We start from the raw sequence: 144179 nt of genomic DNA on the forward strand, positions 1-144179 counted from the left end.
TTCACATGGGTGATAGGTATTCGATAACTTTTTTCTTCAATAAAAATAAATGAATAAATAAATAAAAACTGTATTGTGTGTTTACTCAGGTTGCCTTTCTTTTATGTTGTATTGTAATGTATGATTAGTATGATATATACACATAAACAGAAGAAATCAGGATGGGGCAAATACATTTTGTATTATTCTTCGATTCATCTCATAATGGTCAGCATGGGAATGATTCTGGGAATAGTCTGTGATGGTTGAGGGATTGTGTTAAATGTGATTTGTATGAAAAAAAAAACAATAAAATTAACTTTGAAAGAAAGAAATTCAATTTAAAGTAACCAATGATGTGAACCATACAAGTGGGCATGGCCGAATAATATGCCCCTTTCACAGCAAGCTTGAACGCATCACATGACACACTGATGCTTTGCACAAGTGGGACAGTTAAGGAGTGTGATCTATTCAGACTAATGTCAGATATTGGCCACATATAGTTTCACATAACTTAACAAGAAAATGGGATTTGTTCAGTAAATCTGATTTGGGCTACTGTTGCCTGCAGTGTGAATGTAGCCTAAGAGTACTATCAAGAAAATTTTGTGAAACCCATTTCTTTTCAAAGAATAGAATAGAAGCCTTTATTTATCACATATACGTTACAGTACAGTGAAATTCATTCTTTGCATATGCCAGACTGTTAGGAAGTTGGGGTCAGAGCACAGGGTCAGCCATGACCCCAATCTGCTGATCAGTAACCCAGAGCCTTAACCATTAAGCAATCATTGGCATTAATTAAAAAATATGAAAAATAAAGGAAGCCAGCCAACACAAACCCATGAATTAGAACAAATAAAACTAGTCATGCAATTCTTTTCACCTCACTTAATTCACACCTATTTAACCTTTTCTGTAATTTACCTCAAGATGTTGACCTTTTCAGGTGCTGGTACACTACTAAATATGTTTTATTGGCATAGACGTGAGTCAAAATAACTTCCACTTCTGCCTCTTCTGTCATGTTTTGATTTTGTTTCCAGCCCTCTGTGTGCTTGATCTTTTAGGAATGTGCTTTGCATTTTATAGATATGCACATTAATCCTGCACATTAATCACTGATTCTTACATCACACAGTCCATGAATTCTACCTGATCATGAATAAATTGGTTAATTAATGCTAATGATAAGGAAAGCAATAAGAATATCTATATATAAGTTATGCATTTTTAAAGTGAGTAAATAATTATTTCCCCTTCACCATCCCTCTAATAGTGAACTACGTCTTATTACATTTACTGAGTAAACATACTACTCAACAAAAATGACTAATGCACTACAGAATTACTGTATTTGAGACACAGCTATAGACTTAGAGACCTCCTTTTTCTATTGCAGTATTAGTTTATTTCTCCTTGTGAAACACCTCTCCATCTGGTTGTACTCTCCATTTCACCTTGATGCCCTCTACCATCCCATTATCCTTCAGTTTCTGCTTGATCTGAAAAACAAAATAATACTTTTATTACTAAATAATGCAAGATAGAGGCACTAATCTCTGAAAGAAATCTCTGTGAAAGCTGTAAAAATTCTGGCTCTCAGGTTCTGGCTGCAGTAATGAGGAGGGGAATGTACATTTTTAGTGTGCTCTTGTGGAGGATGAGACCCACCTTCTCCATGATGGCCGCATTTTCTGCAGGATCATTCAAATCCTGAATGGACTGGATCTTCATCTTTATGATTTGTTGCTTTGTGCTTACTGGATGTTGAAATGTAAACATGTACAAACACACTTATACACTTATACACTTACACTTATATTCCAAAAGGAGTTTAAATTTTACTGAATATAAGTAATATTTAACATACCCGAGTAACAGAAGAAAGGCAAAATATCTGTGCACGGTGCATCAGCGGCCTTGCCCATATATATATAACCACAATTTTCATTCTGCATGCTATTATCAGGTTGTCGAGACATCCAGCTGATAGTAGAGAAGTTGGTATGATCCACCCACTTCCAGGGGTCTTTTATCAATCCAAACCATGTCCAGTCAAAGACTAGCTTCTGTATAACTGAGTTTTCTTTTTCATCTCTCGCACTAGCCAGATCTGTGTGATACTTTCTGCAGTAAGCCTGAGCTTCAGGCCATTGTACACTATTATTTATGTAAATGTAGCTGTCATTGCCGGTTTTTGTTTCTGTGAGAATAAAACAGAAGAAACTTGAATATTCAAGAAAAGTTAGTTCTTACAAAAAAAGGAAAGGTGAACAGGTTTACATTATAAAAACGTTAAAAGGAAATTTCACAGAAACAAAGAAAGAATATAGCTGCAAGCAGCAATTATGAGGCCAAGCACAACAGAGGCAAAGTAAGGAGATAAACAAACATTATTTTAGAATGGTCATGATTTTATGACAAACTGCTAAGAAGTTACAAACATTTTTGTTTATGCATTTTTCACATCTTGTGAAAACAAGGAGGCACTGTTTTGAAACTGTCCAGGTACTCTCATGTCATGATGACTATGACTTATACTAAATTTGGTCTGAGTACACTAAAGCCTTCTGGAGATATAGCCTCACGTCCATTTTGGTGTACTTGCGTTATTCAAGAACGGTTTGACCAATCGACTTGAATTCCATAACTTTTTGTTGGCATGGTCTGAAGATGATCTGATTTGGTTGTGGTGAAAATCAGACAAATGGTCTAGTAGGAGTTTGAGCAAGTTGGTATTACAACCTGCTATCTTGGGACGGGAAGTTTTGTGTGGTGTGACATTTTGTGTGCAGGTCCAAACTCCCTTCCAGACTTTCAGCCTGCCCGAGCTTGCCTTGCTCCCGCCTCCAGGATGACCTCACCGATTGGCGGCCCTACTTAAAAAGGAGATGGAGTGAGAATGTGTGGGATGTTGGAGGTGTTATATGATTTGTTGTTAGGAGATTGCTTGATTTGTGTGCTTGCCCTTGTGGCTAAATTCTTTATTTTGACTGCTGTTCTGGTTTCGACTTTGGTCTGGTTTTGACTTTGAGTTTGGTTATCCCTATATCTGTTTTGTGTATTCTCTTCAGTTTGTTTATATGTTCAATTGGTTCACCGACAGTAGGGGTGTGGCTGCCGTTTCTTTTGGGTGAGGGTTCCTTTTTTCTCTGTTTCGTGCTTAGGTAGTTAGGGAAGAATATTTGTATTTTCTTTTCTTTCCTTTTAATAAAGCTAGCTACCTAATCATATGATCCTTTTGATTATTATTTTGGCCTTGGCCCACCCTGAAGATACACCTGTTTGGTTAATTTGTATAATTATATGTATATATTGTCTGACATAATATACCACAACCTTTTTGAACCACTTTGTTGTGTTGTTGTTCCTGGCTCCCTCATTTAATATTTAAAGATCAATCAACTTGTATCCCGAGCTGGTTACTCTGTGCGGCCCAACCTAGACTGGGCAGTAACATTGGTTTTTCAGAAAGTTGTGTGCCAAATTTCAGAACTTTCCAATGTATGGTTATACAACTTTCATGGACTCAAGAGCAGCAGAAGAAGAAATAAATAATAATAAATAATAAATAAATAAGGTGCTTGGCCCCTAAAAAAAAAATAAAACACTATACACATTTTGCCCTAGAAAGACTGAAGCTGTAAACAATTTCCTAAATGCAATAAATGCCAAAGTTAAACATATCAGTTGTATTTTTCTCTAAAGACAACATTCTCTACTGACTCAGTGGGAAAGTGAAAAATATGTAGATTTTACCATCAAAGCACACAAAGGGGCGCATGTGAGTACAGGGCAGATCCAACCAACCAGAAGGAGATGTAGCACCACAGTTTTGGTTTCCACCATTGTTATCTGGCTGTGCAACTTTCCAATTTCCCAATATATTTGTCACTGGTTCATATCCAAGGGACCAGTGCCAGCTGTAACGGTTACTGTACATTCCAATCCAAGCACTGGAATTGAAATTCTGACTCTGTGTTTCATTCTGTAGTTGGATCACGTCATCATTACTTTTGATGATAGCCAAGTCAGTGTATGTGGCTTGGCAGTAAATCTGAGCATCAGTCCAATTTCTTCCTTGCTGGACCAGAAAGTACGTACGGTTCACAGATTGAGCAAGGGGGACAACTCCTGTGGAGAATAGTTTTAAAAGATTTTATGCAATCTTACAGCTATGGCTTCCTTGTTTAATTATACTGTTCAGTGTAAAATATGGTATTATAGTTTTCTTAGGTGAAAACCAAACAAAACAAAAGAAACACTGATTTTTCTTTTGCTGTTTATAAAAAACACCTTCCTTAACTCCATAATTTTGAAACTACCTACCTCTTGTAATCCAACATGTTTCAGTTTTTGGCTCAATTTTCAAATTAGATTTTTTTCCACACAACGTCTGGGTCACACATGTAACCCTGTTCCCTGAGAAGGGAACGAGACGTTGCATTTAGCATGACACGAGGGTACGGCATGTTCAAAAAGACCCAAGCCCGCGGGTCACTGCAAGACACTCGAGCCCGGGATGGAAAGAATAGCCAGGCTGTAATATTGAATGAATGTGCGTGGCGTAGACCACCCTGCAGCAGCACACACATCCTGTAAGGTTACCCCATGGGACAAAGCCTTTGAGGAACTGGCCCCCCTAGTGCAATGAGCCTTATGCCCAGAGGCGTAGCGAGACCGTGCCCCTCATAAGTGATAGAGATTGCTTCCACTATCCAATTAGAGATGCGCTGCTTTGACACAGCATCACCTCTTCTGTCACTGCCAAGCAAACCAGGGGCTGCTCCGACTTCCGCCACTGGCCGGAGCAGTGGACGTAAGTACAGAGAGTCCTTACTGGACACAGCGGATGCATCCTCTCTTGTTCTGGTGTGAGGAACGGAGGAGGGAAGAAAGCCTGCAACACCACAGGCTGGGTAGCAGACGTAGGCACATGTAGGATGCAGGAAGGCCGTGGCTAATCCAGGGGTAAAGGCAAGGCAGGAAGAGGCAACTGAGAGAGCTTGTAGATCTACCACTTGCTTGAGAGATGTCAGGGCCAGCATAACAGCTACCTTTAGAGTCAGAAGCTTCTCAGAGGTATGAGTTGTCTGCAGATGGGCCTCAGCTGCCTGACACTGCATAAACCTCAAAGTTAGAGGATGTTGCCCCAAAATGGCCACATAAATGAAGCTAGAGCGTCAGCATCTTCAACCTGTATGACTGAAGAGTACAGTTCAGATGACGCAGATCTAAAATTGGCCGCATACTCCTCTATTTTTTTGCGGACCGGCAAATAACGGCTGTAAAAACTTCCCTCCCTCAGGGAACGGGGTACATGTTCTATGGCCCCTCTGTCCAAGAGGGAACTTACTTTCTGCGCTAACGTCGGGCTCTGGTCTGTGCTGACTACTGGGGTGAGCACACCTCTGCACCGACGAGCAAACAGGCATAGTATAGAGGAATTCAGGAGGTGTGTTACTCCTTGCTCCTGTTTCATCATGGAGAGCAGAGCAATGAAAATCTGATGCTTTCCCTCCAATAGAATGAGGAAGAGTTACCATCAATAAAACACCATCTGGCAGTGTGGAAACTATTGCCAAATGTGTCTCCATTCTGTCTACCATAGAAAAGGGTTACTGGGTCCAGTTCAGAGCTCGACCCACCCGGTTCAAAGGTGTGCTCACCACAGTTGTCAGCACAGAGCAGAGCCCAATGTTAGTGCAGGAAATAAGTTCCCTTTTGGACAAAGGGGCCATAGAACATGTAACCCGTTCCCTAAGGGAGGGAGATTTTTACAGCTGTTTTTTCCTGGTCCGCAAAAAAGATGGGAGTATGCGGCCAATTTTAGATCTGCGTCATCTGAACCGTACTCTTCAGACATACTGGTTCAAGATGCTGATGCTCAAACTTATCGTGCCACAGATTCAGTCCGAGGACTGGTTTGTGACAACAGATCTGAAAGATGCATATTTCCACATAGAAATATCGCCCAGTCACAGGAAGTTCCTGAGTTTCACGTTTGGAGACAACGCATACCGATTTTGGGTTCTTTCCTTTGGGCTAGCTTTATCCCCTTGGACCTTCACAAAGTGCATGGATGCTGCTCTGGTTCCCTTGCAACTCCAGGGCATCTGTGTACTAAACTACCTGGACGACTGGTTAATTCTAGCACAATCCAGGGAACTGGCACTTCAACATCGAGATGTTGTTCTCACCCACATGAGGAGCTTGGGGCTCAGGTTGAGCCTCAAGAAAATGATGCTTTCTCCAGTGCAGAGGACAACTTTTCTAGGGCTTATGTGGGATTCTACTATGGTGAGGGCGTTTCTATCCCCAACACGTGTAGGATTGATCCTATCAACTTTGAGCAAGATAAAGTTGGGTCTGGGCATCCCCTCCAGTCTCTACAAGAGACTGTAGGGTCTTATGGCAGCAGCAGTCAACATCATACCGTTGGGCCTATTGCATATGAGACTGTTTTAATGGTGGCTGAAAAGTCCAGAATTTCAGCTGAGGATGAAACCTCTGAGAGTAATCAGTGTCACACTGCGATGCCTACATGCTCTGAGTATTTGGAGGTGTCCCCAGTTTCTAGCCTTGGGTCACACTCTAGAGGCATCTTCTTATCGCAAGAAGGTAATGACAGACGCCTCCCTCACGAGCTGGGGTGCAACCTTAGATGACTGTCCAGCTCATGGTCTTTGGGGCGACCCTCATCTGTAGTGGCATATAAATCAGCTAGAATTCCGTATTCCTAGCACTGAAAGTCTTTCTTCCTCAGTTGAAAGGTCACCATGTGTTAGTTGTGTCTGACAACACAGCGGTGGTCTCATATATCAACCACCAGGGAGGGTTACATTCACGCCCCCTGTTCAGGCAGGCGCAACTAATATTTCTCTAGGCAGAGGAAAAGTTCTTGTCAGTGCATGCAATGTACATTCTGGGCAACTGGAATGTGGGGCAGACATCCTGTCAAGGCAGGGGCTGAGGAAGCTCCATCCACAAGTGGTGTAGTCCGTATCAGAAGTTCGGACAAGTGGAAGTGGATGTGTTCGCCTCTGAGGAGATAATACACTGCCCGATGTGGTTCGCCCTCACTCCTCCCACACCACTGGGGCTGGACGCCATGGTGCACACGTGGCCGAGGTCACGTCTATATGATTTTCCCCCAGTCGCTCTGCTCCCACAAGTTCTAGCGAGATTTCGCAAAGACCGTCTATGTCTGCTGCTAGTAGAACCTTATTGGCCAGCTCGAATATGATTCTCTGAGATAATATCCTGCTCGGCGGTATTCCTTGGGAGAGTCCCGTCTGCAGGGATCTACAGTCTCAGTGTGGCTGATTTATCACCCTCGGCCAGAACTATGGAAACTGTGGGTCTGGCCCCTGAGGGGCCCCAGCTCATAGATCCTGGTCTCATAACTGAGGTTGTAGAGACCATGTTAAATGCTAGACGACCATCCACAAGGAAATTGTGTATGCTCAAGTGGCAGCTTTTTGTCTTGTGGTGTGAGGAACGTGAGCTAGACCCAGTGAACTGCGCAATAGCTACAGTCCTGGAGTTCCTACAAGGACATTTCTCAGCAGGGTTGGCTCCTTCTACATATACGTACATATACGAGTATACGTGTCCACCAATTCGGCCAGCCACGCCCCTGTTGTTGGAGCCTCCGTGGGCAACATCCTCTAACTTTGAAGTTCATGCGTGGTGTCAGGCAGCTGAGGCCCATCTGCAGGCCATGCATACCTTCCTGGGACCTTTCTGTGGTCTTGGAAGGTCTGTCAGGGGCCCCATTTGAGCCCTTAGAGTCAGCCTTTGAGAAGCTTCTGACTCTAAAGGTAGCTCTTCTGCTGGCCCTGACATCTCTCAAGCGAGTGGGAGATCTACAAGCTCTCTCTGTTGCCCCTTCCTGCCTTGACTTTGCCCCTGGACTAGCCAAGGCTTTCCTGTATCCTAGGCCGGATTATATTCCTAAAGTGCCTACATCTGCTGCCCAGCCAGTGGTGTTGCAGGCTTTCTGCCCTCCTCCGTTCCTCACACCAGAACAAGAGAGAATGCACCTGCTGTGTCCAGTAAGGACTCTCTGTACTTACGTCCACCACTCCTGCCAGCGGCGTAAGTTGGAGTAGTTGCTGGTCTGCTTTGGCGGCGACAGTAGAGGTGATGTTGTGTCAAAGCAGCACATCTCTAATTGGATAGTGGAAGCAATCTCTATTGCTTATGAAGCGCGCGGTCTCGCTATGCCTCTGGGCATAAAGGTTCATTCCACTAGGGCACTCACCTGCTCAAAGGCTTTGTCCCATGGGTTATCCTTAAAGGATGTGTGTGCTCCTGCAGGGTGACTTTCTACGCCATATACATTCATTCGTTATTACAGCCTGGCTATTCATTCCAGGCCAGGCTCAAGTGTCTTGCAGTGACCCTCGGGCTTGGGTCTTTTTGAACAGGCTGTACCCTCGGTATGATGGAGTGGGTATTCTTGTTCCCATACTGTTATGCTAACGCAACGTCGAAGTTCCCTTTGAAAGGGAATGTCTGGGTTACGTATGTAACCCTGTTCCATGAGAAGGGAACAAGATGTTGCGTGGCTTTGTCATACCAGGGCAGGCCTGTGAATTGCATCTTCACTTCAGATAATAGAGACTGATGGCGTGGTTCACAGGTGCCATATATATATCACGCGACATGCTTAATTGCCACGTCACCTGATCATGGCAGGCCTATAAATAGAGGAATGATTTTACACAAGCTTCAGGGCGCAAGGGCGCTCCCATACTTTTATGCTAAACGCAACGTCTCATTCCCTTGTCAGGACCAGGGTTACATGCGTAAGCCAGATGTTTTTGATTACGTCTCTGCATCACGTTTTGGATTTGTCTGCCTGCCTCCTTAATAAAACACATTTATCTGCACTTGCTTCCGCCTCAGTTACTGCTATATGATAGATGTCATTTGTGGCAATTTTCTGTGCATTTTATATATATATATATATATATATATATATATATATATATATATATATATATATATATATATATATATATATATATATATATATGACTTTACATGTAAGAAATGTGTAAACATAGACATACAAATGTGATTTTTTTTTGTTAACATGTAACACATTGCTACAAAAATAAAGTACTGTATACATACAAATGTGCATATTCTTTTTTGTGTACTATAGTATTGACTTTTCCCATTAGACTTTTACCTACTTTTGAAATCTGTATCTTAAAAGCTCAGCGAGATACACAATAACATTCAGTTAGAAAAAACTGACATTCTTGTAAAGTATATTAATCCTTCAATGTCAACAAAAAGGTATAACAATATTATATATGTATATAACAAACATTTCCAGGGTTGACTGCCATGGTGAAAAAACGTCTAAACATTTTGACCAGTATGCAAACACACACACACACACAAACTTCACTCACCTGTGAAAAACAGGAGTGTGAACAGATGCTGTTTCATCATTGATGTTGGTAAACTCTAAGAAATAAGAAATAAAATAGAAGAAATAAATAAAATCCCTCAGCAGTGATAATTCTCCTCACTGAGCTGAGTGTTTGCTTCGCAAGCACCAATAATAATAATAATAAGTAGAGGAAGAAGAAGAAGAGGAGGAACAAGAAGAAGAAGAAGTACGGGCAATTATAATAGTGAAGCTTTTCATATCAAACACTACTAAAATTGATAATTATAATAATGATGTGAAATAGAAATAGTGGCCACTAATTTAAAACAAAACAAAAAACAAAAACAAAAAAAACAACTTATACAGCAGAACAGTATGTTGGCTTTGTCAAGCCTCACCAGAAATACTCCTTTGTGAAATCCTCACCAGAAAGCTATGAGAAAGGATAAGTGTAATACAACCAACCTCTCCAGCACTGGGCTTGTTAAGTATGTCATAATTCTTTTATTGTTAATAATAGCTTTATCTGTGTGAGTGAGAGATCCATGGTTCACGGGAAGCTTTAGACAGGGTTCATTCCATCTTCAGTGGTCCAATAATTGTAAAGTTGGTTGCTCGACCATTTTAAATTCTACTTTTTTTGTGATTACCTCTATGTATTGACATTGCAAAACCACCATTTTATAATTTTATTTTATTTTACTTAGTTTAACTATGACGGCCACCTTTTTGCTTATACAGTTGTTTACAGAAATCTCAATATCTCATCTCAAGACGCTCTGGGCTCCTTGGAACAAAAACTGTTCTCTAGAGCATATTACAAGGTACATGGACATGTACTTAGTCCAAATGTAATACTCAAGATTGCTCACAGTTCCACTTTTAGGATACTTATTTTAGGAAGGGTTTGAGTTTCACTCTTAATTTTTTAGATGGTACCTAGGTAAGTATATTGTGCATGCAGAACATTTCAAGTTTGAGACTTTTTTGAGGGGGTGAGAGAGTGCAATTAAAAAAAAAAAATCCTTTCACTTTCAGGTTGAATATCTCTGGTGGGGGACTAGATATGAACTGAAATTTTCACAAGAATAAGTCCTCTACAGTAGCACTCTGCTGTAAAAGTTTTGAGTTTCCACTGGTTACAGAGCTAGAGCTGGTAGAAATCTTGTGGAAAATCGACACTTTTAGAAGTGGAACTGTGAGCAATCTTTGACAATTATATTTGGACTCAAGTTCTGACAAAGGAACAAGAATGTGCAAGGTACATTACATTTACCTTGTAATGTGCTCTAGAGATCAGTTTTTGTACCAAGGAGCTAGGAAAATCCTGAGCCATGATGTTGAGGTGTCCATAAACAGCTGTATAACCAAAATTTGTTGTGTGCCATGACATGAAGATAGCCGTCATAGTTAAACCAAGTAAAATAAAATAACTAAATAAAACCTGGTGGATTTGCAATGCCACTAAATAGTGGTAATCCCTCAAAATAAATAAATAAATAAATAAATTAGGAAACGGTGAAGCAAGCTGTATGGGACCACTTCAGATTGAATGATACTTAGATATATTCCAGGAGAACAGAATTTGCATCCATTTTATACTCAGCAAATCATAATATGACCATTAATTTAATACTGACTCAGATCATTACTTCATTTCATTTCATATGTGTCATAATATATACATCATGCCATGTTACCACATCAAGTGTACAATCAACAACTACTATATAGTTTTATTGAAAATTTCTCAGAGTTGTTGACCTTGATTTGTTCAGTCTGAACCCACAGAACTCAATCAGGCGAGTGAACACCCATATTGAATATACACACATATTCCGCTACTTTCTAGATGATACAACCCCACTTAAATAATTAGAGCGAAAAAAGAGTACTATGATATTACGATCATACGCACCTTGAAACAGACCACTCAAACAAGTTAGAACGTAAATGGAATAAAACCAAATCAGTAGTACTCAAAATTGCATGGAAAGAGAGTAAACGGTCTGGAGTGGCAATGATTTTATGAATTTTTTTCTATGAAAAAATTGTGAATATTCTGAGTATTAAAGTTGGACAATATGATAACTATCTATGTAGAAAACAATATAGTCATGTCAGTAGAAAGATTAGAATCCTTTACTTCCGCCCAACAGATTGAACTAATTTCAAATCAACTTTTTTACTAGATGCCTTACCTATACATTTCCTCCTCAAACAGATAGTACCAGAAGCAATCAATTCTTTATCAAATATAATCAACTCATCCCTGATGTACTTTAATCCTTTAAACTAGCAGTTATTAAACCACTGATTGAAAAACCTGAATTTGTTTATAGTGCATTATCAAACCTCCCCTTTGTTTCCAGGATCCTATAAAAGGTTGTAGTTCAGCATTTAGACTCATACTTGCCCAGGAATAACATTTGTGAAATCTTTCAGTCAGTATTTAGGCTCATCAGTACTGGGACAGAGCTGGTATAAGTGGTAAATGACACAAAAAATTTCCATGACATATTACATGACATTAAATTATCTAACATCATTTACTTAATGGTTCTGGTACTAAATTTTGTGCTTCTAAAGTCGCAATAACCCTTCCAGGGTATAAACGTTAGTATGTCCAGGTTCTAAAGAATACTGATATGCCTAACATAATACATTATCCCAACACATAAAACTAAACAAAATATTTACATTTACAAGTGGTAGGAAATCACTGAAGTATTGCAGAAGAGTTCTGAAACATACCTGAAATGCTACGGAGGTAAACACTCAGTGTTGCAGCTTTCGACATCTCACTGTTCTTCAAAGTCTTTCTGCAACATCTGACTAATTGAGATGCTGCTTGTCATTTTCATGTTTGATGACGTCTTTGTTTGCATACTTTCCACAAAAATTTACATAATCAAATTAGAGTGGATGGACTGACAGGTGACATGACTTGGAGGGCAATTCTAACCCTGAAGAACCTGGAGAAGGCACGCAGTGATAGACTGGCAGGCCTCTAAATAATGCCCAGGAAGAGGAGACTTTCCTCATTGAGTGGCATATCACTAATGGCTTGCATCTTGGTGGCAGCATATAGGAAACAACAGTGGGAATCATCTAGCAAAAACCAGGAAACTCATACACAATCTAACTTTTAGTTATACCTATGAAGAGCCCTTTTTACTTTCAGCTAGGTTTTATCAATACTAGCTCAGAAAAACTCAAAAATCTCCATTTAATGCTGATCTGTCTTTCTTTCATGTGTTTTCAATATAGTACAGGGTGAATTAAATTTTCAAATGACTCTTTGTTTTTTTGTTTTTTGTATTTTCCATACTGTCCCAACTTATTTGGAAACCAGAACCCATGCTAAAAGATTGACTGGAAATTATTTATCAAAACAATGAATAAACACAGTCAAATATCCAATTGGCCAAGTAATAGTTCATTATAAGGGTGGCATGATGGGTTAGTGGTTAGTCCACTTGCCTTGCACCTCCAGGGTTGGGGGTTCAATTCCTGCATCTGCCCTAAGTGCACAGAGCTTGCATGTTTTTCCAGTGCTTCATGGCTTTCCTCTGGGTACTACTGTTTCTTCCCATAGACAAGACATGCGTTATAGGCTGATTGGCATTTCCAAATTGTTTCAATGTGTGCGAGATTGTGCCCTGTGATGGATTGGCACTTTTTCCCAGGTGTTCCCTACCTTGTGCCCCAGGTCCCCTGGTATAGTCTCCAGGCTCCCTGCCACCCTGTCTAGGATAAGCTGTACAGAGAATGGATGGATGAATGGACAATTTGTTATAAGTCAATAAATGCATTGATATTCTATTTAAAAGATTTCTCATTAACATGATTTGAGTTTCTCATTGACATAATTCTTAAATTAACACATTTCTGCTACCTGAAATGTAGTAAAGGTATAACAGAGTAATATAATGAATAGCATACAGAAAATCATGCATATAACTCTCAGGCACCAGTACTGTTAGAGATGGCCTTGTAGTGCAGCAATACTTTTTAGAGCCCGCTGTGTAGGGCGAAAATACTTTGGAGAGCCAGCCATCCGGGGTGCCAATGTTTTTGAGAGCCAGCCAGATAGGGCACCAATAGTTTTGAAAGCTTTCCAGATAGGGCACCAATACTTCTGAGAGCCGTACAGATCGGGTGCCAATAATTTTTAGAGCCGGACGTGTACGGAGGCAATTCTTTTAGAGCACGCCATGTAGGGCGGCAATTCTTTCGCAACTCAATGCAAGTCAATGGGAAATTTTCCGACTTTGAACTTCCGTTCCGGGAATTCCAGCATTCCGATCACTTATGAACATCATAACACACCTCTCCTCAATAAGCCGATCGATTTGACACCTCACCCGTGGAACTCTGACAAAAGCTGCGGGACTAGTTACATGCCAAAAAAAAGTGGAAGAAGAAGAATAACTACACCGGTACATTTCCTGAAGAAAATGTGAGTGGTGCTTGCCGTGGCGAAACAGGGATGGGGCGCCAATACTTTTGAGAGCCCCTGGCGTAGGGTGCCAATTCTTTTGACAGCCGACGGCATAGGGTGCCAATACTTTTGAGTGCCAACGGCGAAGGGCACAAATACTTTTGAGAGCCAACATTGTAGGGCAGCAATACTTTTGAAAGCCGGAAGCGTAGGGCGCCAATACTTTTGAGAGCTGAGAGCATAGGGCGCCAATATTTTTGAGAGCCGGACGCACAGGGTGCCAATACTTTTGAGAGCAGGAAATGCAGGGCACCAATATTTTTGAGAACTGGATGCTCAGGGCACCAATACTTTTGAGAGCCAGCGGCGCAGGGCGCCCATACTTTTGAGAGTTGGAGGTGCAGGGCGCCAATACTTTTGAGAGCTGACGGCATAGGGCACCAATAATTTTGAGAGCCGACATCGTTTGGGGGGGGGGGGGGGGGGGGTTGTACAACAAAGTAATTTAAGAACTGCAGTCTTGTACTGAAACATACCTGAAATGTAAATAAGCTAATCAATGTTTTAGCTTTTTATTTACAAATTCTTTATACAAATCAATGCGATGTCCTCAGCGGAACAGGTAAGCAGAGCGACGTCCTCAGCGGGGCTGGAGCTCAGAGCAATGTCCTCAGCGGGGCAGAACAGTGGGACAACTTCCTCAGCAGGACAGGAGAGGGGAGCGATGTTCTCCGCGAGGCCTGAAGGAAGCTCCAAGATTTCCGCGAGGCCACAGAGGGGAGCAAGGTTCTCCGCGAGGACAGAGAGGGGAGCAAGGCTCTCTGCAATAAAAAATGCAGCTTGTAACGCTACTGAGAAACCATAAAGTGCAAAGTTAGATATTTGAGTGTTGTAGAAGCTGTTATGATAACATGTTTAATTAGCTTTTTATAAAACATGTTATCATAACAGCTTCTACAACACTTCTGCCAGAAAGTTTTCTTCAGTTTCTCTGCTCTCCCATTGTCCGAAAACTTTTTTGTCACAATTTCCCTTCGTGCTAAATACTGGAGCATGCAGCGCCCCAAAGCTCAAAGCACAAGCACGCACTTCTGGGTTTAAATGGCCTTGACTTTGTTTACTTCTGACACGTGTTTTTTTATGGTTTAGGTTCTGTCTCTACCCATGTATTGTTATTGGTTGTTTACCTTATGTGACATCATCGTTCTCAGCTGTCTTGTGTTTCACCCCGATTTGTTTGTTATTTAAACCCCTCATGTTCGTATGTACATTGCAAAGTATTGCGTGAGTTTCCATGTACCCCTTATGTTCCCCTTATGTGAAGGAAATATCTTAAGAACTGCAGCAGAGAACTAAAACATACCAGAAATGCAAAGAAGGTAAGCAGTGTTGTAGCTTTTTACATCTTAGTGTCCTTCACAGGTTTTCTGCAGTATGTGATAAACTGAGCTGCTATTGGTGTTCGTTCAGACCTCATGACATATGCAAACTGTCATGTCCTAGTACTACTTTCCATAGAAAAATTTACTTAAAGAAAATGAGTTTGGAGCTGGGGTATGTCAAAAAGAAAGGGCTGGAAACTTCTATGTTATTCCTAAAGAGTAACTATAGAAATTAGATTTTGGTTCAGTTTTGGTAACCTATAAGTAAGAGATAACAAGCTATTTATACAAGGTCTTAAACTGTTTGTAGTTAGTTCTTGGTCTAGAGTTTTAGAGTGAGGCCACTTGCCTAGCTATAAAAACTATATTTTGAAGAATATAGTGATTAGATCTAGTATTACTGTGACATTCCCACATGGAAGGAAACATTAAATTAGTAAATCCGACTACGCCACCCTGGGGGAGAACCGGGAAAATACTCCCAAATAAAAGCACACACATAATTAAGTTTTACCAATCAAAGGCAAAGAACATGAGAGTGAGACATGAGTATGAATATAAAAATTATGTTTTATTATAACATTTAAGCATCATTAAAACTTAACATATAAATATAAAATCGCCTTCCCATGAGGCACAATAAGAATTATAAAACTCCAAGCCCAGGCTTGGCGGGAACAAGGCAGGCCAGCTACAGCTCGGGAGGGCATCCATACCCACCTTAATTCACACCAAAATCATCAAACAGTAGCTACACCATAAGGAAGTTGCTGTGTCGGCACACTGAGCAGGCTTTGAAGCACAGACCACCAAATGAAGGCAGCTAGCCTCCCCTGTCCCACACTAAGCCTCACTGGCTCCTGGAGAGAAAGAAAACACCAATTAACCCAGAAAAACACAAAAACACTAAACAATAAGCAAAATAATTTTTAAAAAATTACAGACACGATGGAGTGGTAGTTAAAGTACTCAGGCCCAATGACACCACCACATGCAATGGAGGCAGTTAAACAGTGCCTAAGCAGAACCAGCATTATTGTTAACCATAAATAAAATGAACACTGTAACAATTAACAATGAAAAATAACAGTCACTACACTACAAAATAACAACACTGTAACAATGAAAAATAACCAGACAAAAGAAAAGAAGACAGCGCAAAGTGCAAACAGGGAAAAACAAACAAACTTATACGAGCAAAAAAGTAAAGCTGATATGCTTCACAGCGGAGGCAAGGCACCTAAACAGATAGCCCAAGGGTGCCGCTAAGCAACATTGCGAAAGCAATGCCCGCAAGGGAACCGGCCCAGCAAAATGCCTGTAAGCAGAACCGCCAAGCAAGATGCCCATAAGCAAAACAGTCAAGCAAAACAGTGGCAGAGTCACATGTAGTGTCTTCAGCTAGGGATTTGTCATAGAGAAGATTTAGATGCTCAACTCCACACTCTTACCTTAATACAAAGTGTCAAAGTAAATCTACCAAATCCCAATGTGAAAAAGGGAAAGGCACACTTACCATTGGGTGAAAAAACACCAGACGCAAAGTTGTATGATTACTCACAGGTACCGCGGCTCAATATACCAGCCATCATTCAGCCACAGGCTAATGTTGCCATCACTGAACGGGATCTCTGCTGCCAACTTTCCACAATGCACGCACCACCTGCTCCACACTAAAACTATATATAAACATATCAGCCTTGAGATGTTCACCTCATTACACTGTGAGTGAAGCCTCAATGTACCTGAATGGAAACAGGAACTGAAACTGAAATACCAGGGAGCGAGGAACCCCGAATCAAAAAGACACATATGCGCCTGTAACTGTGTGAACAGTGGAATTAGACTAATCAATTAATTAATTAATTGATTAGAACACCTTCACTTAGTGACATCAGAAATATTTTTTTCTATAACTGTATAGTAGAAAGTTAAGCAGTACTAGGTGTGTTAAAGGGAACCTGAGTATGAGCAGAATTTTTTACTTTAAGTCTATTGTATCAAACTCAACTGTCATATCAAAGTTATCAACTGTTCAATAAATGAGGCATGAGTGTAAACTGTTTTTAAAAACTCTTTAGTCTATCCAAGGAAGAACATCCACAGCCATCTGTAGGGTGTCCATGTGGTACCATCCACGGTAATCCTATGGTGATCTGCAGTGAGTGCTTTTCTTCAGTGCAATAAAGCCCATTTATAGACCAGCAAGGGCAGGACCTACACCCATACTGTCATCAGATTGCTCAGCCTTGATCAACGACCAAGAGGGCCTAAGAAAACGCTCAGCTACTCAACAGACCCTCCACTGTAAACCAGTCAGTATTGGAGCAACTCTCCTAGCAGGCAGTCATGGAAGAACTCAAGCAACCACACATGATTATCAAGTTCACCAAAGAAAAAACAAAAGCAAAAAAAAACAACAGTTGAACTTGGACAAAGCACCTGGCAAGGACAGCATCCCAGCAGAAATATATAAAGCCATTAAGCATAATGAGATAATTCAGTGCATCTGGGAACAGGAAAAGATGCCTGCTGACTTACCCTGATTGCAGTGCTGTACAAGAACAAAGGCAGCAAAGTGGACTGTGAGAATTACAAGGATAATAATAATGCTTAATCTTGCCTGCAATGGAGAACAGGGAGATCCTGCTCTCCATTGCAGGCAAGATTAAGCATTATTTTAAACAGACTCATCCACACAGCAGAAACCAACATGCCAGAGGCCCAGAGTTGATTTCACTCTGGTCACAGTACTGTGGACATGATCTTTACAGTGAAGCAAGTCCAAGTGTCTAGAACAGAACTTAATCTTCTATTCTGTTTTCAGTGACATGATCAAGGCCTGTGATACAATCATTAGAGACTGTGAGATACGGCTGCCCCCACAAGTTCATTCACATCATCAGGTTTTTCCATGATGGCATGACAGGTCAGGTGCTCTCCAGTGGTGACCAGTCAGTCAGACCATGATCTGCTGTGATGGCCCACAAAAATGAAGACCTTCATGCCATGCTCAGCAAGTTCTCAGAGACCTCAAAAATGTCCCTTGGGAATCAATATAATTCTCTCTCTCTCTCTATCTCTCTCTCTCTCTCTCTCTCTCCCTCCCTCTCCCTATCTCTCTCTCAAAGCAGTTTGGGCTCACCAGCGCAGGTTGGATAAAATGGAGGTACTAGCCTGCTCCAAATCCCTCAGCCAAGAATCACCATTGATGGCACTGTGCTAAGGACTGCAAACAGCTTCCAATACTTTGTAATCTTTAACAATGCCTCCCTTGACTAAGAAATCTCAGTCAGATTCCAAAAAGCATGTCAAGTTCTGGTATGACTATGCAACAGAACTCTGAAACACCATGACTTCTCAATGAGCACCAAACTCAAAGTCTACAATGCAGTTATCCTCATATCGCTCCAGTATGGATGTGAGGACTGGAATCTTTACTAATGTCACATGAAACAACTGGAAAATTTTCATTTGCAAACTTTGTGCTCTTTCATGGGAATCTGTTGACAGGACAAAATCACCAATACTGAAGCCTTCAATAAAGTAGAGTCAGTTCCCCTTGATGTGACCCTTCTGAAAACATGGCTCTGCAGGACAACTGCATGCCATATCAACCACTTTTCTAAGAACTGGGGCAGGGTTACAGAAACCAAGGCTGCATTATTATTTTAGAATATTCAAAATGGTGGCATGACAATAGCATGCAGTGGCCTTTCCAGATCCAAAATGGTGCTATTTTACATATTTTTTACAGCTCGATATTTTACGATATTTTACAGCTCACGGACATTGGCGTAACCAGTGTTCACGTCTACCATCGCCAGACACTGCTAAGGTACAGAAATCATGCAACAATCAACCCATATAATGATCTGCTGGAGAAGCTACACAATCTCAGCTTGCTGCGGGGAACAGGCCTCCAGTCTTCAGCTTCGCCTGATGCTGGTGGCCGGGGAAGGGGATGTTGTAAGTGATGTGCATTGAAGCGGAAGCATGGCAAAAGGGCAGGGGTCCATGCTAGGCTAAAAACAAACCTTGGCAGCCTAGCTCTCCCATCTATCCTGCTCTCCAAAGTCTGCTCCCTTAACCATAATTTGGACTACATCTGACTCCAGCAGGCAACTCGGCATGAGTTTAGAGACTACCACTTCTTTGTTTTCACGGAGACTTGACTCAGTGACAGAGTTCCGGATGCCGCCATTCAGCTAGACGGGCTTGGCTTGTTTATTGCCAAAAGAAATGCAGCTCTGTGCAGTAAGGCTTGCAGTGGTGGCTTGTGTTCACATAAAAATGGAATGGTACAAGAACTCTGTGCTAGTTTCTAGCTCCAGCTCATCGCTGGTGGAGTTTGTTACCGTTAAATGAGGTCCATTTTATTTACCACAGGAATTCACCACTATCCTTATAATTGGAGTATACATTCCACGAGTACTAATGCTAAGGAGACACTACATGGGGGTATTAGTGAAATGCAGAATGCACACCCGAATGGACTGTTTATTGTGACCGGAGTTTTCAACCATCCAAATCTCAAATCAGTGCTCCTTAAATTCCAACATGTGAACTTTGCAATGAAAGGTGCAAACACGCTGGATCTTGCTTACACAAACATCCCCGTCACATACCAGGTGGAGCGGTGCCCCCACCTCGGCTACTCAGACCACATCTCTGTTATGCTAATCCCAGCATACAGACTGCTCGTCAGACACTCCAAACCCGATTTGAAGCAGGAGAAGCCTGGCCAGCAGGAGCCATCTCTGCTCTTCAGAACGGTTTTGAGCACATTGACTGGCACATGATCAGGGAGGCTGCAACCGATAGTGACTCCACTAACTTGAAGGAATACATAGTATCAGTGACCAGCTACATCAGCAAGTGCATTGATAATGTCACTGTCTCCAAGACCATCACCACACACTCCAACCAGAAGCCATGGATGACTGCCCAAGACAGGTGACAAGGCATCTAACGGACCGGTACAAAGCCAACAACCTGTCTCTGAACATGGACAAACAAGAGATATGTTTGTTGACTTCAAGAGAGCACAGAGCGACCACTCTCCGCTGAACAACGACAAATCCTCAATGGGGAGAGTCAAGAGCACCATATTCCTTGATGTTCACCTGGCATTGGACTTCACCTGGTCCCTCAACACCAGCTCCATAACCAAGAAAGCCCATGAGTGCTTTTTTAAAAAAAATATACAAAACGAACTCACACCAGAGATTAGTCCCAGTTTAACTGAGTTTTTTTCTTCACCTCTCGCACTGACTAGGCCTGTGATACTGTTTGTAGTAAGCCTGATCTGTCATTGTGTACTATTAGATATGTAAATGTAGCTGTCAATGCCAGTTTTTGTTTGTGAGATTAAAATCGACGAAACTTGAATATTCAAGAAATGTTACTCCTTACAAAAAAGGGAAAGATAAATGTGTTACAGCATAAAAATGCAAGATTTGTGCAAAATCACTGCACACATTTTACCCTAGATAGACTGAACCTGTAAACGATTTTCAAAATAAATGTCCTTTCTTATAGCTTAGATTTGCAGTTTAATATTTTGGCACTTAAAAACACAATTAAGTTCAATTAGCAGACAGAAAACACAGTTCAGAATTTTTCTTAGACAACATTCTCTACTGACAGTATGACATGATTTGAGAGTGACTCCTGGCTTGGCCTTTTGGCTTTGGATTTCTATTTTTTGAGATCTGTGTTATTGTTTCCATGACTTCTTTGGCTTCCAGGAGTATCTTATATTTTATATATATAATAATAAATTATATAAAGAAATGTCATTTATGTCAAAAACATTAAAACATTTCAACTCCAAGTGTCCTTCAGAGACTCCCTGCAGTATGTGATACACTGAGCTGCTATTTGTTTTCTTTCAGACTTGATGACTTATGCACACTGCTGTGTCCTTGTACACCTACTTTCCATAAACAAAATTTCTTAAATCAAATGAGTTTGGAGTTTCAAAAGGAAAGGTTTGGAGACGTTTACCAAGTTGTCCTTGAAGAGTAATTATACATACACTTAGGATTTGGTTGGGTTTTGATAACCTATATGTAGGAGATCCCTATCTATTTATACGAGGCCTTACAAATGTTTGTAGTTTTACTGGTCTTGAGTTTTAGGGTGAGGTATAATCTTTTATATTTAATTGTGCTTAAGGTTGGATTTATGTCTGTATTTGAGAAAAAAATATATTTTGAGTATTATAGTGTTTAGATCTAGTATTACATAATAAATTAATTAAAATTCTGATGGCGTAGCTTCCTGAAAACATCAACCTTTTACTCCTGATTGGTCAGGCTCATATTACTGAACCTACATTTAAGAACAGTCACAAATAACTGCTGTTAAAGAAAAGCATTAACGTCCTTTCACTAGCTTTGAAAGTCAACCACATTCACATAATTTTCCAAAAAAGACTACTTTTTTTTGTATTCTGCCAAAAATATAAGCCAGTGTTCAAAGATATTAAATATTTGCAAATTCGTTAGACAGAACCGGAAGAGTTTGGGTGAAGCTAGTCACTATTCCCATTATCTTTTTCTTAATTTACTTTTCCCTCCTGCGAACGTCACTGTTTCTGGGCCTCCTTTTTGAAGAAAAAGATGGAGGTCTCCATTCAAACACGGACCTCTTCTCAAAAGGAGAATGGTGCATGCATCTACTCAAATATGCCTTACAGTGTCTACCTTCAAGAAGAGGAGAATGGATGCATCGACCCAGACACGCCTTACCGTGTCTCCTCTAAACAAGCGATACATGGATGCATCCAGTCAGACACGTCTTATAGTGTCTTGTGGTACAGAGACACCCAAGTATCCCTCTGCATCCAAGTATACCCAGGCTACCCAGATCCCCTGGACAGTGAACAGAAAAAATGTTTCCCACAAGATCTTATGTGAAACTCGTTGTAGTTAAAAAGTAATACTTTCTTTCTGTATTCTTTTGCTAATACACAAATCCGATTCAAACCCATTTCTGTGTATGTGTGTGTGTGTGTACTTTGGGCTGCTTGAGCATACATACTCTGACTGTGCCTGGGGCCTCACTGCCCTTTGCCCATACATATGTCAATATATATACACACAGACTGCACAAACCTGTTCCCCTTATCTCTGAATTTCAGCTGCTTTCACATGTCAGATGAGGTTTCAATTCTTTATATTTTATTACTCTAAATTTCTACATAATTTCCTACATAATTCCCCCCTTTCTGAATTTAAAGTCAGACTCTTCACATAATTCTGCTAACCTTTGGGTGCCATGCTGAGAAAAACATGCATTCTTATTTAACTTTTCCTATAATGATAAGCAAGCATACCGTTAAGCAAACATATCATTAATAACAGTTAACTATATCCAGCGGTGAGCGAAAAAAAAACCCTCTCATTCTTTACCAGTTGATGAGGGAAAAATTCCCACCCTGCCATCTTTTGTGCTCGACAGTGTGTTCTTCACCTGTACTTTACATACCAACATTACAAACATGCGTCACAAACATACTTATGTACTAGCATCCATTAACATGTAAATTTATAATCATAATTTTCAGTCCATCTCATATAGGTTCTCCTTAATGCTGTCAGCAAACTTTCTGGTGAATGAATTCTTCTGCCCTTTGTGACTCTGCACCATGTAGAAGGGCTCGGTAGGGGTCAGGGGAGAGGTTACTAGCACATTACCCTAACTCCTTATCTGCTTCCTCTTCTTATATTTGACAAGGTGTTTAAGATCTTCTGTTTTTTAATAGGCACATTAGTCCATAGTCTATCTTCTCCTGCCCTGATCGTGATGACATCTATGAGATTCCACATGGAAGTGTTTGAGGAAAAACATTCTAGGTCTCTCACCTGAAAACCATACAATACCTCTTGTTAGAAGACACCACGTATAGGTGGCCCAGATCTGGATCGCCTCTTTGATGACGGGCCAATATGTCCACTCATTCTTAGCGGTTACTCACTTCTGGTCCGTGGTGATGTAATCTGCTCGACTGGAGATGGTGAGCTCCCAGTGAGTTGGTGTCCATTCTCCCAATTCATCAGTCAGGACGTCTGTCCCTACGTATTTTGTGTCCATTTTCAGCTGATCTATTTAGAGTGAGAGATAGAGGTATACAAAAACAGACATACAACCCGTAATAATTGTTGCTCCAATATTTACTTTTTATCCTTATTTTATTTTTCTTCATATGCTATTTTATTTAATTTTTCCCCTTTTTTATTATTCTTATTTATTTTTCTTTTTTTCCTTTAGTATTCTTTGTACTATTCATACTATTTATCAAATACTATGTACATTCTTCTTTCTACTCCATATATATCATGGCGACTCCTCCAGACAGAATGAACTTTTGTGGGGGACGTCATATTCTCCTTCACCATATCCTTTCATTTCACTGTACTCTGATTCTTCAGCAATTTGTAGGTTTTGTCCAAACAAGGACTGTGTGGCCTTGTTGATCATTTTATGAATCAAAGGGATCACACAAAAAGGTCATCAGTGTTAGTATAAATAGGAGTATTACCAGTACTGTGCCCATACTGATTAGGATGGCTTTCCAGCTTCCTGAGAATACCCAGCTCAACCAGTCTGCTTCTTCCTTCTCGGAGTCTGGATCATATGAGTTCTGAACGTATTCTTTACGCAAATCCTCCAATGCTTTAATGTCAATAGTTAAATTACCTCCCTCCCCAGTGTGCATGGGGATCACTGTACAGCATTCTTGTCCAATTAAGCTACACACTCCTTCATCTGCAGCTCTCATTGCATCTATAGCCAGTCTGTTTTGCAACGCCATTAGAGTCACTGCAAATAATTGTTTTTCAATTCCCTGTAGGGCTAATATGGTGTAATTCACGAATCGCTGTTGGTTGTACCATATCTAATTGGTCCATTGTGCATTTCTATTCGTCTATACCCATGGGAAGAACACAATCAGGTTGTCTACAGATGCTTCTCCCATAGTCCTGTATTCTTGGGGAATCCCTACTGGGATTCCTGCCCAATTCACATATACCCCTTTCCCTTCGGGGCTAAAATGCTTTTTTCTTATTGGTGCCACTGGTTCTTCCTCTATACCTAGTGGGAGCATCCTGAAGGACCCTATCAAAATTACTGGGGCACACACTCCTCCCCAATGTGGTGGAAGAGTTTGTCGTAGGATCGTTCCCTATCCACAATACCAGAACATATCAGCTCTTGGCAGTGTCCCCCCCTTTGACCAGATTCGAAATTCTCCAACTGATCTTCATTCCTTTTCCATCTACATCTATTCCTGTTACATGCATGTACTCTTCAACATTCCATATTTCTTCATAGTTCATCACTTTCCCTAACATTTGGACTCCATATCCCTCATAGCAGTATGGAAAATATAAACTGGGTGCATATCAGCTCTTGGCAGTGTCCCCCCTTTGACCAGATTCGAAATTCTCCAACTGATCTTCATTCATTTTCCATCTACATCTATTCCTGTTACATGCATGTACTCTTCAACATTCCATATTTCTTCATAGTTCATCACTTTCCCTAACATTTGGTCTCCATATCCCTCATAGCAGTATGGAAAATGTAAACTGGGTGCTATTAGCACATTACCTGGTGGCTTGGGGACTACTGGTCATGTGAATATATGACCCACACTTTGGCAGCTAGCTCTGTAGATATGCTCGCTCAGTATTGTTCCATTTGTGTAATGGAGAGGTCCAGACGTTCCTCCTGCCCAGACAGTTTCTGGTTTACCAATGGGCTGATGGTTGTGTATCCCTCCCAGGGGTGGGTCGAAATAATGGTTAAGGCATAACGGAACACATGATTGACATGCATGGTGTGAGTGGCTTGCACATGTACACTTCACAAGTGGCTAGATTCCACAGGATCAGAATGACCTTAACTGTCTGCCTCTTCTTGGCGCATATTATGCAATTAGTTTCTTTGGCAGTGAATGTCAACCATTGCGGAAACAAATTATCCGCACCTTGGTTGATTTCTTTGATTTGTTCTGTTACTGGTTTTCCCTACCGAGCAGTGTGTTCTGTTCTTTCCCTTTGTTATTTTGGTTACATTTGCAAATCCTTCCTTATGCCTTCTTACTGTTTTACTTATCACTTGAGTACAGTTTGCTTGTGTTTTGGTTTTTCCTAACGATTTTACTGCTACATTGACTGTTAATCCAATTGTTACTATAGAATATAAAGTGTAATCAATGTGTGTAACTACAAAGTTTACTAATGTTTGGATATGTTAATAAGGTATAATCTGGTGTGTATAGCCAACAATTTGAATTATTTGTGGGAAGCATTATCTAAATCCATAGTACACTTGTTGATCAAGTTAAATTCTAAGTGTTTATTGAGTTAGATGAATTCTGTGTCTTTCTAAACAGTAGGCCTAATTGTTTTCTGTGTCAGTCCGTACCTCTCTGCACAGCAGGCATAATCTAAAACTATAAGACACTTTCTAACAAGTGTTATTCTAAGTGTGTACATTAAGAACCTTGTGCTTGTCTAAAGCAGGTTCACTCTATGGCAGTAAATTAAGAACCTTGTGTTTGTCTAAAGCAGCTTCACTTTATGGTAATTAAAAAAAGCAGTTAGACACATACCAGAGCTGGGTTTCCAAAGAAAGCCCTCTAAGCTTGCAAATCAGTGTCAAAAGAAAAGATAAGACTTCCAGGAGCAAAAGTACCAATCTGAGACTATAGGGTGAATTATGTGACAAAGTAAAAAACCCTGGTCTGGTAAAACTTTTAAAGAAAATCCAACTGACTACGCATGCGGTACATATATAAGGTATCATACTGATATGAATAATTAGTTAAGGCAATGGAGATTGGTTTGTTTCTAGAAAGAAAAGGGGAATACCCTTCCTCGGGATAATTTTAATGCTTTAGAGAGGTATAAAAAGATATGTTTGTGTATGTATAATTCGGACCTTCTCCAGACTGTCTCACTTTATTGTTTCAATAAGGTTTATTTACTTTTTGACATCTACAAACCCTCCGTCTCTGAAATTTTTTTGACTTAGGCTGAAAAGATTGTTTCCCATGACATTACTATGGTTGTAGCTACTATTGCTAAGGTTATAAGTACCGTATTCATTGAGTTTTATTTTTTGGTTCTATGTCTACTTCCTTTTTTTTATGCTCCCTGTTTATTAGCTTTCTGAACTGCTTCTATTCCCAGCCTCCTGTAACCTTATTCTTGCTCTGGTTCTAGTGGCTGGTACCTTTTATATATTCCTGTTCAGTAGTTTCCACTCCTCGATCTATGGTGTCCCAGCCTGTGAGCATTCGTTGTAATTCCTCTGTATTAGTAGTCAAGAGTTCCTCTTGCTCTTGTGGAATCGGTTCAATTACTATTTGTTGAACTTCCGGTACTCGGGGAAGAAGCAAAATTTCGTGTCTTATTTCAGCCAATGTTTGCTCTATTCCTGGTTCTCACTGTTCCTCCAGATTCTGAGGGCTCAGGGCTTGTTGTGTTTCTTCTCTGGTAGTTCTCTAGCTGAGGTCTCTTCTTCGAAATGGTCCGCCTGGCTGTGGGCTGTGTCCTATCGGCGCTGTGAAATTTTTCCTAATGTTGTGTTATGCACATATTTCACAACTTGTGGATGTGTGGTCAATCATCGGGCTCAAAAATGGAGTACACCTGGCTCTTTTGAGCCTTGAGCCACTATTATCTGAAGAGAAGATACAATTCACAGGCCTGACCTGGTATGACAACGCTACGCAATGTCTCATTCCCTTCTCAGGGAACAGGGTTACATGTGTAACCAAGACGTTCCCTTTCAAAGGGAACTTTGACGTTGCGTTTGCATAACACTATTGGAATGAGAATACCCACTCCGTCATACCGAGGGTATGGCCTGTTCAAAAAGACCCAAGCCAGAGGGTCACTGCAAGACACTCGAGCCTGGGGTGGAATGAACATCCAGGCTGTAATAACGAATGAATGTGTGTGGCGTAGACCACCCTGCAGCAGCACACTTTCCTGAAAATGCTCTGAGCCTCATAGGTGCACTTAACTGAGGAGTTTCTCCACTTCTCACTATGTTCTACTACCACCTTTTGGACTTCAGGTGGGGTAAGTACATGTGTGGTGAGTACAGTGGCTTCATTCACATTTGAAGATGTTTGTGGTAGTTGGGTTTCAACATAAGATGTTCTAGTAGCTGATGCAGGTGTCATGGATGTAACCTCTGATGATGGCTCCAACACCTCCGGTAAACCAGCATCAACTTCAGACTCAATAGGAATGACAGCGTCACTCATCTGAGTGGGCATCTCCTTGAACACTACTTCAAAGTCTTTACCACTAAGTTTTGCAACTTCCTTCAATTCGGCAATGTAACTCTGTGTGGCGCTGCGTCCTACCCGCTTTAAGTAGACGCTTGACAGTGATTTTACATAAGTTACTTTAGGATCACTTGACAACTGATGAATGTAAGATAATTCAGGCTCAAGAGATTTTAGGGCTGATCTACTCTGAAACGAGTATATCGTCTTGGTGAAACGGTGAAGCGGGTTTACTAATAATAATTTGTCTAGCAATAGAACCATATTTTTTCAAAACATCAATTAGTTCATCTACCTCTGTTCTAGTTAATCCACTGTTTATCAGTGAGTTTGGAATTTTAATTCCCTGCTGTTCAATTTTTTCCATGTTATTAAGGGTATAATAGCTTTCACAATGGTATGTATGTTCAAGATTAACTGTTATTAGTTCAATAGCACCATCTCCTGGCTGGCTCACCAAAATTGTAGCATATATTAAATATGCACTATATATGATGTGTAGACCAGATTTCAGAAGACTAAAGGGTATGTAGGAGGTAGTGGACTGAAACAATAACAGTGACAGCACAACTGATAAGGTAAATATAGATTGATTTATATACAATTTAGAGTGAGTGAAATTAAACATGTACAATACATATATAATACCCTAGGGTGCACCCTCTAAGTTAAGCCTAAGATAAAATATATACATACATGGAATATAACACAACTTAAATAAAATAAATAAATCACATCCAGAATTAAAATGCCTTTTTCAATGTCTCTGCAATTTCTTTTACTCTGAATGAAGGCACTCCTCTAGAGTATTTTCATTTGTAGTCCTTTGCAGAAAAAACAAAATAATATAAAATAAAAATACCGTCCTTCAAGACACAGTGGTTCTGGTTGGGTTGCTCACCATCAAACTGTTGAAAAATTGTTGTAAACTTCTTCCCATGGAATAAAATAAAACCTGCCCTGTATATACAGTGTCAGAATAAAACAAAACTAAATCTAGGTACAAAACCTTTACATATTACACACCACGGTTTAAGAATTTCAAATGATGAATTACAGCCAGTATCCTTTTTATACAAATAAAATACATTTTGTATTTAACATGTCTGATTTTTACACAACTCGAGGAAAAAAAAAAAAGGAGCAAAAGCTATGTGCATTGAAACACGTTAACAACTAACACTTGACATAACTGAATATAGCTCACATTTAAACAATGCAATTTAACAATTTAATAACTCAGAAGTAATGTGACTCAAAACACTTTTGGCATTAAATTCGAACTGACACATTATTTACATGGCTAAATGAAAGAAGAAAATAACCAAGAATTGCAACATGCTGAGTCATAGCTGTATTAGCTTAGCATGGTACCCAGCACCTAATTAACTCTAAACTTAACTCACCAAGTTTCACGTCGGATAAAACTACAAACCGAAGTTCCTCAGCACTCCAATTGTCAGTAGTATTGTTTTGACTTTTGGTTTCACTCTTTCAAACAGTTAATTATAATATATAATTATAATTTACGCTTTTTCTATTTTTTTTTTCTGTCTCCTTTTCTCTCCTTGCTTTGGCTGTGTGTGCGTCTGCGCAGTACAAAAAAAAAAACTCTCCCGCTGTCACCTGTCAATCAAGGCGGGATCTACATGCAGAATGGTGTTAATTGGTTGAAATTATCTACATGAAACGTTTTAACTGGTTCAAATAACGCATTTGAAAGTATAGTGGTTTACATTCGGCTTTATTTTTAATTAATCTGTATTGTTTTAAATATTTATTTATATACATTTTCTAGTGGGCTACATACTGTAGATGATTAGATATTCATAGTCTTCACTTTTACATTGAGGAATATTATTCTGAAATTGTTTCACAGATTGGTGAACCTCTGCCCATCTTTACTTCTGAGAGCCTCTTATGCTCTTTATCCCCAATCATCTTACTGACCTGTCACCAATTAACCTCCAGCTGTTTCTTTTTACTAACACTCACTTTTCCAGCTGTTTGTTGCCCCGTCCCAACCTTTTTGAGACATGTTGCGGCCATAAAATTGAAAATGACCTTATTGTTTCCTTAAAATGGTATATTTGCTCAGTTTAAACATTTTACATGTATTCTATGTTCTACTGCGAATAGCATATGGGTTTATGAGATCACTTCATTCTATTTTTACTTACATTTTCCCAGCGTCCCAGCTTTTTTGGAACTGAGGTCGTATGAAGTCAGAAACAAAACGTGTGCGTCCTCAGAAAGTAAGTAAATAACCTAAGACCCTATAAATATAAGGAATAACACAGTTAGTGGCATGCTGTTATGGGAAAATAATCTGTGACGGTGCTGATGTGTCCCTGCACACTGCCACTTTACACATTAAACCAGCTGCTCAATACATATAGAAAATATGATATTATAAATCATCATAACGAGGTTTTACAACGCTTCATTAACTAATAAACATCAACATTGGACATCTGTTGTAATTTTTTTTTAAAAAAAGCAAAACAAACACAAAGTGTAAAAAGGAAAAAAAGAAAGAAAATGGAATGCATTAGGAGCAATGCAAGGTGTTCGTTATAGCTGACACCTTGATGAACAGTTCACAGTTGGTTTTATTACCAAGTCATTGCCTTCGAATGCTATTGAAGTTAGAAACATGTATACCAATATGTAACTTTAGAGATGGTCCCTTAATTTGCACATATCTGCGAATACCAAACGTCCAACGTCAAGCCAACTTTATTCCAGACCGCTAGGTTCATCTTCTCGTGTGGCTTGTCTGCACAATCCCACCACTAGGGGCCGGCCCAGAGTAACATGTTACAGTAGTATCGGCAATCTATTGCTTTTCCTTTGAGACCCGGATGTGAAGACTTGAAAATTAAGACCCGGATTTAAAGACCTGAATTTTTGCACCCTGATTTGTGAGTTTGAAAAATAATGTGTTGAAATATTACCTGACGAATAATGAAGATGGTATTTTAACAACTCAATATTTTCAAACTGTATTTTAGGAAGGTGAATGTGTGCATTTGATTTTGAATGCTGGAATTTTGTTTTCAATCAAAATATACAAACCCAATGAATTGCAGAGGAAACTAATTCAAGCACTGTTATTGCTGTGTTTTTTTTTTTCTTTTTTTTTTTCTTTTTTAAATTTGTGTCAAATTGCTGGGAAGAAAAATTCAAGTATTGTTATTGCGATATGTTTTTATTCAATTTATGTAATTCAACATGCCATTTTGTCTTGAGGACATTTGGCACCATTATACTTCCATATCCATTCAATAATCAAAATATGCCAGACATACATGTATATTCCATAAATATCTGACATGGAAGATTTTACAGAACCACTGCAGTTTTTTTCATTGTTGTTTTTTCTATTTGTTTTTTTTTGCATGGATGTCATTTGTGTAAATTTTCTGTTCATTATATATGACTTTACATATAAGAAATGTGTAAAAATGGACATACAAATCTATTTTTTTGTTTACATGTAACACACTGCTACAAAAATAAATGTACTGTATAGATACAAATGTGCATATTCTTTTTTTGTGTACTACAGTATTGACTTTTCTCACTAGACTTCTACCTATTTTTGAAATCTGTATCTAAAAAGGTCAGCATGATAAACAATAGCATTCAGTTAGACAAAACTGACATTCTTGTATATTAAGCAGTCAATGTCAACAAAAAAGTATACTGCCATGATGAAAAAGTCCCAACATTTTGACCAGTATGGCTCACACCGTGACAAAAAACTTTTCATTTTGGTGGCATTGGCCAATTTACTGACACAATAACTAGGTTTTGATGCATGAATTAAATGTTTTGGGTGAGTTACTATGTTTTGCAGACATGCAATAGCATTGTGATGTCCCATAAAACAATTAACAGTGACAATTGCACTTAAAGTGTAGAGAATGTTAATAAGCCAAAGCGACTGAGAAAAACTTTAACATTTTTGTTATTTAAGGTGTCCTAAACTAGAAGTAGTAGGACTACTAGTTCAGGAGTATGAAGTATGCATCCTTTCTGTAAATCAGGTGAAGCCATCACTTTAAATTACACAGCACAGAGCAGCTCACCTACATGTTTTTTCATATGGAAAGTTGCTGCCACACACACACACACACAAAACTTCACTCACCTGTGAAAAACAGGAGTATGAACAGATGCTGCTTCATCATTGATGTTGGTAAACTCTAAGAAATAAAATAGAAGAAATAAATAAAATCCCTCAGCAGTCCCGAGAAAAACTGTGACTATAGTGATATTCACAACCACAATATACTGTAACAACATATCATTCCATCTTAAGTGGTCCAATAATTGTAAAGTTGGTTGGCTGACTGTTTTAAATTCTCTCTCTCTCTCTCTCTCTCTCTTTTTTAATTAATTAATTAATTTATTTTTTTAAGTGATTACCTCTATGTATTGGCATTGCAGAACCACCATTTTTTAATTTTATTTTATTTTTCTTGGTTTAACTACGACAGCCACCTTTTGTGTTATGGAACACAATACATTTTGGTCATACAGCTGGTTCTGGAAACCTCAATATCTCAGCTCAGGATTCTCTGGGCTCCTTGGAACAAAAACTGGTCTCTAGAGCATATTACAAGGTACAAGGAAATATATACAGTTTGTACATTCTTGTTTCTTAAACTTAGAACTTAAGTCCAATGTAATGCTCAATATTGTTCACAATTCCACTTTTAGGATAAACTTATATAAGGAAGGGTTTGCGTTTCAGTCTTAATTTTTTAGATGGTACCTTGGTAAGTATATTGTGCATGCAGACCATTTCAGGTTTGAGACTTTTTTGTTGGGGTGAGAGAGTGCAATTAAAAAAAAAACAAAAAACAAACAAAAAAAAAACAAACAAAAAAAACTTTCAGTTTCAGGTTGAATATCTCTGGTTGGGGACTAGATATGAACCTGAAATTTTCACAGGAATAAGTCCACTGGTTACAGAGCTAGGGCTAGTAGAAATCTGGCAAAAAGCCTACTTTATTTATGTATTTTGAGAACTGAACAGACGTAATATAAGCATAACAACTAATAATAATAATAATAATAATAATAATAATAATAATAATAATAATAATAAAACAACATTTAAAAGTAATTATGTTTATGATTGATATACAATAGCTGATGCTTGTCAGTGAGGTCTATATTGGCATGATCTTTCACAGGGTTCTTTAAATCTGCAGGACTTATTTCTGTGAAAATTTCAGTTTCATAACTGGACCCCACCAGAGATCTTTAACCTGAAAGTGAGGGGCATTTTTAAAAATTGCACTCTCTTGCCCCCATCAAAAAACAATATGAGAGAAGTCTCAAATCTGAAATTTTCTGCATGCACACTATACTTACCAAGGTATATCAAGTTCTGTCAAAGGAATAAGAATGTGCAAGGTACATTATGTGTACCTTCTAATGTGCTCTAGAGATCAGATTTTGTATCAAGGAGCTAGGACCATCCTGAGCCGAGATATGGAGGTGTCCGTAAACAGCTGTATAACCAAAATTTGATGTGTGCCATGACATGATGATAGCCGTCATAGTTAAACCAAGTAAATTAAAATACCTAAACTGCTAATTGCTACTAAAAAAAAAGGGTGGTTTTGCAATGCCACTAGATGGTGGTAATCACTCAAAAAAAAAAAAAAAAAACTGGAAAATTTCAACGGTCAAGCAAGCTGTACGGGACTACTTTAGATGGAATGATACTTAGATATATTCCAGGAGAACAGAATTTGTATCCATTCTATACTCTTCAACTCAAAATACAACTATTGATTTCATACTGACTCAGATCATTACTTCATTTCATTTCAAATGGGTCATAATATATGCATCATGCCATGCTACCACATCAAGTGTACAATCAACAGCTACTGTACACAGTTTTATTGACAATCTCTCACAGTTGAAGACTTTGATTTGTTCACTGTCTGTAATTTTAACATGTGGACATGAAAGGCGTATTTTTATGTGTACTCTTATTTAAATAATGTCTTAATGCAATTTTGGTTTACTCTTTTGTAGAAATGTTTATGTGTATATTGTTGTATTTTTGACAATGCATTCCAGTAAAGCTCTCATGGAAGTAACACTGACCGTCATGCCTGTGACTTATTTCTCCTCTATATAGATAGGGGGACATTTTGGAGGCACCACTGGGATTGCTGCTCAGATGTCCAGTATGCATAGCCTGTACATTGAATTTTGAACCAGCTCAATCCACCATACTACACCCAGGCAGGCTGCAGCGAGGCGCGTGTTGCTGTTTAAGGAGAGCTGGAAGTTGCTGGTTGAGTACACGTTTCCTGAGGCCAGTTAGAGATCATCGGGGACGGTGGAGACCCAATAGTTCAGAATAAACTCCTACACAGTTAAAGGCCCCTGCACTGTGAACATGTCAGCCCTGGAAGAGCTACAGGAAGAGGTAGAAGAGTTGCACACCCTGAATAGAGACAATTTACTGGGAAATTGTGACTTTTTGAACAAATCAGGCGTATAAAGGGAAGGTGTTAAAGGAAAATTATGCATCTCATTGTTGACTCACATTCTTTCACCTTGAAAGAGAGGAAGTGCAGAGCTAGACGACAAATGAAGAAATGGATGAACTGAGTATTGCAAGTGAACAGCAAAAATTTTAAGTCATGCAGACTATTACAGTCAATGCTGCTGTTAATGGTTCTGTGCACCAAGCTACTGCAGGCTCTCCAGTAAACACCCAATCTTCAGCTAATGCCCAGCAGCAGCCAAGCCCACACTGGCGCAAAAATTAAAAAATTTCTGGACAAATAGGTGAACCTGGCCAGAGAGATAAAATGACATTTTCCAGCCTTGCTCATCAGATTGAAAATGTACTAAACAGAGGTTATCCTGAAATAGAGATTATGGATGCTGTGGTCAGAGCTATTTCTCCAGGCTGAACATGATTGGACTGAACATGAAAAGAAATGCACTGACCTGATAACTGACAAGGGTGATGGAAAGTCTCCCTGCAAAGACAAAAATGCACACTACTTGCCACCCCTAGCTCCAGTTGGCAACTTGTGCAAAATCACCTCGCTAGTTGGCAGACAGTGTCTTGTTGAATGCTATCTGAATGGTCACCAACTCCAAGCTTTATGAGACAAAGGGTCCCAGGTGTCAGTTATTGATGAAAAATGGAAAAAGGAATACTTGCTGAGCTTCAGACTGAGAGATGTTTCAGAAATCCTGGACTCACCTGACCTCACATTGACTGCAGCAAATGGAACTGAAATGCCTTACCTGGGATGGATTGAGACAACTTTCTGGCTCACCTCAGAAACTAACCAAGCCAATGAACTGCTGATTCCAATACTTGTGATGAAAGGGTGTCACCTGTCCCATCCCATCATAGGTTTTAATGTCATCGAGCAAATCTTGGCAAAGAATGATAAGAGCAAACAGTACAGTACTGAGAAGAAATCTTTCCCAAGTCTCAAAAGAAATAAGGTGAGTGTTTTCATACAGACAGTCAGTGCAGAACAGGTAGATGAGTATGCAGTGAAAACAAAGAAAGAGATGGGTGCAGTACCAAAACACAGGAAGATTCAGACGGAGTGTATTGTAGCTGCCCAGCCTTTTAAAGATGACATGACCATATTGTTTCAGCTAGACCTGAACCCCCAGTGGCCAGATGATCTTGAGTTCTATGACACACTAGTCAGAGTCAAGAAAGGTGTTTTTCCACTCATCAGTGTTGATGTGTCTAACCCAACTGAACACGACATTGTTTTGCCAAGGTACACTGTAATTGGCACAGTACAAACCGTAATGACTGTGTTACCTGCCCAGATTTTTTAAAAGGCTTCAAGACCAGCCACCGTGAACCACACCAGCATCCAGGCCCCATGTAATGGTAGTGAACAGTGGGATCCACCTGTAGATGTAAATTACTTGAAAGAAGAACAGAGACAGATAGTCAGACAAATGCTCAGAGAAGAGTGTCATTCCTTCTCAAGATTCGGTTGTGTATAGATTACAGAGACCTGAACAATAAGACCCATCCCAACCGCCAGCCCTTCCCTTGGGTCCAAGACATCATGGACAGTTTGGGTGGTAATTCCTGCTTCTCTCTTCTGGACCAGGGAAAAGCTTACCACCAGGGATTTATTTCTGAAGAGAGCAGACCAATGACTGCTTTTGTTACTCAATGGGCACTCTATGAGTGGATACACATCCCTTTCGGCCTCATGAATGCCCCTGCTGCTTTCCAACACTGTATGGAGGAATGTTTGGAAGGGCTCCGGGATGACATCTGCATCCCTTATCTGGACGACACACTGGTCTTCAGCAAAAGCTTTGAAAATCATGTGGAGGATGTGTGAAAAGTGTTGAAACGCCTGAGTACGGCATCAAACTCAAACCAAGTAAGTGCGACCTCTTTAAACCTGAAGTGCGTTATTTGGGGAGAATAGTCTCTGCAGAGGGATGTAGAGTTGATCCAGCAGATTTTGAAGCAGTTAGGGCCTTGAAATACATCAGACCATAGAATGTGGGCCAGTTCATAAAAATGCTTGTTTATCACCTACTACAGGCAGTACATTAAAGACTTTTCCAGAAAGGCCAGTTGCCTGTACGATCTCTTGAAAGCGGATTCACACTGACGCATCACATCGAGGCTTGGGAGCAGTATTATATCAAAAACAAGATAACAAACTGAGAGTCATTACCTATGGCTCGCACTCATTGACAACATCTGAGAAGAACTACCACTATCATGCAGGTAAGTAAGAATTTCTAACTTTAAAATGGGCAGTCACTGACAAGTTCCGGGATTATTTGTGCTATGCTCCAACCTTCAGTGTGTATTGTGACAACAACCCGCTCACATATGTCCTGTCCACTGCAAAACTGAACACAACCACTTCCAGGCGGGTTGCAGAGTTGGCTGATTTTCACGTTACAATAAAGTACAGACCGGGGAAAGAGAACAGTGACGCAGATGCTTTGTCAAGGATGCCACTAGATGCAGAGTCACTGATGAGAGAATGTTCTGAGGAGTTGCCAGGTGACGCCATCGCTGCCACCATTCAAGCTGTTGAGGTTCAAGAAGTGACCCAGCCATTTTCAGCCATTTGTATGTCAGTCTCCACTGAAAATGAGATAACCACTGCATCAGTCAGTCCTATACCAAAAGAGAAGTTAAGAGATGCACAGAGATCGGACCCATGCATCTGTCCTGTGCTAGATAGTAAACTGTTAGGCTCCAAACCGCTAACTGGAGAGCTAAAGACATTCAGCCCAAAGACAAAATGCCTTTTCAGAGAATGGGAAAGCTGACAGTAGACAGTGACGGCATTCTGTACAGGAAAACCAAAGCCCACAAACAGTTGGTCCTACCAGAACAGTACAAAGGAAAAGTACTAGAAGAGCTGCACAATAACATGGGACACCAAGGTGCCAACCACACAGTATCCCTGCTTCTTCTGGCCCTATATGCAATTTGACATTGAGCACTATGTGACGAAAGCTTGCACCTGTCTCAAGCAGAAAAAGTCATGTCATGAAATGAGAGCTCCCTTGACAAATATTGTGACAACACAGCCATTTGAATTCATATGTATTGATTTCCTCCATCTCGACCGATACAAAGGTGGATATGAATACATCCTTGTCATTGTTGACCATTTCACCCGTTTTGTTCAAGCATATGCCACCACGTCAAAGTCAGGGAAAACTGCTGCAAACCTCATCTTCAATGACTGCTCTCATGTTTGGGTTTCCCTCCTGCATTCATCATGACCATGGGGGAGAGTTTGAAAATCAGTTGTTCACTCACTTAAAGAAACTCAGTGGCATGGCCGGGTCCAGAACAACACCATATCAACCGATGGGGAATGGCCAAGTGGAGCAGATGAACAGGACATTGTTGCAAATGCTTAAGACGCTGACTGAAACACAGAAATCAAACTGGAAAGAGTCTCTGAACAAACTGGTGTATGCCTATAACTGTACCCGTTGCGAAGTGACAGGTTACTCACCATTTTATCTGCTGTTTGGGAGATCACCTAGGCTTCCAGTTGACATGCTGTTTGGACTGTACAGAGTCAGGATCCAGTAAACCAGACTGTGGAGAAATGGAAACAGGGTATGGAGGAAGCATACGCCATTGCAAATGAGAATGCTCAGAAAGCTGCTGAAAGGAGTAAAAGGTATTACGATACCCAAGTGAGGAGTTCAGTGCTACAGCCTGGTGAGCGGGTCCTGGTCAAAAACCTGACACCAAGAGGAGGTCCAGGTATACTCTGTGACTACTGGGAAAATACAGTTCACACAGTGGTGAGACAAATGGGATCCGATCTGCTGATCTATGAAATGAGACCAAAAAAGGGTAAGGGACGTTCCAGGGTCCTGCATAGAAACCTGCTCATGTCCTGTGATCACTTACCCTTTGAGACCCAGCCTGAAGTAAATAAAAATGACAAAAGTAAACAGAAAAGAAGACACACACATGTGACACAGCCAGAAGACTCAGATGAAGACAGTGTGGATGAATATGACCTTCATTATGAGCCAATTCAGGTCCCCACACTACCAGCAGTAACTATGAGAGACATGTTATGCAAGAGAGACATTCTGAACATGAGCCTGAACCAATAGAACAGAGAGTTGAACTAGCAGTCCCCGTTTCCATGCCAACCCAGGCTCTCATTGGAGATCAGCCAGAAGAGTTCATCACACCTCACCATCACGCCGGATGAGGAGATGAATGTAAATGTTGAGAATCTGCCTGATTCACCAGATGCCTCTCCTGCATCAACTGCTGCTAATCCTGAGGAGCCGACCTACCAGCTACCACAGAGAGAGACACCTGCCAAGGCGCATCACCTACGATCAGCTGGGTACTCCGTCCTGGTATAGTATCCACCCACAGCTGCAGTTGTTACCTTTCTACCCTGCACCTGGATTGCCTTTCTACCCTGGATGTTGGGATAGGCATCAAGTACTGCACAGTTGGTAATCTGTTCAACCTAAGGAGGCTCCAAGCGAAAACCAAGGTTTCAACAGACATCATCAGGGACTTCCTCTTTGCTGATGACTGTGCCCTTAAGGCTAGCACAGAAACTGACATGCAACACAGCGTTAACAGGTTCTCCAGTGCCTGCACAAACTTCGGTCTCACCATCAGCACCATGAAGACTGAGGTCATGCATCAGCCAGCCCCAGGTAAGCCCTATACAGAGCCCAACATCACTGTCAATGGTCAGAGACTGAAAACAGTGACCAAGTTCACCTACCTTGGCAGCACATTGTCACAAAATGCCACAATAGATGACGAAGTTAGCGTCCACATTGCAAGACCCAGCTCAGCTTTTGGGAGACTGTATGCCAAGGTTTGGAACCGAAGAGGCATCACCATCCAGACCAAGCTGAAAGTGTACAGGGCAGTTGTGCTCCCCACACTGCTTTATCCATGCGAAATGTGGACAGTGTACCAACATCATGCCAGGAAACTGAACCATTTTCACACCACCAGTCTCAGGAAAATCCTTGGCATCAAGTGGCAGAACAAAGTCCCAGACACTGTGGTTCTCAATCAAGCAGGCCTCCCTAGCATCTTCACCATCTTGATGACCACCCAGCTACGCTGGGCAGGACATGTGGTACACATGACAGACCAGCGTCTACCAAAGAAACTCTTCTATGCTGAGCTCCAGAAAGGTCAGCGTTGCCAAGGAGGCCAAAAGAAACGCTTCAAAGATACCCTCAAAGCCTCACTGAAAGCGTTTAACATCAATCCTGCCTCCTGGGAACAGACTGCATTGGATTGTGACGCCTGGCGCTCCTCCGTTTGACCTAAGTACCACCTTACAGAAGAGGATTTCCAGTGTCAAGTTCTTGAGAGAATGTTTAAAGGACAATTGTTTGATTGATTTAATGTCGAGATGACATTTATTTTCAGTAAGTATAACAGGAAGAAGCAACTGTAATGCAGATGCTCTCTCCCAGCAGGGTCCTCCAACCCAGGGTGAGTTAGCAGAGTTACTAGCTGGCATAGCACTCCCTGCAAGCATAAGGCAGGCTGGGAAGAGAGGGGTGGTTTCTCAATCAGTAATTACTGTGCTGCCCAGTGTAGCTGTGGATATGCAGTCCTTGCAGGAAGAGGATCCTGTTGTTGGTGAGGCCCTAATATTTTGGAGACGTGCAGTGCCTCCTAGTGCAGAGGAGCAGCTGCCAAAGGCTTTTGTGAATTGGTTACACTAATGGGGCTATTTGTGTGAGCAGGACGGAGTATTACATCATGAGTGTTTCGCTCTGATGGGGCGAAGAGGAACTTCAGCTGGTGCTGCTATTGCTATTGCAGGTTGAAGTTTTAATGTAGTTACACTATGAACATGGACACCAAGGAGTTGAACGCACCACTGAGTTGGTGTGGCAGCATTCTTATTGGCCGGGCCTGACATCCGATGTGGCACAATGGTGTCGAGAATGTGACCAGTGGCAGGTGACCGAGGACACGCAGCCTTTTCCTAGTAGCTTCATGGGTCATCTATTGGCCTCTCAGCCAAAGGAAATATTGGCACTAGACTTCAGTGTTGGAGCCGACTTGTTGGAGAATGTGCTGGTTATGACGGACGTCTCCACCAAGTACACCTTGGTGGTACCTACTCAGGACCAATGAGTGGAAACAGAAATTTTGGTTGTGGAATGGTTTTATAAGTGCTCCAGGTCGTGTCCATTCAGAGTCCAGGGGTTGGTAGTGTGCATGACAGGATGAGGGAACATAAGGCTAGGCTACAAGTTTCTTTTGAGGGGGCATGGGAATGACTGGAAGCTGCTGCTTGTCACGTTAAGGCACAACATGACGCCTACGTCCGTGATGCACCACTGGAGGAGAGCCAATTCATTTATTTGCATCAGTATGGTGCTAGAGGACATCATAAAATTCAAAACCCGTGAAGCCCAGTGATTTATCAGGTCATGAAGGCACCCAAGACAGGTGGTGTAATACACAACATTGTACCAGTGGATGACATGGGCAAGGTTAGGTGCGTTCAGTGCTCTGCCTTGAAGAACCAGATCAGGAAGGATTGTCCGGTTCCAGCCTCGACACATCCCTGTCTTTTTGGGGAAGCACTGCCGTCAGTAGAAGTATCATCAAAGGATGTTGATTTGCTGATGTTAGTACCAGAGACCCTCTGATAAGTTGGGGGCCAGCTCCTCAGGTTCCTGTTTCTCATGGCCCTGCTCCATCAGAGAGTAACCCGGTAAGTGTTGATGAGGGGGCCACAGTCTCTGGGGGCCTTGGGGTTCCTGGTTTTGTATCTTGCACACCCTCAGTGCATGATAATTTGCCGGAAGACCAGTCACGTATGGATGACATCCCCATACGGAGAATGGGGCATATAATTACGCACCATCTACCACGGGCCTAGGACGAGGGGGGTATGGGAGCAGTTACTATACCAGGCCCTACATCTAATAGAATTTCAGTTTGGTTTAGGCCATGGGATGCAAGCCCGAAATAATCCAGGGGTGTGTTTCACTGGGTCATCGTTGGGACACCGGTTAAAAAAAAAGGGGGGGGGGGTTAGAATGTGGCAGGATAAGTGATTTAACTATCCTATTGGCACTGTTCGTGGTATGGCTATGGCAGACCAATCAGGTGGGAGCTACCCACCTAATATTTAAAGACCCTTATTTTGGCAAGCACATGTGTGTCTTGGTGATTTGGGGTTTCTCGCTCCTTGGCATTTCCGTTCCCGTTTCTGTTCAGGTACGTTGACCCTTTGCTCACAGTGTAATGAGGTGAACATCTCAAGGCAAATATGTTTATATATAGTTTTAGAGCGGAGCTGATGGCAAGTGCAATGTGCTGAGTTGGCGGCAGAGTTCACGTTCAGTTATGGCAACATTAGCTAGTGGCTGGTATATTGAGCCTCGGTACCTGTGAGTAATCATACAATTTCGTGTCTTGTGTTGGTTTAAGCCACTGGTAGGTGCGCCTTTGATATTTGTGTTAAGGTAAGAGCAAGGAGTTGAGCATCTAAATCTTCTCTATGACAAATCCATAGCCGAAGACGCTACATGTGACGCTTCTTCTGTTTTGCTTGGCTGCTTTGCTTGACTGCTATGCTTATGGGCATCTTGCTTAACAGTTTTGCTTACGGGCATTTTGCTGGGCTGGTTTGCTTGCGGGCATTGCTTTTTCTGACAGATTTTTTAACATTGAAAATGTACACCAATGAAATCTTACTACAATTAAATATTTCACAATTTTGGGTTAGGACAGGTGCAAGAGGGTAACTGATGAAAGATGTTAGGATAATGATGCAGTCTGACAACCAGAATGACCACTTACCAACAGCATTATTGATCATCAACACATTTCTACTTCAATGCTCAAAATAAATCCTCATAAATTATATATAAATATGGATGGATATCTGTCTGCCATTTCATATTCTAAACTGCCAGAACAATATATCTAAATGTGGAGTATTTCCAGGATATGGTTTTGATAGAAACCTGCAGAAATGTGTAACAGCCCATGGACCTGTAATAACTACCTATGAAGAAAAAAAGGCTAACAGAGAAAGCTTTTACACTGTAGAAGCATATAAAACATGCAAAGGCTGATTAGATAAGACAAAGCATGAAATGAAAAAAGGGGCTCTGAATGTAACCTACATGGTATTCAGAAGTGCTTCTTTAAACCATGACTTTTAAAATTCAACAAATTAGAGGAGAGTTAAAAATTATAAGTTTGATGAGATCGCTGGAACTCATCAAACTTAAAATAAGCCTAACTTAAATAACTGTGCACTACAAGCAAATTATAGATTCATTTCATGGTTTCATTATTAAGAATCTAAAATTAAACAGGTAATGTGCAATATTTCTTTGGGTCTTTCGATCTCACAGTCATAGTCAACATAAAAACACATATTCACAGGAGAAACCCAGATGTGTAAATGCAAAAGATTGGGGGATAAATGAAAGCTATGTATGTGAATTTATACAAACAGATGTTTTTACAATAAATATTTTTTTCCCTTCATGCTCTATTTTACTACCAGAACTTCAGTTCCAGTATTTTCACAAAGTCTATAAAAATATTAGTGTGGGACTGTTTGGTGTTCCTAAATAGAAAAGAGTGAACATTTCTTACAGAAAATACCATGTAAAGCCCACATTTGACCATGTTTAACTGAGCAGACAACAAAGTTTCCAAAAAACAAAACAACCAAAAAATAAAAAGGCTGACAGAGTGAAAGGCAGGAAGAGGAAATGGGTGCTTAGTTCTTGATTAATCTGCAATCCCCTCTTCTGACAGGTGGCCACAAGAGATTTAAAAGAAGTTTTTCCTCTCTTTGTCCCTCTTGAGTGTGGTGGAGCTGCCTGCTTACTGGGCCTGGGACTGCAGGAATTCAGCTGCCGTTTTCTTCTGCTTGAAGATGCTCAGCTCGTCATCAAGAGCCTTCTTTTTATCTTCTAGCTTCTTCTCATCCTGGTGCAGCTTCTTCAGACGGTCGAACTTTTCATGCAGCTCATTCTCTGCCTCCTTCAGCTCAGCCTCTTTCTCTTTCACTTTCTGAACAAACATCTGCCTCATCTCTTCTTCTTTCTTCTGCAGCTCACCCATGAACTCGTTCCTTTTGGCCTCATAAGTCTCCTGCAAACTGAAAGGTTTGCTGTCAGGATTAATGTCTTTAAAGCCCATCTCCTCCAGTTTGCAGCGACGGTAGAGCTCATAGTGGCGTGTGTGGGTCTGCTCCCTCAGATCCTCCATGTTCACTCGGATCAGCATCTCTCTCAGCTTCACAAAGTCGCAGTGGTTCTCATTTTCCACCTGAACAGTTCCCCGTGGGTACTGCCGTGCTTTTACCATCTTATTCCCGATCTTCACTTCCTCGGTACTTCCCACTACTGCAAATGGCAAATGGCCGTTCATGGTGGAGTTGATCTCTGCCACAGTCTCATCATCAGTGAGGAACTGGTAAATCTCCACTCCGTTGCTGAGGAGCTCACTGGTAATCTTAATCTTGAACTTGGCCAGTTCACTCTTTGAGATGGCGTCCGACCTCGCAATGACGGGGATGATATTCACCTTACTGTCCAGCTTCTTCATGGTCACCAGGTCCAGAGATTTTAAGGAGTGTCCAGTGGGAGCGATGAAGTACAGACAGGCATGGATGCGCGAGTCGTGGTAACTGTGCAGGGTGCGCTTGATCTTCAGTTCTTCTTGAAGGTAGGCCTGAAACTGTGTGTCGATGAACTCCACAATAGATTTGTAGCTGTCCTCTTTGTTTATTTGGTCTCCGAAGCCAACCGTGTTAACGATGGTGAGTTTAAGGCGCACGTTGCTCTCCTGCAGCTCAAACGTGTTGGACTGAGTTGCACTCCAGGCTGGTTGTGCTGAGTCGGCTCGCCCTCAAACTTGGTGTTGAACAGGGTGTCCATGAGAGTGGACTTTCCCAAACCTGTCTCCCCAACGCAGAGAATGTTGAAGCAGAAGTCATGGTTAACAGACTTGTTGACCAGCTGGTCTAGCATGCTGTCAAAGCCAACATGGCCAGAGAGTAGCACTGCACGTGCTCCCTCTCCCTCATCAAATCCCAAAAACGCCTCCCTTACTTCTCAGGCCACCTCACTTTTAGCCAAATAACGCAAAATGACAGATCTGGGCTTTGTTTGTGACATCCGTTGTCTCGTCTACTTCTACGGTAACAAATAGGGCTGCATTAATCTCTGGAATAAAGTTAGTTTCGCGGGCACTGATTTTGCCATGTTGCTTAGCAGCACCCTTGGGATGTCTGTTTATGTGCCTCGCCTCCACATATCAGCTTTACTTTTTTGCTTGTGTAAGTTTGTTTGTTTTTCCCTGTTTGCATTTTGCACTGTATTCTTTTGTTTTGTTCTGTTATTTTTCATTGTTACAGTGTTGGTTTGTTGCTATTTTTCTTAATTCTGGTTTTGGATCTAGGCTAATTGTTAAATTAATGCATTTCCCAGCCTCAAAAATGTTGTTTCATGTTTGTTTTCCCACACAAACAACTTACTATTGATGGGGTGCATGTTGGCTTAGTTTAAAAATTCTTTTTGCGCTTCATGGAAGAGTGATTTTATATTTGTGAAATATAAGTGGCCTCACTCTAAAACTCTAGACCAAGAACTACTACAAACGTTTTAAGACCTTGTACAAATAGATCGTTATCTATTACTTATAGGTTATCAAAACTGAACCAAAATCTAATTTTTATAGTTACTCTTTAGGAATAACTTGGTAAAAGTTTCCAGCCCTTTCCTTTTGATATACCCCAGCTCCAAAGTCGTTTGATTTAAGTAAAGTAAGGACATGACAGTTTGCATAAGTCATGAGGTTTGAACGAACACCAATAGCAGCTCAGTTTATCACATACTGCAGAAAGCCTCTGAAGGACAAAAAAGAAAAAAACTTCTTTACATTTCAGGTATGTTTTAATTCTCTACAGCAGTTCTTAAGTTATTTCCTTTCACTTAAGGGGAAATGTTTTTGACATAAATTTGTGACAAATAAGTGACATTTCTTTGGATAATCTTACTTATAGGAGTAATATAAGTTAACCAAAACTAGACACTTTAGCTAAAGAAGCCATGGAAAGAAGCGTAGAGATCTCAAAAAATAGAAATCCACAACTAAATGGACCAGCCATGAGACACTCTCAAATCACCACAGCCCAGCTCTCTACTACTACTACTACTACTAATAATAATAAATATAGCTGCAAGAAGCAGTTTCAGGACCAAGCACAACAGAGACAAAGTAAGGAGCTAAGCAAGCATAAGAACATGGTCATGATTATACATATCAAGTTACAGTGCAATGAGGAAACATTGAGGGAGCATCCATGTACCTTCAGGGAGTGAACTTATCTTTAGCTCGCACTTTTTCTCTTACGTCTTTTCTGACGGGCCCTTGAGTTTTTTCTAGTGTAAACTTTTGCCTGCATCTGCTCTTCCCTGTCAAGCGGATGTCATTAACAGCGTCATAGTAATAAAAAGCCAATATCTGTTTTCTTTATTATTTACTACACTTGGGAAGCCTCCTCTTATCTCCTAACAGCGTGAAGACCCCCCCTCTCCCTCATCTCTCTCTCTTTCACTGAACCATGGGTAAGTACAATCTTTTCCTTATCTATCCTCCCTGCAGTGCTCTGTCCAGCCCTATGTATATTTTATGTGTATTTAAGTATTTTGATATCCCTGATTTCTAGATGTACGATCCAAACCCATAAACCCTGGTTCTTCTAAACTGAACCCTGGATCTTCCTTTGAAAGGAAAACAGCGACAGTTCCCTCCCAGACCCACTTCACCGGGCCCCTTCTCAAACGGCATAAAGTGGATTCTGGCACTCAAACATGTTTAACCACGCTGCCTTTCAGGAAAAAGAGAATGGAAGCATCTACACAGACATGCATCGCACTCCAAAGAGAGGAATTAACGCATTCACTCAAACATCTATTTCGGTACCAGTCATGAAGAAAAGATATTCGCATGCGGCTGTCCAGATGTGCCACAGAATGTCATATGGCAAACTAGCCAGATCCCTACTGCTTCTAAAGGCACCCAGGCTACCCAAATCCCCTGGGCTGTGAACAGGAAAACCATGCATCCCCCAAGATCTTATGTAAAACCCATGATTGTTAAAAAATAATTCTGTGTTTTTTAATTAAAGTACATAAAGTTTTCCAAACTCTTCCCCTGTGTGTGTGCATGTGTGTGTTGGCGTGTCTATTTTACATACGCACAAATTTTCTTATCTATCCCTGCAGGCTCACCTTGCTTGGGCCGCTTCGACACGTTTTTTCAGCCCTAGAAAAGGAGGGTTTTCCTTTTTAATTTCTCTATTTTCCATTTTAATCTAATATAATTTCCCAACGAATGATCTTATCAGGATCTCCATGTTCCTCACTGGGATGGTGTCTTATCTCCTTCAGAGCTACCCCTCCATATGTTCGAAGAGAAAGAACGCTTTGTCAACTTTGGACAAATAACAAGCCCGCATGCATGCCTGAGCCTCTTCCACCCACTCGTCAATGCCTGTGCCGGATTTGCCACTAAATTTTGGACATCGTCTGTCCCTGGGCACAAACACAAACCGTTCCGGCACCACAGGACCAGCATCAACTGGTTGGGGAAGGTCAGGCACTGCCATGGTGGCAACAAGAGCAGCTGTGCTAGGACCAGTAATTCACCTGGTATCTGTTCATGACACTGCTCAGGTCATTGTCTGCTCTCAACATACCACAAATTCTCAACTAACTCTCACTAACTCCTTCATCTACTCCTCCTTACCTATAACCACTACACTCACCCCACAATGGAACAGGACAATGGATAGATTCCCCCAAAAGGTCAAAATGCACACTGCTGTTTTACTTCTGAAAAAAGGGAAACAAATCACAACCAATGTTAAATAAAACAGAAGTATACCCATGTCTCACTTAAATAAATCCTTGCCTTACCAGGTAAATTGGTAATTTTTTACCAGGTAAAACCGGTAATCAAAATTTAATAAATCTGACTACGCCACTCTGGGGGAGAACCAGGGAAATACTCCCAAATAAAGGCACACAGATAAATTTTACCAAGTGAAGGCAAAGAACATGAGAGTGACTCACTGGCTCCTGGAGAAAAATAAAACACCAATTAACCCAAAATTGCACAAAAACACTAAACAATAAGCAAAGAAAGAAAACCAAAAATATTAAAGACACTGTGGTGTGGTGGCTATAAAACTCAGGCCCACTGATACCACCACATGCAATAGAGGCAGTAAAACAGAGTAAAGTACAGCTGATATGCAACACAGCGGAGGCAAAGCACATAAACAGACAGCCCAAATGTGCCTCTAAGCAGCACAGCCAAAGCAATGCCCCTAAGTGAACCAGCCCATCAAAATGCCCATAAGCAAAGCAGTCAAGCAAAGCAGCCAAGAAAAATGGTCAAGCAAAACAGGGAAGAAAAACAGTCAAGCAAAACAGGGAAGAAAAACAGTCAGGCAAAACCGGGGGAAAAAAACAGTCAAGCAAAACAGTCAAGCAAAACAGTAGCAGCAGCGTCACATGTAGCATCTTCGGCTAAGGATTTGTCATAGAGAAGATTTAGATGCTCAACTCCCTATGCTTACCTTAGCACAGAGACCGGAGTGTCAAACTAAATCTACCAAATCCCAATGTGAAAAAGGGTAAGGCGTACTTACCGCTGGGTTAAACAAACACCAGACACAAAGTTGTATGATTACTCACAGGTACCGCGGCTCAATATACCAACCACCAGCTAATGTTGCCATAATTGAATGTGATCTCTGCCGCGAACTCGCCATAACACATGTGCCACCTGCTCCGATCTAAAATTATATATAAACATATTGGCCTTGAGATGTTCACCTCATTAGACTGTGAGCTAAGTCTCAATGTACCCGAATGGAAACAGGAACTGAAACAGAAATACTAGTGAACGAGGAACCCCGAATCAACAACACACATTTGCACCTGTAACTGTGTGAACGGAGGAATTGGATTAATTAATTATTAATTTAGAACACCTCTACTGTGTGACATCAGTATAGTAGAAAGTCAAGCAGTGCTAGTTGTGTTAAAGGGAACCTGAGTATGAGCAGCGTTTTAACTTTAGGTCTATTGTATCAAACTCAACTGTCATATCAAATTTATCAACTGTTCAATGATTGAGGCTTGAGTGTAAACTGTTCTTAAAAACTAGTCTTTAGTGTATCCAAGGAAGAACATCCACAGCCATCTGTAGGGTGTCCATGTGGTACCTTCCACAGTAATCATATGGTGATCAGCAGTGAGTGCTTTTTCTTCAGTGCAATAAAGACCATTTATAGACCATCAAGGGCAGGACCGTAATCAGACGGATCAGTCTTCATCTTGAATCAAGAGGGCCTAAAAAACCATTCAACTGCTCAACAGACCCTCCACTGTAAGCCCCTCAGCATTGGAGCAACTCTCCTAGCAACCTCTCATGGAAGAACTCAACCAACCACCCATGATCACCAAGCTCACCAAAATAAAAACAAACAAACAAACAAGCAAAAAAACAAACAGCTGAACGTGGACAGAGCACCTGGAAAGGACAGCATCCCAGCAGGAATATATCTAGCCACTAGGCAATAATTCAGTGCATCTGAGATAATTCAGTGCATCTGGGAACATGAAAACATGTCTGTTGACTTACCCTGATTGTAAGGCTGTACAAGAACAAAGGCAGCAAAGAGGACTGTGAGAATTACAAGGGTATCTCACCCTGCTCTCCATTGCAGGCAAGATTAAGCATTATTTTAAACAGACTCATCCACATAGCATAAACCAACATGCGAGAGGCCCAGTGTTGATTTCAGACAGGTCACAGTACTGTGGACATGATCTTTACAGTGAAGCAAGTTTCTCGTCATCCCAGCCTGTCCCTCAATCAACCACAACCTCACTGTACAGCTCGACTCACTCACACTCATGCCAACCAGGACGGCCAGGAACCTTGGGGTGATTCTTGATAATGGCTTGACCTTTGCAGACCATATCTCAGCAACTGCAAGGTCCTGTAGGTTCATCCTTTACAACATCAAGAAAATCCGACCCTACATCACCAAACAGGCTACACAGATTCTAGTCCAGGCTCTTGTTATCTCTAAACTGGACTACTGCAACTCACTGCTTTCAGGCCTCCCAGCCAGCTCCATCAAACCCCTTCAGATGATTCAGAATGCTGCGGCGCGCCTCGTCTTCAACCAGTCCAAGAGAACCCATGTCACACCCCTCTTCATCTCCGTCCACTGGCTTCCTGTAGCTGCCCGCATCAAGTTCAAGGCCTTGATGCTCACCTACAAGACCTTGTCAGGAACAGCACCCTCCTACCTCAACTCTCTCCTGAAGGCCTACGTTCCCTCTCGCAATCTGCGATCGATTAGCGACAGACGTTTAGCAGTTCCAACTCAGTGTGGTGCTAGGTCCCTTTCCAAAACCTTACCCTAACAGAATCTCTCACCATCTTCAAAAACAACTAAAGACCCACCTCTTCAATGAACACCTAACAAACTCATTAAAAAAAAAAAAAAATTGCACTTACACCTCTACTCTGCACTTTGCTTCTTCTGGAATTCAATTAATGGATCTCGTATGGTAGCACTTATTGTATTGTTCTCTGCTTGATATCGCTTTGCTTGTATCTTTCTTATTTGTAAGTCGCTTAGGATAAAAGCGTCTGCTACGTGCATAAATGTAAATGTAACTGTAGTGTAATGCAAGTCCAAGAAAAGTGTCTGGAACAGAATTTATACTTCTATTCTGTTTTCATTGACTTGATCAAGGCCTGTGGTACAGTCAACAGAGACTGTGAGATACGGCAGCCCCCACAAGTTCATCCACATCATCAGGTCTTTCCATGATGGCATGACAGGCCAGGTGCTCTCCAGTGGTGACCAGTCAGTCAGACCAGCAAAAACAAACACCCCATAACATCATTCAGGAGGTCTGCACATAGATCAATCAATCATAATTATGTTGAGAGATGTACACCAAAGATAATATTACATATGGTCTACACTTATGTCACCATCTTAACAGCTGTCGTTAAAGGTCATCACCAACCGTCATTTTCTTGACAGGTGAAAGTTAAAAATGGTTATTGGTTTATATAATAAAAGTTTGTTGTTATCTGTTGCGTCCCACCCGCACCCCCACACATACGTTAATGAAATAATAAATAATGAATTTCCATACACATCCAAAAAAAAATATGACTGACACACACACATATGCACACACACACACTAACATACATAAGGCTGATGAAAAAATAACTAAATGAATAATAATGAATTTCCATACACATCCAACCAAAAATATCACACACACGCACACACACACACACACACACACACACATACACACACACACATACACACACACACATTCCTTCACATAGAATGTATTCAGACATAGTATGGTCATGTGCTTTCCACACACACACACACACACAGACACCCACACACAAAATAATGAATTTCCTTACACATCCAACCAAAAATAGCACACACACACACACACACACACACACACACACACACAGACACACACACTCTAAAAACAAATGTTTAGGCTCAACAAAAACTTCTAATGAATTTAGAACTACATCGAGAAATGACCTTTTCCTCTACAATCAAATGTTTTTTCAATTAACACTTAATTAATAAGTTGTATAATAAATACAAGTTTTATGTTGATTACTCATAAAAATTAAGTTGCTCCAACTAATTTTTTCACAACATTTAAAAGGAATTTAAATGTTTTGTACTTAATTACCATAACTATGAACACAGGTTTTTAAGTTGACAATCATTTAAAAAATTCTGTTGCTCCAATTGCATTTTCTCCAGTAGAATGCGGCCTTTTAAACCAGGAAAAATGACTAACTTTAAGTTGTATAACAACAACTAAAATCCAGTATAATCTACAATACAAATATCATACCTAACATCTCTGCAGGTATTATACACATGAAAGCACTGAATGAAATGAGCAATATAGACAAAAAAAGAAACACTCTGCGTCTACTACTTTTATCCCTCTCATAGACCTATCCACAGTCCAAAGGCTGCTAATTCTGCTCAAAGAGCAAACTGACTACAATGGATCTAGAAGGTTATATGTGTGAATGACAAAAGATTTATTTATTTATTTATTTATTTTTTACATGTGTCAATACATGAAATTAGACACATGTAGTTACACGAATAAGCAGAAATTTAATCATGCTTTTCCTTCCTATGGCACAAATGAAAAGCCCTCTCTAGATGAACAGATTTGTCATATTAAACTTTATCATCCTTTTCCACTGCTACAGTAAACTAAAGAGTACATTTTCAAATTAAACTGCTAAATATGACTAGCATTAGCTGCGTGTAGTAGTGCAAAATGGTCCATCAACTGTATTAGCAGGTGTAGCCTATACACAAGTCCACTATTGGTCATATCACAATTGAGAATATGCCCAAATTAATTGCTTTAGTAGAATTTATTTGTAAGTGAAATTATACTCACATTGAATCGTAAATTGTATAATATTTGTTCAGTCTACATGTCCTCTAACACAGTCTTAACTGTGTGAATTTTTCCAGACATGTTAAATGTGTACGGACTTGACATTAGTGACTTGAAGTTATCACGCCAATTTCATTAAGTCGCTACTTTCTTCTGGAACTCAATTAAAAGATCTTGTATGGTAGCACTACTTGTACTGTACTCTGCTTGACAGATCGCTTTGTTTGTATTCTCTCATTTGTTAGTCGCTTTGGTTAAAGCGTCTGCTAAATAAATAAATGTAAATGTAAATGTACTACAACTTATATTTTGTTTTAAATCAATTATTGCAGACATTTCAGTTTCAATTACACAGAATATTAAGTTGATGTAATTATCAACATTATTATGTCAACACAACTCATCAAAATAATGTTTACAACTTTAAATATTTACTTAAAACAATCAATTTGAATTTTTATCTTGCAACCACACATTTAATTAATTTGTGGTAGTGAACTACTTTTTAGACAAAAGCGTTGTGATTATTTCTGACGATGAGTTTCCTGAGACAACTGTTCTGTGTTCTTTCACACACACACACACACACACATACATGCATATTCCCTGTCTAACACTCCTGAGCCAGGTCAAAGGTCATCACCAACTGTCATTATCTTAACAGATGTTCGACCACTTAACAGTTTCGTCCATAATGGTAAAAAAGAAAAATGGTTGTACTCCAATGTGAAATAAATCGGTGGATACACACTGAGTACATTTCTGTTCCACAGTCTATAAGGATCCCCACCCTTCACATTATGTGAAGTTTAAACATTTTTATTTTGTGACGGCAGCAAGACAAAACTGCTGTACATTTGGTATCTGGTGATTTTAGAATTAGGCCCCAACTGTCAAATATGTTTAAAAATGTAAAAATGAATAATTTCCACCACAAACTTCTTCAGACAATCATTGTCAGTGTCACGATGTCCCCTTTAGACAGAGCTGCAGCCTGTCGCACGCTTTGAGTGCTCAGAGCCCCAGCCAGAGGTCAACGTGGCGACCTCAGCCCCAGAGCTCCAGCTTGAGACCCATGAGGAGGTTTCACATGCTGAGCTTCAGCCAGAGGTCAACGTGGCGACCACAGCCCCAGAGTTTCAGCCTGAGACCCATGAGGGGGTCTTAGCTCCAGAACTCCAGCATAAGGTCAGGTTCATGCTAGAGGTCAAAGAAGTCATGTTCCTCCCAACTCATGGACCTCCCAAGTCATGTTCATGTCCCAGGTCGAAAAGATGGCCTCCCAAGACACGTTATAGTCTGAGGTCAAGGAGACGGCCAACCCTAGCTCTGCTCGTGCTGTTGTATATAAAATATACATGAAATAAACACGAGGGAGACCTAGTATGAGTAATATGTAATCTTATTGAGAATTCACTGGGCTGGTGGACTGTATGAACGGATGTTCACCTAAGACACAACACACAGATAAGCAAGGCGCAGGGGGATAACATTACATATATTTGATTAAGTGTGGCAGGCCTCAGAGCGTAGGTGGAGTATGTCTGTACGTAGCCAGAAGGTCAACTAAGAGACACACACACACACACATAGGCCTGGTGTGTATGCAGAAAACAGAAATTAATCTGTTTCATATTCTGTTTCATATTCTGTTTCATGAAAAACTATTATAGGGTAATGTACATGCAAGCACTATAAAAAAAAGAAATGTAGAACAAACATAAACTTTACTCATAATGTAGAGATGGTGCGTTTGAAAGTGTCCTTTCTCAATGAAAATCCAGTCAGGAAGCGACACAGACAAGGTCAGGTTATTTTTAAAGAGTGAAACAAGACAAAATATATTTTGGAGCCGGAACTGCACCTGCGTGAAAAGGGTCGCTCAACAGTGCCAACTGATGTACATAATGGTGTTCCGGGACAGCTAACTCTAAACATATTGATGTCTGGTTCATCCTGACACTAAGAAAACTATATAAATAGAAGAGCTTCAGCTCAGGTTTTTTGGATCATCCTTGAGACGTCTCAACTGTGTGATCTGTGTGATCAACAATAAATTTGGACCCTTGCCTCTCCTCAATCACGGGCCCGGTGTCTTACTTTCATCCTTCAACTGGTTAATGTATGTGAGTATCTGTTTCTATGTTAAATATTAATTGTCTTTGGGTAATAGGCAAGTTTTGATACAACAGTGCCAAGTGACTGTCTGAGGTCAAAGAGACGGCCTCCCAAGACACGTTACTGTCCCAGGTCAAAGAGATGGCCAACTCAGGCCCTGCTCATCCCAAGTTCCTGTCCCAGGCCGGTGCCGAAGTCAGTAACAACCAGGTTCTGCTCATGCCAAACTCGGAGCGTGACAGTCAGACCAATTTTCACGAGTGATAGGTGTTCGATAACTTTTTTTGCTTCAATATAAATAAATAAATAAAAACTGTTTTGTGTGTTTATTCAGGTTGCCTTTCTTTAATGTTGTATTTTGTTTGATTAGTATGAGATATACACATAAGCAGAAGAAATCGGGATGGGGCAAATACATTTTGTATTATTCTTCGATTCATCTCATAATGGTCAGCATGGGGGTGATTCTGGGACACTAGAAGTGGGCATGGCCGAATAATGTGCCCCTTTCACAGCGAGCTTGAACATATCACGTGACACACTGATGCTTTGCACAAGCGGGACAGTTAAGGAGTGTGATCTATTCAGACTAATGTCAGATATAGACCACATATAGTTTCACATAGCTTAACAAAAAAATGGGATTTGGTCTGTAAATCTGATTTGGGCTACTGTTGTCTGGAGTGTGAATGTAGCCTAAGAGTACTATCAAGAAAAGTTTGTGAAACCCATTTGCTTTCAAAGAATATAATTGAAGCCTTTATTTATCACTTATACATTACAGCACAGTCAAATTCATTCTTTGCATATGCCAGCCTGTTAGGAAGTTGGGGTCAGAGCACAGGGTCAGCCATGACCCCCAGCCTTCTTAAACACTAAGCCATCACTGGCATTAATTAAAGAATATGAAAAATAAAGGAAGCCAGCCAACACAAACACATGAATTAGAACCGATAAAACTAGTCATTCAATTATAACCAAAGAAATGCAGAAGAAGAAGGTTGTGCATATGAGGGAAAGGGTGTTTAAAGACCAGTATGGAGGAAAGCTGGCTTTTAAATTGTTCCTATTTTGCCACAAAGCTTTTTCAACACGTCCAGCACTTTGGCCACTTTGTGATACCTGTTTGTTTGTATGATCACCTGGGTACAGTGTAGATCTTTTTTTTTCTCTCTACCATTTTCATGTGAAGCCAATTTCTTTTCACCTCACTTAATTCTCACCTATTTCACCTTTTCTGTAATTTACCCCAAGATGTTGATCTTTTCAGGTGCTGGTACACTACTAAATATGTTTTATTGGCATAGACGTGAATTAATATAACTGCCTTTCTGCCTCTTCTGTCATGTTTTCATTTTGTTTCCAGCCCTCTGTGTGCTTGATCTTTTGGGAATGTGCTTTGCATTTTATAGATATGTGTGTATGAAGAAAATCAGCCTTTCCAAAACTTTTATAAATCTAGTGGAATTTTTTGTTCATTCTTTTTTTTTTCTTTTTTTCTTTTTTACACACGACTTTACTAAAATATTGATAAATGAGGCCTATTATAAGAACTTTAAAGCTCAGTGAATTAAACGAACACAGTAATGTGCTCCTACAGGAGGAAGCAGGAGAGACTCAGCAGGGGGGATATTCTGCACATTTCTACACATATTCTGCACATTAATCCTGCACATTAATCACTGATTCTTACATCACATAGTCCATGAATTCTACCTGATCATGAATAAAATGGTTAATTAATGCTTATGATAAGGAAAACAAAAAGAATGTCTATATATAAAAGTTATGCATTTTTAAAGTGAGTAAATAATTATTTCCCCTTCACCATCCCTCTAATAGTGAACTACGTCTTATTACATTTACTGAATAAACATACTACTCAACAAAATTGACTAATGCACTACAGAATTACTGTATTTGAGACACAGCTATAGACTTAGAGAACTCCTTTTTCTATTGCAGTATTAGTTTATTTCTCCTTGTGAAACACCTCTCCATCTGATTGTACTCTCCATTTCACCTTGATGTCCTCTACCATCCCATTATCCTTCAGTTTTTGCTTGATCTGAAAAACAATATAATACTTTTTATTACATAATGCAGGATAGAGGCATTAATCTCTGAAAGAAATCTGAGAGATGAGACCCACCTTCTCCAAGATGGCCACATTTTCTGCAGGATCATTCATATCCTGACTGGACTGGATCTTCATCTTTATGATTTGTTGCTTTGTGCTTACTGGATGTTGAAATGTAAACATGTACAAACACACACAATTACACTTATATTCTAAAATCAGTTTAAATTTTACTGAATATATGTAATAGTTAACATACCTGAGTAACAGAAGAAAGGCAAAATGGTTGAGCACTGTGCATCACCAGCCTTGCCCATATATATAACACCACAATTTTCATTCCGCATGCTATTATCAGGTTGTCCAGACAACCAGCTGATAGTAGAGAAGTTGGTATGATCTACCCACTTCCAGGGGTCTTTTATTAATCCAAACCATGTAATTCCGGGGACTAGCGCCTTTATAAATGAGTTTTCTGTTTCATCTCTCGCACTGGCCAGGTCTGTGTGATACTGTCTGCAGTAAGCCTGAGCTTCAGGCCATTGTACACTATTATTTATGTAAATGTAGCGGTCACTGCCGTTTTTTGTTTCTGTGAGAATAAAACAGAAGAAACTTGAATAATCAAGAAAAGTTAGTCCTTACAAAAAAAGGAAATGTGAACAGGTTATATTTAAAAAATGTTAAAAGGAAGTTTCACAGAAACAAAGAAGGAATATAGCTGTAAGCAGCAATTACAAGGCCAAGCACAACAGAGGCAAAGGAGATAAGCAAACATTATTTTAGAATGGTCATGATTTTATGACAAACCGCTAAGAAGTTATAAGCAAAAATATTTTTTTTCATATCTTGTGAAAACTAGGAGGCACTGTTCTGAAACTGTCCAGGTACTCTCATGTCATTAGGCCTATGATTTGTACTAAGTTTGGTCTGAATACACTAAAGCGTTATGGAGATATAGCCTCATGTCCATTTTGGCTTGCTCGCCGTCGAATTCGTTTGTGCGTTTTTCATGAACGTTTTAACCAATCGACATACATTCCATCATTTTTTGTTTGCATGGAAAAAAGATGATCTGATTTGGTTGGGGTGAAAATCAGACAAACAGTCTAGGAGGAGTTTGATAAAGTTGATTTTTTAAAAAGCTGTGTGCCAAATTTCATAACTTATGTATGTATGGTTCCATGGCTGCCATAGACTGAAGAGAAGAAGAAGAAGAAGAAGAAGAAGAAAGAAATAATAAATAAATAGGGTGCTTGACTCCTAAAAAAGAGCAAAACACTGCACACATTTTTCCTTTGATAGACTGAACCTGTAAACAATTTCCTAAATGCAATAAATGCCAAAGTTAATCATATCAGTTGTGTTTTTTGATAGGTTAGATTTGCTGTTTAATATATTGACACTTCAAACACATTTAAGTTCAGTTAGCATGCTGAAAACACACAGGTCAGAATTTTCTACATTCTCTACTGACACAGTGGGAAAGTGAAAAATATGTAGATTTTACCATCAAAGCACAGAAAGGGGTGCACTTGAGTACATTGCAGATCCGTCCAACCGAAGGGATATGCAGCGGCACAGTTTTGGTTTCCACCACCGTTATTTGGCTCTCCAACATACCAATTTCCAAATATATTTGTCACTGGTTCATATCCAAGGGACCAGTGCCAGCTGGAAATGTTACTGTACATTCCAATCCAAGCTCTGGAACTGAATTTCTGACTCTGTACTTCATTCTGTAGTTGGATCACGTCATCATTACTTTTGATGATAGCCAAGTCGGTGTATGTGGCTTGGCAGTAAGTCTGAGCATCAGTCCACTTTCTTCCCTGCTGGACCAGAAAGTACTTACGGGTCACAGACTGGACAAGGGGGACAACTCCTGTGGAGAAGAGTTTTAAAAGATTTTATGCAATGTTACAGCTATGGTTCCACTAACGTCCTTGTTTAATTTTACTGTTCAGTGTAAAATATGGTATTATAGTTTTCTTGGGTGAAAACAAAACAAAACTAAACAAAAGAAACACTGATTTTTCTTTTGCTATTTATAAAAAACATCTTGGAAAAACTCAATAATTTTGACACTATCTACCTCTTGTAATCCTACATATCACAGTTTTTGGCTCAATTCTCAAATTAGATTTTTTTCTCAAAACAATAAGTTCAGATCTCTGAACAGTTAGTTCCCTTTCAAAGGAAGGCGTTGCATTTAGCATAACAGGAATGCCTTGCACGCGTGACTGGTATCTGAAACTTGTGTAAAATCATGCCTCTACTTATAGGTCTGCCATGATCATGAGGTGATGTGGCAATTAAGCGCATCGCATTATATATATATATATATATATATATATATATATATATATATATATATATATATATATATATATATATATATATATATATATATATATCTATGGCACCTTCCGAGGCAGCCAGCCGTCTCAGGTTCGGGGGATCTCTTATAGATACGGAAGAGGGAGCTTTGGAGGGAGCTGAAGGTTCGAGTTGCCAAACGTCAGCCTCGAAACCTTAATGACTTGGAGAAGATCTGCAAAGAGGAGTGGGACAAAATCCCTCCTGAGATGTGTGCAAACCTGGTGGCCAACTACAAGAAACGTCTGACCTCTGTGATTGCAAACAATAGTTTTGCCACCAAGTACCAAGTCATGTTTTGCAGAGGAGTCAAGCACTTATTTCCCTCATTAAATTGCAAATCAATTTATAACATTTTTTACATGCGTTTTTCTGGATCTTCTTGTTGTTATTCTGTCTCTCACTGTTCAAATAAACCTACCATTAAAATTATAGACTCATCATTTCTTTGTCAGTGGGCAAACGTACAAAATCAGCAGGGGATCAAATACTTTTTTCCCCCTCACTGTAAGTTCCCTTTTGGACAATGGGGCCATAGAACATGTACCCCATTCCTGAAGGGAGGGAGGTTTACAGCCATTATTTACTGTTCCGCAAAAAAGTGGGAGTATGTGGTCAATTTTAGATCTGCATCATCTGAACCATACTCTTCGGACATACAGGTTCAGAGGCTGACGCTCAAACTTATCATGCCACAGACAACAGTTCGAGAACTGGTTTGTGGTGATAGATCTAAAAGGTGCATAATTCCACATAGGAATATCGCTAGCTTTATCCCCTTGCACCTTTACAAAGTGCATGGATGCTGCTCTGGCTCCCTTGCAACTCCGGGGATTCCGGGTACTGAACTACCTGGACGACTGGTTAATTCTAGCACGATCCAGGGAACAGGCGATTCAACATCGAGATGTTGTTCTCGCCCACATGAAGAGCTTGGGGTTCAGGTTTAATCTCAGAAAAGTATGCTTTCCCTGGTGCAGTGGACAACTTTTCTAGGGGTTATAAGATTCTACTACGATGAGGGCATTTCTATCCCCAACATGCATAGTGTCAATCCTATCAACAATGAGCAAGATAAAGCTGGATCTTGGGAGACTTCTGGCGTGGAGTCTACATATGTGGCCGAGGTCACATCTGTATGATGCTCGCCCATCACTCTGCTCCCACAAGCTTTAGCCAGAGTTTGCCAAGACAGTCTGCTAGTAGCACCTTTTTGGCCAGCTCAAACATGGTTCTGAGAGATAATATCCCTACGAGATGGCACTCCTTGGGAGATTCCCGTCTGCAGGGATCCACTGTAGACCCAGTAAACTGCACAATAGCTACAGTCCTGGAGCTCCTACAAGAACATTTATCAGCGGGGTGGGCTCCTTTTACAATCAGGGTTACTTGGCCGCTGTTTTGACCAGTCATGCCCCTGTTGATGGAGCCTCTGTGGGGCAACAGCCTCTAACTTCAAGGTTCAGGCGTGGTGTCAGATGGCTGAGGCCCATCTGCAGGCTGCACATACCTTCCTGGGACCTTCTGTGGTCCTGGAAGATCTGTTGGGTGCCCCATTCAAGCCCCTAGAGTGGATCTACTGTCTCAAGCCGCAGGGCTGAACTTCGGAACACCCTCGGCCAGAACTACGGAAATTGTGGGTCTGGCCCCTAAGGGGCACAAGCTGATAGATTCTGGTCTCACAACTGTGATTGTAGAAAGCATGTTAAATGCTAGAGCACCATCCACAAAGAAATTGTATGCACTCAAGTGGTGGCTTTTAGTCTTGTGGTGTGAGGAACATCAGCTAGACCCAGTGAACTGCGGAATAGCTACAGTCCTGGAGTTCTTACAAGAACGTTTCTCAGCAGGGTGGCTCCTTCTACAATCAGCTTTACGGGGCTGCCGTTTCGGCCAGCCATGCCCCGGTTGATGGAGCCTCTGTGGGGCAACATCCTCTAACTTCGAGATTCATGCATGGTGTCAGACGGCTGAGGCCCATCTGCAGGTCATGCATACCTTCGTGAGACCTTGCTGTGGACTTGGAAGGTCTGTCAGGGGCCCCATTTGAGCCCTTAGAGTCAGCCTCTGAGAAGCTTCTGACTCTAAAGGTAGCTCTTCTACTGGCCCTGACATCTCACAAGCGAGTGGGAGATCTACAAGCTCTCTCGGTTGCCCCCTCTTGCCTTGACTTTGCCCCTGGACTAGCCAAGGCCTTCCTGTATCCTAGGCCGGATTATATTCCTAAAGTGCCTACATCGGCTGCCCACCCTGTGGTGTTGCAGGCTTTCTGCCCTCGTCTGTTCCTCACACTGGAACAAGAGAGGATGCACCTGCTGTGTCCAGTAAGGGCTCTCTGTACTTATGTTCACCGCTCCGGCCAGTGGCGTAAGTCAGAGCAGCTGCTGGTCTGCTTTGGTGGCGACAGGAAAAGTGATGCTGTGTCAAAGCAGCGCATCTCTACTTGGATAGTGGAAGCAATCTCTAGGGCTTACGACATGCGGTCTCGCCACGCCTCTGGGCATAACAGCTCATTCCACTAGGGCGGTCGTCTCCTCGAAGGCTTTGTCCAGGCTTTGTCCAGGCTTTGTGTATCCTGTCAGGATGTGTGTGTGGTGGCAGGGTGGTCTATGCCACACCGATTCATTCGTTATTACAGCCTGGATATTGATTCCACCCCGGGCTCAGTGTCTTGCAGTGACCCTAGGGCTTGGGTATTTTTGAACAGGCCGTACCCTCGGTATGACGGAGTGGATTTTCCCGTTCCCATCCTGTTATGCTAAATGCAACATCGAACTTTTCCAACTTTGAAAGGGAACGTTGGAGTTACGCATGTAACCCTGTTCCCTGAGAAGGGAACAAGACGTTGCATAGCACTGTCATACCAGGGCAGGCCTGTGAATTGTGTCTTCGCTTCAGATAATAGAGGCTGGCGGCGTCGTTCACAGGTGCCATATATATATATATATATATATATATATATATATATATATATATATATATATATATATCATGCGACGGGCTTAATTGCCATGTCACTTGATCATGGCAGGCCTATAACTAGAGGCATGATTTTACACAAGCTTCAGAAACCGGTCACATGCGCAAGGCATTGCCATACTGTTATGATAAATGCTATGTCTCGTTCCCTTCGCAGGGAACAGGGTAACATGCGTAACCCCGACGTTCTACCATACAAGATCTTTTAATTGAATTCTAGAAAAAAGCAGTAACTTAACAAAATTGACTTGATTACTTCAAGTCACTAATGTCAAGTCCATACACATTTAACATGTCTAGACAAATTCAGACAGTTAAGACTGTGTTAGAGGACCTGTAGACTGTACAAATACTATACAATGGATGTTTCAGTGTGAGTATCATTCTCCTGTCGGCCGCTGTCGGTTTTTGGTGCAATGGCACCCTCTACCGACAACTCGGAGTCAGCGAAGGTGTATTGGCTTCCCATTGGGGAAGGAGGAGTCATGACGCGAGCTCTAAGGTCAGGCGGAGAGCCGGACCCGGAAGACAGAGGAAGAGATAGAGCAGCGCTCGTCTCTGGCTCCTCTTCCAAATCCATACAAGAACCCCAGGACCTGAGATCCTGGACCCCAGGACCTGAGATCCTTGCAGATCCGCAAGGCTCTGAAACCCAGTAGAGGCATGAAACACAGTAGAGGCATAATTTTACACAAGCTTCAGATACTGGTCACGCGTGCAAGGCGCTCCCATACTGTTATGCTAAATGCAACGTCAAAGTTCCCTTTGAAAGGGAACTACTTGTATTGTTCTCTGCTTGATAGTTCACTTTGCTTGTATTCTCTCATTTGTAAGTCGCTTTGGTTAAAGCGTCTGTTAAATGAATAAATGTAAATGTACTACAACTTAAATTTAGTTTTAAATCAGTTAAAGCAGCAATTTCAGTAAATCAATAAGTTATCAATTTTATCTTGCAACTACAAATTTAATTAAGTTGTGTTAATAGGTCCCTGAATTACTTTTTAGACAAAAGCGTTGTGATTATTTCTGACTACGAGTTTCCTGAGACAACAGGAAACACACACACACACATACATACATTCATATCCTCTGTCTAACACTCATGAGCCAGGACAGAGGTCATCACCAACCGTCATTATCTTCACAAGTGTAGGTCAAAGATTAATATTGGTGGTCCTTCACATAGATCCGTACGTTAAACATTTAAAGATGATGTAAAAGAAACAGGTGTTTTGTCCATAATGGTAAAAAAGAAAAATGGTTGTACTCCAATGTGAAATAAATCAGTGGAGACACACTGAGTACCTTTCTGTTCCACAGTCTATAAGGATTCCCACCATTAATGTAGAGTGACAAATGTTGCGAGTGGAGCTGCCTAATGTAGCCGTAATAATGCGCTGTCAGACCTCTCGAGGGCAGCCATTGCATGGTCTTTCCCTAGACACTTTACATAGAAAATGTGCACTACTCCTTGTGAGGAAACGGGATCAAGGCGTAACACACTTCCTGAATTATCTCACTCATATTTTTCTCTCTCGCTCATTCCTTTTTTTTGTCTCTTTTTTTAAAGGGATAGAAAAGTCCAGAGATTTTGAGAAAATATAGAGAGGAAATGAAGCATCTTTTTGTTTCTTTACACAAACAACCGACATGCAGTCTCACTGAAGATAATAAGGCTGATGGCGCAGTTCAAAGGTGCCATATATATATCATGCAACGTGTTTAATTGCCACATCACCTTATCTTGGCAGGCCTATAAATAGGCATGATTTTACACAAGCTTCAGATGCTGGTCACGCACAAGGGTGCTCCCCATAATGTTATGCTAAACGCAACGTGGAGTTCCCTTTGAAAGGGAACAATTAACAGTGACAGTCGCACTTACACTTTAGAGAATGTTACTGAGCCAAAGCGATTGAGAAAATTTTTTACATTTTTGTTGTTTAAGGTGTCCTAAACTAGAAATAGTGGGACTACTAGTTCAGGAGGATGAAGTATGCACCCTTTCTGTAAATCAGGTGAAGCCATCATTTTAAATCACCACTTGCACAGCACAGAGCAGCTCACGTACATTTTTTCCCATATGGAAAGTTGCTACACGCACACGCACACACAAACTTCACTCACCTGTGAAAAACAGGAGTATGAACAGATGCTGCTTCATCATTGATGTTGGTAAACTCTAAGAAATAAGAAATAAAATAGAAGAAATAAATAAAATCCCTCAGCAGTCCAATTAAAACTGTGACTACAGTGATATTCACAACCGCAATATACTGTAACAACATATTAATAGTCTAAGAACTACACTAGATACGTAAATTTTGTCATAACAAACTTTGACGTTGGCTTGACAAAGCCAGTCTGAAAGTTTAAAATCTTATAGATTGATACAGATAGATAGGGTGCTCATACTTATAGAGCTGGATAGACAGATAAGGTGCCAATACTTGTAGAGCTAGATAGATAGCTAGAGTGCCAATACTTGTAGTGTTGATTGGATAGATAGGGTGCCAATGCTTTTAGAGTTGTATAGATAGATAAGGTGCCAATACTTGTAGAGTTGATTAAATAGATAGAGAGATAGATGAAGTGAAGAGGCTCTCAACATTCTGTCAGTATGTAATTCAATGGGAGTTTTTGAGATTTTGGGTTGTCTGCTATGGGAAAACTATGAGTCAAAAACAAAAAACAAACAATAGAGCCCGATCAGACTGAACCACTTGAGGGAATGTGCTGAGTATGGTGAAAGTAGCTTGAAACCTCAAGGAGTTATAACAGTCAGAATTTTTTTAAGGAAGTCAATGGGAATTTTGGCCAATTTGAGCTATTGTAATGGGAATTCCGTAATTCTGCAAATCAGATAGAAAAGTCTCACCAACTTGCGTCAGAACAGGTTGGAGGATTTTACAGAATTTGGTGAATGTAGCTTGAGAGCTCTGGGAGGAGTAGCGTTTAGAAATTTTGGGTCTCAGAATAATAATAATAATAATAATAATAATAATAATAATAATAATAATAATAATAATGAGAATGGTGCTTGCAAAATTCAACACTTACATGCAGTTGCACATTCCAGTCAGCAGGGGGTGCATGTGTGTAGGTGTTGAAGCATAACTAACTTGACATATATTGGTATCTGTAATGATTTTTATATTTAACTCAAGATTTTAATATAATAGGCTTTATGGCAGTCCAAACACCCAAACCACAATTGTCCTCATTGAGCCAAATGTTTTGATATGTCACAGGTATTTGTTGTGGTAGTTTTATGATGCCACTTATTTTGGGGGTTAACATGCACGTGACATCATGTGACATTACTAGAATACCCATAATGCAATTCTTCTCAAATCTCCAAGCATTTTCATATGTCACAAATTTGTTGCATTAGTTTAGATAGAAACGGTAGTTTCCATAATTTTTTATTGTTAGTAATAGTTTATCTGTGTGAGTGAGAGATGCATAGTTTTGGTATGTTATTGTTTGGGTGCCGTAAGCAGTGACAGCAAACCACCAAGTCTGGCATTAGAGCCCTTACAGCAGGGTGAATGGGTGACGACTCAGCAGCATAGTTGGAAAGCCAATGCTACTGTCAAACCTCACCCCCAGGAGCATTAATTCTCTCCCATTTACAGGCTTACTTTCCTCAGTGAAGCCTGTTGAAGTGCTTTGGCTATAGGAGACTATTTTGCAGCACATGAATTTAGTTAGGTCTTAAGGGGCACGGGAAGCTTTAGTAAGGGTTCATTCCATTCCATCCAATTGAAAAGTTGGTTGCTCGACCATTTTAAATTCTCCTTTTTTTAGTGATTACCTCTATGTATTGTCATTGCAGAACCACAATTTTTAAATTTTATTTTATTTTACTTGGTTTAACTATGACGGCCACCTTTGTGTTATGGGACACAATACATTTTGGTTATACAGCTGGTTCCGGAAACCTCACTATCTCAGCTCAGGATGCTCTGGGTAACATGGAACAAAAACTGAGCATATTACAAAGTACATGAACATATATAAACGTTTTGTACATTGTTGTTCCTTAGACTTAGAACTTAAGTCCAAATGTAATGCTCAAGATTGCTCACAGTTCCACTTTTAGGATCATGTTATATTGGGAAGGGTTTGAGTTTCAGTTTGAATTTTTTTAGATGGTACCTAGGTAAGTTTATTGTGCCTGCAGAACATTTCAGGTTTGAGACTTTTTTTGTGGGGGTGAGAGAGTGCAATTTTTTAAAAAAATCCTTTCAATTTCAGGTTGAACATCTCTGGTGGTGGACTAGATATGAACTGGAAATTCTCACAGAAATAGGTCCACTATAGAAGCATTCTGCTGTAAAAGTTTTGAGTTTCCTCTGGGAACAGATCTAGGGCTAGTAGAAACTGGGTGGAAAAGCCCACTTTATTTATGCATTTTCAGAAATGAACAGATGTAATTTAAGCATAACAAATAGAAATGAACAGTATTTTACAGTAATTATGTTTATGATTGACATACAATAGCTTATGCTTGTTAATGAGGTCTATATTGATATGATCTGTAACAGGGTTCTTCAAATCTGTAGGACTTATTTCTGTGAAAATTTCAGTTTCATATCTGGTTCCCCACTAGAGATCTTTATCCTGAAAGGGAAAGGAATTTTAAAACATTGCACTCTCACCCCCACAAAAAAAACAAGTCTCAAACCTGAAATTGTATGCATGCACACTATGCTTACCAAGGTACTCCCTAAAAAAATATAAAAATTAAGATTCAAACCCTTCCTATCATAAATTGACTCTAAAAGTGGAATTGTGAGCCATCTTTGACAATTACATTTGGACTTAAGTTCTGTCAAAAGAACAAGAATGTGCAAGGTACATTATATGAACCTTGTAATGTGCTCTAGAGATCAGTTTTACCAAGGAGCTAGGACCAACCTGAGCCATGATATTGAGGTGTCCGTAAACAGCTGTATAACCAAAATTTGTTGTGTTCCATGACATGAAGATGGCCGTCATAGTTAAACCAAGTAAAATAAAATAACTATATAAAACCTGGTGGATTTGCAATGCCACTAAATAGTGGTAATCCCTCAAAAAAAAACTAAAAAAAAAAACTAAAAAAAAACTTTAACATTTAAATTTAAATCCCTGTATGGGACCACTTCAGATGGACTGATCCTTAGATATATTCCAGGAGAACAGAATTTGCATCCATTCTATACTCATCAAATCATAATACGACCATTGATTTAATACTGACTCAGATCATTACTTCATTTCATTTCAGATGTGTCATAATATATGCATCATGCCATACTACCACATCAAGTGTACAATCAACAGCTACTGTACACAGTTTTATTGAAAATCTCTCATAGTTGTTGACCTTGATTTGTTCACTTTCTGAACCCACAGAACTGAATCAGGCGACTGAATGCTTCAGTATTCCGTTACTTTCTAGGTGATGCAAGCGCACTTACAAGAGTAATAATTAGAGAGAAAAAAAGAATACTATGATATTACGATCATACGCACCTTAAAACAGACCACTCAAAAAAGTTAGAACGTAATTGGCATCAAACTAAATTAGTAGTACTCAAAACTGCATGGAAAGAGAGTAAACGGTCTGGAGTGGCAATGATTTTATGAATTCTTTTCTATGACAATACTGAGAATATTTTGAGTATTAAAATTGGACAATTTGATAACTATCTATGTATAAAACGATCAGTAGAAAGATTAGAATCCTTTACTTCTGCCCAACAGATTTAACTAATTTCAGTAATTTCAAATCAACTTTTGCACTAGATGCCTTACCTACACATTTCCCCCTCAAACAGATAGTACCAGAAGCAATCACTTCTTTTTTTTTAAAAATATAATCAACTCATCCATTATGTACCTTAATCCTTTAAACTACCAGTTATTAAACCACTGATTGAAAAACCTGACTTTGTTTATAGTCCATTATGAAACCTCCCCTTTATTTCCAGGATCTTATAAAAAGTTGTAGTTCAGCATTTAGAGTCATACTTGTACAGGAATAACATTTGTGAAATCTTTCAGTCAGGATTTAGGGTCATCAGTACTGGGACAGAGCTAGTATAAGTGGTAAATGACATAAAAAAGTTCCATGACATATTACATGACATTAAACTATCTAACATCTTTTACTTAGTGGTTCTGGTACTAAATTTTTTGCTATAGTTGGTGTTTCTGAAGTCGCAATCACCCTTGCAGGGTAAAAATGTCAGTATGTCCAGGCTCTAAAGAATACTGATATGCCCAACATAAGACATTATCCCACACATCAACCTATACAAAATATTTACATTTACAAGTGGTGGGAAATCACTGAAGTATTGTTGAAGAGTTCTGAAACATACCTGAAATGTTACGGAGGTAAACATTCGTGTTGCAGCTTTTTACGTCTCACTGTTCTTCAAAGACTTTCTGCAACATCTGACAATTGATCAGCTGCTTCTTATTTTCATGTTTGATGACGTCTTTGTTTGCTCACTTTCCACAAAACTTTACATAATCAAATCAGAGTGGATGGACTGACAGGTGACATGTGTTGAGGGATAGCCGATGCACTTGGAGGGCAATTCTAACCCTGTATAGAACCTATACAGAGAAGGCACCCAATGATGGAGTGTTAGGCCTCTAAATAATGCCCAGGAAGAGGGAACTTTCCTCATTGAGTGGAATATCACTAATGGCTTGCGTCTTGGTAGTGGAATATAGGAGCCAGTTGTGCAATTAAATAGCATCTTTTTGCCTCTTGTATTCCTATAAGTAAGATTATCCAAAGAAATGTCACTTATTTAAATTTGTACAAATTTAAGTCAAAAACATTTCCCTGAAAGATTAACTATAAAAATTAGATTTTGGTTCAGTTTTGATAACCTATAAGTAAGAGATAATGATCTATTTATACAAGGTCTTAAAATGTTTTAAGTTAGTTCTTGGTCTAGAGTTTTAGAGTGAGACCATTTATATTTTATAAATATAAATTCGCTCTCCCATGAAGCGCAATAACAATTTTTAAACTAAGCACTTCTCCAGGCCCAGCCTTGGCGGGAACATGGCAGGCAAGCTACAGCTCAGGAGATCTTCCAAACACACCTTAATTCACACCAAAATTATCAAACACTACCTACACCATAAGGAAGCTGTTGTGTCAGCACACTGAGCAGGCTGTGAAGCGCACACCACCAAATGAAGGCAGCTAGCCTCCCCTGTACCATAACAAGGCTCACTGGCTCCTGGAGAGAAAGAAAACACCAATTAACCCAGAAATACACAAAAACATTTAACAATAAGTAAAGAAAGAAAAACAAAATATTACAGACACCGTGAAATGGTAGTTATAATACTCAGGCCCATTGACACCACCACATGCAATAGAGGCAGTTAATAGAGGCCCCCTGTTTTTTTAAATCGGTGTGCCAATGATGACCCAACGAAACACACCCTTGGACTATTTTGGGCTTTCATTCCATGGCCTAAACCAAACCAAAATTCTATTAGCTGTAGGGCCTGGTATAGTGACTGCTCTCATGCCCCCCTCCCCCTAGGCCCGTGGTAGATGGTGCGGGTTTGAATGGTGGCCTGCAGTGGCCCACCCATTCTCTGTAAGGGGATGTCATCCATACATGACCGGCCTTCCGGCAAATAATCATGCCATGAGGGTGCGCAAGATACAAAACCAGGAACCCCAAGGCCACCAGAGACTGTGACCCCCTCATTAACACATACCGACTTACTCTGTGATGGATCAGGGCGATAAGAAACAGGAACAGAGCTGGCCCCTGACTTATCGGAGGATCTCTGGTAGTAACATCAGCAGATCAACATCCGTTGATGATACTTCTACTGACGGCACCTCTTCCACAAAAACATGGGGATGTGTCGAGGCCGGCACCAAACAATTCTTCCGGATCCGGGTTTTCAAGGCAGAACAACGAACGCACCTAACTTTGCCCATGTCATCCACTGGTGCAGTGGTGTTTACTACACCACCTGTCTTGGGTGCCTTCATGACCTGATACACCACTGGGCTTCATAAGTTTTGAATTTTATGATGTCTTCTACCGTCATACTCACATAAATAAACTAACTGACCCTCCTCCAGTGGTGCATCACGGACGTAGGCGTCATGTTGTACCTTACGGCGACCAGCAGCAGCTTCCAGTCGTTCCCATGCCCCCTCAAAAGCTATCTGTAGCCTAGACTGATGGTTCCTCATCAAGTTGTGCACACTATCAACCCCTACCTCCTGGACTCTGAATGGACACGACCATGAACACTTATAAAACCATTCCACCACCAAAATTTCTGTTTCCACTCGTTGGTCCTGAGTAGGCACCACCAAGGTATACTTGGTGAAGACGTCCATCATAGCCAGCACATTCACCAACAAGTCGGCTCCAACACCATGAAGTCTAGTGCCAATAGTTCATTTGGCTGAGAGGCCAATAGATGGCCAATAAAGCTACTAGGAAAAGGCTGTGTGTCCTTGGCCACCTGCCACCGGTCACACTCTCGACATCATTGTGCCACATCGGATATCAGGCCAGGCCAATAAAAACACTGCTGCACCAACTCAGTGGTGCGTTCGACTCCTTGGTGTCCATGTTCTTGGTGTAACTGCATTAAAACTTCACTCTGCAATAGCAATGGTAGCACCAGCTTAAGTTTCTCTTCACCCATCAGAGCGAAACACTCGACAATGTAATACTCTGTCCTGCTCACACATACGGCCCCATTGGTGTACCCAATTCACAACAGTCTTGGGCAGCTGCCGGTGCTCCTCTGCACTAGCAGGCACCCCACGTCTCCCAAACATTAGGGCGTCACCAATAACAGGATCCTCTTCCTGCAAGGACTGCATATCCACTGTTATACTGGGCAGCGCAGTAACTTGCAGGTAGTCAGGTGGCTGAGTGGGTTGTTATTAGTGAAGATGACACACCTCTGCCCTAGTAGGTATTCCCTGAACTTCTCAGTCATGGCCGAGTCAAGTGCAAAGAATTCCAACTTCATAGGGCTTTAGTTTAACATACTGCGCTCAGTGGGCCTAAGACTGTGGCTAGTATAGGCTATAGGCTGCACCTTCCCCCCGTTCCTGAGACAGACCTGCTCCCAACCCCCTATGGCTAACATCTACCTCCAAGATAAAGGGAAGGAGAAGTCAGTATAAGCCAATACAGGGGCAGAGGTGAACCTACTCTTCAACCCTTCAAAACTCGCCTGACACTGCTCCGTCCATGCCGCACCAAAACTTAACTCTGCCCGAGCCCTGGGCTTACGACAAGCAAACCAGATGTTGCAAAGGGGCCGCCAACTGCAACAGCTATCTCCAACATCAAAACCCTCTACAATTGTTGATAGTAACTGGCAAACTCCAGGAACGAGGGGAGTTTTGCCACCCATGTAGGGCACGGCCATTGCGTCACTGCCTCTATCTTGCTCAGATCCATAGACACGCTGGTGGCAGAAATCACATGTTCTAGACAACTTACCTCCTGCTGGATAAACATACATGTAACTAGTTTAGCCTTCAATACCGCTCACTCCAGCTGACTCAAAACCACCTTTAACCACTCCAGATGTTCGGTCACTGAAGAGGAAAACACCACTATGTCATCCAGGTACAAAAGCAAGGACTGACACTGTTGAACCCCAAAGAACCACTCCATTAACTGCTGGATGGTGCTTGGGGCATTGTAGAGCCCAAAGGGCATATGATTCCATTCAAAGAGACTGAATGGGGTGCAAAAAGCAGTCTTCGGCTTATCCCCCTCTGTGACAGGAACCTGGTTGTACCCACTGGCAAGGTCCATAGTGGAAAACCAATGGGCCCCAGATGTTTCCTCTACACGCAGCAGAGGGAAAGCATCTTTCCGAGTCTTTGTGTTCAGCTGGCAATAGTCTACGCACAGACACAATGTGCCATCCTTCTTTTGGGCCAGCACAATGGGGGAGGCATAAGAACTACAACTCTCTCTAATAATGTGTGTATCCAGCAACTGGTTTATATGCGTTTTTACCACATCGTACTCGGACAGAGGCATCCGCCGGTACATTTATCAAACTGGGACAGAGTCTATCAAAGGTATGTAATGAGAAATGAGTCTGGTACATCCTAAATCACCCTCATATGCAGAAAAGACTGTATGACACTTAAACAGTAAGGACTTCACCTGTTCTCATTCAGTCACTGTAGACACCAACAAATCAAGATCCTTGATTTGTTCCTGCACTGAAGGAAGAAGAGTAGGTATCTGATAATTCACTCACGTGGAAACAGATTTAACTTCCATGATGCCATAGGGCAAGCTCACAATAAATACACTATGCAGTCTGCCCAAAACAGAGTTATGGAGAAGCATTACATCTACTTGACCTACATAAATGTCTGGTACATAAACTGTACCACGAGTCGCTCTTACCAGTGCAGACGATGCCAAAAACCTGCAGGCAGCTCAAACTCTGAGGGTTCAAAGAGCACAGTTTCTCCAGCAAAGTGCACTGAGCAAGTTGCGGCTACAACTTTGTGCTGCCCAGAATAAGAAATGCTTTATGACCCCACAATTGGACCCTGCCTAAATGATTAGCATAGGGAACAGCACTCATCTGGTGGCCGTGTTGTAATGCTTGAAACACCGATTCAGAGGCCCCCAACACTGACTGTGCATCAAAGAGTGTGGGACCGTGCTGCCCAAATTGCTCCTGATAGCACCGGCTCAACACATTCATCCTCAGAATACCAGGGACCTGAGCACCGGTGCCACCAGGAGAATCCCTAATGACCAGCATGCCACATCCTGAAATTACCTGACCACAAAGCTCAACGTCCAAATCCATATAGCCAACATGTGGTATTAACGACCCATTGGCTGCATGGAGCTGCAAACACTGACATTCCTTAAGGCGGTCCTGGCCCCATGGTTCAAACTGTTCTATAAAACAACTTTCTGTGATTGTAGACACCATGGAGCCAGTTTCAATCAAACAGGGCACCTGTACCCCCACACAAACAACGAGGTGTGGACATGACGCCATTAGATGGGCTGAAGGACCTAAAGTCATTGAGCCCTGGTCTTTCCCTACCGAACTGTGACTCTGCAATTCAGCGGGCCCTAGTTTTCCGTCGTTTGGGTAAAACTCTGCCCAGCCCGCACCATAGGAGGCACTTCAGGATGAGCTAGGGAAGAAGGAACACGTTCTCTATCCCATTTGTGAGCGAAATGGCTGGGTTTTTGACAACGACAAAAGAGTAATACCTCAGTACAGGATGACCGCTGAGGAAACTGCATACATGCAACAATTTGAGACAGTTGATCTAACTGTTGCTGCTGTGACTTTAATATCTCCTGCAGTTCCCTTAATTCCGACTGAGAATGCCCTTGCACACCGTACTGGATGCCATAAGCCATTGGAACTGACTGACTCCAGCCATTCGAACACTGTGGCATTCCCTCTTGCTCCCACCTAATTTCCTCACCACGTACTGTCAATAAAGTAGAGGCAGGCCGGCCGCGAACTAATTGCTTCAGCTCCCGGCGGAGGGTGCTATCGGCTACATATTCAATAAACTGATCACGCAACACAATTTTGCCATTAGGTATAGCATTGGGTGATTGTTGTTTAAATCTCTCCAAGAGAATCATCAAGGCCAGGGAAAACTCTAACAGAGATTCCCCATCCTGCTGCCTTCTGGAGAAAAGGCTTCTTGGAGGGCTACATATGATTGAGAGCAACCATAGAACTCAAATAGAATTGCAATAATCTTATCGGGATCTCCCCGTCTCTCACTGGGATGGTGTCTAATCTTCTGATCTTCCTCCTCCAAATGGTGGAAGAGAAAGAATGCTTTGTCAACTTTGGACAAATTACGAGCCTGCATGCATGCCTGAGCCTCCTCCACCCACTCGTCAATTCCTGTGCTGGATTTGCCACTAAATTCTGGACATCGTCTGTCCCTTGGCACAAAAGCAAACCATTCCAGCACCATAGGTTGGGGAGGGTCAGGTACTGCCGTGGTGGCAACAAGAGCAGCTGTGCTAGGACCATGTAACTCACCTAGCATAACCACTACACTCACTCCACAATGGAACAGGTCAACGGATTGATTCCCCGAAAGGTCAAAACGCACACTGCTGTTTTACTTCTGAAAAAAAGAAGACAAATCACAACCAATGTTAAATCAAACAGAATTATACCCATATCTCACTTAAATAAATCCTTGCCTTACCAGGTAAATTCTGCTGGCTATGCCAAAATGTGGCGTTTTAGAATGGAAGGAAACATTAATCAAAGTTTAATAAATCCGACTACGCCACCCTGCAGGAGAACCAGGTAAATACTCCTAAATAAAGGCACACGGATAAGTTTTACCAATCGAAGACAGAGAACATGAGAGTGAGACATGAATATCAATACAAAAGCTACATTATATTATAACACTTAAGAATCATTAAAACTTATCATATAAATATAAAATTGCCCTCCAATGAAGCACAATTTTAAAACTAGCACTTCTCCAGGCCCAGGCTTGGCAGGAAAATGCAGTCCAGCTGCAGCTCGGGAGCTCATCCAAACCCACCTTAATTTACATCAAATCATCAGCCACTACCTACACCATAAGAAAGTTGTTGTGTCAGCACACTGAGCATGCTGTGAAGCACACACCACCGAATGAATGCAGCTAGCCTCGCCTGTCCCACACTAAGATTCACTGGCTCCTTGAGAAAAAGAAAACACCAATTAAACCAGAAATACACAACAACACTAAACAATAAGCAAAGAAAGAAAAACAAAAATATTACGACACTGTGGTGTGGTGGCCATAAAACTCAGGCCCACTGACACCACCACATGCAATAGAGGCAGTAAAACAGAGTAAAGTACAGCTGATATGCAACACAGTGGAGGCAAGGCACATAAACACTATATATAAACATATCAGCCTTGGGATGTTCATCTCATTACACTGTGAGGGTGCCTCAACGTACCTGAATGGAAACAGGAACTGAAACAGAAATGCGAGGAACTTCGAATCACCAAGACACATATGCACCTGTATCTGTGTGAACAATGGAATTAGATTAATTAATTAATAATTTAGAACTACTAGGTGACATCAGAAATATTTTTTTTCTATAACTGTATAGTAGAAAGTTAAGCAGTGCTAGGTGTATTAAAGGGAACCTGAGTATTGTTACGGAACGGGACTGGAGGTGGATGCAGGTGCAGGTCAAAGTCTTTATTACTTAGCATATAAACAAACACAGGGAGCAAGGCCTCCACTGACTATACAAACTCTGGACATTTAGCTGCGACTGCTAGTATGCTACTCATTAGCACATACTGTTACGCTTCCTTGACTTGACGAACGTAAACCAAATATAATACTGCACGATGTGCGCAGTCGGGGGGGTCCAAGCGGAAAGTGAACGAAAACAAAAGAGACACTTGACCAGTCAGCGGCCGTACCGCAGTGCCCTCTGCTGGCCGTGGCGTAACAAGTATGAGCAGAATTTTTTACTTTAAATCTATTGTATCAAACTCAACTGTCATATCAAAGTTATCAACTGTTCAATGATTGAGGCTTGAGTGTAAACTGTTTTTAAAAATTGCAGTCTTTAGTCTATCCAAGGAAGAACATCCTCAGCCATCTGTAGGGTGTCCATGTGGTACCCTCCACGGTAATCTGGTGATCAGCAGTGAGTACTTTTCTTCAGAGCAATAAAGCCCATTTATAGACCAGCAAGGGCAGGACCTACACCCATACTGTCATCAGATTGCTCAGCCTTGATCAACGACCAAGAGGGCCTAAGAAAACGCTCAGCTGCTCAACAGACCCTCCACTGTAAATCGGTCAGCATTGAAGCAACTCTCCTAGCAGGCAGTCATGGAAGAACTCAAGCAACCACACATGATCACCAAGTTCACCAAAGAAAAAACAAAATCAAACAAAAAAAACAACAGTTGAACTTGGACAAAGCACCTGGCAAGGACAACATCCCAGCAGAAATATATAAAGCCATTAAGCATAATGACATAATTCAGTGCATCTGGGAACAGGAAAAGATGCCTGCTGACTTACCCTGATTGCAGTGTTGTACAAGAACAAAGGCAGCAAAGTGGACTGTGAGAATTACAAGGGTAATAATACCCTTGTAGGATCAGGGAGATCCTGCTCTCCATTGCAAGCAAGATTAAGCATTATTTTAAACAGACTCATCCACATTGCAGAAACCAACATGCCAGAGGCCCAGTGTTGATTTCACCCTGCTCACAGTACTGTGGACATGATCTTTATCATGAAGCAAGTCCAAGAAAAGTGTCTAGAACAGAACTTAATCTTCTATTCTGTTTTCAATGACCTGATCAAGGCCTGTGACACAGTCAATAGAGACTGTGAGATACGGCTGCCCCCACAAGTTCATTCACATCATCAGGTTTTTCCATGATGGTATGACAGGCCAGTTGCTCTCCAGTGGTGACCAGTCAGTCAGACAAGCAAAAACAAAGACACTCCATAACATCATTCAGGAGTTGCTTAAGGGGGGTGACTGTGCAGTGATGGCCCACAAACATGAAGATTTCCAAGCCATGCTCAGCAAACTCTCAGAGGCCTCAAAAATGTTCCCTGGGAATCAATAAAATAACCTCACTCTCTCTCTCTGTTATGTCTCCTCCCCGTTCTGTCATTGGCTATTGTTTCATGTGTGTTTGAATCGCCCTCAGCCTTCAGCCATTACGAGGCTTATTATCTTTGTACATATACCGTGCACCTCCCAGCACACGGCACGGAATATTGAATGAGTTGTCACTTAGTTTAGAGTCCTCACGATAGATAACCATAGTCTTAGTTCATGTCATGTTTCATGGTTTGTTCCTCGACCCTGTATTTCCGTGACCATGACCTTGATTCCTGCCTCGCCCCTTTATGCCTGTTTGCCGATCGCTTGAACTTTGCATGTTACTGGATTACGTTTGTGGATCACGTTTTGGATTTGTCTGCCTGTCTCTCTTTAAATAAAACTGTTGTTTAACCTGCGATTGCATCCTACCTTATCTCTGTTGCGTCACGAAACGTGACAGAATATTCCGCCATAACATGGATGCAGCAGGAGGACAGGGGAGACATCACGCTACAATGGGAGTATTACTGGCCGCATTTCTTGTCTGTGCAGTTCCCTCAGCGGTACGCCGTTGAACTGCCTCCAGAGACAACGGATTGGGGAGCTATCCGCTGGAGTTCCTCTTCAGCTACCAGGAATATTTCTGCAGCCTTGCGTATCCCAAGCCTACTAAGAGACAGTGGATCGGGTTCTTGGTGTCCAGGTTTTGCGGTCCGGCCTGTGACTGGGCGGAGCAGCTGGTGAGCACTGGGTCCTCTGCCCTCCAGGATGTCACTCAATTTGCATAACTTTTTATGGAGGAGTTCACACAACCAGGGCAGCTTCATGGTCTGGATTTACTGGGGTGGAGAGTCAATGGACAGCCCCAGCCTGACCTGCCCTTTAACCTCTATTATGAGGGGATTGACAGGTCAGCCTCCACCGATCCGCTTCAGGTTCCAGCCAACGTTGGAGGAGGTGGCACTGACATGCATATCTGAGGGCTGCAAGAGGGCGACCAAGCTACAATGCCCTACCTGCAAAAAAACTGGGTCTCCAGGAAGCATTCTACTGCTCTCAGGAATGCTTCAATGCAGCTGGCGGGAGCATAAGAAACTCCACCGGTAAGCCCGTGCAGAGATCCAGCCCGGGGTCAACAGGGTGACCTTGGAGCGCCCATCGGAGGTCTCAGCACCTGAGCCCCAGCCGGAGGTGAACCTGGCGATCTCAGAGCTCAAACCTGAGACCCACGAGGTAGGCTCACCTGCCGAGCTCCAGCTAGAGGTCAACAGGGTGCCCCAGCACCAGAGCTCAACCCTGAAGTCCAAGTCCAGTCTCCAGTCTCTGAAATCCAAGTCATGTCCCAAGTACCTGAGGTCCAAGTCAAGTCTCAAGTCTCTGAAGTCCAAGTCAAGTATCAAGTCTATGAAATCCAAGTCAAGTCTCAAGTCCCTGAGGTCCAAGTCCAAGTCAAGGCTCTAGTCTCTGAAGTCCAAGTCAAGTCTCTGAAATCCAAGTCAAGTCTCAAGTCCCTAAGGTCCAAGTCCAAGTCAAGTCTCCAGTCCCTGAGATCCAAGTCAAGTCTCCAGTCTCTGAAGTCCAAGTCAAATCTCAAGTTCCTGATGTCACACCCAAGTCTACTGATACGGCCGACCACGTTCCGCTCGAGCCCGAGTCTACCGACCCAGTCGCCAAAGTTCAGCCCACGCCCAAGTCTACCGACCCCGTCACCCAAGTTCAGCCCACGCCCAAGACTACCGACACGACCACTCAAGTTCTGCCAAAGCCCGAGTCTGCTGACACGCATAGCTAAGTTCTGCTCATGCCCGAGACTGCTGAAACAAACAACCAAGCTCTGCTCACGTCCACGTCTGCTGACATACACAACCAAGTGTCTGTTGACATGGACAACCAAGCTCTGCTAACATCCCAGTCGGCTGACATCACCAGCCAAGTTCAGCTTGCAGGCTCCGCTGTGTATGTTGCTCTGCCTTCCTGCTCAGCAGAGGACGTCACTCTGCCTTCCTGCTCAGCCGAGGACGTCGCTCTGCCTTCCTATTCAGCTGAGGACGTCACTCTGCCATCCAGTTCAGCTGGGGACGTCGCTCCACTTTCATGCTCCGATGAGGACATCGCCCTGCTTCCCTGCTCTGCTGAGTACAGCGCTCTGTTTCCCTGTTCAGCTGAGGACGTCGCTCTGCTTTCCTGCTGCGCCGAGGACGTCACTCTGCCTTCATGCTCCGCCGAGGACTTCACTCAGCCCGCCTGCCCTGCTGTGGTCGTCGCTCTGCCTTCATGCTCCGCCAAGGACTTCGCCCAGCCTATCTGCCTGGCTGTGGTTGTTGCTCAGCCTGCCTGCCCGGCTGTGGTCGTCGCTCTGCTTTCATGCTCTGCCGAGGACGTCGCTCAGCCTGCCTGCCCAGCTGTGGTCATCGCTCTGCCTTCATGGTCCACCGAGGACATCGCTCTGCTTTCATGCTCCGCCGAGGACGTCGCTCTGCCTTTATGCTCAGCCGAGGACTTCGCTCAGCCTGTCTGCCCAGCTGTGGTTGTCGCTCTGCCTACCTGTTCAGCCGGGGATGTCGCTCCGCTAAGTACAGCGCTCTGCTTCCCTGTTCAGCTGAGAACGTTGCTCTGCTTTCCTGCTCCGCCGAGAACGTCGCTCTGCCTTCATGCTCCGCCGAGGACTCCGCTCAGCCTCTCTACCCGGCTGGGGTCATCGCTCTGTTTCCCTGTTCAGCCGAGGACGTCGCTCTGCTTTTCTGCTCCACCGAGGATGTCGCTCTGCCTTCATGCTCCGCTGAGGACTTCACTAAGCCTGTCTGCTCGGCTGTGGTTGTCGCTCTGCCTACCTGTTCAGCTGAGAACGTCGCTCTGCTTCCCTACTCCACCGGGGACGTTGCTCTGCTTTCCTGCTCTGCTAAGGCTGTACATCGCTCTGCTTTTTTGTTTCGCCAAGAACGCCATGCGGTCTCCAGGCTCTGCTTGGGACATTCTGCCCAGGGGGCCGGGGCTGCCAATGGAGATGGATGTTTCATGGCACTCCGGGAGGAGTGTCCTTGGGGGGGGGGGGGGGGGGGGGGTTGGGGGGTTTCTGTCATGAGTTTCCCTTTAAGCAGCGCGCTGTGGAGCATGTGAGCGCGTGTGCACAAGGAGGTGCGCGAGCACCTGCTTTTCCCTTGTGGACAATCATGACATTTCTACACGTGCATTTGTTTATGTTTCTGTTATGTCTCCTCCCCGTTCTGTCATTGGCTATTGTTTCATGTGTGTCTGAATCCCCCTCAGCTGTCAGCCATTACGAGGCTGATTATGTTTGTACATATACCATGCACCTCCCAGCACACGGCGCGGAATATTGAATGAGTTGTCACTTAGTTTAGAGTCCTCACGATAGATAACCATAGTCTTAGTTCATGTCATGTTTCATGGTTCATGTTTAGGTTCATGTTTGGGTTCGTTAGTTTTGTTCACGCTGGTTTCTCCGCTACCAGTCCCGTGCTATAGTTCATGTTTCTTGTTTTGTTCCTCAACCCTGTATTTCCGTGACCGTGACCTTGATTCCTGCCTCGCCCCTTTATGCCTGTTTGCTGATTGCCTGAACTTTGCATGTTACTGGATTACGTTTGTGGATCACGTTTTGGATTTGTCTGCCTGTCTCTCTTTAAATAAAACTGTTGTTTAACCTGCGATTGCATCCTACCTTATCACCATTGCGTCACGAAACGTGACAAACATTCTCTACTGACAGTATGACATGGTTTGAGAGTGACTCCTGGCTTGGCCTTTTGGCTTTGGATTTCTATTTTTTGAGATCTGTGTTGTTTCCATGACTTCTTTGGCTTCCAGGAGTATGTTATATTTTATATATATATATATATATATATATATATATATATATATATATATATATATATATATATATATATATATATATATATATATAATATGAAATTACCCAGAGAAATGTCATTTATGTCAAAAAAATTTAAACATTTCCCCTCCAAGTGTCCTTCAGAGACTTCCTGCAGTATGTTATACACTGACCTGCTATTTGTTTTCTCACAGACTTGATGACTTTTGCGCACTGCTATGTCCTTGTATGCCTACTTTCCATAAACAAAATTTCTTAAATCAAATGAGTTTGGAGCTTCAAAAGGAAAGGACTGGAGATGTGTACAAAGTTGTCCTTGAAGAGTAATTATACAAATTAGGATTTTGTTCGGTTTTGATAATCTATATGTAGGAGATCCCTATCTATTTATACAAGGCCTTACGAATGTTTGTAGTTTTACTGGTCTCGAGTTTTAGGGTGAGGTACAATCTCTATTATTTAATTGTGCTTAAGGTTGGTTTTATGTCTGAATTTGAGAAAAAATATATTTTGAGTATTATAGTGTTTAGATCTAGTATTACATAATAAATTAATTAAAATTCTGATGGCACATCTTCCTGAAAACATCAACCTTTCACTCCTGATTGGTTAGGCTCATAGAACTGAACCAACATTTAAGAACAGTCACAAATAACTGCTGTTAAAGAAAAGCATTATGGTCCTAGCTTTGAAAGTCAACCATATTCACATAATTTTCCCAAAAGTACTTTTTTTATTTTTTATATTCTGCCAAAAATGTAAGCCAGTGTTCAAAGATACTAAAAATGTACAAATTCGTTATACAAAACCAGAAGAGTTTGAGTGATGCTACTCCTGCACTTTTAACTCCTAAGACACATTTACAGATATCTTTCATACCAAAGCATTTCTTGTGTAATGCAGCTGTAGTTTTCCCATGATCTTTTTCTTAATTTACTTTTCCCTCCTGCGAAAGTCACTGTTTGTGTAATTGCACTAAAGGGCCTATATGTTCCCTACCATTTTGCTGACTCTTTATTTACTCTTGAGGCCCTCTCTTATCAAGTATGAACGAAGCCATTACCTTTACATCTCTTTTCTGCTGAGTTATGGATGAGTGATTTCCCTCCTTATCTATTCCTGTACGGTGTACTTATGGACTCTCATGTCTGCTCTATGTGCGTTTGGGCTTGCATTTTTTATTTTTATGTCTTTACATAAGTGTTTTTCTGCTTCTAGATGTAAGATCCAAAACCCTCAATCCTGGTTCTTCTAGGTAGAACGCCTCCTTTTAAGAAGAAAAAGATGGTGGTCTCCATTCAAACACACTTTACCGGACCTTTTCTCAAACAAATGGAGAAATGTGGATGCATCTACTCAAACACGCCTTACAGTGTCTCCCTTCAAGAAGAGGAGAATGGATGCAACGACCCAGACATGACTTACTGTGCCTCCTCTAAAGAAGAGATACATGGATGTGTCCACTCAGACACGTTATATAGTGTCTTGTGGTACAGAGACACCCAAGTATCCCTCTGCATCCAAGTGTACCCAGGCTACCCAGATCTCCTGGACAGTGAACAGAAAAACTATGTTTCCTTCAAGATGTGAAACCCGTTGTTGTTAAAAAGTAATACTTTGGTTCTGTATTCTTTTGCTACTACAATTGCCCTTACATATGTCAACATATATACACACAGACTGCACAAACCTATTCACCTTATCTCTGAATTTCAGCTGCTTTCACATGTCAAATTCCTTTCGTTGCTATGGATTACAGAGGTATGTGTTTTTAGCTTTGTTGCTTAGCTGTTTGATGCTAGCGTTGTCCATTTACCGTACGATTTATTTGTTTAGTGTGATGTGCTGCTCACAATTAGTGCAGTGTGCCGTCAAGGCTCTCAACTATGATCTTATGTGAAACCCGTTGTTGTTAAAAAGTAAAAATTTCGTTCTGTATTCTTTTGTTAATACACGAATCCTGATTCAACCCCATTTCTGTGTGTGTGTGTCTGTACTTTGGGCTGCTTGAGCATACATACTCTGACTGTGCCTGGGGCCTCACTGCACGTTACCCTTACATATACACACAGACTGCACAAACCCGTTCACCTTATCTCTGAATTTCAGTTGCTTTCACGTGTCAGATGAGGTATCAATTCTTTATATTTTATTACTCTAAATATCTACATAATTTCCTACAATATCTGTCAAATGTTTTAATGATTTTAATAAATGTGGAGTTTGTTTAAATGTGCGTCTAAAGAGACTTTCTCAGCTTCAAGTCCTGTAACTAGCAGTTATTGTGATTTTGTTTACAGATTACTTAATATTATTTGCTTCAATCACACTCATAAATATAACAAATATTTTTTGAAACTCAGTCTGTTTATATTAATAATTTAAAGAAACGAATCCCATACAAATCTATAACTTACACAAATATGGCTAGCCTTTTTAGTAGGACAAAAGTAACAGCACCCTATAATAGGAGAAAGAGTTCTTGTGCCTCTATGGTAGTTAGCTGCACTAGCTGAGCTGCGTTACTGGAAGATTTGACTCACACCGCACTTAGGAGAAGCCTTTTCACCATTCAGTGAGCTTGGCTAAAGATGCCATGAACACACTTTTCATTTGTCTGCTGAGAAAGTTAGCAAAGCTTTTATAAATCTGGTGAGAATTTTTTGTCCAGTTTGGCCTACAAAAAACATTTACACCCATGTTCACTAAAACAATTAATCAGTGTGAGTAGCAATGTAGCAAAGTAGCCTCATTTATCTATAAAACCACCTGCTTAATATTGTGTCGCCAAAACAGCCCTGACCTGTCGAGGCATGGACTCCACAAGCGCTCTGAAGGTGTGCTGTGGTATTTGGCATCAAGACATTAGTAGCAGATCCTTTATGTCCTGTAAGTTATGAGGTGGGGTCTCCATGGATCGGACTTGTTTGTCCTGCACATCCCACAGATGCTCGATCGGATTAAGATCTGGGGAATTTGGAAGACAAGTCAACACCTTTTGTCATGTTCCTCAAACTTCAATTCAATTCAATTCCACTCCTGAACAATTTCTGCAGTGTGTCAGGGTGCATTATCCTGCTGAAAGAGGCCACTGCTGTTAGGGAATACAGTTGCCATGAAGGGGTGTACTTGATCTATAACCAAGAAAGCCCAGGAGTGCTTTCTTTAAATATGCCTAACCAAGTTACACTCGAGATTAGTCCCAGTCCCCTCTCGTACTGACAAGGCCTGTGTGATACTGTCTCTAGTAAGCCTGAGCTGTTATTGTGTACTATTAAATATGTAAAGGTAGCTGTCACTACTAGTTTTTGTTTGTGAGATTAAAATAGATGAAACATTCGGCTTTGTATTTCTATTTTTTGAGATTACAGTGAAATTCATTCTTTGGCTTCCGGGAGTATCTTATATATATATATATATATATATATATATATATATATATATATATATATATATATATATATATATATATATATATATATACACACATACATATATTATAACAAATTATCCATATATTATAATAAATTATCCAAAGAAATGTAATTTATGTCAAAAACATTAAAACATTTCCCCTCCAAGTGTCCTTCATAGACTTCCTATGTTATACACTGACCTGCTATTTGTTTTCTTTCAGACTTTATGACTTATGCACACTGCTGTGTCCTTGAACGCCTACTTTCCATAAACAAAATTTCTTAAATCAAATGAGTTTGGAGTTTCAAAAGGAAAGGATTGTAGACGTTTACCAAGTTGTCCTTGAAGAGTATTTATACAAATTAGGATTTTGCTCGGTTTTGATAACCTATATGTAGGAGATCCCTATCTATTTATACAAGTCCTTACAAATGTTTGTAGTTTTACTTTCTCGAGTTTTAGGGTGAGGTATAATCTCTTATATTTAATTTTGTTTAAGGTTGGTTTTATGTCTGAATATGAGAAATATTATATTTTGAGCATTATAGTGTTTAGATCTAGTGTTACATCAATTAATTAAAATTCTGATGCTGTCACGTCTCGTGACGGAACAGAAGATAAGGCGGATGCAATCGCAGTTCAAATGAGAGTTTTATTTAAAGAAAGACAGGCAGACAAATCCAAATCGTAATCCAAAACGTAATCTAAAACATGCAAGGTCAGACGATCGGCAAACAGGCATTAACTTGGGCAAGGCTGAGATCAAGGTCATGGTATGGAAAACAGGGTCAATAAACAAAACATGAAAAGTGGCATACAGCAAGGGACTGGTAGCGGAGTAAATTAAACTAAACCAGTAAACTAAACTAACGAGCCTAAACATGAAACTGACTATGACTATGACTATGGAACGCATTAAACACCTCTACTCTATTCTAGTCTAATATTCTGCCTTGAATGTTGCGAGGCATGCAGTATATATGCTGAAATGATTACCCTCGCAACTGCTAACAGCTGAGGGTAATCCGGACACACATGACATGACAACCAATGACAGCACGGGAGGAGACATGACATAAACAATCACAAAAGCACATGTTGAAATGTCACTGCTGTCAACATCGGAAAACCAGGTGCTCGCGCATTCACGCTAAGAGCACGCTGCTTCAAGGTGGAATCATGACAGAACCCCCCCCAAGGCACTCCGAGTGCCCCGAGACATCCAACTTTTTTAGGCGGCCCCGGCACCCTGGGCAGAATGTCCCAAGCAGAGCCAACCAAGCCACTACACGGTGTTCTTGGCGGAGCAGGGAAACAAAGCGCTGTATTCAGCAGAGCACTGAAGCTAGGCAATGTCCTCAGCGGAGCAGGGAAGCAGAGCGACATCCTCGGTGGAGCAGGGAAGCAGTGCGACGTCCTCGGCAGAGCATGAAGACAGAGCGACGTCCTCGGCGGAGCAGGAAAGCAGAGGGATGTCCTCGGTTGAACAGGGAAACAGAGCGCTGTACTCAGGAGTGCAGAAAAGCGAAGGGAAATCCCCTGTAAGGCCAGGGAGAGGAGCGTGGGTCTCCATGAGGCCAGGGAGAGGAGCGTGGGCCTCCGTGAGGCCAGGGAGAGGAGCGTAGCTCTCCTCGAAGCAGGAGGGGGGAACAATGTTCGCCATGGAACATTAAAGGCTGACCGATGGCCTCAGCTGAGCAGGGAAGCTGAGCGACGTCCACAGCTGAGCAGGGAGGCTGAGCGACGTCCACAGCCGAACAGGGAGGCTGAGCGACGTCCACAGCTGAACAGGAAGGTTGCAGCTCTGGAGTTGAGATCTCCTTGTAGATCTCAGGCTGGGGCTCTGAGGTCACCAGGTGAACCCTGGGCATGAGCAGAACTTGGCTTTGCGTGTCGGCAGACTCAGGGCGTGAGCAGAACCTGGCTGTGCGTGTCAGCAGACTCGGGCGTGAGCAGAACTTGGCTGTGCGTGTCGGCAGACTCGGGCTTAGGCAGAACATGGGTGGTCGGGTCGTGGGCTGAACTTGGGCGACTGGGTCAGTAGACTTGGGCGTGGGCTGAACTTGGGTGACCGCGCCGGTAGACTTGGGCATGGGCCGAACTTTTGCATTATCCTGCTGAAAGAGGTCTCTGGTGTTAGCGAATACTGTTGCCATGAAGGGGTGTACTTGATCTGCAACAATGTTTAGGTATGTGGTACATGTCAAAGTAACACCATATAATGCCAGGACCCAAGGTTTCCCAGAAGAACATTGCCCCCAACATCACACTGCCCTCGCCGGCTTGCCTTCTTCCTATAGTGCATCTTGGTGCCATCTCTTCCCCAGGTAAGAGATGCACACGCACCCGGCCTCCACATGATGTGATTCATAAGACCAGGCCACCTTCTTCTATTGCTCCATGGTCCAGTTCTGATGTTCACATGCCCATTGTAGGTGCTTACTGCAGTGGACAGGTATCAGCATGGGCACTCTGACTGGTCTGCTGCTATGAAGACCCATACGCAGCTGCAATACACTGTGTGTTCTGACTCCTTTCTATCATAGGCGGCATTAACTTTTTCAGCAATTTGAGTCATATCAGACCAGACAGGCTAGCCTTCGCTCCCCACACACATCAATGAGTCTTGAGCGCCCTTGACCCAGTCGCTGGTTCACTGGTTGTCCTACCCTGGACAACTTTTGGTAGGTACTAACCCCTGCATACCAGGAACATCTCACAAGACCCGACGTTTTGGAGATTCTCTGACCCAGTTGTCTGGCCATCACAATTTGGGCCATGTCAAATTCACTCAGATCCATATACATGCCAATTTTTCCTGCTTCCAACACATCAACTGCAAGAACTGACTGCTGCCTGATATATCCCACCCCTTGGAAGCTGCTGCCCTTGAAGTCGAAGACTTTCTCGAGTGTACACAGGCAAACAGAAGTTCTCTACCGCAATGAAGCATGACAAATAAATCAACACTGAAGAGTTAAAAGTGTAGCTTACTGTGAGCCTGTCTTTAATTAATATTAAAAATGTCACTGCTGTCTGTCCATTCAGAAAGCTCCACCTCTCAAAAAGTAGGTGTTTTACCCTTGGTTTTGGTGTAGTTTGTAGAAAACATTGATCAGAGGGCTGTTTAGATTTTGATAGCTTCAGCTAACTTCTGGTTTACTTAGAAAATAAAACACTTTCCTCATTTCATGAAATCAAGCGAAGAGTAGAGAAAAGGAGGAGACTGAGAGCTGATCATCCTCGGAATTTGATTTAGTGTGACAGCGACACCCAGTGGTCAAGCCAGGATCCTCAACTTTTTAATTTAAATTTGTAACTTTCTTCAAAGCAGAACAACTTCAATTTTCTCTTTAAAGTAACTCGGAGTAAAAAAATGTTTTTCATATTTGCATATTAATTTTTTCTACACCTTAAACTTCATATTCAAAAAAGGACAACAGTAAATGTGACATAAGAGTACAGCAGAAGTGTGAAGGTTCAGTTATCTGTTCAGTTCACACTCGTACCTGCAGTCATGGGCACCAGGTCAGCTCGGAGTAACATGCGCAGTCTTCCTGCAGGTTTATTTCCGATCTTGATGTCCATGTAGACCTGTGGGTTCGCTCTGCCCTTCTTGGCCAGAGGTTCTCCCTGAACACACACACACACACACACACACACACACACACACACACACACACACACACACACACACCAATAATATCAGGATATAGCAATAATAAATTTTAATCATTTGTATAAGCTTTTTCCTACAAACTATTCTACTAGTTAGTTAACACACCACCTTCTCTATAACGTTGTGTCATCTGTTGTAAATAGTCAGCTTAGTTTGAATGCAGGATGAGTTCTCTGTGATTCCTCTTCAGACTGAGGATATCATTACAATATGTGAGACTAATCCAGTCACAGCTTCTATTTTTTCACCTCAAGGGTCATGGTTTTGGTCGCTTCTCCAGCTGGCTCCGCCTCCTCAGCCTCCTCTGTCGTCTTCTCTTAGAACATGTCGTGGAAATTAGACAGCACTCGCAGACTCGTCCTCTCAGGTGAAAAGGTTTATTACAGAAGGATGAATACAGGATAGAAAAATGCAGGTTAGAAGAAAGCAGGATAGAATACTGAGAGCGCTCTAGGGCGCTTGTTCTGAACATCTACTATATATTATGAAGCTCAGGGCATGATACACTTCTATGTATCAATAAGGATTAGTTTGAGGCAGTTCAAACAGGCTTAACAGAAAAATATGTTTGTGTTTCTGTAAGCAGACAAACATTCTGTACATGAACAGAACACAAAACTATTGCAAAGTAAAAATTAATAATTTCCCCTCACAAACTTCTTCAGACAATCATTGTCAGACCATTTTTCACATGGGTGATAGGTGTTCGATAACTTTTTTTGCTTCAAGATAAATAAATAAATAAAAACTGTATTGTATGTTTACTGACGTTGCCTTTCTTTTATGTTGTATTGTAATGTATGATTAGTATGAGATATACACATAAACAGAAGAAATCAGAATGGGGCAAATGTGTTTTGTATTATTCTTCGATTCATCTCATAATGGTCAGCATGGGCGTGATTCTAGCCGGTGAGGTGAATAGTCGGTGAGGGTTGAGGGATTGTGTTAAATTGATTTGTATGAAAAAAAAAACTTTGAAAGAAAGAAAAGCAATTTAAAGAAACCGATGATGCATGGCCGTATAATGTGCCCCTTTCACAGCTAGCTTGAACACATCACGTGACACACTGTTGCTTTGCATATGCGGGTCAGTTTAGGACCGTGATCTCTTCAGACTAATGTCAAATATAGGCCACATATAGTTTCACATAGATTAACAAAAAAATGGGTCAGTAAATCTGATTTGGGCTACTGTTGCATGCAGTGTGAATGAAGCCTAAGAGTACTATCAAGAAAATTGTGTGAAACCCATTTGTTTTCAAAGAATATTATAGAATCCTTTATTTATCACATATACATTACAGTACAGTGAAATTCATTATTTGCATATGCCAGACTGTTATGAAGTTGGGGTCAGAGCACAGGGTTAGCCATGACCCCCAACCTTCTGATCAGTAATCCAGAGCCTTAACCACTAAGCCATCATTGGCATTAATTAAAGAATATGAAAAATAAAGGAAGCCAGCCAACACAAACCCATGAATTAGAACAAATAAAACTAGTCATTCAATTATAACCAAAGAAATGCAGAAGAAGAAGGTTGTGCATATGAGGGAAAGGATGTTTAAAGACCAGTATGGATAAAAGCTGGCTTTTAAATTGTTCCTATTTTGCCACAAAGCTTTTTCAACATGTCCAGCACTTTGTCCAAGACACCGTAAACTATTTTAAAATAGCAGTTTCCGCTTTGTGATTCCTGTTGGTTTGCATCTTCACCTGGGTACAGTGTAGATCATTTTTTCCTCTGCCATTTTCATGTCAAGAGAATTTCTTTTCACCTCACTTAATTCACACCTATTTCACATTTTCTGTAATTTACCTCAGGATGTTGACCTTTTCAGGTGCTGTTACACTACTAAATATGTTACATGTATACATGTATATTTTTTCTTATTTAAATTCTTTTGCATGGATGTCATCTGTGGCAATTTTCTGTTCATTATATATATATATATATATATATATATATATATATATATATATATATATATATATATATATATATATATATATATATACAGTGAGGGAAAAAAGTATTTGATCCCCTGCTGATTTTGTACGTTTGCCCACTGACAAAGAAATGATCAGTCTATAATTTTAATGGTAGTTGTATTTGAACAGTGAGAGACAGAATAACAACAAAAAAATCCAGAAAAACGTATGTCAAAAATTTTATAAATTAATTTGCATTTTAATGAGGGAAATAAGTATTTGACCCCTCTGCCTTAGTACTTGGTTAAAAATGACTTAGTACTTGGTTAAAAAACCCTTGTTGGAAATCACAGAGGTCAGACATTTCTAGTAGTTGGCCACCAGGTTTGCACACATCTCAGGAGGGATTTTGTCCCACTCCTCTTTGCAGATCTTCTCCAAATCATTAAGGTTTCGAGGCTGACGTTTGGCAACTCGAACCTTCAGCTCTCTGCACAGATTTTCTATGGGATTTAGGTCTGGAGACTGCCTAGGTCACTCCAGGACCTTAATGTGCTTCTTCTTGAGCCACTCCTTTGTTGCCTTGGCCGTGTGTTTTGGGTCATTGTCATGCTGGAATACCCATCCACGACTCATTTTCAATGCCCTGTCTGAGGGAAGGAGGTTTTCACCCAAGATTTGACGGTACATGGCCCCGTCCATCGTCCCTTTGATGCGGTGAAGTTGTCCTGTCCCCTTAGCAGAGAAACACCCCCAAAGCATAATGTTTCCACCTCCATGTTTGACGGTGGGGATGGTGTTCCAGGGGTCATAGGCAGCATTCCTCCTCCTCCAAACACGGCGAGTTGAGTTGATGCCAAAGAGCTCCATTTTGGTCTCATCTGACCTCAACACTTTCACCCAGTTGTCCTCTGAATCATTCAGATGTTCATTGGCAAACTTCAGACGGGCATGTATATGTGCTTTCTTGAGCAGCGGACCTTGCGCGCGCTGCAGGATTTCAGTCCTTCATGGCGTAGTGTGTTACCAATTGTTTTCTTGGTGACTATGGTCCCAGCTGCCTTGAGATCATTGACAAGATCCTCCCATGTAGCTCTGGGCTGATTCCTCACTGTTCTCATGATCAATGCAACTCCACGAGGTGAGATCTTGCATGGAGCCCCAGGCTGAGGGAGATTGACAGTTCTTTTGTGCTTCTTCCATTTGCGAATAATCGCACCAACTGTTGTCACCTTCTCACCAAGCTGCTTGGCAATGGTCTTGTAGCCCATTCCAGACTTGTGTAGGTCTACAATCTTGTCCTGACATCCTTGGAGAGCTCTTTGGTCTTGGCCATGGTGGAGAGTTTGGAATCTGATTGATTGATTGTTTCTGTGGACAGGTGTTTTTTATACAGGTAACAAACTGATATTAGGAGAACTCCCTTTAAGAGTGTGCTCCTAATCTCAGCTCGTTACCTGTATAAAAGACACCTGGGAGCCAGAAATCTTTCTGATTGAGAGGGGGTCAAATACTTTTTTCCATCATTAAAATGCAAATTAATTTATAAAATTTTTGACATGCGTTTTTCTGGATTTTTTTGTTGTTATTCTGTCTCTCACTGTTCAAATAAATCTACCATTAAAATTATAGACTGATCATTTCTTTGTCAGTGGGCAAACGTACAAAATCAGCAAATCAGGATCAAATACTTTTTTCCCTCACTGTATATATATATATATATATATATATATATATATATATATATATATATATATATATATATATATATATATATACTCTTTATAAAAAATAAATATGTGGGACAGTAGAAGGGTAATATAATGATATTAAGAAGTAGGAAGTACAGTAAACCGGTTTTTCAAGCAGTATATATAATAAGAGATATAGAGTAAATCTGAAAATAAAATATAAACTAGAAATACAGGAAAATATAACTTACTCATGATTCAGATGGTGAAGATTCTCGTCTCGCAAGGAAGGCCTTAATTTTAAGAGAACCATGAAGAGAGCCAGTTATAAGGGTGGCTGGGTCAAACTGCCCCCCCTCGAGATAACAATAAGACCAAGGTCCCATTAGATTGTTTAGTCTCCTCCACTTTCTATTCTCTAGGTAAATCAAAACTGAAGTTTCTGATGCCCTGGGTAACTGGAAACTGAAGTTTCTGATGCCCTGGGTAACTGAAAACTCTATTTTCTGATTCTCTGAGTGACTGAAAACTCTGGTTTCTGATCCTCTGAGTAACTAAAAACTCTGGGTTTTTATTTTCTGGGTTATTAGAAATGCCTGGGTTCTGATTTTATGTGTAAATTAAAACATCCCTTTTAATTATCCCTTATCCCTTTTCTGGAACATAAGAGTAAGGTAAATGAGCTCTTTTTTAACCCTATTGGTAGTGAGATCATAGTCTTCTTGAAACATATGGGTTATTTAGTGTGTAAATACAGTATAAATACTGGAGCTTAAGCTCAGGGTATTGGGATCACTTCTGAGAATTCTCATCGGTGTGGATCTCGTGTGGTGGAATGGAACAATAAAGCTGGACCCTTGCTTCTTCTCACTCACGGCTGGTGTATTTTTTTTCTATCTCCAACTGGGCTCAGAGGTAGATGTGAGTATTGGCTTCTATGTTGAATTTTAAGTGTTTTTGGGTAATAGGCTAAATTTGAGCCAACAAGAGATAGATGAAGTGAGAGGTTACAGGTATGTTACAGGTATATTGACAGAGTGAGAGGGAGAGAAGAGCGGCTTCAGGAAGTGTGCACGCAGGTGTATGTGAGTTTTGATAGTTGGAGTTTGACATCTTGAACATTTTGAACCAGGCTCAGAACATTCTGTCTGTATATAAGTGAATGGGAGTTTTGGGGATATTTGGTTGTCTGCTATAGGAAAACCATAAGTCTGATCAGTTAGAAAAAATAGAACCAGGTCAGTCTGAACAGCGTGAGGGACAGTGCTGAGTATGGCGGAAGTAACTTGAAAGTTCAAGGAGTTATAACAGTCAAAAAAAAATTATGGAAGTCAATGGGAATTTTGGCCAATTTGAGCTCCTGTAATGGGAATTCCGTAATTCAGTAAATCAGATAGAAAAGTCACAGCAACTTGCATCAGAACAGGCTGGAGGAGTCTGGAGGAGTTTGGTGAATGTAGCTTGAAAGCTCTGGGAGAAGCGTTTAGAAAATTTGGATCTCATAATAATAATAATAATAATAATAATAATAATAATAATAATAATAATAATAATAATGAGAGTGGTGCTTGCAAAATTCGACATCTACATGCAGCTGCACATTCTGGTCAGCAGGGGGTGCATGTGTGTAGGTGTTGAACATAACTAACTTGACATATTGGTATCTGTAATGATTGTATTCAACTCAAGATTTTAATATAATAGGCTTTATGGCAGTCTAAATAGCCAAACCACAATTCTCCTCATTGAGCCAAGTGTTTTGATATGTCACATTTATTTGTTGTGGTGGTTTTGTGATGCAATTAATTTTGGGGGATAACGTGCACGTGACGTCATGTAACATCACTTGAATACCCATAATGCAATCCTCCTCATTGAGCTGAGCATTTTGATATGTCACGTGTTTGTTGCGGTAGTTTTGGTAGAAACTGCAGTTTCCATGATTCTTTTATTGTTACTAATAGCTTTATCTGTGTGAGTGAGAGATGCATAGTTTTGGTATGTTATATGTTGGGTGCCTGAAGCAGTGATAGCAGACCCCCAATCTGGCATTAGAGCCCTTACAGCAGGGTGAATGGGTGATGACTCAGCAGCATAGCTGGAAAGCCAAAGCTACTGTTAGGCCTCACCCCCAGGAGCATCAAAAGGCTTACTTTCCTCAGTGAAGCCACCGCTGAGAAGCCTGTTGAAAGTGCTCTGGCTATAGGAGACTATTTTGCAGCACATGAATTTAGCTAGGTCTTAAGGGGCACGGGATGTTTTAGTCAGGGTTCATTTCATCTTAAGTGGTACAAAATTGTAAAGTTGGTTGCTCAACCATTTTAAATTCGTCTTTTTTTAGTGATTACCTCTATGTATTGGCATTGCAGAACCACCATTTTTTAAATCTTATTTTATTTCACTTGGTTTAACTATGGTGGCCACCTTTGTGTTATGGAACACAATACATTTTGGCTATACAGCTGTTTACGGAAACCTCAATATCTCAGCTGAAGATGCTCTGGACTCCTTGGGACAAAACTGCTCTCTAGAGCATATAACAAGGTACATGGACATATATAAACATTTTGTACATTCTTGTTCTTTAGACTTAGAACTTCAGTTCAAATTTCCACTATTAGCATAAATGTATATTAGGAAGGGTTTGAGTCTCAGTCTTAATTTTTTAGATGGTACCTAGGTAAGTATATTGTGCATGCAGAACATTTCAGGTTTGAGACTGAAAATTTTATGGTTGTGAGAGAGTGCAATTTAAAAAAGAATTCCTTTCACTTTCAGGTTGAATATCTCTGGTGGGGGACTAGCTATGAACCGGAAATTTTCACAAGAATAAGTCCTCTATACTAGTAGTAGTAGCATTCTGATGTAAAAGTTTTGAGTGTCCACTGGTTACAGAGCTATCGCTAGTAGAAATCTGGGGAAAAGCCTACTTTATTTATTTATTTTGAGAAATTAACAGACATATTTTAATCATAATAAATAGTAGACATGAACAGGATTTTACAGTAATTATGTTTATGATTGACATACAATAGTTTATGCTTGTCGATGAGGTCTATGTTGGCATGATCTGTCAAATGAGATTGGCAAATCTGCAGTTCTTTTTTCTGTGAAAATTTCAGTTTCATATCTGGTTTCCCACTAGAGATATTCAACCTGAAAGTGAGGTAAAGTAAAAAAAAAAAAAAAATTGCACTTTCACACACCCATAAAACAACAAAATAAGATAAGTCTCAAACCTGAAATTTTCTGCATGCACACTATACTTATCAAGGTATTCTCTCTAAAAAAAAAAGCGTACTATGATATTACGATCATACGCACCTTAAAGCAAATGTCTCAAAAAGTTAGAACCTAAATGGCATCAAAATAAATCAGTAGTACTCAAAATTGCATGGAAAGAGAGTAAACGGTCTGGAGTGGCAATGATTTTATGATTTTTTTTTCTATGACAAATTGTGAATATTCTGAGTATTAAAGTTGGACAATTTGATAACTATCTATGGAGAAAACAATATAGTCATGTCAGTAGAAAGATTAGAATCTTTTACTTCTGCCCAACAGATTGAAATAATTTCAGTAATTTCAAATCAGCTGTTGTACTGGATGCCTTACCTACACATTTCCTCCTCAAACAGATAGTATCAGAAGCAATCAATTCTTTATTAAATATAATCAACTCATGCATTATGTACCTTAATCCTGTAAACTAGCAGTTATTAAACCACTAACTGAAAAACCTGACTTTGTTTATGATCCATCAAACCTCCCCTTTATTTCCAGGATCTTATAAAAATTCTAGTTCAGCATTTAGACTCATACTTGCACAGGAATAACATTTCTGAAATCTTTCAGTCAGGATTTAGGCTCATCAGTACTGGGACAGAGCTGGTATAAGTGGTAAATGACATTAAAAAAAAAGTTCCATGACATATTACATGACATTAAACTATCTAACATCATTTACTTAGTGGTACTGGTACTAAATTGTGTGCTATAGTTGGTGTTTTTAAAGTCACAATCACCCTTCCAGAGTAAAAATGTCAGTATGTCCAGGCTCTAAAGAATGCTGATATGCCTAACATAAGAAATTATTCCACACATCAAGCTATACAAAATATTTACATTTACAAGTCGTTGGAAATCACTGAAGTATTGCAGAAGAGTTCTGAAACATACCTGAAATGTTACGGAGGTAAACACTCGTGTTGCAGCTTTTTACATCTCACTGTTCTTCAAAGACTTTCTGCAACATCTGACTAATTGAGTTGCTGCTTGTCATTTTCATGTTTGGTGACGTCTTTGTTTGCGTACTTTTCCACTTTACATAATCAAATCAGAGTGGATGGACTGACCGGTGACATGTGTTCAGGGATAGCCGCTGCACATGGACGGCAATTCTAACCCTGTAGAACCTGGAGAAGGCACAGAATGATGGAGTGGTAGGCCTCTAAATAATGCCCAGGAAGAGGAGACTTTCCTCATTGAGTGGCATATCACTAATGGCTTGCGTCTTCGAGGTGGAATATAGGAGCCAGTTGTGCAATTAAAAATAGCATCTTTTTGCCTCTTGATGAGGTCTGAAATTGGTGATCCCCTGAACCCCAAAAAGGTTGGGGGTTAACAGCAAAACTGACGTTTGTACATCTGAGACATTGTCATCAGGACAAACTGGTCTGATGTAGTTGCTGCCTGTGTAGTAATTTGGGGTTGTTGTTTTTTTAATCAAACAACAGTAGGAATTATTGAGCAAAAACCAGGAAACTCTTACACATTCTAACTTTTAGTTATACCTAAGAAGAGCCCTTTTTACTTTCAGCAAGGTTTTATCAATACTAGCTCAGAAAATATAAAAAATCTCCATTTAATGCCTATCTGTCTTTCTTAAGGCCTAATTTTACCATTACCAATCAAACATTATATCTCAGCTCAGGATGGTCTGGACTCCTTGGAACAAAATTGATCTCTAGAGCATAATACAAGGTACACAGACATATATAATCATTTAGCACATTCTTGTTCCATAGACTTATAACTTAAGTCTAACTGTAATGCTAAGATTGCTCACATTTCCAATTTTAGGATCAGCTTACATTGGGAAGGTTTTGAGTCTGACTTAATTTTTAGGGGGTACCTAGGTAAATATAGTGTGCATGCAGAACATTTAAGGTTTGAGACTTCTTTTTTTTATGGTGTGAGAGAGTGTATAAAAAAATCCTCTCACTTTCAGGTTGAATATCTCTGGTGGGGAACTAGGTATGACCGGAAAAAGTCCTCTATAGTAGCATTCTGCTGTAAAATGATTTGTGAGTTTGAGTTTCCACCGGTTACAGAGCTAGGGCTAGTAGAAATCTGGGGAAAAGCCTACTTTATTTATGTATTTTGAGAATTGAACAGATGTAATATAAGCATAACAACTAATAAAAAATTAACAACATTTTAAAGTAATTATTCTTATGATTGACACACAGTAGCTGATGCTTGTCACTGACTTCTATATTGGCATGATCTTTCACAGGGTTCTTTAAATCTGCAGGACTTATTTCTGTGAAAATTTCAGTTTCATATCTGGACCCCACCAGAGATCTTCAACCTGAAAGTGAGGAGCATTTTTTAAAATTGCACTTTCTTGCCCCATCAAAAAACAATATTAGAGAAGTCTCAAACCTGAAATTTTCTGCATGTACACTATACTTACCAAGGTACTCCCTAAAAAAATATAACACTAAGACTCGAACCCTTCCCAACACCCCATAATCAAATGATATGCCTAACATAAGACATTATACCACACATCAAGGTATACAAAATGTTTACATTTACAAGTGGTGGGAAATCACTGAAGTATTGCAGAAGAGTTCTGAAACATACCTGAAATGTTATGGAGGTAATCATTCAGTGTTGCAGCTTTTTACGTCTCACTATTCTTCAAAGACTTTCTGCAACATCTGACCAATTGAGTTGCTGCCTGTCATTTTCATGTTTGATGACGTCTTCGTTTGCGTACTTTCCACAAAAATTTTCATAATCAAATCACCGATGGACTGACAGGTGACATGTGTTCAGGGATAGCCGCTGCACTTGGAGGGCAATTCTAACCCTGTAGGACCTTGAGAAGGCACTCAGTGATGGGGTGGCATGCCTCTAAATAATGCCCAGGAAGAGGAGACTCTCCTCATTGAGTGGCATATCACAATTGGCTTGCGTCTTGGTGGTGGAATATAGGAGCTAGTTGTGCAATTAAATAGCATCTTTTTGCCTCTTGATGAGGTCTGAAACTAATGATGCCCTGAGCCCCAAAAAGGTTTGGGGCTAAAAGCAAAAATGAAGTTTGTACCTCTGATGCATTGTCATCATTACTCACTGGACTGATGTAGTAGTTTGGGTAGCTTGCCTGTGTAGTAGTTTGGGGTTGTTGTTTTTTTTTATTCAAACAACAGTGGGAATTATCTAGCTAAAAACAGGAAACTCTTACACATTCTAACTTTTAGTTATACCTAAGAAGAGCCCTTTTTACTTTAAGCTAGGTTTTATCAATACTAGCTCAGAAAATCTCAAAAATCTCCATTTAATGCCTATCTGGCTTTTTTTTCTAGTGTTTTCAATATAGTACAGGGTGAATTAAAGTTTCAAATGACCCCCTTTTTTTTTCTTTTTTTTTTCTTCTTTTTTTTCATTTTCCATACTGTCCCAACTTGTTTGGAATTGGGGTTGTAGTAATGCACAGTAAACCAGAACCCATGGTAAAAGATTGACTGGATATTATTTATCAAAATAATGAATAAACCCAGTCAAATATCCAATTAGCCAAATAATAGTTTGTTATAAGGGTGGCATGGTGGCTTAGTGGTTAGTCCATTTGCATTGCACCTCCAGGGTTGGGGGTTCAATTCCTGTCTCTGCCCTGTGTGCACAAAGCTTGCATGCTTTTTCCATGATGATTGCATGATTTTGAACTGCCTTCTCTATTTGATGTTTTTCTCCCTAGAATTGGACCATGGTGCCTCACCTTGAACCAGACATTGGTAAATTGAGGTTTGGTTATAGCCTGAATCCACCAATGTATGGTATGTACCCCTTTGAATAATCATCGGTGTAGAGTACATCCCAGCTCAGTCAGAGACAGTCTGCGGTGTGTCAGGGACCTGGACCAATGCCACCATCTCCATCACGTGGCATTTGTCCTGGAAATGCCTGGGCTCCACTTAGTGGAGCTTGGCCCCTGTTTCCATGGGGCAGCGACAGTGGGAGGGCAGAGGGAAAAAGGGGAAGAGCAAGACGGACAGAGAGAGGGGTAGGGAGAATAGGAGGGCACACCTGTCCCAGGATACACTGACAATTGGACCTCTGCCAGCTGGACTGCCTTGTCTAGTGCAGGGGATGGCAGACTATGTCCAATGCCATGGTCCCATTCCACTGTCCCCTGCAGTAGTCCGGCAATGAACTGCTACAGCACCACTAGGTCGACGACATCCTCACCGCTGCACTCCCCTGCCTGCAGCCACCTTTGACAGGTTTCTCGGTGCTGTTCGGGGTTGCGGCCAACCCATTGCAAAATGGCCACCTTTGTGGTCCTGGTACTCCAGTAGGTTTGCGACTGGAAGATGCTGGGCCACAAGCTCAGCTTCCCCTGACAGTAGTAGTGGCAGAAGGATCTGCCCACAGTGGCTCTGGCCAGTGACACGCAACTGCTGCACTCTCAAAGGGCTCGACAAACAATTTTGGCTTGTCCTGTGGTCACATTTTCGAGTGTAATGTGGGGCATGTCTGCAGCAGCCATCGGGCCTGTGGCTGGAGTACCCACCAGTTTGACCAGGCTCTGTAGCAACTGCCAGTCCTTTGCTTGACCTTGGTAAAGGGCCTGGAAATAATGCTTCTGCTACATACAAAGATCGAGGAAGGCATCTGTTGCATCTGGTGGATGCCAGTGAGCGTCACTGACAACCTCAGCAAGTGGCAAGGACTCCATGACAGCAAATCTTTCTCAAAGTCCTGGGTTCCAGCACCAGTGTTATACTTTCCTGGGTTGGGTCAGGAATGAGGAGAAGGGAAGCAGACATGGTTCTCTTATTTTACTTTTCACTTTTCAACAATTTACTACAAAGGCACACACACACACTCTGCTCTGTGCTGTTCAGCTCTCTCATGGCTCTCATCTCAACCCTCTTTATCCTTGTTTGCTAACACTCATTAGCAAAATTTCACACATATGTGGGATCCTTAATAGTCACTTTTCCTGGCTCCACACTCCATTTACAGACCAGTGCTGAGCCACAGTATTTTATACCCTCACTTCCATAGTAATGTTTCAAAGGATGAGGTAGTGTCCAAGACAACCTTCTCATATTGCAAAGGGTCCATTGGCTGCTATTAGATTATTCTATAAGTTCCATGTTAATAATCATGTAATGAATTCAGTTAATTTAACCTTTTTGTTTTTATTGAATCTAAGTACTCCCATAAACTTGAATCTTGTGCACATGAATTCAACACCAAGAGTGCTGTGATCTTCTCTATGGCTCAAGAAGTCATCTTTTTTGTGACTTTTTAAAGGGCGCTTGTATTTTACATTGCTTAGATTTAATATTTCCAGGCTTGGTGTCCTGCACTTCTGTGTAAAAATGCAGTGACAAATTGTCCCAGTGAAGTCAGTCATCTCAGTGCCCTTCAAAGCCTTTCTGTAGATTGTGATAAACTGAGCTCCTATTTGTTGTCTTTCAGACTTCATGACTTATGCAAACTGCCTTTGTTCATCTAATTTCCATCAAAAATTTACTTAAATCAAATTAGTTTGGAGCTGGGGTATGTCAAAAGGAAAGCGCTGGAGACATTTAACAAGTTGTCAAAGAGTAATTATAGAAATTAGGACTTGGTTAGAACATTGATGAGGTGTCTTCTGGAAATCATCAACCTTTTACTCATGAGTGGTCAGACTCATAGCCTTAGAAGTCACTGAACCAACATTTAAGAACAGACACAAATAACTGCAAAAAGGAGTAACATCCTATCTTTGAGAGTTAATCAAAGCCACATTATCATTTTCTAACAAAGATTAAGATAAAGATTCTGCCAAAAATATAAGCCAGTGTCCAAAGGTTTATTAGATATTTACAAATTCTTTATACAAATCCTGAAGAATTTGAGTGATGTCAGTCCTGCACTTTTACCTCCTAAATTGGAGGTGGTTAAGGCTCTAGGTTACTGATAGGAAGGATGGGGGTTCAAGCCCCAGTGCTGCCAGCTGCCACTGTTGGGCCCTTGAGCAAGGCCCTTAAGCCTCTCTGCTCCAGGCGTGCTGTATCATGGCTGATCCTTCACTCTGACCCCAGCTTCCTGACATGCGAAGGAAATAATTTCACTGTGCTGTAATGTATATGTGACCAATAAAGACATCATTATCAAAATACACATACTCATATTAGTTGGTGAAGTCTCCTACCTGACACAAGAACTGAGGGATGATCCTGTGGAAGCCACTGCTTTAGATGCTGAAGCCTTTCTTCTGTGTACATAGACAAAAGAAGTTCTCTATTACAAAGGGTCACAACAAATAAATCACAATCACACCTCCAAAATTATTTGCACAATGTAACCAGCATACAACACCCACTAGTTAGGCATATTTAACTACACATATTTGTAAGGAATGTGATGGACTGGCATTCCAACTAGGCTGAATTACAATCTCACATCTAGAATTCCCATCTTGTCAGAACGTGTATGAATTTGAGTGGATATGAATTTGTGTATGAGTTTTCTCCAACTTTCAACCAACAAAACTTTAATTTCATCCAAACAATATCATCAACAATCAACAATTTCTTCTTCATTGCATCTCATAGATGTTCTATAGTAGGGATGTCCAATCGGATGGCTTGAGTGCAGGTTTTCATTCCAACCAAGCAGAAGCCACACCTGAGTCTACTGAAAGCCAAGCTCAACTGATTAAAATTTAGAATAATGTGCTTGTTGTAATGCATTATTGTTCCTATAATAACAGCTCATTCACATAATCTAAGCCTAATAATAAATGGATTAAAAACATGTTTAACAATGAAATGTGTATAAATGTGGATATAGTGAAGTTTTTTTTTAAGTCACGATTTCCCCTTGTACTAAACACTGGAGCATGCAGCCTGCTCCGAAGATTGAAGTACAAGCACGCGCTTCTGGGTTGACACTGACTCCATTACACACACGTGTTTTTGTTAAGGTTTAGGTGCTGTCTCCGCCCATGTATTGTTATTGGTTGTTCCCTTTCAAAGGGAACTTCAACGTTGCATTTAGCATGACAGCATGGGAGCGCCTTGCGCGCGTGACCGGTATCTGAAGCTTGTGTAAAATCATGCCTCTACTTATAGGCCTGCCACGAACAGGTGACGTGGCACTTAAGCGCATCGGACGATATATATGACACCTGTGAACCACGCCGCCAGCCTTATTATCTTCAGCGAGATTGCATGTCTGCTGTTTGTGTGGCAAAAAACGCTTCATTTTGACTCTATATTTTCTCAAAATCTCTAAACTTTTCTATCCCTTTTTTAGAAAAAAGAAAAGAGAGGGAAATAATGAGCGAGAAAGATTTCAAAAAGTGTGTTACACCTTTCTCCCGTTTCATAACGGGAGGAGACGGACATGCTTTCTTTGTGAAGTGTTTGGGCGTAGAGCACATGTGGCAAACTCAAGGCCCGCGGCCAAATGTGGCCCACCACGTCATTTTATCTGGCCTGCGAGAACGTGATCGGTGCATGATTGTCTTAACATACGTTTTTGTTGTTCTCATTCCCAACTCGTAAAATACCGACGATTTGTCATGCACCTAGGCGTCTGATACTGACGCAAAAGGGACCCTTCCACGTCTGTATGAAACGCTCTGGATTCTCAATTGACTCCAATGTAAACCCATCCGCGGCGATATGGGACGCTCAGAGCAGACACTCCAGCTGTCCATTCACTCCAATAATAACCCGATCACGGCGATAGATGACACTGTGAGCTTCAATCTGATTGGAGAATCATCGGTGTCGTCGGTGGTCTAGGATTATGGGTATTGTAGGCCTTTCCACTATCCAAAACATATGAATAAAACTTTATTTCTCAGAATCGAAGGAGAAAAAAATCATAGTGAGGGCCACATAAACTACATCTGCAGCAAAGTCCTGTCAAGGCGATTCGGAATTGAGAAATCTCCACAAATTAACCTCAACATGTCCACGAAGAGAAAAACTGATGCACAAGGAAGGCAGTTTCATGAACCATGGGAGAATGAATACATGTTTGTACTTCAAGGTTAAAAACCAATATGTCTTTTGTGTTATGAGGCGGTGTCAGTCGTGAAAGAGTACAATCCACGTCGGCATATCTCTTGCTCTGTCTACCGGCTCTCCGCCTGACTTTGGAGCTCGCGTTGCGACTCCTCCTTCCCCTATGGAAAGCCAAAACACCCTTGCTGACTCCGAGGAGTCGGTAGAGGGTGCCATTGCACCAAAAACCGTCAGCAGCTCTCAAGCATATAAAGAGCTGCTTGAGGTGATCACTAGGGCGGTTGAAAAGTTGAATATAGACTGGCCCGGGAAAGAGGAAGTGGCTTGTAGCAGGCTGGATGAGTGCTTCCTTTCCAGTGAAAATAAATATAACTCTCCCTCACACCGCAGAAAACCCCTTTTTTCCGGAACTGCATGATGAGATATCATGCTTCTGGAGAACACCATACACTAGCCGTGTTTATAATCCCACGACGTCTAATTACTGATTACTGTACTAAACTACCTGGACGACTGGTTAATTCTAACATGATCCAGGGAACAGGTGGTAAAACATCGAGATGTTGTTCTCGCCCACATGAGGAGCTTGGGGCTCAGGTTGAACCTCAAGAAAAGTATGCTTTCTCCAGTGCAGAGGACAACTTTTCTAGGTGTTTTATGGGATTCTACTATGATGAGGGCGTTTCTATCCCCAACACGTGTAGGATCGATCCTATCAACTTTGAGCAAGATAAAGCTAGGTCTGGGCATCCCCTCCAGTCTCTACGAGAGACTGTTGGGCCTTATGGCAGCTGCAGCCAACGTCATACCTTTGGACCTATTGCACATGAGACCGTTTCAGTGGTGGCTGAAAAGTCGGGGGTTTCATCCAAGGATGAAACGTCTGAGAGTAATCAGTGTCACACGGCGATGCCTATGTGCTCTGAGCATTTGGAGGTGCCCGCAGTTTCCAGCCTCGGGTCACACTCTAGAGGCATCTCCTTACCGCAAGACGGTAATGACAGACACGTCCCTCACGGGCTGGGGTGCAGTCTTAAATGGCTGTGCAGCTCACGGTCTTTGGAGCAGCCCTCATCTGGAGTGGTATAAAATCGCCTAGAGATGCGGGCCGTATTCCTAGCAGTGAAATCCTTTCTTCCTCAGTTGAGAGGTCACCATGTGCTAGTTGTGTCAGACAACACAGCGGTGGTCTCATATATCAACCACCAGGGAGGGTTGCGTTCACGGACCCGTTCAGGCAAGCACAACTAATCGTTCTCTGTGCAGAGGGAAAGTACTTGTCAGTGAGTGCAATGTACAGTCCGGGCAGTCAGAATGTAGGGGTAAACATCCTGTCAAGGCAGGGGCTGAGGCCCGGGGGTTGGAGGCTCCATCCGCAAGTGGTGGAGTCCATATGGCGGAGGTTCGGATAAGCGGAAGTGGATGTGTTCGCCTCCGAGGAGACAACACACTGCCCGCTGTGGTTCGCCCTCACTCCTCCCACACCATTGGGGCTGGACACCATAGTGCACATGTGGCCAAGGTCACAGCTATATGCTTTCCCCCCTGATCACTCTGCTCCCACAAGTTCTAGTGAGAGTTCGCCAAGACTGTCTACGTCTGCTGCTAGTAGCTCCTTATTGGCCAGCTCGAATATGGTTCTCAGAGATAATTTCCATGCTGACGGCACTCCTTGAGGGGAGTCCATGGGAGATTCCCATCCGCGGGGATCTACTGTCTCAAGCCTGATTTATCACCCTCGGCCAGAACTACGGAAACTGTGGGTCTGGCCCCTGAGGGGCACCAGCTCATAGATTCTGGTCTCACAACTGAGGTTGTAGAGACCATGTTAAACACTATAGCTCCATCCACAAGGAAATTGTATGCGCTCAAGTGCCGGCTTTTTGTCTTGTGGCGTGTTATGGCCTGTTATGGCCAGGTTATTTTCATGGGAAGACCTGATGATGTGGATGAACTTGTGTGGGCAGCCATATCTCACAGTCTCTGTTGACTGTGTCACAGGCCTTGATCAGGTCAATGAAAACAGAGTAGAAGTTTAAATTCTGTTCCAGACACTTTTCTTTGACTTGCTTCACCGTAAAGATCATGTCCACAGTACTGTGACCAGAGTGAAATTGACACTGGGCCTCTGACAAGTTGGTTTTTGCTACGTGGATGAGTCTGTTTAAAAAAATGCTTAATCTTGCCGGCAATGGAGAGCAGCGAGATACCTTTGTAATTCTCACAATCCACTTTGCTGCCTTTGTTCTTGTACAGCACTCCAATCAGGGCAAGTCAGCAGGCATCTTTTCATGTTCCCAGATGCACTGAATTATGTATTAATGCCTAGTGGCTTTATATATTTCTGCTGGGATGCTGTCCTTGCCAGGTGTTCTGTCCAAAGTCAACTGTTTTTTTGTTTTGTTTTTGTTTTGGTGAGCTTGGTGATCATTAGTGGTCGATTGAGTTCTTCCATAACAGGATGCTTGGAGAGTTGCTCCAATGCTGAGGGGCTTACAGTGGAGGGTCTGTTGAGCAGTTGAATGGTTTCTTAGGAACTCTTGATACTTGATGAAGGCTGATCCATCTGATGACAGTATGGGTGTAAGTCCTGCCCTTGATGGTCTATAAATGGTCTTTATTGCACTGAAGAAAAAGCACTCACTGCTGATCACCATAAGTTTACTGTGGATGGTACCACATGGACACCGTACAAATGGCTGTGTACGTTCTTCCTTGGATAGACTAAAGACTGCAGTTTTTAAGAGTAGTTTACAATCATTGAACAGTTAATAACTTTGATATGACAGTTGAGTTTGATACAATAGACTTTTAAAGTTAAAGCTCTGCTCATACTCAAGTTCCCTGTAACACACCTAGCACTGCTTAACTTTCTACTATACAGCTATAGAAAAAAAATATTTCTGATGTCACCCAGTAGACTTCGCTCACAGTGTAATGAGGTGAACATCTGAAGGCTAATATGTTTATATATAGTTTTAGAGCGGAGCAGGTGGTGTGTGCATTGTGGTGAGTTGGCGGCAGAGATCACGTTCAGTGATGTCAACATTAGCCGGTGGCTGAATGATAGCTGATATTTTGAGCCACGGTACCTGAGCAATCATACAACTTTATGACTGGTGTTTGTTCAACCCAATGGTAAGTATGCCTTTCCCTTTTTCACATTGGGATTTGGTAGATTTAGTTTAGTGTAAAGGTAAGTTTAGTGTAAGATAATCTTCTCTATGACAAATCCCTAGCCGAAGACGCTACATGTGACACTGCTGCTGTTTTACTTGACTGTTTTGCTTGAGTGTTTTTCTTGCCTGTTTTGCTTGACTGTTTTTGCTTCCCTGTTTTGCTTGACCGTTTTTGTTGGCTGCTTTGCTTGACTGCTTTGCTTATGGGCATTTTGCTGGGCTGGTTCGCTTAAGGGATTTGCTTTGGCTGTGTTGCTTAGAGGCACGCTTGGGCTGTCTGTTTACGTGCCTTGCCTCCGCTGTGTTGCATATCAGCTTTATTTTACTCTGTTTAACTGCCTCTATTGCATGTGGTGGTGTCAGTGGCCTGGGTTTTATAGCCACCACACCACAGTGTCTGTAATATTTTTGTTTTTCATTCTTTGCTTATTGTTAAGTGTTTTTGTGTAATTTGGGGTTAACGGGTGTTTTCTTTTTCTCCAGGGGCCAATGATTCTTGTTGTGGGACAGGGGTGTGTGCTTCACAGCATGCTTAGTGTGCCGACACAACAACTTTCTTATGGTGTATTTCTGATGATTTGATGTGAATTAAGGTGGGTTTGGATGAAATCCTGAGCTGCAGCTGGCCTGCCTTGTTCCTGCCAAGCCTAGGCCTGGAGAAATGCTAGTTTTAAAATTCTTATTGTGCTTCATGGGAGGGTGAATTTATATTTATATGATAAGTTTTAATGATGCTTAAGTGTTATAATTAGTGCTGTCAGTCATGGGCTGTGATTAATCACGATTAATCACAAATTTAAAATACTAGGATTTACTTGTAAATGTGCAGTGTTGAAATAAATAAAGGCATGAGAAACTGGTTTAAGGAAACAGATTCTTCAGTTTTATTATCGCAACCATTAACATGAACATGTTTAACAAGAGTTCAATAACAATCTCTTAAATTGTCGAGGCATCCATCTGAACTGCAGACATATTTAGCAGAAACCAACAACTGTTATAAAGTAATGTCTGCTACAATGTCACAAATAGCTTATCTGTAATTTTTTGCATAGTAACATCAACTCAAATGAATGCAACAGTAAGTAGGCCTATTTTAGAAATGGAATGCCATAATGTCTGTGAAGAGACAGAGTGAACAATCTCTACATTCTTGGTTAAAGATAATTACTTCAGTCAGTGTGCATCTGTGCAACATACCTCCTGTCAACCAATCATACAGTGTACTCTTCTTTCAACCAGTTTCTCAGGCAGACTAGCTTGTTCACATTTTCAGATGATAGAGCTGACCTCTTCTGCAGAATGTGGCCTGCCAAAGAGAACAGGCTCTCACATTGCACTGTTGAGGCAGGTGTAGCCAAGAACCTTTTTGCAATATGGGCCAGCTTACCATATGTACATGCTTGTGATGACCACCACTGTAGTGGACATGTTTCTATGCTGACACAGGGCTCTGCCTTGTACCTCTCTAGAGATTTATCTGTGGCCAGTACCTCTTCATCAGACTCCGACTCTGATCCCATGAGTAGGAGGGCCATCTTCTTCTTTGGTGGCTCTGGCTCCACTTTTTCTCCAGAGGTCTGTGGTGCAGGTTCTCTATCCTTCAGCATCTCACTTAGCTTTTGCCACACCTTTCCCCTCTCTGCTCTGGGAAAGCACCTAAGGTTTTTGAACCTAGCATCTAGAGCGGTCACCACCTTTAACCACCACAGGTTTGAGTTCTCCTTTCCCCCGTTGAGGTCCTTTGTGAATGCAGCCTTGAAGCACGCTATGTAGGCAGGGTCAACATCAGAGACCTCCATTGTACGCAGGAGATGATATAGTGCTGTAGCACCCCGGAGAAGGATACATACTTTTCACCAACTAGGAGCTCAGTGATGTACCTACAGTGGAAACACAGCACCACACAATTGACTTAATAACTACAGTTCTCATTCAGATGGCATCTATTTAGGGTATAGGCCTTAATCTATGTCTAGATGACTTACAAATTACTTATTTTTATCAGTAAAATTGGAGAAAACAGAGAAATCACATTACTTGCAGAGCTCCAGTACCGTTTCCAACTTGGCCAGCCTGTCATATTCAGCTGACATTAGCATGGTGAAGTTGAGCTTCGGCTGTGCCAGCGTTGCTTTCAGTGGATCTTTGTTGTGTTGAATCCGCCTTATCATTTCAAGAGTTGAATTCCAGCACGTCAGTACATCCTGGATGAAGGACTCCTCTATTAGTCCATGAGAGGCTTGCTGAGCTTTCAGCTCTGCTGTGTTTGTGGGACTGTGTCTGAAGGGTCCTACTATTTTACGGCACTTGGCTTAAACGCTGTCAAATCTGCTGTCCCGTAAAGCCATGGTGATCACCCTTTGTATTATATGTGCCACACAGGGCACCATGCTCGAATGGTAGACTCCTTACAGCGGCAATCATATTGCGAGCGCTGTCTGTTCCTATAGTTGTGACGTTGCCTTGTTTTTCTGCTCAGGGACAGACGATGACCAGAATTTAGTGGCAAATCCGGCACAGGCATTAATGAGTGGGTGGAGGAAGCTCAGGCATGCATGCAGGCTCGTTATTTGTCCAAAGTGGACAAAGCGTTCTTTCTCTTCCCCCATTTGGAGGGGGAAGCTCGGAAGGAAATTAGATAAGGTCCCAGTGAGAAATGGGGAGATCCCGATAAGATTATTGTGATTCTACGTGAGTTCTATGGTTGCTCTCAATAATATGTAGCGCTCCAAAAAGCCTTTTTCTCCAAGACACAGCAGGATGGGGAATCTCTGAGTTTTCCCTGGCCTGGATGATTCTTCTGGAGAGGGTTAAACAGCAATCACCCAATGCTATTCCTAATGGCAAAATTGTGTTGCGTGATCAGTTTGTTGAATATGTAGCCGATAGAACCCTCCACCGGGAGCTGAAGCAATTAGTTCGCCACCAGTCCACCTCTACTTTATTGACAGTATGTGGTGACGCGATTAGGTGGGAGCGGGAGGGAATGCCAGGGGGTGCGAGTGGCTGGAGTCAGTCAGTTCCAATGGCTTATTTCCTCCACTACAGTGTGCAAGGGCATTCTCAGTTGGAGTTAAGGGAGCTGCAGCTGATGTTAAAGTCACAACAGAAGCAGTTAAATCAACTCACTCAAAGTGTTGCACGTATGCAGTTTCCTCAGCGGTCATCCCGTACTGAGGTATTACTCTGTCATCGTTGTCAAAAACTCAGCCATTTTGCTCATGGATGTGATGGAGAATGTGTTCCTTCTTCCCTAGCTCATTGTTAGGCACCTACTACGGTGCCACCCCCTGCCACATCTATTGGCGTCATGTCCACACCTCGTTGTTTGTATGCCATGGGCCCACGACCACCTTAGGGCATGTCAGTGGTTGCAGCTCCATGCGGCCAGTGGGTCATTAATACCATATGTTGGCTATATGGATTTGGACGTTGAGCTTTGTGGTCAGGTAATTTCAGCATGTGGCATGCTGGTCATTAGGGATTCTCCTGGTGGCACCAGTGCTCAGGTCCCTGGTATTCTGGGGATGAATGTGTTGAGCCGGTGCTATCAGGAGTCATTTGGGCAGCACAGTCCCACATTCTTTGACACACAGTCAGTGTTGGGGGCCTCTAAGTCAGTGATTCAAGTGTTACAACACTGCCGCCAGGTGAGTGGTGTTCCCCATGCTAGTCATTTAGGCAGGGTCCGATTGCGTGTCATAAAGCATTTCATATTCCCTGCGGCATAATGAAAGTTGTAGCCGCAACTCGCTCAGTGCACTTTGCTGGAGAAACTGTGCTCTGTGAACCCTCAGAGTTTGGGTTGCTTGCAGGTTTTTTGGCATCGTCTGCACTAAGAGTGACTCGTTGTACAGTTTATGTACCAGATGTTACTGTAGGTCAAGTAGATGTAATGCTTTCCCAGAACTCCGTTTTGGGCAGACTACACAGTGCATTTATTGTGAGCATGCCCTGTGGTATCACGGAAGTTAAATCTGTTTTGCTGGCCCAAATTTAGCCTATTACTCAAAAACACTTTAAAAAATTAACATAGAAGCAAATACTCACATCTGCAAACCCAGTTGGAGATAGAAAAATAAGACACCAGCCGTGAGTGAGAAGAAGCAAGGTTCCAAGGTTTATCGGTTCCACCATGATATCCACACCGATGAGAATTCTCAGAAGTGATCTGACACCTGGAGCTGAAGCTCCCTTATTTATACAGTTTTCTACACCCAAACTAAAAGAGCTTTCCCATAACACCAATATGTTTAGAAAGAGCCTTCCCATGATAGCAATACGTTTTAGAAAGAGCTTTCCCACAATACCATTATGTTTTAGAAAGAGCTTTCCCACAATACCATTATGTTTTAGAAAGTGCCTTCCCCGAACACCCCGGGTCTGCTGTTTCCATTGACGTTTATCTCGCGTCCCTAGCCATTCCCATCGACGGTTATCTCACAGGTGCAACTTGGCTCAACTACCCTTATAAATGGCCCATCTTGGTTCTCTCTTAAAAATTAAGGCCTTTGTTTGTGTTACTCCTGACTTTTCCTCGTGAGACAAGAATCCTCCACACCTTCAAGTGCATTATGAGTAAGTTTCTTTCACATTTTTCTGTATTTCTGTTTTATAAAGCTTTTTTCCTTTCATATTTGCTCTATATTTCTGTTTTATATATGGTTATACTGCTTGCAAAGAATGAGGTGTTTTACCCCCTTTTCTGTACTCCATTCTTCATAATATCATTATATTATCCTCATAATATCTTAATACTCCTTTTATTATTCTTATAATGTTATAATGTTCTGCTTTCCTTCTGTATGTGTGTGCATGGTGGCATAGGCCTCTGTGTGTGTGTGTGTGTTATGTTTGCATGCCTGACCTTGACTGTGTGAGAGTGTGTGCCTCTGTGTGTGTGTGTGTGTGTTTCTCAGCCTGCACTTCTCAGCTCTTATATTTCTCTGTGAATAATAAATCATAATGTTAATCTTAAAGTGTGAATCCAATTCATCAATATCCACCTAATACCGTTTATTCGCTTCTGTGTGTCTAAGTGCCCGTCACTTTTCCTTCTCCCCTTTACTGGAGGGACTGGATTTGGATCTGAACACTCGCTATCAGCTCGCGCATCTCACTGCTGACATCACTATGCTACTTGACGTTCTTCGAACCCCCTCTGGAAATGCGGGGTTCCCCCCACCTCTCAGATACAGAATCCACCCCGCGAACGTGTGTATTCACTCCTCTACACAGACAGACCCTCTGCCTGACCCTCCCTCCAGCTTTCAGTCTGAGGATGATGTGACCTTCTCTGATCCGGGCTCTGACCATTCTCCCCTTTTCTCACCTGCCAGTCCTGAGTACTCTCCTCAGTACACCACGGCTGGCTATCTCACGTCCACAGGACGCACCCCATTTTATCACCCGTTTTCTCCTTACCGCTCCCCTCAGGATTACGATCCCACCAGTCCTGTGAATTCTCAATAAACTTACATGTTAATCATACTTGGTCTCCCTCGTGTTTATTTCATGCTATTTTTATACACAACAGTTTCCGCATCAGTGAATTATCAGATACCTACTGTTCTTCCTTCAGTGCAGGAACAAATCAAGGAAATCAAGTTTTACGGTGACTGAACGAGAACAGGTGAAGTCCTTACTGTTAAAGTTTCATACAGTCTTTTCTCCATATCAGGGTGATTTGGCATGGACCAGACTCATTTCTCATAACACATAGTGGATACCTTCGTCTGAGTACAGTGTGGTAAAACGCATATAAACCAGTTGCTCCCCTATTGTGCTGGCCAAAAAGAAGGATGGCACATTGTGTATGTGCGTAGACTATCGCCAGCTGAATGCAAAGACTCGGAAAGACGCTTTCCCTCTGCCGCGTATAGAAGAAACATTTGAGTCGCTGCATGGGGCTCCATGGTTTTGCACCATGGACCTTGCAAGTGGGTACATTCAGGTTCCTGTCACAGAGGGGGATAAGCCCAAGACTGCTTTTTGCACCCCATTCAGTCTCTTTGAATGGAATCGTATGCCATTTGGGCTCTGCAATGCCCCAAGCAGCTTCCAGCGGGTGATGGAGAGGTTGTTTGGGGATCAACAGTGTCAGTCCTTGCTTTTGCACCTGGATGACATAGTGGTGTTTTCCTCTTCTGTGACCCAACATATGGTGAGGTTAAAGGTGGTTTTGAGTCAGTTGGAGCGAGCGGTATTGAAGGCTAAACTAGTTACATGTATGTTTATCCAGCAGGAGGTAAGTTGTCTGGAACATGTGATTTCTGCCACCAGCATGTCTACAGATCTGAGCAAGATAGTAGCAGTGTCGCATTGGCTGTGCCCTACAGGGGTGGCAAAACTCTGCTTGTTCCTGGAGTTTGCCAGTTACTATCGACAGTTTGTACTGGGTTTTGCTATGTTGGTGGACCCTCTGCACCGTCTGGTTTGCCGGTCATAAGCCCAGGGCTCGGGTAGATTTAAGTTTTGGTGCGGCATGTACGGAGCAGTGTCAGGTGAGTTTTGAAGTGTCAGGTGAGTTTTGAGACCTTTATCTGGGAGGTAGATGCAAGCTATGGGGGGTTGGGAGCAGGACTGTTTCAGGAATGGGGGAGGGTGCGGCCTATAGCCTATGCTAACCGCAGTCTTAGGCCAACTGAGTGGAATATGTTAAACTACAGCACTATGAAGTTGGAATTCTTGGCCCTCAAGTGGGCCATGACTGAGAATGTATGGGGATACCTGCTAGGGCAGAGGTGTGTCATCTTCACTGATAACAACTCCTTCAGTCACCTGACTACCTGCAAGCTCGGGGCCATAGACCAGTGGTGGGCTGTGCAATTGGCTGCAATTGATTTTGAGCTGAGGTATCACTTAGGAAGAAGCAACTGTAATACAGATGTTCTCTCCCCGCAGGGTCCTTCAACCCAGGGTGATTTAGAAGAGTTACTAGCTGGCATAGTGATCCATGCTAGCATAAGTCAGGCTGGGAAGACAGGGATGGTTTCTCAAGCAGTAGTTACTATGCTGCCCAGTCTAGCTGTGTATATGCAGTCCTTGCAGGAAGAGGATCCTGTTAATGGTGAGGCCCTAATGTTTTGGAGACATGGGGTGCCTCCTAGTGCAGAGGAGCATTGGCAGCTGCCCAAGGCTGTTGTGAATTGGTTACGGCAGTGGGGCTGTTTGTGTGAGCAGGATGGAGTATTACATTGCACAGTGTTTCGCTCTGATGGGGGAAAGAGAGACTTCAGCTGGACTTCAAATTGATATTGCAGCGTGAAGTTTTACACAAGTTTTTGTGGCACAATGGTGTCGAGAGTGTGACCGGTGTCAGGCGGCCAAGGACACGCAGCCTTTTCCTAGTAGCTTCATGGGCCATCTATTGGCCTATCGGCCAAAAGAAATATCGGCACTAGACCTCACAGTGTTTCTTTCTCCCCAGGAGCCAGTGAGTCTTGGTTAACTTCCACAATTTCCTTATGGTGTAGGTAGTGTTTGATAATTTTGGTGAGAATTAAGGTGGGTTTGGATGACCTCTTGAGCTGTAGCTGGCCTGCCTTGTTCCCACCAAGCCTGGGCCTGGAGAAGAGCTTAGTTTTAAAATTTTTATTGTGCTTCTTGGGAGAGCGAATTTATATTTATAAAATATAAATGGCCTCACTCTAAAACTCTAGACCAAGAACTAACTACAAACATTTTAAGAACTTGTATAAATAGATCATTATCTCTTACTTATAGGTTATCAAAACTGAACCAAAATCTAATTTCTGTAGTTACTCTTTAGGAATAATTTGGTAGAAGTTTCCTGCACTTTCCTTTTGATATATCCCAGCTCCAAACTCATTTGATTTAAGTAAATTGTTATATGGAAATTAGGACTGGGACATAACAGTTTGCATAAGTCATGAGGTCTGAACGAACACCAATAGCAGCTCAGTTTATCACATACTGCAGAAAGCCTCTGAAGGACACTAAGATGTAAAAAGCTACAACACTGCTTACCTTCTTTGCATTTCAGGTATGTTTTAGTTTTCTACTGAAGTTCTTAAGTTATTTCCTGTTACTTAAAGGGAAATGTTTTTGACATAAATTTGGGATAATAAGTGACATTTCCTTGGATAATTTTATTTATAGGAATAATATAGGGTTAACCAAAAGTAGACACTTTACAAACCATCTATACACCTTCATGAGGTCAGATACTCCTGGAAACCAAAGAAACCATGGAAAGAAAAGCACAGATCTCAAAAAATAGAAATCTACAGCTAAATGGACCAGCCATGAGACACTCTCAAATCACCACATCCCAGCTCTCTACTACTACTACTACTACTACTACTACTACTAGTAATAATAATAATAAATATAGCTGCAAGCAGCAGTTACAGGACCAACCACATCAGAGGCAAAGTAAGGAGCTAAGCAAGCATCAGAACATGGTCATGATAATACATATCAAGTTTCAGTGGAATAGACAGTAATGTTGCCATGATATTACCTAAAACACTATGCAGCGTTTAGGTCAACTTTGACTATGCATTGTATGAAAATGGTTTAAGATATCAAAAAGTGTTTTTTTTCCAGCACAAAATCCATAACTTATTGCTGGCATGGACTGCTGATGATCTAAGTCGAATTTGGTGAAAATCATTTTGACATGCTCATCGTTGTCACGTCATGGAACATGTGGAGGTTAGGACAGATACAAATGCAGATAAGAGCTTTATTAAAGAGAGGCAGGCAGACAAATACAAATCGTGAATCAAAAGCATGGTCCAAAAGAGGCAACAGGTCAGGTAATCGGCAAACGGGCATAAACAAGGCTTAACAGGAATCGCGAAACGAGGACAAAAAAGAGAATCGGATCAAAACTATGAAACAAACACGATGAACAAAGGCTTGGTACACGGAAACTCACACAATACTTTGCGATGTACAAAGATACACGAGGGGTTTGAATAACAAACGTAATCAGGGGTGAAACACAAGACAGCTGAGAACAATGATGCCATATAATGGAAACGACGGGGTTAAGCATGTAACCCTGTTCCCTGAGTAGGGAACGAGACGTTGCATTTAGCATAACAGCATGGGAGCGCCTTGCATGCGTGACCGGTATCTGAAGCTTGTGTAAAATCATGCATCTACTTGTAGGCCTACCATGATCAGGTGACATGGCAATTAAGCGCGTCGCATGATATATATATGGCACCTGTGAACCACAGGCGAGAGGCGTGGTGAGATCGCGTGCCTTGTAAGCCATAGAGATTGCTTCCACTATCCAATTCGAGATGCGCTGCTTTGACACAGCATCACCTTTACTGTCGCCACCAAAGCAGACCAGCAGCTGCTCCGACTTACGCCACTGGCCGGGGTGGTGGACATAAGTACAGAGAGCCCTTACTGGACACAGCAGGTGCATCCTCTCTTGTTCGGTGTGAGGAACGGAGGAGGGCAGAAAGCCTGCAACACCACAGGGTGGGCAGCCGATGTAGGCACTTTAGGAATATAAACCGGCCTAGGATACAGGAAGGCCTTGGTTAATCCAGGGGCAAAGTCAAGGCAGGAAGGGGCAACAGAGAGAGCTTGTAGATCTCCCACTCGCTTGAGAGATGTCAGGGCCAGTAGGAGAGCTACCTTTAGAGTCAGAAGCTTCTCAGAGGCTGACTCTAAGGGCTCGTGTGCATCAGCCGCGTGTGCATCATGGTGTCCAGCCCCAGTGATGCGGGAGGAGTGAGGGCAAACCACAGCGGGCAGTGTGTTGTCTCCTTGGAGGCGAACACATCCACTTCCACTTTTCCGAACCTCCTCCATATGGACTCCACCACTTGTGAATGGAGCCTCCAACCCCCGGGCCTCAGCCCCTGCCTCGACAGGATGTCTGCCCCTACATTCCGGCTGCCCGGAATGTGCATTGCACTCACTGACAAATCTTTCTCTCTGCCCAGAGAAGGATTAGTTGTGCCTGCCTGAACAGGGGGCGTGAACGTAACCATCCCTGGTGTTTGATATACAGTATGAGACCACCGCTGTGTTGTCTGACACAACTAGCACATGGTGACCTCTCAACTGAGGAAGAAAGGATTTCAGTGCTAGGAATACGGCCCACATCTCTAGGTGATTTATATGCCACTACCGTCTTGAGGTAAGGAGATGCCTCTAGAGTGTGACCCGAGGCTGGAAACTGCGGGCACCTCCAAATGCTCAGAGCACATAGGCATCGCCGTGTGACACTGATTACTCTCAGAGGTTTCATCCTTGGATGAAACCCCCGACTTTTCAGCCACCACTGAAACTGTCTCATGTGCAATATGTCCAAAGGTATGACGTTGGCTGCAGCTGCCATAAGGCCCAACAGTCTCTCATAGAGACTGGAGGGGATGCCCAGACCTAGCTTTATCTTGCTCAAGTTGATAGGATCGATCCTACACGTGTTGGGGATAGAAACGCCTTCATCATAGTAGAATCCCATAAAACTCCTAGAAAAGTTGTCCTCTGCACTGGAGAAAGCATACTTTTCTTGAGGTTCAACCTATGCCCCAAGCTCCTCATGTGGGCGAGAACAACATCTCGATGTTGAACCGCCTGTTCCCTGGATCGTGCAAGAATTAACCAGTCGTCCAGGTAGTTCAGTACATGGATGCCCTGGAGTCGCAAGGGAGCCAGAGCAGCATCCATGCACTTTGTGAAGGTGCGAGGGGATAAAGCTAGCCCGAAGGGAAGAACCCGAAATTGGTATGTGTTGTCTCCAAACGCAAACCTCAGGAACTTCCTGTGACTGGGCAATATTCCGATATGGAAATATGCATCTTTCAGATCTATTGTCACAAACCAGTCCTCGGACTGAATCTGTGGCACGATAAGTTTGAGCATCAGCATCTTGAACCAATAAGTCCAAAGAGTACGGTTCAGATGACGCAGATCTAAAATTGGCCTCATACTCCCATCTTTTTTGCGGACCAAGAAATAACGACTGTAAAAACCTCCCTCCCTTAGGGAACGGGGTACAAGTTCTATGGCCCCTTTGTCCAAAAAGGACACTAGAGCATCGAAGTATTGTAGGGTTTAGGTCAGGGAAGTATTCGTTCAAAAGGTGGCTCACATGCTTTGGCTTATTATCCTGCTGAAAATCTACTTCTGTCAATGAGCACATGATGCTATCACTGAACACAACACCACTGTAGGAAGAGCAGCTTCAGTCACCTCCATGCTTTATAGTGCTTCATGGTACACTCTCAGACAGAAAGCGTTAGTTATCCAATTCTGAACTCACCTCAAAGTGAATGTTTGTTGCTTTGAGCTTGTGATTGTGACAGCGGAGAGAGAGAGGTTTGGTTTGTATGGTCCATATCACTAACTGGTCTGGACAGGTCTAGGTCAAAGGTCATCAGCAATTATAATTATCTTGGCAGGTCAAAGGTCATCATCAATTATAATTATGTTGAGAGTTGTATAGCAAAGGTAATATTACATACATTCTGCACATATGGTCTGCACTTAGGTCAATCAATCATAATTATGTTGAGAGATACACCAAAGATTATATTACATATGGTCTACACTTATGTCATCATCTTAACAGTTGTTGTTAAAGGTCATCACCAACCGTCATTTTCTTAACAGGTGAAGGTTAAAAATGGATAATGGTTTATATAATAAAGGTTTGTTGTAATCTGTTGTGTTCCCACACACACACATACATACATATGGCTAATGAAAAAATAAGTAAATGATTAATAATGAATTTCCATACACATCCAACCAAAAATATGACACATACACACACACGCACGCGCGCACACACACACACACACACACACACACACACACACACAGATACACACATGTTCTTTCATATAGAATGTATTCAGACATAGTGTGGTCATGTGCATTCCACACACACACACACACACACACACACACACACACACATAAGGCTGATGAAAAAAATAAGTAAAATCATTAATAATGAATTTCCATACACATCCAACCAAAAATATGACACATGCACACACACACACACACAATGTTCTTTCACATAGATCAATACATTCATGTGCATTCCACACACACACACACACACACACACACACACACACACACACACACACACACACACACACACATTCTAAAAACAAATGTTTAGTCTCAACAAAAACTTCTAATTAAATTAATTTCAATAAACGAACTACACTGAGTTAGAGAAATGACCTTTTCCTCTACAATCAAATGTATTTTCAATTAACACTTAATTAATAATTTGTATAATAAACACAAGTTTTTAAGTTGATTACTCAAAAAATTAAGTTGTTCCAACTAGTTTTTTCACATAATTTAAGGAATTTAAGTGTTATGTACTTCATTACCATAATTATGAACACAAGTTTTTAAGTTGAAAATTATTTTAAAAATTACGTTGCTCCAATTAGATTTTCTCCAGTAGAATGCAGCCTTTTAAACCAGGAAAAATGACTAACTTTAAGTTGTATAACAATAGTAACTAAAATCCAGTATAATTTACAATACAAATATCATACCTAACATCTCTGTAGGTTTTATAGACATGAAAGCACTGAATGAATTGAGCCATACAGGCAAAAAAAGAAATATGTGTCTACTACTTTTATCCCTCTCATAGAACTATCCACAGTCCAAAGGCTGCTAATTCTGCTCAAAGCGCAAACTTACTACAATGGAGCCAGAAGGCTATATGTGTGAATGACAAAAGATTTTGTCAATACATGAAATTAGATTACACAATGTAGTTACACGAATAAGTGGAAACGTAATTATGCTTTTCCTTTCTATGGCACAAATGAAAAGCCCTCTCTAGATGAACAGATCTGTCAAATGAAACTTTATCATTCTTTTCCACTGCTACAGTAAAACTAAAGAGTACATTTTCAAATTAAACTGCTAAATATGACTAGCATTAGCTACGTGTAGTAGTGTAAAATGGTCCATCAACTGTATTAGCAGGTGTAGCCTATACACGAGTCCACTATTGGTCATATCACAATTGAGAATATTCCCAAATTTATTGCTTTATTAGAATTTATTTATAATGGAAATTATACTCACATTGTAATGTCCTTTGTATAGTATTTGTTCAGTCTACATGTCCTCTAACACAGTCTTAACTGTGTGAATTTGTCCAGGAATGTTAAATGTGTACGGACTTGACATTAGTGACTTGAAGTTATCACGCCAATTTCATTAAGTTACTACTTTCTTCTAGAACTCAATTAATAGATCTTGTATGGTAGCACAACTTGTATTGTTCTTTGCTTGATAGATCGCTTTGTTGTATACTCTCATTTGTAAGTCGCTTTGGTTAAAGCAACTGTTAAATGAATAAATGGAAATGTAAATGTACTACAACTTATATTTTGTTTTAAATCAATTAATGCAGAAATTTCAGTTTCAATTACACACAATATTAAGTTGATGTAATTATCAACATTATTATGTCAACACAACTCATCAAACAACTCATGCGTTGTGATTATTTCTGACGACGAGTTTCCTGAGACAACCACTCTGTGTCCTTTCACACACACACACACACACACACACACACACACACACACACACACACACACACACACATACATGCATCTTCCCTGTCTACCACTCCTGAGCCAGGTAAAAGGTCATTGTTGTGTCTTTGTGTTAGACTACAACTTGAGAAAGATAAAGGAGACACTCGGAGGTAAAGTTAACTCGTGTATTAACCAGAGCAAGAGCAAGCAACATATCAATGCGCATGGCTAATTACCAATCAGAAATCAATAGGAGTGATTCCACTTAAAGAAATACATCCACTCTATACACTACACTCCTCCCCTTTTAGATGTATGCAACGCACATGAATAGAAAACAAAACATTATAATTTGCTCTCAGCAAATCTTGTTTTTTAACAGTCTATGACTATAACTATAACAGTCTATGATACAAACTATAACTACTACGACTGTAACTATAAAACCAAGTCAGTCCTTTACAGATTCAGTCTTTTGGGTGGCGCCCTGTTCCTTTCAGGGTAGCGCCTCTGTATCCGTGGAGTAAAATGAGGGTTCTTTTCAAGGGAGACTGTTTCTGTTGCAGGTGTCATACATTTGTTAGTGTCATGATCAGAATCAAGTGATAAGTCTGGTGGACACACTGTTTCTGGTTTATTGAATGCAGAGTGTTCAGGGGTGTTCTTTGGCTGAACATCCAGTATTTGATCAACATGACGTCTCCATGTATGAGCTCCAACGTCCACTTCATACATCAGTGGTCCAGCTCTTGTGGCTATCCACCCAGGTGTCCACTTGTTCTCTCGATAATCACGAGCTAAAACTTACTATCCAACACCAAAACTCCTTGCTGCTTTACTTGTCAACTTGCTGAACTGTTTATTATGCACTTCCTGCCACAAGTTAGGTTTTAGAAGGTCAAAGCGAGATCTCAGTTGTCTGTTCATGAACAGCAGTGCAGGCGTCTGGTTTGTTGTTGCATGCGCAGAGTTCTGGTATACAAAAGGAAGTTGTCAACCTTATGTTGCAGAGGAATGTCCTCTTTCTCCATGGCTTTAATGGACTTTTTGAATGTTTGGACAAACCGTTCAGCTAACCCATTTGTAGCTGGGTGGTGTGGTGCTGACTTGAAGTGTTTAATGCCATTTCTCTTCATGAAAAGTCTAAAGTCTGAAGTATACTGAAGTCTGAAGTATACTGTAGTCCCTTGTCACTCACAATTTGCTCAGGTAGGCCGTTTCTGGAGAAGATGCTCCTCAAAACAGAAATAGTCTTTTCTGAGGTGGTAGATTTCATTGGTATGACCTCAGGCCACTTTGAATGAACGTCCACGGCAATTAGAAACATGGAATTCATGAATTGCCCAGCAATATGTCAATATGAAGCGCTTTGCCATGGTGCAGATGGCCACTCCCACGGATGTAAGGGTGCCTGAGAAGGTACATTTTGAATGTTATGACATGCTCAACAGGATTTTGTGAGATCCTCGATCTGTCTATCTATTCCCGGCCACCACACGTAGCTACGAGTGAGGCTTTTCATCTTGACTGTACCCAGGTGACCCTCATGTAGGTTCTCCAACTATAACACAAGAGCCACACATCAGAGTCCCTTGGCACACAGACAGTTGCTCATGTCTCACTGAAAACTCTGGGAACATAACATTTCCATGAGCTGGCCAACCCTGTATGGTGATGTCATCCACTTTTGACAGTGTCGGGTCATTCCGCGTTGCTTTTCGTATCTCTGCGTTTGTTACCAGCAGCTGGTCCACCAGTGCTGTGTGGAACACTTCCTCAGGATTCTGAGTGGAAGGCTTTTCTTCCTCAGTTGTAGACAGTGGAAGCCATGACAAAGCATCAGCGTTACTGTGCATGTTGGTACCTTTAAACTCTATGTCGTAAGAATGGGCTCCCAAGAAAAGTGCCCAACATTGTAACCATGTGGCTGACATCACCGGAATTCCCTTCCTGGGGTTGAAGATGGACACAAGAGGCGGGTGGTCTGTCACTAAGATTAACTTTTGGCCATAAAGGTAGTGATGGAACTTCTTTATGCTCCATACTAGACTAAGGGCCTCTCGATCGATAATTGCATAATTGCGTTCTGCACTTGTCAGTGATCTTGAAGCGAATGCAATCGGATGCTCAGATCCATAGTGTGCGATAAAATCGCACCAATGCCATATGGAGATGCATCACATGCCAGTCTGATGGGTCATGATGGGTCATAGTGGGTAAGGAGTTCATCTGAGGTTATCAGTCTTTTTGTCTCTTTCAATGCTTTCTCGCATTTTTCTGCCCAATACCATTTTGTTGCTGTCTGTAACAGTGCATTAAGTGGGTGCAGCACTGTAGCAAGATTTGGGAGAAATTTGTGATAATAGTTTACAAGGCCCAAATATGATCTAAGTTGTGACACATTTTCCAGTCTAGGTGCCTGCAGCACAGCTTCAACTTTCTCCTGTGATTTGTGTAAGCCATGTTTGTCAATGACATGTCCACAATATGAGATTTCACTCTTGAAAAACTCACATTTCTCTGTCTTTGCCCATAGACCATACTCGTTTAGCCTGGTAAGCACTTTGCTGAGGTTTTGAGATGTTCTTCATCATTCTTGTCTGTCACAATTATGTCGTTAAGATAACACTGTGTCCCTGGTATATCTTGAAGAACCTGATCCATTGCTCTTTGCCAAATGGCTGGAGCCGATGCCACACCGAACACAAGACGATTGTACTGATACAGTCCCTTATGAGTGTTGATGGTTAGGTACTTCCTGCTAGACTCCTCAACTTCCATTTGGAGATATGCCTGTGACAAGTCAACCTTTGAAAACTTCTCCCCTCCTGCCAGAGATGAGAAAATATCTTCAATTCGTGGCAGGGGGTACTGCACAGTGTGCAGTACAGGGTTAATGCTCACTTTGAAGTCCCCGCATATGCGAACACCTCCACCTTTCCCTTTCTTGATTATCGGCATGATGGGTGTAGCCCAATCACTCCAGTCAACCTTGGAGAGAATGGAAGATGCCTCCAAGCTTTGAAGTTCAGCATCTACTTTAGGACGTAATGCATAGGGCACTGGATGTGCTTTATGAAATCTAGCTGTCGCTGTTTCATTTAATTCTATTTTCGGCTTCATTCCTTTAAGTTTACCAATGCCATTTTCAAGCACTTTTGCATTAGCAGTTAGGAGGTGTGACAATCTTTGGTTAGAGCTACAGTGTGTGCTGTTAAGACCTGTTGATGATATGTTGAGGGCTTTGATAGTATGCCAGTCAAGCTGGATTTTTCTCAACCATTCCCATCCAAAAAAGAGCTGGCCCTCCACTTTTCAACACATAAAGCTCCAGCTGCTGTGTTTTGCCACCATATCTACCCTCAGTTTGCCTTTAGGAGACACCTTTTTGCCTGTGTAAATTTTTAATATGACTGAGTTCTTTACTAATGGCAGCTTGAAAAACAGTCTGTTGTAGACAACAGACTTCAGAAATTACAGACAAAGCTGAGCCTGTGTCCAGCTCCATTTTTAGTTTTACACCAGACACATTTGTTGTTATCCATATCATTTTCCTGTCCGTTTCAGTCATGCTATACAGTTCTAGGCATGAGAGATCATCTTCGTCAGAGCCTGTGCCCTCTAATATGTTTTCACATCCAGACACTTTGTGCACTTGTTTAGTTTTGTAATTGAAACCTTTGTCTTTACCTGGTTTTCCTTCTTGGCCGTGCTTTTTGTCTGTTTTGCACAATCTTTCTATGTGGCCTTGTCTGTGACACTTTCTACAGACTTTTTCCTTGAACCAACAATCATTTGCATCATGAGAGGATTTACCACATCTATACCATTTCTGCCTTTTTGCACCACTTAGGGACATTTTGTGCATTTCATTTTCTACACTCTTCCTTTGTAGCTCCGACGCATCCTTGGCTGCTGTTTCCATTGAAATGGCAATGGCCAGTTCTTTTTCTAAGTCCAGGTCTTTTTCTGACAATAGCCACTTCTGTGTACTCGAACAATGCATGCCACATACCAGCCTGTCCGTTAATGTATCAGAAAGTCCCTCTTTGAAGTCAATATGCTATGAAAGTTTGTGTAGTTCTGCCATGCATTCAGAAATGCTCTCCTCCCTTGACTGGTTTCTTTCGTGAAATCTGAATCTTTCCGCTATCAGTAGTGCTTTGGGGTTCAAGTGACCTTGTAAGATGTCAACAGTTTGTTTGAATGTCTTGCTTGCTGGCTTTGGGGGTTACTAGGTTGCGTAAAAGATTGTATGTTTTAGTCCCCATGAGACTAATAAGTACAGAAACTTTCTTCTTTGCATCCACATCGTTCGCTTCACAACAGAGTTCAACCCTTTCAATATACACCTCCCACTCTTCATTAGCACTGTCGAACTCCTCTATTTTCCTGATGAAGGCCATTGTGGTATTTCCACTTTAGCTTTTTAGCATCTTTTACTGTATGCCATGCACAGTTAACGTTACCCACGCAACCCTTTTGCTAGCAGTGACTGCCTGCTGTGATTCACTATTCCTCTCCTCTTTTCCTCCAGAGACCATCTGGCATCTCATAACCCTGAATCCAGCGATATTCAGGTTCGTAATTCACTTGTCGCCAATTTGTTGTGACTTTGTGTTAGACTACACCTTGAGAAAGATAAAGGAGACACTTAAAGTTAGTAAAGTTAACTCGTGTATTACCCAGAGCAAGATCAAGCAACATATCAATGCGCATGGCTAAATACCAATCAGAAATCAATGCTAAGGGGAGTGATTCTACTTAAAGAAATAGATCCACTCTAGACACTACAGTCATCACCAACCGTCATTATCTTAACAGGTATAGGTCATATCGGTGGTCCTTCACATAGATTCGTATGTTCATTGTGCATTCCACAAGTACACACATGCATATGTAAGAAAAAGTGTATCAAATGGTTATTATTGGTTATACCCTGACTTTTGCTCCAAGAAAAAAACAACCAAGATGTTAGTTTGACAATTTCTTCATGAAGATATTGTAAAGACGTTCTTGTTTAACCCTGAGCAGGGCATCAACAACTCAGAAGATCGTCTCTTAAGTCAAAGGGTTCTTTAGGAGGTAGGAAAAACATTTAAAGATGATGTTTTAAAAGAAACGGGTGTTTCGTCCATAATGGCAAAAAAGAAAAATGGTTGTACTCCAATGTGAAATAAATCGCTGGAGACACACTGAGTACATTTCTGTTCCACAGTTTATAAGGATCCCCACTATTCATGTAATATGAAAAATGTACACACCCTCCATGACTACATTACGTGAGGTTTAAACATTTTTATTTTGTGATGGCAGCAAGACAAAACTCTTGTACATTTGGTATCTGGTGATTTTAGAATGAGGCCCCGACTGCCAAATATATTTAAAAAAGTAAAAATGAATAATTTCCCTCTGTCACGATTCCCCCTTTGAAGCAGCGTGCTCGAAGCGCGAATGCGCGAGCACCTGCCTTTCCGCTGTTGACCGTAGGGACATCGGGACATGTGGGTTTTGTTTGTTTGTCATGTCTCCTCCCTGTTCCGTCATTGGCTGGGAAGTCACGTGTGTCCGGATTACCCTCAGCTGTTAGCAGTTGCGAGGGTAATCATGTCCGCATATATACCGCGCGCTTCCCAGCACACAACGCGGAAGATTAAGTAAGAAAGTAAGAAGTAAGAAGTACGAAGTAAGAAATACGAAGTACGAAGTACGAAGTGAATGTTTAGCGTTAGTGTAATTCGTGTCATAGTCATAGTCAGTTCGTGCTGGATATCCGCTTCCAGTTACTCGTCTTAGTTCGTGTCTTGTTTTGTATAACGACCTAGATTCCTGCCTTGCCCAGTGTATGTCTGTTTGCCAATCGCCTGACCTCTTGCCTGTTTATGAATTACGTCTTGGATCACGTTTTGGATTTGTCTGCCTGTCAGTCTCTTTAAATAAACAACTCTGTTATCCTGCACTTGCATCCGCTGTATCTCTGCTTCGTCACGATGTGTGACACCCTCACAAACTTCTTCAGACAATCATTGTCAGACCATTTTTCACATGGGTGATAGGTGTTTGATAACTTTTTTGCTTCAATATAAATAAATAAATAAAAACTGTATTGTGTGTTTACTACGGTTGCCTTTCTTTAATGTTGTATTTTGTTTGATTAGTATGAGATATACACATAAACAGAAGATATCACGATGGGGCAAATATGTTTTGTATTATTCTTTGATTCATCTCATAATGGTCAGCATGGGCGGGATTCTGGGAATAGTCGGTGAGGGTTGAGGGATTGTGTTAAATTGATTTGTATGAAAAAAACAATAAAATTAACTTTGAAAGAAAGAAAAGCAATTTAAAGAAACTGATGATGTGAACCATAGAAGTGGGCATGGCCGAATAATGTGCCCCTTTCACAGCGAGCTTGAACGCATCACATGACACACTGTAGCTTTGTACATACAGGTCAGTTTAGGAGCATGATCTGTTCAGACTAATATCAGATATAGGCCACATATAGTTTCACATAACAACAAAAAAATGGGATTTGGTCAGTAAATCTGATTTGGGCTACTGTTGCCTGGAGTGTGAATGAAGCCTAAGAGTACTATCAAGAAAATTGTGTGAAGCCCATTTGTTTTCAAAGAACAGAATAGAAGCCTTTATTTATCAGATATACATTACAGTACAGTCAAATTCATTCTTTGCATATGCCAGCCTGTTAGGAAGTTGCGGTCAGAGCACAGGGTCAGCCAACCTTTTAATCAGTAACCCAGAGCCTTAACCACTAAGCCATCATTGGCATTAATTAAAAAATATGAAAAATGAAGGAAGCCAGCCAACACAAACACATGAATTAGAACAAATATAACTAGTCATTCAATTATAACCAAAGAAATGCAGAAGAAGAAGGTTGTGCATATGAGTGAAAGGATGTTTAAAGACCAGTATGGATGAAATCTGGCTTTTAAATTGGTCCTATTTTGCCACAAAGCTTTTTCAACACATCTAGCACTTTGGCCACTTTGTGATTCCTGCTGGTTTGCATGATCACCTGGGTACAGTATAGATCTTTTTTTTCTCTGCCATTTTCATGTGAAGCCAATTTCTTTTCACCTCACTTAATTCACACCTATTTCACTTTTTCTGTAATTTCAGGTGCTGGTACACTACTAAATATGTTTTATTGGCATAGACGTGAGTCAAAATAACTGCCTTTCTGCCTCTTCTGTCATGTTTTCATTTCGTTTCCAGCCTTCTGTGTGCTTGATCTTTTGGGAATGTGCTTTGCAGTTTATAGGTATGTGTGTATGAATTAAATCAGCCTTTCCAAAACTTTTGTAAATGTGGTGGAATTTTTTGTTCATTCTTTGTTGTTTTTACACACGACTTTACTAAAATATTGATAAATGAGGCCTATTATAAGAACTTTAAAGCTCAGTGAATTAAACGAGCACAGTAATGTGCTCCTACAGGAGGAAGCAGGAGAGATTCAGCAGGGGGGATATTCTGCACATTTCTACACATATTCTGCACATTAATCACTGATTCTTACATCACATAGTCCATGAATTCTACCTGATCATGAATAAAATGGTTAGTTAATGCTTATGATAAGGAAAGCAATAAGAATATTGTCTATATACAAGTTATGCATTTTAAAGTGAGTAAATAATTATTTCACCTTCATCATCCCTCCAATAGTGAACTACGTCTTATTACATTTAGTGAGTAAACATACTACTCAACAAAAATGACTAATGCACTACAGAATTACTGTATTTGAGACACAGCTATAGACTTAGAGACCTCCTTTTTCTATTGCAGTATTAGTTTATTTCTCCTCGTGAAACACCTCTCCATCTGATTGTACTCTCCATTTCACCTTGATGCCCTCTACCATTCCATTATCCTCCAGGTTCTGCTTGATCTGAAAAACAAAATAATACTTTTATTACTAAATAATGCCAGATAGAGGCACTAATCTCTGAAAGAAATCTCTGTGAATGCTGTAAAAAAAAATTCTACATAAATGGAAGACAACAGTCAGATTCTTATTACAATACAGTGTGTATGTGGCAGAGCTTGATTAAGACTCAGGTTCTGGCTGCAGTAATGAGGAGGGGAATGTACATTTTTAGTGTGGTCTTGTGGAGGATGAGACCCACCTTCTCCAAGATGGCCACATTTACTGCAGGATCATTCAAATCCTGACTGGACTGGATCTTCATCTTTATGATTTGTTGCTTTGAGCTTACTGGATGTTGAAATGTAAACATGTACAAACACACAATTACACTTATATTCTAAAAACAGTTTAAATTTTACTGAATATAAGTAATATTTAACATACCTGAGTAACAGAATAAAGGCAAACTGTCTGTGCGCTTTGCATCAGAGGCCTCACCCATACACATAACCACAATTTAGTAGAGAAGTTGGAAGTTGGAATGTCTTTTATCATTCCAAACCATGTAATTCCGGGGACTAGCGCCTCTGACACTGAGTTTTCTGTTTCATCTCTTGCACTGGCCAGATCTGTGTAATACTTTCTGCAGTAAGCCTGAGCTTCGGGCCAATGGGGGAGCTCTACTTTTCGTAATTTTTGGCTGTTTTGCTGAATTCAGCCCTGTTATTTAAAAGGTATGTCTTTGAATATAAATTTATACATGCCACGGACATTCCTGAAAGCATGTAGTAAGGATTCAGCAGGTAGGCAGGTGGAGAGGATGGCCCTACATGGACGGCCTAAAGATCAATGAGATTACTGAGGATGGTACCACTTAAAAACCATAAGGAAGACTTTGGACTACTATTGATATGACCAGTTTTGCACTCAAGTCTCCATGAGTGAACAGCTGATTACTTCAACAAAACTGACTTCATGTGAAAACTGTAATGAACTTCCTGTTTAGTTGGATAGATGAGTTCTGCTCACACAAACACAAACAGAAATTGAATTTAAATAATTTGAACAAATACGTACATTTGAAAGCCCATTCAGCCCGAAAACCTTGTTGAGTCACGCTGCCGTCAGTAGAGAAAACGACAGTCATGTATCTGGTGCTGGAGTTGAAGGTAGCTCTCTGATTTCCAGTCACAGAACCCAAAAGTGAATGCTGAGTAGTCGGGCCGTCGTACATGTGAATAAAGTCACAGCATGACTCCAAACTGAAAAAAGTGTAATGAAACTAGCCTTACAGACTAACCACAAACAAATATTCTTAAATTATAAAGATCCAAACAATGTCAGGTATGATTTATCACGGGTGAGAAAAAGGAAGGTGATTTCTTACTCGACGAACATGAAGTTTAACGAAACCACCTGCAGTTCTCCAGCCATCAGGCTCCATTTGCAGTTTGCATAATCGGGATAATTATTGGGATAACTGGGGCTGAAAAATTCCCCTCGTGACTGATTCAGAGTTCCACCACACGGAGCTCCACCTGAAAAACACCATGCTTCTGTTCCCAGAGAAGGGAACGAGACGTTGCGTTTAGCATAACACTGTGGGAGAGCCCTTGCATGCATGACCAGTATCTGAAGCTTGTGTAAAATCATGCCTCTACTTATAGGCCTGCCCTGATCAGGTAACGTGGCAATTAAGCACGTCGCATGATATATATATATATATATATGGCACCTGTGAACCACACCGCCAGCCTTATTATCTGAAGCGAAGACGCGATTCACAGGCCCTTTCAAAGGGAACTTCGATGTTGCGTTTAGCATTACACTATGGGAACCCACTCCATCATACCGAGGGTACGGCCTGTTAAAAAAGACCCAAGCCTGAGGGTCTCTGCAAGACACTCGAGTCTGGGGTGGAATGAATATCCAGGCTGTAATAACGAATTAATGTGTGTGGTGTAGACCATCCTGCAGCAGCACACACATTCTGTAAGGATACCCCTTTGGACAAAGCCTTCAAGGTGACCTCCCTAGTGGAATGAGCCCTTATGCCCATAGGCATGGCGAGACCGCGTGCCTCGTAAGCCATAGAGATTGCTTCCATTATCCAATTAGAGATGCGCTGCTTTGACACAGCAGAGCTTGTAGATATCCTACTCGCTTGAGAGATGTCAGGCCCATCTGCACGGCCTGCATATTGGCCTCAGCCGCCTGATACCGCACATAAACCTTGAAGTTAGAGGATGTTGCCCCGACAGAGTCTTCATAAACAGGGGCGTGGCTGGCCAAAATGGCGGCCATGTAAACCCTGATTGTAGAAGGAGTCCACCCCACTGAGAATCGTCCTTGTAAGAACTCCAGGACTGTAGCTAGTGCACAGTTCACTGGGTCTAGCTGGCGTTCCTCACGCCACAAGACAAAAAGCCGCCACTTGAGCGGATACAATTTCCTTGTGGATGGTGCTCTACGGATCAACATGGTCTCTACAACCTCAGTTGTGAGACCAGAATGTATGAGCTGGTGCCACTCAGGGGCCAGACGCACAGTTTCCATAGTTCCAGCCGAGGGTGATAAATCAGCCATCCGGCATGAGACAGTAGATGCCTGCAGACGGGAAATTCCCAATTAGTGCCATCTAGCATGAATATTATCTCTGGGAACCATATTCGAGCTGGCCAATAAGGTGCTACTAGCAGCAGACGTAGACTGTCTTGGTGAACTCTCACTAGAACTTGTGGGAGCAGAGCAATCGGTGGAAAAGTGTACAGATGTGCACCATGGCATCCAGCTCTACTTATGTAGAAGGAGTGAGGGCGAAACACAGCGGGCAGTCCCGCTTGTCCAAACCTCTGACATATGTACTCCACCACTTGTGGATGGGGCCACCAATACCTGGGCCTCAGCCCCTGCCTCAACAGGATGTCTGCCCCTACATTCCAGTTGCCCAGAATGTGCATTGCACTCACTGCCAAAACTTTCCCTCTGCCAAGAGAAGAATTAGTTGCACCTGCCTGAATAGGGGGCGCGGACATAATCCTCGTTGGTGGTCAATATATGAGACCACCGTTGTGTTGTCTGTAAACACATGAAGACCTCTCAATTGACATTGGCTGCTGCTACAGCTGGAAGCTCCAATAGTCTCCAATAGAGACTGGAGGGAATGCCAAGATTCAGCTTTATCTTGCTAAATGTTGATAGGATGGACCCTACACAAACAACCGACATGCAGTCTCTCTGAAGATAATAAGGCTGATGGCACGGTTCACATGTGCCATATATATATATATATATATATATATATATATATATATATATATATATATATATATATATATATATATATATATATATATATATATATATATATATATATATATATATATATATCATGCAATGAGCTTAATTGCCACATAACCTGATCATGGCAGGTTCATAGGCATGATTTTACACAAGCTTCAGAAGCTGTTTGCGTGTAAAGGTGCTCCTCATAGTGTTATGCTACATGCAATGTGGAGTTCCCTTTGAAACGGAACAATAAGTTAATATCTCTGAACAGTTAGTTTCTTGTTTCAGTATCATTTCAGAAGTTTAAGCAAATTGCACATGTTTTGGCACATGTGTACAAAAGAGTAAGCACAATTGTCTAGAATTTGCATAATAACTAAATGCATATGGCTTGCTGATCAAAGCTGATGAATTGATTCTCAGTGAAATCGTGATATTCTTCACAGCTTCTGAACAGTCTTTCATCATGTGAGCCATCACATGCAAAATGATCCATTCAATTATCAAAATCTGTCAGACATACATGTATATTCCATAAATATCTATAACATGGAAGATTTTACAGAACTATTGCAGGTTTCTTCATTGTTGTTTTGTACTTCTTTTTTTTTTGCATGGATGTAATTTGTGACAATTTTCTGTTCATTATATATGTATATATATATACACACACACACACACACACATGACTTTACATGTAAGAAATGTGTAAAAATGGACATACAAATGTGATTTTTTTTGTTTTTATTGACTTTTCCCACTAGACTTTTACCTACTTTTGAAATCTATATCTAAAAAGCTCAGTGTAATATACAATAGCATTCAGTTAGACAAAACTGACATTCTTGTATATTAAGCATGTCAACAAAAAAGTAGAGCAAAAATTTTATATGCATATAATAAACTGTATGGCTCACACAGTGACAAAAAACTTTTCATTTTGGTGACATTGGCCAATTTACTGACACAGTAACTAGGTTTTGATGCATGAATTAAATGTTTTGGGTAAGTACTACATTTTGCAGACATGCAATAGAGTTGTGATGTCCCATTAAAAAAAAATAACAGTGACAATTGCACTTACAGTTTAGAGAATGTTAATGATCCAAAGTGATTAAGAAAAAATGTAAAATTTTTGTTGTTTAAGGTGTCCTAAACTAGAAGTAGTAGGACTACTAGTTCCGGAGGATGAAGTGTGCATCCGTTCTGTAAATCAGGTGAAGCCATCACTTTAACACACACAGCAGCTCACCTACAAGATTTTTTTTCATATGGAAAGTTGCTGCTTCATGCATGCACATACACACACACACGCACACGCACACACATGCACAGACAAACTTCACTCACCTGTGAAAAACAGGAGTATGAACAGATGCTGCTTCATCGTTGATGTTGGTAAACTCTAAGAAATAAGAAATAAAATAGAAGAAATAAATAAAATCCCTCAGCAGTCCCGATAAAAACTGTGACTACAGTGATATTCACAACCACAATATACTGTAACAACATATTAATAGTCTAAGAACTAAACTAGATATGTAAAGATTGTCATGACAAACTTTGATGTTGGCTTGAAAAAGTCAGTCTGAAAGTTTAAAATAATCATCAGAAAGCGATACAGATAGATAGGGTGCCAATACTTGTAGAGTTGGATAAATAGATAAGGTGCCAATCTTTGTAGAGCTAGATAGATAGCTAGGGTGCCAATACTTTTAGAGTTGATTAGATAGATAGGGTGCCAATGCTTGTAGAGATAATTAAATAGATAGAGAGATAGTTGAAGGTTACAGGTATGTTACAGGTATATTGACAGAGTGAGAGTGAGAGAAGAGCGGCTTCAGGCTGTGTGCACACAGGTGTATGTGAGTTTTGACTATAGGAGTTTCACATCATGAACATTTTGTACCAGGCTCAGAATATTCTGTCTGTAAGTAAGTGAATGGGAGGTTTTGAGATTTTTGAGGTTTTGAGATTGTCCGCTATGGGAAAACTATAAGTCTGATCAGTTAGAAAAAATAGAGCCCGATCAGTTTGAACAGCTTGAGGGACAGTGCTGAGTTTGGTGGATGTAGCTTGACAGCTCAAGGAGTTATAAAGGTCAGATTTTTTTTTATATACAGTGAGGGGAAAAAAGTATTTGTTCCCCTGCTGATTTTGTACGGTTGCCCACTGACAAAGAAATTATCAGTGTATAATTTTAATGGTAGGTTTATTTGAACAGTGAGAGACAGAATAACAACTAGAAAATCCAGAAAAACGCATGTAAAAAATGTTATAAATTGATTTGCATTTTAATGAGGGAAATAAGTATTTGACCCCTCTGCAAAACATGACTTAGTACTTGGTGGCAAAACCCTTGTTGGTAATCACAGAGGTCAGATGTTTCTTGTAGTTGGCCACCAGGTTTGCACACATCTCAGGAAGGATTTTGTCCCACTCCTCTTTGCAGATCTTCTCCAAGTCATTAAGGTTTCGAGGCTGATGTTTGGCAACTCGAACCTTCAGCTCCCGCCGCAGATTTTCTATAGGATTAAGGTCTGGAGACTGCCTAGGCCACTCCAGGACCTTAATGTGCTTCTTCTTGAACCACTCCTTTGTTGCCTTGGCCGTGTGTTTTGGGTGATTGTCATGTTGGAATACCCATCCACGACCCATTTTCAATGCCCTGGCTGAGGGAAGGAGGTTCTCACCCAAGATTTCACGGTACATGGCCCAGTCCATCATCCCTTTGATGCGGTGAAGTTGTCCTGTCCCCTTAGCAGAAAAACACCCCCAAAGCATAATGTTTCCACCTCCATGTTTGACGGTGGGGATGGTGTTCTTGGGGTCATAGGCAGCATTCCTCCTCCTCCAAACACGGCGAGTTGAGTTGATGCCAAAGAGCTCCATTTTGGTCTCATCTGAACACAACACTTTCACCCAGTTGTCCTCTGAGTCATTCAGATGTTCCGTGGGAAACTTCAGATGGGCATGTATATGTGCTCTCTTGAACAGGGGGACCTTGCGGGCGCTGCAGGATTTCAGTCCTTCACGGCGTAGTGTGTTACCAATTGTTTTCTTGGTCCCAGCTGCCTTGAGATCATTGACAAGATCCTCCCGTGTAGTTCTGGGCTGATTCCTCACTGTTCTCATGATCATTGCAACTCCACGAGGTGAGATCTTGCATGGAGCCCCAGGCCGAGGGAGATTGACAGTTCTTTTGTGTTTCTTCCATTTGCGAATAATCGCACCAACTGTTGTCACCTTCTCACCAAGCTGCTTGGCAATGGTCTTGTAGCCCATTCCAGACTTGTCTAGGTCCACAATCTTGTCCCTGACATCCTTGGAGAGCTCTTTGGTCTTGGCCATGGTGGAGAGTTTGGAATCTGATTGATTGATTGCTTCTGTGGACAGGTTTCTTTTATACAGGTAACAAGCTGAGATTGTTACCTCTCTGCTGCCCCCAGAATGCCAATCCGTGGGAATATGAGCTCCCAGGACTCCCAAGGAGCTGCTAACTGCCCTAGAACCCATCCTTGAGGGAGTTGACCAAAAGACAGAATAAAGGCCCCCTGCCTGCTACTTTTTAGTCAGCGGGGGCCTGCTATACCACTGGATGCCAGAGAGGAAAACGTGGACGTCCTGGTAATCACCAAGACCCAAACCCAAACACTGATGCAACTGGCCCATGCCCATCCACTCGGGGGGCCATCTGGGGGCCCGAAACACCAGGGAAAAACTAAAGAACTACTTTATCTGGCTGGGGATGGAGGCTGAGGTCCAGGACTTCTGTCACTGGTGCCCTCAGTGTCAGCGTACTGACCCCAGGAAGCCCCGCCGGCGCCCCTGATCCTGCTGCGCATCATAAGCATCCCCTTTGAAAGGATCAGCATGGACCTCGTAGGGCCGCTCCCCAAGTCCGCCCGGGGCCACGAGTATATACTCGTTATCTTGGACAACTCCACCCGGTACCCCGAGGTGGTGCCACTACGCAAAGCCAGCTCCTGCTATATTTCCAGAGAACTGGTACTCCTGTTCAGTTGTGTGGGGATCCCAAAGGACATTCTGACCGACCAAGGTACGCCTTTTGTGTCCAAACTAATGTCTGATCTGTGTTGGCTGTTGCAGGTGAAACACCTCAAGATGTCCATCTACCACCCGCAAACTGATGGACTTCTCGAAAGGTTACACCAGACGCTAAAGCAGATGTTACGCTGGGTGGTAGGTGAGGAAGCAAGGAACTGGGACCTCCTCCTTCCCGATATGCTCTTTGCCATTCGGGAGTGTCTCCAAGTGTCCACGGGCTTCACCCCCTTCGAGCTCCTCTCCAGGAAGAACAGAAAAGGGTGTACAATGTCCAGTGCAGGCTCGGGAGTTCCAACCTGGCGATCGAGTACTCCTACTGGTGCCCAGTAGCTCCTGCAAATTCCTGACCCGGTGGAAGGCCCGCACACAGTCCTCGAGCGGAAAATCACCGTGAACTAGCACCTGCAGCAGCCCAGTGAGTGGAGATAAAGGTCTACCATGTGAACCTGCTGAAGAATTGGATAGAACCGGCACCAGTAGTTTCGGTGTTCGTGGCCCTAGGCACACATCACGACAAGGGAACCTTGGTAGAATTGGGGTAAGATCTTACCCCCACACAAAGACAGGAGCTAACAGAGTTGGTGGACCAATTCACTGATGTGTTTTCTACCTCCCCAGGAAGGACGCACCTGGTCCACCACGAGATCAAGACCCGTCCGGGAGTAGTGGTAAGACAGCGGCCCTACCATATCCCAGAGGCACGTCGCAAGGCTATCGAGGAGGAGGTTGGCCAAATGCTGTGGGACCACATCATTGAGGAGTCCAACAGCCCCTTGGTCTAGCCCCATCGTCGTCGTGCCGAAGCCGGACAGAAGTATGTGGCTTTGCAGTGACTTCCGGAAGCTGAATCAGGTCTCCGAGTTCGATAGCTATCCCCTCCTCCGAGTGGACGACCTCGTGGAGTGACTGGGGAGGGCCTGGTTCATATCTATGTTGGACCTAATGAAAGGCTACTGGCAAGAGGCACTGGCACCGGATGCGAGACCGAAGACTGTCTTCAGCACAGCCACCGGTCACTGGCAGTACCGGGTTCTACCCTTCGGGCTATACGGAGCGCCCACAACATTCCAGCAGCTGATGGACATTGTCCCACGACCCCATCGTATATTCACGGCCGCCTACTTGGATGATGTGGTCATCCACTCCTCCACTTGGTCGGACCACCTATTCCACCTGGAGGAAGTTCTGAACGAACTCCGGAAGGCCGGGCTGACAGCCAACCCCAAGAAATGCCACTTAGGGCTGACTGGGGTACAGTACCTGGGCTATCGTATAAGCTGTCTGGGACCACTTCAGATGGATTTATCCATCCATCCATCCATCTTCTACCGCTTATTCCTTCTTCAGGGTTGCGGGGGAACCTGGAGCCAATCCCAGGGAGCATCGGGCACAAGGCGGGGTACACCCTGGACAGGGTCAGATGGAATGATCCTTAGATATATTCCAGGAAAAAAGAATTTGCCTCCATTCTGTACTGATCAAATCATAATACAACCATTGATTTAATACTGACTCAGATCATTACTTCATTTCATTTCAAATGTGTCATAATATATGCATCATGCCATGTTACCACATCAAGTGTACAATCAACATCTACTGTACACAGTTTTATTCAAAAATCTCTCAGAGTTGTTCAACTTGATTTGCTCACTGTCTGAACCCACAGAACTCAATCAGGCAACTGAATGCTTCAGTATTCTTCTACTTTCTAGATGATGCAACCCCAATTAAAAGAATAATAATTAGAGAGAGAAAAAGCGTACTATGATATTACCATCATACGCACCTTAAAACAGACTACTCAAAAAAGTTAGAACGTAAATGGCATCAAACTAAATCAGTAGTATTCAAAATTGCATGGAAAGGGAGTAAACAGTCTGTAGTGGCAATGATTTTATGAATTCTTTTCTAAGACAAAATTGAGAATGTTCTGAGTATTAAAGTTGGACAATTTGATAAATATTTATGTAGAAAACAATATAGTCACGTCAATAGAAAGATTAGAATCCTTTACTTCCACCCAAAAGATTGAAATAATTTCAGTAATTTCAAAATAACTTTTGTCCTAGATGCCTTTACTGCACGTTTCCTCAAACAATACCAGAGCCAATCAATTCTTTATTAAATATAATCAACTCATCCCTCATTTACCTTAATCCTTTAAACTAGCAGTTATTAAACCACTGATTGAAAAACCTGACTTTGTTTATAAGTCCATTATCAAACCTCCCGTTTATTTCCAGGATCTTATAAAAAGTTGTAGTTCAGCATTTAGGCTCATGCTTGCACAAGAATAACATTTGTGAAATCTTTCAGTCAGGATTTAGGCTCATCAGTACTGGGACAGAGCTGGTATAAGTGGTAAATGACATAAAAAGTTCCATAACATATTACATGACTAAACTATCTAACATCATTTACTAAGTGGTTCTGGTACTAAATTTTGTGCAATGGTTGATGTTTCTAAAGTCACAATAACCCTTCCAGGGTTAAAATGTCAGTATTTCCAGGCTCTAAAGAATACTGATATGCCTAACATGAGACATTATCCCACACATCAAGCTATACAAAATATTTACATTTACAAGTGGTGGGAAATCACTGAAGTATTGCAGAAGAGTTCTGATACATACCTGAAAGGTTATGGAGGTAAACACTCAGTGTTGCAGCTTTCTACATCTCACTGCTCTTTAAAGACTTTTTGCAACATCTGACCAATTGAGTTGCTGCTTGTTATTTTCATGTTTGATGACGTCTTTGTTTGCGCACTTTCCACAAAAATTTACATAGTCAAATCAGAGTGGATGGACTGACAGGTGACATGTGTTGAGGGATAGCCGCTGCACTTGGAGGGCAATTCTAACCCTGTAGAACCTGGAGAAGGCACCCAGTGATGGAGTGGTAGGCCTCTAAATAATACCCAGGAAGGGGAGACTTTCCTCATTGAGTGGCATATCACTAATGGCTTGCATCTTGGTGACAGAATATAGGAGCCAGTTGTGCAGTTAAATAGCATCTTTTTGCCTCTTGATGAGGTCTGAAATTAGTGATGCCCTGAGCCTCAAAAAGGTTGGGGGCTGACAGCAAAACTGACGTTTGTACCTCTGACACATTGTCATCAGGACTCACTGTATTCCCCACCAGAGATCTTCAACCTGACAGTGAGGGGCATTTTAAAAAATTGCACTTTCTTGCCCCCATAAAATCAAAATAAGACAAGTCTCAAAGCTGAAGTTTTTTGCATGTACACTATACTTACCAAGGTACTCCCTAAAAAATATAAGACTAAGACTGGAACCCTTCCCATCAACCCATAATCAAATGTCTAACATAAGACATTATCCCTCACATCAAGCTATACAAAATATTTACATTTACAAGTGATAGTAAATCACTGAAGTATTGCAGAAGAGTTTTGAAACACACCTGAAATTTTACGGAGGTAAACATTCAGTGTTGCAGCTTTTTACATCTTTTTACTTTCTGCAACATCTGACTAATTGAATTGCTGCTTGTCATTTTCATGTTTGATGACGTTTTTGTTTGCGTATTTTCCACAAAACTTTACATAATCAAATCAGAGTGGATGGACTGACAGGTGACATGTGTTGAGGAATAGCCGCTGCACTTGGAGGGCAATTCTAACCCTGTAGAACCTGCAGAAGGTCTGAAATTGGTGATGCCCTAAGCCCCAGAAAGGTTGGGGCTGACAGCAAAACTGTTAGTTGTACCTCTGACACAATGGCATCAGGACTCACTGGTCTGATGTAGTTGCTGCCTGTGTAGTAGTTTGGGGCTGTTTTTTGTTTAACAGTGGGAATTATTTAGCAAAAACCAGGAAACTCTTACACATTCTAACTTTTAGTTATACCTATGAAGAGTCCTTATTACTTTAAGCTAGGTTTTATCTGTCTTTCTTTCTCGTGTTTTCAATATAGTACAGGGTGAATTACATGTTCAAATGACTCTTTTATTTATTTATTTATTTATTTATTTATTTATTTATATATTCCATACTGTTCCAACTTGCTTGGAATCAGGGTTGTAGTAATGTACAGTAAACCAGAACCCATGGTAAAAGATTGACTAGAAATTATCAAAATAATGAATAAATACAGTCAAATATCCAATTAGCCAAGTAATAGTTTGTTATAAGGGTGGCATGGTGGGTTAGTGGTTAGTCTATTTGCCTTGCATCTCCAGGGTTGGGGGCTCAATTCCTGCCTCTGCCCTGTGTGCGCAGAGCTTGCATGTTTTTCCAGTGTTTCAGGGGTTTCCCCTGGGTACTACGGTTTCTTCCCACAGTCCCGACATGCGTTGTAGGCTGATCGGCATTTCCAAATTGTTTCAATGTGTGCAAGATTGTGCTCTGCGATGGACTGGCACTTTGTCCTGGGTGTTTCCTACCTTGTGCCCCAAGTCCCCTGGGATAGGCTCTCCAGGCTCCCTGCCACCCTGTCCATGATAAGCTGTACAGAAAATGGATGGATGAATGGATAATTTGTTATAAGTCAACAAAAGCATTGATATTCTATTTAAAAGATTTTCCATTAACATGATTTGACTTTCATAATTTTCAAATTAACACATTTCTGCTACATGAAATATAGTAAAGGTATAACAGAGTAATAACATAATAACACACAGAAAATCATGCATATGATTCTCTTAAACTTAATCTAGAAGCATACTGTATCTATGATTATTAATATAAGCATAATATAATAATAATAATAATAATAATAATAATAATAATAATAATAATAATAATGGTGTCTGGGTAGCATTCTTGACATAAAAGGTTCCCTTTCAAAGGAAACTCCACATTGGGTTTAGCATAACACTATGGGAGGGCCCCTCACGCACAACCTGCATTGTAAAATCATGTGGCAATTAAGCGTGTCGCGTGATATATATATATATATATATATATATATATATATATATATATATATATATATATATATATATATATATATATATATATATATGTATGGCACCTGTGAACCACGCCGTCAGCCTATATTATCTTCAGCGAGACTGCATGTCAGTTGTTTGTGTAAAGAGACAAAAAGAAGCTTCCTTTCCTCTCTATCTTTTCTCAAAATCTCTGGACTTTTCTATCCCTTTAAAAAAAAAAGAGAAGAAAAAAAGGAATGAGCGAGAGAGAAAAATATGAGTGAGAGAATTCAGGAAGTGTTTTACGCCTTGTTCCCATTTCATCACGGGGAGTAGTGTACATTTTCTGTGTGAAGTGTCTAGGGATGGAGCATGCCATGGCAGCACTCGAGAGGTCTGACTGCGTACTGTAATGCCTACATTAGGCAACTCCATTCACAACTCGCTCTCTTCTCGGAAGCCGAAGCGAGTTGGGTTTCAGAGGCTCGCGGATCTGGGCTGGCCACTAGCCGTCTCAGGTCCAGGGGATCTCTTATGGATCCGGAAGAGACAGGCACCGCTCTATTTCTTGCTCTGTCTTCCGGGTCCGGCTTTCTGCTGGATTTTGTAGCTTGCGTTGCGACTCCTCCTTCCACTATGGAAAGCAAAAAAGAAAAAAGAAAAAAAAACACACACACACACAAAAATAATAGTAATAATTCCTCTCTGACTCCGAGGAGCCAGGATGTACTAAAAACTGAGAGCAGCATATAAAGAGCTGCTTGAAGTGATTACTAAGGCTGGATGAGCTTTTTTCTCCCCAGTGAAAGTAAATCCCTCACACTGCAGAAAACATCTGAGAAGGGAACGAGACATTTCATTTAGCATAGCGCTATGGGAGCACCTTGTGTGCGTGACCGGTATCTGAAGCTTGTGTAAAATCATGCCTCTACTTATAGGCCTGCCATGATCAGGTGATGTGGCAATTAAGCGCCATATATATATATATATATATATATATATATATATATATATATATATATATATATGTACAGTGAGGGAAAAAAGTATTTGATCCCCTGCTGATTTTGTACGTTTGCCCACTGACAAAGAAATTATCAGTCTATAATTTTAATGGTAGTTGTATTTGAACAGTGAGAGACAGAATAACAACAAAAAAATCCAGAAAAACGCATGTCAAAAATGTTATAAATTGATTTGCATTTTAATGAGGGAAATAAGTATTTGACCCCTCTGCAAAACATGACTTAGTACTTGGTTTAAAAACCCTTGTTGGCAATCACAGAGGTCAGACGTTTCTTGTAGTTGGCCACCAGGTTTGCACACATCTCAGGAGGGATTTTGTCCCACTCCTCTTTGCAGATCTTCTCCAAATCATTAAGGTTTCGAGGCTGACGTTTGGCAACTCGAACCGTCAGCTCTCTCCACAGATTTTCTATGGGATTTAGGTCTGGAGACTGCCTAGGTCACTCCAGGACCTTAATGTGCTTCTTCTTGAGCCACTCCTTTGTTGCCTCGGCCGTGTGTTTTGGGTCATTGTCATGCTGGAATATCCATCCACGACCCATTTTCAATGCCCTGTCTGAGGGAAGGAGGTTTTCACCCAAGATTTGACAGTACATGGCCCTGTCCATCGTCCCTTTGAAGTTGTCCTGTCCCCTTAGCAGAAAAAAACCCCCAGAGCATAATGTTTCCACCTCCATGTTTGACGGTGAGGATGGTGTTCTTGGGGTCATAGGCAGCATTCCTCCTCCTCCAAACACGGCGAGTTGAGTTGATGCCAAAGAGCTCCATTTTGGTCTCATCTGACCTCAACACTTTCACCCAGTTGTCCTCTGAATCATTCAGATGTTCATTGGCAAACTTCAGACGGGCATGTATATGTGCTTTCTTGAACAGCGGACCTTGCGCGCGCTGCAGGATTTCAGTCCTTCACGGCGTAGTGTGTTACCAATTGTTTTCTTGGTGACTATGGTCCCAGCTGCCTTGAGATCATTGACAAGATCCTCCTGTGTAGTTCTGGGCTGATTCCTCACTGTTCTCATGATCAATGCAACTCCACGAGGTGAGATCTTGCATGGAGCCCCAGGCCGAGGGAGATTGACAGTTCTTTTGTGCTTCTTCCATTTGCGAATAATCGCACCAACTGTTGTCCCCTTCTCACCAAGCTGCTTGGCAATGGTCTTGTAGCCCATTCCACACTTGTGTAGGTCTACAGTCTTGTCCCTGACATCCTTGGAGAGCTCTTTGGTCTTGGCCATGGTGGAGAGTTTGGAATCTGATTGATTGATTGCTTCTGTGGACAGGTGTCTTTTATACAGGTAACAAACTGATATTAGGAGCACTCCCTTTAAGAGTGTGCTCCTAATCTCAGCTCGTTACCTGTATAAAAGACACCTGGGAGCCAGAAATCTTTCTGATTGAGAGGGGGTCAAATACTTTTTTCCCTCATTAAAATGCAAATTAATTTATAAAATTTTTGACATGCGTTTTTCTGGATTTGTTTGTTGTTATTCTGTCTATCACTGTTCAAATACAACTACCATTAAAATTATAGACTGATCATTTCTTTGTCAGTGGGCAAACGTACAAAATTAGCAGTTGATCAAATACTTTTTTCCCTCACTGTATGTATATATATATATATATATGTTACCTGTGAACCACGCCGCCAGCCTCTATTATAAGACACAATTCTTAGGCCTACCCTGGTATGACAGTGCTATGCAATGTCTCGTTCCCTTCTCAGCGAACAAGGTTTCATGCGTAACCGCGACGTTCCCTTTCAAAGGGGTCTTCGACGTTGCATTTAGCATAACAGTATGGGAATGGGAATACCCACTCAGTCATACCGAGGGTACGGCCTGTTCAAAAATACCTGAGCCCAAGGGTCACTGCAAGACACTCGAGCCTGGGGTGGAATGAATATCCAGGCTGTAATAACGAATGGATGTGTGTGATGTAGACCACCCTACAGCCGCACACACATCCTGCTAGGATACCCCTTCGACAAAGCCTTCGAGGAGGCGACTGCCCTAGTGGAATGAGCGCATATGCCCAGAGGCGTGGGGAGACCATGCGCCTCATAAGTCATAGAGATTCAAGGCAGGAAGTCAAGGCAGGAAGGGGAAAAAGAGAGAGCTTGTAGACCTCCCATTCACTTGAAGATGTCAGGGCCAGTAGAACAGCTACCTTTAGAGTCATAAGCTTCTTAGAGGCTGTCTGTCTGCTTCTTAGAAGCTGTCAGCTTCGGTTCCCCTGGCTGTCTGTGGGAGTTGGCAGGCTGCCATACTCACCTTCTGGGTCTCCCTCACACTAGTGCTGGCCCGGTAAGCTCGAGACAACAGGGAAGGAACTGGCTTTTTTGAATGCCGCCATATGTTGAGCTCACTCAGCAGGTCTGCTTGATAGGCCTGCAACAATGTTATTGTTTGCAGTGACCCACAAGCAAGACTACTACTGCATAGGCTTGCCCACCAATGTCATTGTGGCCTTACATGGTGGTTTGGATGGTAAAGCCAGCCCACCTAATTACCTGCCGTCGATGGAGAAAGGTAGCTCACAAACACCTCCTCCACCTTCAGCATAGGTAAATAGCCATGCTGTTCCTTCCCCACAATGGCTGACTAATCCAACATCGTGGGGTTATAAATATGGCTTATGCATGGTTTTTCCCCAGAAGCCTGATATTTTGTCATGCACTTCTGCGAGGGAAAGGGAAACGCCTGGGTTATGCATGTAACCCTGTTCCCTGAGAAGGGGATGAGATGTTGCCTAGCTTTGTCATATGCCTGTCATAGGCATTTGTCAATGTCACAACATTGCTCGCCTCCATCCCTTCATTAGCCTCAAAGACGCCGAAACACTGGTTCATGCATTTATATCCTCATGTCTTGACTATTGCAATGCATTCATCATTGGTTTGCCTGCTAATTCTATTGCTAGGCTGCAATATATTCAAAAGTCTGCACTAGAATTCTTACACATACCAAGCGCTCAGCCCACATTACTCCAATCCTGTCTGAGCTGCATTGGTTTCATTTTGAATTAAATATAAAATAATCCCGCTTAGATTGAAATCACTTCACAGTTTAGCACCTCACTATCTTAGTGAACTGCTCCTCCACTACAACTCGCTCACTCTGGTCCTCTGGGTCTGAACATCTCTCTCTCCCTAGATCTGGTCTGTCCACTTGGGTACTATCTGTTCTGTTTTTTTTATTTTATTTTTTGTGTTTGTCCATGATTGTTCATTGTTTATGTATTATTGTATTGTATTACTATTGTAAAGTGTCCTTGAGCTCTGGAAAGTCACTATAAAATTAAACATTATTATTATTATTATTATTATTATTATTATTATTATGGCATTCTCTCTCGGCTCCACGCTTCCTTTATTATGAAAAATCCCTATTTTTTTTATATCCATTACATCCACTCACCTCAGGATCATTTTTGAAGTGTGTTTGTACTTGTCCTGGGCTGCTCAGATTTCCCTCTTGTGGCTCTGATTTCACCCCTTTTTATCCTTGCTGCTGCTCACTGAAACACAGAACACTCATTAGCAAATTTTCCTTCCTCCACCCTCCATTCACAAACCAGCGTTCGACCATGCCCCCACTTCCACATACTCCCAATGCCCAACTGAGTCCAAGGAGATGTCCACCCTGCTGTCAACATCACCTCATGCCTGCCTCCACCCACCTGCCCACCAAAGAGAGGAAGTCCACCAAAGCCATTTGCATCCCCAGCCTGTTGCCCACCTCGAACTTAAATGGCTGGAGTGTCAGATACCAAAGAGCAAGTCACATGTTGGCATCCTTCATGTGGTTATAGCCTGAATCAACCAGCGTGTGGTATGTACCCCCATGTGTACCCCCTTGAAAATCACCGTTGTGCAGTACATCCCAGCTCAGGCAGGGACAGCCTGTGGTGCATCAAGAACCTGGACCAATGCCACCATCTCCATCACATGGCATTTGTCCTGGAAATGCCTGGGCTCCACTTAGTGCCAGCTCACAGCCCACGCCTTACTCCCCAACATGTGGCCCCAGAGTGACCATCCTGAGGGGCGTAAGAGACCGAGAGGGGAAATTGGTCCATGTTTCCATCGTGCAGGGACAAGGGGAGGGCAGAGAGAAAAGGGGGAAGAGCAAACATGACAGATAGCGGCAGGAGTTGGAAAAGGAGGGCTCACCTCTCCCAGGATACACTGGTCCTCTGCCAGCTAGACTGCCTTGTCTAATGTAGGGTATGGCAAAATGGGTCCAATACCATGGTCCCATTCCACTGTCCCCTGTAGTAGTCTGGCAATTAACTGTTCCAGCACCACTAGGTTGACTACATCCTTGCCGCTGCACTCCCCTGCCTGCAGCCACCTTTGACAGATTTCTTGGTGCTGCTCGGGGTTGTGACCAACCCATTGCAAAAGGGCCCCAATTATGGTCCTGGTACTCCAGTAGGTTTGTGACTGGAAGTTGTTGGGCCACATGCTGGGCTTCCCCTGACAGGAGTGGTAGCAGGAGGACTGCCCACTGTGACTCTGGCCAGTGACACACAACTGCTGCAGACTCAAAGAGCTCGACAAACACTTTTGGGTTGTCCTGTGGTCACATTTTCAAGTGTAATA

At 41.6% G+C, this 144179-nt stretch overlaps 3 protein-coding genes, 1 long non-coding RNA gene and 1 pseudogene across 14 annotated transcripts in view; all 5 read right to left on the reverse strand.

The window, feature by feature from the left end:
- Positions 1-506: 506 nt before the first annotated feature.
- On the reverse strand, positions 507-14266 carry LOC108270269 (P-selectin). Of its 2 annotated transcripts, XM_017476789.3 has the most exons (6): positions 12152-14266; positions 9417-9471; positions 3745-4119; positions 1856-2188; positions 1657-1745; positions 507-1487 (listed from the first exon to the last, which is right to left on the reverse strand). In XM_017476789.3, the coding sequence occupies exons 2-6, from the start codon at positions 9454-9456 to the stop codon at positions 1392-1394; spliced, it is 933 nt and encodes a 310-aa protein (XP_017332278.1). In that variant the 5' UTR covers positions 9457-9471; positions 12152-14266; the 3' UTR covers positions 507-1391. The 2 variants fall into 2 exon arrangements, with proteins under 2 accessions (XP_017332278.1, XP_053538724.1); XM_053682749.1 differs by lacking the exon at positions 12152-14266 and having other exon boundaries at positions 9417-10121.
- Positions 14267-14390: 124 nt separating this feature from the next.
- Positions 14391-29197, reverse strand: LOC108270272 (uncharacterized). 2 transcript variants are annotated; one of them, XR_008397018.1, is made up of 3 exons: positions 28946-29197; positions 15944-23334; positions 14391-14662 (listed from the first exon to the last, which is right to left on the reverse strand). It is a non-coding gene; the product is annotated as an uncharacterized LOC108270272 (long non-coding RNA). The 2 variants fall into 2 exon arrangements; XR_008397019.1 differs by lacking the exon at positions 14391-14662 and having other exon boundaries at positions 15774-23334.
- A 13421-nt stretch (positions 29198-42618) lies between these two features.
- Positions 42619-44225, reverse strand: LOC108270266 (septin-6-like; annotated as a pseudogene).
- Positions 44226-55237: 11012 nt separating this feature from the next.
- On the reverse strand, positions 55238-94819 carry LOC108270267 (putative C-type lectin domain family 20 member A). Of its 8 annotated transcripts, none has more exons than XM_053682762.1 (12): positions 94597-94819; positions 90669-90710; positions 87040-87151; positions 86622-86745; positions 74208-74278; positions 73276-73937; positions 68349-68453; positions 63325-63379; positions 57350-57724; positions 56099-56431; positions 55912-56000; positions 55238-55827 (listed from the first exon to the last, which is right to left on the reverse strand). In XM_053682762.1, exons 7-12 carry the CDS (start codon positions 68433-68435, stop codon positions 55732-55734), a joined length of 1035 nt encoding a protein of 344 aa, XP_053538737.1. In that variant the 5' UTR covers positions 68436-68453; positions 73276-73937; positions 74208-74278; positions 86622-86745; positions 87040-87151; positions 90669-90710; positions 94597-94819; the 3' UTR covers positions 55238-55731. The 8 variants fall into 8 exon arrangements, with proteins under 8 accessions (XP_053538737.1, XP_053538740.1, XP_053538738.1 ...); XM_053682765.1 differs by lacking the exon at positions 94597-94819 and having other exon boundaries at positions 73276-73363; positions 73833-73937; positions 90669-91018; XM_053682763.1 differs by lacking the exon at positions 94597-94819 and having other exon boundaries at positions 73276-73561; positions 73833-73937; positions 90669-91018.
- Positions 94820-124962: 30143 nt separating this feature from the next.
- The window catches only part of LOC108270270 (CUB and zona pellucida-like domain-containing protein 1), a 24354-nt gene continuing 5137 nt past the window's right edge, over positions 124963-144179 (reverse strand). Inside the window, exons 3-9 of one of the 2 annotated variants that reach the window (XM_017476792.3) lie at positions 142993-143092; positions 138059-138120; positions 130931-130985; positions 127680-127848; positions 127370-127554; positions 126552-126640; positions 124964-126313 (exon numbers count right to left, since the gene is read on the reverse strand). In XM_017476792.3, coding sequence (XP_017332281.1) covers positions 126218-126313; positions 126552-126640; positions 127370-127554; positions 127680-127848; positions 130931-130967 — 576 coding nt within the window. In that variant the 5' untranslated portion in view covers positions 130968-130985; positions 138059-138120; positions 142993-143092 and the 3' untranslated portion in view covers positions 124964-126217. Of the gene's footprint in view, positions 126314-126551; positions 126641-127369; positions 127555-127679; positions 129392-130930; positions 130986-138058; positions 138121-142992; positions 143093-144179 lie in introns of those variants that run through there. The other variant, XM_053682767.1, reaches the window with a different exon arrangement.

The sequence above is a fragment of the Ictalurus punctatus genome, chromosome 9 (genome assembly GCF_001660625.3).
Source record: "Ictalurus punctatus breed USDA103 chromosome 9, Coco_2.0, whole genome shotgun sequence".
Taxonomy (NCBI): Eukaryota; Metazoa; Chordata; class Actinopteri; order Siluriformes; family Ictaluridae; genus Ictalurus; species Ictalurus punctatus.

Bases quoted from the DNA above. Each gene is read 5' to 3' on its own strand.
- LOC108270269 (XM_017476789.3), bottom strand. From the start codon at position 9,456: ATGATGAAACAGCATCTGTTCACACTCCTGTTTTTCACAG. The intron at 4,120-9,416 runs GTGAGTGAAGTT...TATTCTCCACAG, and splicing joins CACACTCCTGTTTTTCACAG to GAGTTGTCCCCCTTGCTCAA. The intron at 1,488-1,656 runs GTGGGTCTCATC...TTTGTTTTTCAG, and splicing joins ATGCGGCCATCATGGAGAAG to ATCAAGCAGAAACTGAAGGA.
- LOC108270267 (XM_053682762.1), bottom strand. From the start codon at position 68,435: ATGGTACAGGGGAGGCTAGCTGCCTTCATTTGGTGGTGTGCGCTTCAC. The intron at 57,725-63,324 runs GTGAGTGAAGTT...TCTTCTCCACAG, and splicing joins CATACTCCTGTTTTTCACAG to GAGTTGTCCCCCTTGTCCAG. The intron at 56,432-57,349 runs GTAAAATCTACA...TTATTCTCACAG, and splicing joins CCCCTTTCTGTGCTTTGATG to AAACAAAAAACGGCAGTGAC.